The sequence below is a fragment of the Mesoplodon bidens genome (genome assembly GCF_964165515.1).
Source record: "Mesoplodon bidens genome assembly, chromosome: X".
NCBI classification, from domain to species: Eukaryota; Metazoa; Chordata; class Mammalia; order Artiodactyla; family Ziphiidae; genus Mesoplodon; species Mesoplodon bidens.
The window spans coordinates 59,967,473-60,111,651 of NC_138163.1; positions in this window are offsets into that span (position 1 = coordinate 59,967,473).

Genomic DNA, 144,179 nt, shown 5'->3' on the forward strand with positions numbered 1-144,179 from the left:
TTTGCAGGTTGAATGACTTGTAGGGACATCTGAACATCAATGATTCATGAGCAACACTATACATATCAAGGGATTAGAGGATTGGGCTAAATTTGTACTGACCCTGGATCTCCAGAGCTTTGACCAAATTGTGTATATTTTATTTGACATGCAATAAAAGAGGACTCTGTGTGTGTGTATGTGTGTGTGTTTGAGAGAGAGAGAAAGAGACAAAGACAGATTGAGCTCTAAACATTCTTCTTTTCTTATCTGTGCATATTTTAAGGAAAATATATCCAAAACTAAGTATTTTGTGAAAAATTATAGCCAAATATGCTAGAATAATAAAGGTCATTTATCTCTTTTGGGGGATCTAAAGGTTAACTTTTAAAAAATGCAATAACCAAGAAAATAATCTTGCTTAAAACCTCATCAAAAAGAATAAAATACCAGAAGCAAATGTAACCAAAGAGGTGAAAGACCTATACTCTGAAAACTCTAAAACATTGATGAAGGAAGTTGAAGAAGATTCAAAGAAATGGAAAGATGTCCCGTGTTCATGGATTGGGAGAATTAATATTGCTAAAATGTCCATATTACCCAAGTAATCTACAGATTTAATGCAATTCCTATCAAAATACTTATGACATTTTTCACAAAACTAGAACAAATAATCCTAAAATTTATATGGGACCACAAAAGACTCCAAATAGTCAAAGCAATCACAAGCAAAAAGAACAAAGCTGGAGGTATGCTCCCTGACTTCAGACTATACTATAAAGCTACAGTAATCAAAACAGTATTGTCTTGGCCCAAAAACAGACCCATAGGTCAATGGAACAGAATAGAGAGCCTAGAAATAAATCAATGCACTTATGGTCCATTAATCTACAACTAAAGAGGCAAGAGTATACAATGGGGAAAAGACAGCCTCTTCAATAAATGGTGTTGGGAAAACAGGACAGCTACATTTAAAACAATGAGATTAGAACATTCCCAAACACCATATACAGAAATAAAATAAAATGGATAAAAGACCTAAATGTAAGACCAGAAACCATAAAACTCCTAGAGGAAAACATAGGCAGAAACCTCTTGGACATAAATTGTAGCCTTATTTTTTTGGATCTGTTTCCTAAGGTAAAGGGAACAAAAACAAAAATAAACAAATGGGACCTAATTAAACTTTTAAAAGGTTTTTCACAGCAAAGGAAACCATCGAGAAAATGAAAATGCAACCTACTGAATGGGAGAAAATATTTGCTAATGATCTGACTGATAAGGGGTTAATATCCAAAATATATAAACAACTCATACAAGTCAATATAAAAAAAACTAATTAAAAAATGGGCAGGAGATCTGAATAAACATTTTTCCAAGGAAGTCATACAGATGGCCAAGGGGCACATGAAAAATGTTCAACATTGGTAATCATCAGAGAAATGCAAATCAAAACCTTAGTGAGATATTTCCTCACACCTGTCAGAATTGCTATCATAGAAAGGCCACAAATAACAAATGTTTGAAAGGATGTGGAGAAAAGTGGACCCTAGTACAATGTTAGCAAGAAAGTAAATTGGTATAGCCACTATGAAAAACAGTATGGAGGTTCCTCAAAAAACTAAAAATAGAAATACCATATGATCCAGCAATTCCACTCCTGTATATATATATATATATATATATATATATATATATATATATCAGAAGAAAATGAAAACACTAATTTGAAAAGATACATGCATCCCAATGTGCATAGCAGCATTATTTACAATAGCCAAGATATGGGCACAACCTAAATGTCCATCAATAAACGAATGGGTAAAGAAGATGTACACACACACACATGCACATACACACTCTCACTCATAATGGAATACTACACAGCCATAAAAAAGAATGAAATTTTGCCATTTGCAACAACATGGATAGACCTGTAGGGTATTATGCTTATGAAATACATCATACCGAGGAAGACACATACTGTATGGTATCACTTATATGTGGAATCTAAAGAATAAAACAAACTAGTGAATATAGCAAAATAGAAGAAGACTCACAGACATAGAGAACAAGATAGTGGTTACCAGTGGGGAGAGGGAAGAGAGGAAGGTCAAGACAGGAGTAGGGGATTAAGAGGTACAAACTACGATGTATAAAATAAGCTACAAGGATATACTGTACAGCACAGGGGATGTGGCCAATATTTTATACCTTTAAATGGAGTAAAATCTATAAAAATATTGAATCACTACGTTGTACACCTGAAACTAATATAATGTTGTAGATCAACTATACTTCAATTTAAAAAAAAATGGAAGAACCAGTGTTGAATTCTAGTCCTCAAGTATCAGTCCATAAAAAATTTTACCAAAGCTAGATGATGATAAAAGCAGCACTTCTTGCTATGAGGTACACATTTTAAGTTTTCTTTTCATATATATTTTCATTTTACTGTTAAAATTTTACATTTAAAAAGGCATTTTTTTCTTTATGACCATATAAGTAGACTAAATCTGCCCATTATTATCTGTGTATATGACTATTCAGTTTTATGCTCTAATATCCTTATGGATTGAATATTGTTAGCAATAACTTGCCCAAATTCATAACCATTCCAATATTTTAAAATTATACTCTTTTTATTGTTTTTGGATTTCTCCATTTGCGGTTGGTCTAGTCATATTTTGGTTTCATTGCTTTCTTAAAATTATTTGCTTCTTTTCATTTAAGTTCATTAGGTAAACTTCTTTCTTCCCCCTGACTGTTTTTTTTTGGGGGGGGGGAAAGATGTTTTAGGTTATTTTATATTCAAGAATTTTCAGCATATACATAATGTCTGTATCTGAATATGGTAAAAGCTGTATTATATCATAATGTTGGTGCTTAATATTTAAGAACACCAATCTATAGTTTGATATAGGCAATTTATGAAAGGGAGATTAGTCAGTTTAGTTTTTTTTTTTTTCCTATTTAAATATTCATTGGCCTGCTTTTTCTTTAGAATTTCTGGTGTATTTGCAAAAATCCCTTTTTTATTTCCTTTATAGGCCTCTTGACTTGAATGAACTCCTTTTTCTTTTTTTCCACCTTTATCTCTTTCTAAGCAGGCCTTGATTAACTGGATATTTATGTTCTGGTTTCTCCTCACATCTCTGTTTTCAATAAGGATCCTCTTTACATTGCTACAATGTGGCTAAGCTCAATCTCCTTGTTTGTTTTCTTATTCCATTCCATTCACAAAACTAGTGGCAATGTCTCATGAAACCAGAATGACTCTTATTTTCTTTTATTTTTTAAGTTGGTGACTAATTACCACATTTTATATGATTCTTTATTTTTAGCTAGTTCAATTACTCCCAACTCTTTTAGGTTTCCTCTTTTCTCAACATACTTTTGTTTCATATGTCCTTGTTTTTCTGTGCTTTACAAACTAGCTGTAGTTATAAACCCTGTAGTCACGGTTCACTGAGTCTGAGCTTCCTTCTCTATACAGTCTCAATTGCTTTTCTTTTAAAATGAAGAAATAAATCCAAGTTTTACATCCTTTGATCATTAATACTCCATTTATCTGTGATTGCTACCTTAGCATTTCCTCATAAATTCTGCATCCAGTCAGTCATTTTAGGCACCTTAGGACTTTATCCAGACAGTATTTTCTACTCCCACCACCAGATTTTCAATGACACGGAGAATTCCCAAACTTTATATCAGCCATATAAAGGCTATCATAATAATTTTGAACCTAAATACATAATATTTATGAGGTAAAGTAGCCTACAGTGTCAACCACATCATTGTGTGGTTCAGGTAAGTATGTCAGTGGTTAAATTATGTCAGTATCCATTTCAAACCACTATTGGAATCATGCTTTTTAAAATATTATAATTTAGTAGGCAGATGTGATCTGTGCAAGGGCAAATTGAAAGTTAGTGATATATGGGAAAAAAAAACCCCACTGGATTCCTGATTCTCCATCTAGGTGACTATTCTCATCAATAGAGAATAGACAATAAATTAGAAAGTGCCCTAAACTGAGACCCCAGATGCCTCGGCTCTATAGTCCTAACTTGATTACTTAATTGCTGTGTTTCAAGTAAGCCACATTCCCCTTTTGTACTTCAGTTGGTATTAGGTAATTGAAATAAGCAATTCTGCAAGTGTATTCTAGCTCTAAATTTTTGTTTTTCTATAAGAGGTGGGGACTGGATGGGGCTTGGGATCAACCTTGGTTTCTGATTGAATAAATGGCTCATAAATGTCAATTTCATAAAGAACTACTGGATTGAGGGTTGGATGGAGGGTTCTGGGAGAGGTGTAGGGATGAGTCATCCTCTTCAGATATGTACTTTGGATTCAAATATTAGGTGAGTCAAGAACTATACACTCTTACCAGATAAATGTTTGCCTTCTGGAAAATTAGCCTTTTAAGTTAACTGGGCATCTACTCTACACTGCTCTGGAATTTGCCTCTCATGGTTTATCACTTTCTTAAAAGTCAGCTTATCCTACTACTGCTTGTGAGCCATTAGATGTCATTGGTTCCTTAAAGATTCAGGCTTAACAGCCGTAATTCCTTCTAGTGTCTCAATTAGATATTCTTAACTTCATAATGTTGCTGGGTGCTGCTTCACAGATGTTATTATTCAGCCTGAGAATAGATACGTTTTAGTATTAAATGATCTGATCCTTTTAAATGATGACATTTGGGGCATTCATGGGTCTATTAGACCTGTTACTGTGATTGTGATTTATTAGCCAAATTTATTTTCTATGTCTCTCTGGCTCATTACATTTGAAAAATAATATGGTTACTAATTATTAAAATTTTGTTCAACTTTACTGCCATATTTAGTATAACCCAAGGAAGAAAGTATCAGAAATGAAATGTGCATCGATGTGCTTGCTGATCCATTCAAAAAGGGCATTTGTCTTGCAGTGCACCAACCAGCTCATCAATGTAGAAACTTTAATGGTAGTATCAGTTGCATCAATAAACATTCTCGGAGTCCACTTAGAATTATTCCCACAATCTTGCTAGTTTTTGACAGTACTGTTGGAGCAAATTGCCAAATTGAAAACTACTACCTATTATGACATGAAGTCATCTAATAGGTCATTGGAGCATTGAGTACATTAATAGAAATTTCAAAAGCATATTATGATTCTCACTAATTGAGTACCAAAAAGTTGACCTTACATGGTGGCTCTTTACCTAGAAAAATAAACTTCTTATAAAACAGGATTGGCTCTATTGTATTTAGCATGCCCTAGATTACTGAAATGTTTGGCAGTGTCTCTAAGACTATCAATAGTAATAACAATAAGGAAATCTGGAAATGTATCTGACTGTTTAAAAAATACACCCACAGGAAATGATAGCATTCCCTTTCTGTATTTATAGGGAAGAAATGTTAAATCGCCCAGTAACCACAGATCTGATATTAGTTAGAAGGGATTTTGAATAAAGAAATGAGTAAGCATTAGGCAAATACAATTTTCAGTAAAACTAGTTAGGAGAAAGATCACATTTTGTAAAGCAAGATGTGGCAATTAAGAAATGGGAGCTAGTTTTAGAGAAAACTAATTTTGGTTACAGATTTTGATTTATATATTTGTATTTTGAATGTTTGATTACTGTGAAATGTTAGACAACTGGAAGTTATAACTGAAGTATTAGAATATCTGTGGGGAAATTTTTTGTATTGCCTGGCCATGCTTAACATAAAAAGATGGTAGAATCTGGTGAGACAGTATGTTGATAATTAAATTTACATCTACATTGTATTTGCATGACTAATGGCTAATATTTTTGCATGGTATCTAAGTTTAGATGCTTATTTGAATTTAATGGTCAAACTCAAGCCTTCAGAAACATCAAATTTTAAGTCATGACACAAGCAGGTAATCTTTGTTTCTAATTCCTACAAACCCAATTGTATAAATCTTGTACTTTTATTTTCTCTCTTTTTTTTAAAGACCTTAAATTTTAGAGCACCTTAAGGTTTAAAACAAAACTGAGATGAAGGTACAGAGATTTCCTGTGTACCCTCTACCTCTACACATACATAGCCTTCCTCATTACTAACATTACTCACCAGAATGGCATATTTTTTTATCAAAGATGAACCTACATTGACACATCATAATCACCTAAAGTCCATAGTTTACCTTAGAGTTTACTCTTGGTGGTGTACTTTCTATGGTTTTAGACAGATGTATAATGGCATATAAACATGATTATAATATCATACAGAATATTTTCACTGCCCTAAAAATCCTCTGTGCTCCGACTATTCATTTCTCTGTGCTGTCAACACCTGGCAACCACTGATCTTTTTATTGTCCCCATAGTTTTGCTTTTTCCAGAAGGTCATATACTTGGAATTGTATATTATGTAGTCTTTCCAGATTGGCTTCTTTCACTGGGTAATACGCATTTGTTTCCTCTATGTCTTTTCATGGATTAGTAGCTCATTTCTTTTAAGTGCTGAATAATATTCCAATGTCTAGATGTACCACTGTTCATTTATCACTTTGCCTCTTGAAGGGCATTTTGGTTGTTTTCCAGTTTGGGCAGTTATCAATAAAGCTGCTCGAAACATCTATGTACCGGTGTTTGTGTGGATATAAGTTTTCAACTCCTTTGGGTAAAATACCAAGGAGCACGACTGATAGATATTATGGTAAGAGTATGTTTCACTTTGTAAGAAATCGCCAAACTGTGTTTTAGAAAGCAGCTGTACCATATTGCAGTCTCACCAGCAGTGAATGAGAGTTCCAGTTGCTCCACAACCTCACCTGCATTTAGTGGTGTCAGTGTTCTGGATTTTGGCCATTCTAATAGATGTGTATTTGTATCTCGTTGTTTTAATCTGTATTTCCCTGAAGACGTATGATGTGGTATCTTTTCATATGCTTATTTGCCATCTGTATATCTTCTCTGACGAGGTGTCTGTTAAGGTCTTTGCCCCATCTTTTAACTTGTGTGGCTTGTTTTCTTATTGTTGTGTTTTAAGGGTTCTTTGTGTATTTTATTTTATTTATTTTTAACATCTTTATTGGAGTACAATTGCTTTACAATGATGTGTTAGTTTCTGCTTTATAACAAAGTGAATCAGTTATACATATATGTTCCCATATCTCTTCACTCTTGTGTCTCCCTCCCTCCCACCCTCTCAATCCCACCACTCTGGGTGGTCACAAAACACAGAGATGATCACCCTGTGCTATGCAGCTGCTTCCCACTAGCTATCTATTTTACATTTGGTAGTGTATATATGTCCATGCCACTCTCTCATTTTGTCACAGCTTACTCTTTCCCCTCCCCATATCCTCAAGTCCATTCTCTAGTAGGTCTGTGTATTTATTCCCGTCTTACCACTAGGTTCTTCATGACATTTTTTTTTTCTTAGATACCAAAAATATGTGTTAGCATACAGTTTTTGTTTTTGTCTTTCTGACTTACTTCACTCAGTATGACAGACTCTAGGTCCATCCACCTCACTACAAATAACTCAATTTTGTTTCTTTTAATGGCTAGTATTTCACTGTATATATGTGCCACATCTTCTTTATCCATTCATCTGATGATGGACACTTAGGTTGCTTCCATCTCCTATCTATTGCAAATAGAACTTCAGTGAACATTTTGGCACATGCCTCTTTATGAATTATGGCTTTATCAGGGTATATTCCCAGTAGTGGGATTGCTGGGTCGTATGGTAGTTCTATTTGTAGTTTTTTAAGGAACCTCCATACTGTTCTCCATAGTGGCTGTATCAATTTACATTCCCACCAGCAGTGCAAAAGTGTTCCATTTTCTCCAGACCCTCTCCAGCATTTATTGTTTCTAGATTGTTTGATGATGGCAATTCTGACTGGTGTGAGATGATATCTCATTGTAGTATTGATGTGCATTTTTCTAATGATTAATTATGTTGAACATTCTTTCATGTGTTTGTTGGCAATCTGTATATCTTCTTTGGAGAAATGTCTATTTAGGTCTTCTGCCAAATTTGGATTGGGTTTTTTTGTTATTCCGCTGCATGAGCTGCTTGTAAATTTTGGAGATTAATCCTTTGTCAGTTGCTTCACTTGCAGATAATTTCTCCCATTCTGAGGGTTGTCTTTTGATCTTGTTTATGGTTTCCTTTGCTGTGCAAAAGCTTTTAATTTTCATTAGGTCCCATTTGTTTATCTTTGCTTTTATTTCCATTTCTCTAGGAGGTGGGTCAAAAAGGATCCTGTTGTGAGTTATGTCATAGAGTGTCCTGCCTATGTTTTCCTCTAAGAGTTTGATAGTTTCTGGCCTTACATTTAGGTCTTTAATCCATTTTGAGCTTATTTTTATGTTTGGTGTTAGGGAGTGTTCTAGTCTCATACTTTTACATGTACCTGCCCAGTTTTCCCAGCACCACTTATTGAAGAGGCTGTCTTTTCTCCACTGTATATTCTTGCCTCATTTATCAAAGATAAGGTGACCATATGTGTGTGGGTTTATCTCTGGGCTTTCTATCCTGTTCCATTGATCTATCTTTCTGTTTTTGGCCACTACCATACTGTCTTGATTACTGTAGCTTGTAGTATAGTCCGAAGTCAGGGAGCCTGATACCTCCAGCTCCATTTTTCGTTCTCAAGATTGCTTTGGCTATTCGGGGTCTTTTGTGTTTCTATACAAATTGTGAAATTTTTTGTTCTAGTTCTGTGAAAAAATGCCAGTGGTAGTTTGATAGGGATTGCATTGAATCTGTAGATTGCTTTGGGTAGTAGAGTCATTTTCACAAGGTTGATCCTTCCAATCAAGTACATGGTATATCTCTCCATCTATTTGTATCATCTTTAATTTCTTTCATCAGTGTCTTATAATTTTTTGCTTACAGGTCTTTTGTCTCCTTAGGTAGGTTTACTCCTAGATATTTTATTCTTTTATGTTGCAATGGTAAATGGGAATGTTTTCTTCATTTCACTTTCAGATTTTTCATCATTAGTGTACAGGTATGCCAGAGATTTCTGTGGAATAATTTTGTATCCTGCTACTTTACCAAATTCATTAATTAGCTCTAGTAGTTTTCTTGTAGCAACTTTAGGATTCTCTATGTACAGTATCATGTCATCTGCAAACAGTGACAGCTTTACTTCTTGTTTACCAATTTGGATTCCCTTTATTTCCTTTTCTTCTCTGATTGTTGTGGCTAAAACTTCCAAAACTATGTTGAATAAGAGTGGTGAGAATGGGCAACCTTGTCTTGTTCCTGATCTTAGTGGAAATGGTTCAGTTTTTCACCATTGAGAATGATGTTGTCTGTGGGTTTGTCATATATGGCCTTTATTATGTGGAGGAAAGTTCCTTCTATGCCTACTTTCTGCAAGGTTTTTATCATAAATGGGTGTTGAATTTTGTTGAAAGCTTCCTCTGCATCTATTGAGATGATCATATAGTTTTTCTCCTTCAATTTGTTAATATGGTGTATCACGTTGATTGACTTGTGTACATTGAAGAATCCTTGCATTCCTGGAATAAACCCCACTTGATCATGGTGTATGATCCTTTTAATGTGCTGTTGGATTCTATTTGCTAGTATTTTATTGAGGATTTTTGCATCTATGTTCATCAGTGATATTGGCCTGTAGTTTTCTTTCTTTGTGACATCTTTGTCTGGTTTTGGTATCAGGGTGATGGTGGCCTCGTAGAATGAGTTTGGGAGTGTTCCTCCCTCTGCTATATTTTGGAAGGCTTTGAGAATGAAAGGTGTTAGCTCTTCTCTAAATGTTTGATAGAATTCACCTGTGAAGCCATCTGGCCCTGGGCTTTTGTTTGTTGGAAGATTTTTAATCACAGTCTCAATTTCAGTGCTTGTGATAAATCTGTTCTTATTTTCTATTTCTTCCTGGTTCAGTCTTAGCAGGTTGTGCATTTCTAAAAATTTGTCCATTTCTTCCAGGTTGTCCATTTTATTGGCATAGAGTTGCTTGTAGTAATCTCTCATGATCTTTTGTATTTCTGCAGTGTCAGTTGTTACTTCTCCTTTTTCATTTCTAATTCTATTGATTTGAGTCTTCTCCCTTTTTTTCTTGATGAGTCTGGCTAATGGTTTATCAATTTTGTTCATCTTCTCAAAGAACCAGCTTTTAGTTTTATTGATCTTTGCTATCGTTTCCTTCATTTCTTTTTCATTTATTTGTGATCTGGTCTTTATGATTTCTTTCCTTCTGCTAACTTTGGGTTCTTTTTTTTTGTTGTTGTTGTTGTTGCTGTTGTTCTTCTTTCTCTAATTGCTTTAGGTGCAAGGTTAGGATGTTTATTCAAGATGTTTCTTGTTTCTTAAGGTAGGAATTTATGGCTATATACTTCCCTCTTAGAACTGCTTTTGCTGCTTCCCATAGGTTTTGTGTCGTCGTGTCTCCATTGTCATTTGTTTCTAGGTATTTTTTGATATTCTCTTTGATTTCTTCAGTGATCACTTCGTTATTAGTTAGTATATTGCTTAGCCTCCATGTGTTTGTATTTTTTACAGATCTTTTCCTCTAATTGATATCTACTCTCATAGCTTTGTGGTCGGAAAAGATACTTGATATGATTTCAATTTTCTTAAATTTACCAAGGCTTGATTTGTGACCCAAGATATGATCTATCCTGGAGAATGTTCCATGAGCACTTGAGAAAAATGTGTATTCTGTTGTTTTTGGATGGAATGTCCTATAAATATCAACTAAGTCCATCTTGTTTAATGTATCATTTAAAGCTTGTGTTTCCTTATTTATTTTTATTTTGGATGATCTGTCCATTGATGAATGTGGGGTTTTAAAGTCCCCTACTATGAAAGTGTTACTGTCGATTTCCCCTTTTACTGCTGTTAGTATTTTCCTTCTGTCTTGAGGTGTTCCTATGTTGGGTGCATAAATATTTACAATTGATATATCTTCTTTTTGGATCGATCCCTTGATCAATATTTAGTGTACTTCTTTGCCTCTTATAATAGTCTTTTTTGAAAGTCTATTTTGTCTGATATGAGAATTGCTACTCCAGCTTCCTTTTCATTTCCAATTGCATGGAATATCTTTTTCCATCCCCCGTCTTTCAGTTGGTATGTGTCCCTTGGTGTGAACTGGGTCTCTTGCAGACAACATATATATGGGTCTTATTTTTGTATACATTCAGCCAGTATGTGTCTTTTGTTGGGAGCATTTAATCCATTTACATTTTTTTTGTGTGTGTGTGTTACGCGGGCCTCTCACACTTGTGGCCTCTCCCGTTGCGGAGCACAGGTTCTTGATGTGCAGGCTCAGCGGCCGTTGCTCACAGGTCTGCCGCTCTGCAGCATGTGGGATCTTCCTGGACCAGGGCACGAACCTGTGTCCCCTGCTTTGGCAGGTCGACTCCCAACCACTGCGCCACCAGGGAAGCCCTCATCCATTTACATTTAAAGTAGTTATCGATATGTATGTTCCTATCCCCATTTTCTTAATTGTTTTGGGTTTTTTATTTTAGGTCTTTTCCTTCTCTTGTGTTTCTTGCCTAGAGAAGTTCCTTTAGCATTTTTTGTAAAGCTGGTTTGGTGGTGCTGAACTCTCTCAGCTTTTGCTTGTCTGTAAAGTTTTTAATTTCTTCACCAAATCTGAATGAGGTCCTTGCTGGGTAGACTAATCTTGTTTGTAGTTTTTTTCTCCTTCATCACTTTAAATATGTCCTGCCACCCCCTTCTGGCTTGCAGTTTCTGCTGAAAGATCATCTTTTAACTTTTTGGGAATTCCCTTGTGTGCTATTTGTTGTTTTTCCCTTGCTGCTTTTAATATGTTTTCTTTGTATTTAATATATATATATATTTTTTTGGTGGTATGCGGGCCTCTCACTGTTGTGGCCTCTCCCGTTGTGGTGCACAGGCTCCGGAAACGCAGGCTCAGCAGCCATGGCTCACAGGCTCAGCCACTACACAGCATGTGGTATCTTCTCAGACCGAGGCACGAACCCATGTCCCCTGCATTGGCAGGTGGACTCTCAACCACTGTGCCACCAGGGAAGCCCTTTATTTAATTTTTGATAGTTTGATTAATATGTGTCTTGGCGTGTTTATCCTTGGATTTATCCTGTATGGGACTCTCTGTGCTTCCTGGACTTGATTAACTATTTCCTTTCCCATATTAGGGAAGTTTTCAACTCTAATCTCTTCAAATATTTTCTCAGTCCGTTTCTTTTTCTCTTCTTCTTCTGGGACCCCTAAAATTCGACCGTTGTTACATTTAATGTTGTCCCAGAAGTCTCTGAGACTGTTCTCAGTTCTTTTCATTCTTTTTTCTTTAATCTACTCTGCAGTAGTTATTTCCACTATTTTATCTTCCAGGTCACTTATCCATTCTTCTGTCTCAGTTATTCTGCTATTGATTCCTTCTAGAGAATTTTTAATTTTATTTATTGTGTTGTTCATCATTGCTTGTTTCATCTTTAGATCTTCTAGGTCCTTGTTAAATGTTTCTTGCATTTTCTCTATTCTATTTCCAAGATTTTGGATCATCTTTACTATCATTATTCTGAATTATTTTTCAGGTAAACTGCCTATTTCCTCTTCATTTGTTAGGTCTGGTGGGTTTTTATCTTGCTCCTTTGTCTGCTGTGTGTTTTTTTGTCTTCTCATTTTGCTTATCTTACTGTGTTTAGGGTCTCCTTTTTGCAGCCTGCATGTTCATAGTTCCCGTTGTTTTTGGTGTCTCTTCCCAGTGGCTAAGGTTGGTTCAGTGGGTTGTGTATGCTTCCTGGTGGAGGGGACTAGTGCCTGTGTTCTGGTGGATGAGGCTGTATCTTGTCTTTCTTGTGGGCATGTCCACATCTGTGGTGAATTTTGGGGTGTCTGTGGCCTTATTATGATTTTAGGCAGCCTCTCTGCTAATGGATGGGGCTGTGTTCCTGTCTTGCTAGTTGTTTGGCATAGGATATCCAGCACTGTAGCTTGCTGTTCGTTGAGTGAAGCTGGGTCTTGGTATTGAGATGGAGATCACTGGGAGATTTTCACCATTTGATAGTACGTGGAGCTGGGAGGTCTCTTGTGGACCAGTGTCCTGAAGTTGGCTCTCCCACCTCAGAGGCACAGCACTGACTCCTGGCTGCAGCTCCAAGTGCCTTTCATCCACGCTGCTCAGAATAAAAGGGAGAAAAAGTAGAAAGAAAAAAAGAACGAAAGAAAGAGGAGAATGTAAAATAACAGTAAGATAAAAAAATAAAGTTATTAAAGTAAAAAATATTTATTAAGAAAAAAAACATTTAAGTAAAAAAACCCCAAAAAACAAACAAGCAAACAAAAAACGGATGGAGAGAACCCTAGGACAAATTGTGAAAGCAAAGCTATACAGACAAAATCTCACACAGAAGCATAACCATACACACTCACAAAATGTGGAAAAGGGAAAAAAATAATATATCTTGTTCTCAAAGTCCACCTCGTCAATTTGGGATGATTCGTTGTCTATTCAGGTATTCTACAGATGCAGGGTACATCAAGTTGATTGTGGAGACTTGCTGCTCCTGAGGCTGCTGGGAGAAATTTTCCTTTCTCTTCTTTGTTCACACAGCTCCCAGGGTTCATCTTTGGATTTGACCCCGCCTCTGCGTTTAGGTCACCTGAGGGCATCTGTTCTTTGCTCAGACAGGACGGGGTTAAAGGAGCCACTGATTCGGGGGTCTGGTTCACTCAGGGCGGTGCGAGGGAGGGGTACAGATGCTGGGTGAGCCTGTGGTGGCAGAGGCCAGCGGGAAGTTGCACCAGCCTGAGGGGCATCGTGTGTTCTCCCGGGGAATTTGTCCCTGGATCACGGGAACTTGGAAATGGCGGGCTGCACAGGCTCCCAGGAGGGGAGGTGTGGACAGTGACCTGTGCTCGCACACAGGCTTCTTGGTGGCTGCAGCAGCAGCCTTAGCATCTCATGCCGGTCCCTGGGGTCTGCGCTGTTAGCCGCGGCTTGCACCCGTCTCTGGATCTCCTTTAAGCAGCACTCTTAATCCCCTATCCTTGCGCACCAGGAAACAAAGAGGGAAGAAGAAGTCTCTTGCCCATTCGACAGGTCCAGAGTTTTTCCCAGATTCCCTCCCGGCTAGTCGTGGTGTACTAACGACTTCAGGCTGTGTTCATGAAGCCAGTCCTCTCCCTGGGATCTGACCTAAGCCGAAGCCTCAGCTCCCAGCTCCACCTGCCCCAGCGGGTGAGCAGACAAGCCTCTCGGGCTGGCGAGTGCTGGTCGGCACTGATCCTCTGTGCGGGAATCTCTCCACTTTGCCCTCCACACCTCTGTGGCTGTGCTCTCCTCCACAGCTCCCAACCTTCCCCCCTCTGCCACCCGCAGTCTCCCGCCCGTGAATGGGCTTCCTAGTGTGTGGAAACCTTTCCTCCTTCATTGCTCCCTCCCACTCGTGCAGGTCCCTTCCCTATTCTTTTGTATCTGTTTTTTCTTTTTTCTTTTGCCCTACCCGTGTATGTGGGGAGTTTCTTGCCTTTTGGGAGGTCTGAGGTCTTCTGCCAGCGTTCAGTGGGTGTTCTATAGGAGTAGTTGCACATGTAGATGTATTTCTGATATATCTGTGGGGGGGAAAGTGATCTCCGTGTCTTACTCTTCTGCCATCTTCCTCCTCCCCCCATGTGTATTTTAAATAACAGTACTTTACCTTATGTGTTTTTTGCAAATATTTTCTCCTAGTCTATGGCTTGTCTTCTAATTCTCTTGCTATTATCTTCCACAGAGCAGAAGTTTTTAATTTTAATGAAGTCCAGCTTATCCATTATTTCTGAGAACCAGGAGTGCCAAGGGCAGGAGAGAGAAGATTGATGTCTCAGCTCAAGAAATAAGGCAGGAATGGCTGAGGCTGACTTCTTCCTTCCTTTGCCTTTTTGAAATATTTAGGCCCTCAACAGATTGGATGATGCCTACCCACACTGAGGAGAGCACACTGCTTAACTGAGTTCCCCATTTCACACACCAGCTTCATCTGGAAATTCTCTTACAGACACACTGAGAAGTAATGTTTAGCCAAATACTTGGGTACTCTGTGATCCAATCAAGTTGACACACAAAATTAACACTATCAGGGTAAATTGGTTTTTATAACTAGTAATATTAACATTTGTTTTGAATTAAAACTTAGTTTTGATTTTGAAATAAAAATCCATGGACTAGTGAAATTCTTAGTGTTTAATAGTCATGAAAGTTATACTTGTATCTGACAGTATACATGCCATCATTAGATGTGAAAAGGAAACTATAGGATGTCAGGGGATGTAGATGGGGTATTGTAGTTATAGACAAAATATTAATATTATGTATGCGTTTATTTGTTACATACTTTGAACACTTTTCAGCATAAATGCACATGTTTCAGATTACTTTTACATATATTTTCTTCTTATGGGATAGTGTGTTATTTCTTATGACTGCTATAACAAACTACTACAGACTTAGTGGCTTAAAACAACATTATTAATTATCTTACAGTTCTGGAAGTCAAATGGGTTACACTGAGCTTAAAGCAAAATGTTGGCAGGGCTGCATTCATTTCTGGAGATTTTAGGAGTGAACCCATTTTCTTGACTTTTGCAGCTTCTAGAGGCCACCTGCATCCCTCGGCTCAGGATCCCTTCCTCCATCTTGAAAGCCTCCAATGGCTGGTTAGGTCTTTCTTTTGATACAATTTATCTGGTTTTGATTATTCTGCCTCTTTTTTTTCCATTTAAGGACCCTTATGATTACATTGGGCTCATTTGGACAATCAAGGATAATCTCTTTATCTTAAGGTCAGCTGATTAGGAACGTCAATTCCATCTGCAACCTTAGTTCCCCTTTGCTATGTAACATAACATATTCATGTGTTCTGGGAAGAAGGATGCAGACATCTTTAGTGGCAGGGGGTGGAAGGGGCATCAGTCTGCTTTAATAAATTACCACAAATTTAGTGACTTTTAAGAATAGAAATTTATTCTCTCACTGTTCTGGAGGCCAGAAATCTGAAATCAATATCACTAGGTTGAAATCAAGGTGTCAGCAGGTCTGCACTCCCTCCAGAGGCTCTAAGGAGAAAAACTGTTTCCTTGCCTCTTCCAGCTTCTGGTAGCTGTTGGGATTCCTTGCCTTTTTTGCCTTGTGGCTGTATCACTCCAGTCTCTGCCTCCGTGATTATATCACCTTGTCCTCTTCTATGTGTGTCAAATCCCCCTCTGCCTCTCTCACTTGTGATTTGATATAGGGTCCACCTGGATAGTCCAAAATAAATCTCTCCCCTTCAAGATCCTTAATTTAATTCCACCTGCAAAGATTCCTTTTTCTTATAAGGTAACATTTATAGGTTGTAGGGATGAGGACCTGATATCTTTGGGTGGCCATTATTCAGCCTACTATACAGTCTTTGAATTTAAGTTTGTAGAATCCTGTAGAGAAATGATAAAATCTTCTTTAGAATACTCTGCTTCCTACAGCTTCAGGATCTGTGGGAAGCTTTTGACATGTAAAGATAATGAATATAAAATAACAAGATAAATTATTGACATGGAATTCTAACATCAGTTACTTCTAAACATCAAAAATACAGGTTAATTCAAGGCAGTTGCTGACTTTTACAATGTTCCTATTGAAATTTTCCAAATATTATGAACTCCACCCTACCCTGAATGTCATGAAAAAGGAGAAGTTAGGATCATATTCTCACACTGCCATTATTCTTCCTGGCCTCACTTAATGGTTGGATCAATGCTTTCATCTTTCTCTGACCCATTCCAGCTCAGGACAAGTGAGGATATGTCCATAATATGTAGGAATTTTGTCTATCTACAACTCCCCCATCAGCCTGAAAGAAAATTGGATTCTCAAAACATTCTATAGTTTTGTGAGGCATAGTTTTTCTTGAGGTCCTACAAAAATTATAAACAATGTTCTCAACCTCTAGGAATGTTACATGTTGGCAAGGTGGTGGTATCCTATTGTCATTACTTCTCAATTGCAGTCAAAGATTAACAGAGTCCCCTATACTTTAGTCATGACCACTGTTCAGTTCCTAATATGAACATAACTAAGATCATGTCCCCACTAATCTATCAATATATGTTAAATCCTTTTTTGAACATGGAAAAACAAAGGAGAAAGTCTCAGATTCTAGCTATGTTTATATTTTCTACCTCGTTTGGTTCTTGCTTTGCCTCAGTATCTCAGCTTAACTTTAGTCACTTCAGTTATTCCCCTTGAAAGGAACAAAGTCTGTACTGTCTCCTACAATGTGATTAACATCAGGAAGAGTTATGTTTACCTGTCAGAAAACAAACAAAAAAGGAATGGAATCGTAGCAGAATAATAGGAACCATGCTACATAGAATAAGCATACATCTGAAGTAAATGGTAACCTCTGGATATTTTTTTTTTTCTTTTTTTTTTGCTGTACGTGGGCCTCTCACTGCTGTGGCCTCTCCCGTTGCGGAGCACAGGCTCCGGACACACAGGCTCCACGGCCATGGCTCGCGGGCCCAGCCGCTGCACGGCATGTGGATCTTCCGGGATAGGGGCACGAACCCGTGTCCCCTGCATCGGCAGGCGGACTCTCAACCACTGCGCCACCAGGGAAGCCCAACCTCTGGATATTTATGTGAACCAAATTACAGATAAAAACTTGTACACCAGTAATAACACAGATTGAATAAACCACAAATGGAAACTTGGTGAGAATTAATGTAAACCTGATCTAAAGTTTTATCAGGAAATCTCAAATGTAATAAAACTTATTTGCATTGGATCCTATAATTTCAAATTTTATAGAAGAGGTTGTAATACAAAAAACAAATTAAGATATCCTACAGATATTTAAAAACGTGCTAGAAATATGTCTAGCAGTTCTTCTAAACACTGAGATCACTTATTTTATTTTTATATTCAATTAACATTTTTCTTCTTTTAACTTCTTGAAAAGTCTTACCTTTTTGTCACTGATGCAGTACATTTAAATGCCCCTCTCCTATTTTATGATACTCTCTTGATTAATTGCATTGATTTTAGTTTTAATATATTTTTATCATTATCCATTTGAAAAATCCAAGAGTGAGTAAATTTATTTTTTATCGTTACAGATTTTATACAAAGGACAGCTTATAGTAAACGTTGTTAGAACATTTCTACCTTGCATTTCAATGAGAAAAATAGGGCTGCTCAAGTTTACTCTGTTAGTCTCAGTATGGACTTTAATTAAAAAAGTAAGCACTAATAATAATTTAAGTAAATTCAAGAAAAAAAGAGCATGATAGTAAAATCCTATGCTCAAAATTGCTCCTAAATAAATGGGCTTATTAATCAATTAAAGTTCTATTCTGTTAGGAACTGTACGAGCTAAGAGACATGAGAAAGTAGTCTTGAAGCAAATGGCTTCATTGAAAAAATTTTTATCTTCTGCATGATAACAAGATATGTGAAATATAAAACAAAGATGATGATACTAGGAGTCTGCATTTTAGAAAACACAGCCATCCTAAAGTTGGGGATTCACTGTCCTAAGTTCTCTAAGCTTTACATATTTTTTCTTATGTTGGAGTATAGTTGATTTACAATGTTGCATTAGCTACTGCTGTACAACAAAGTGATTCATTTATACATACACATATATCCATTCTTTTTCAGATTCATTTCCCATATAGATTATTACAGAATATTGAGTAGTACTACTGCTCTACAGTAGGTCCCTGTTGATTATCTATCTGTTGATTATCTTATCTAGTGTGTATATGTAAATCCCAAACTCCCAATCCATCCTTTCCCTCCACCTTACCCCCTTCATAACCATAAGTTCATTTTTGAAGTCTGTGAGTTAGTTTCTGTTTTGTAAATAAGTTAACTTGTATCATTTTCTCAAATTCCACATATAAATGATATCATATGATATTCGTCTTTCTCTGTCTGACTTACTTCATTCAGTATGATAAACTCTTTGTCCAGCCATGTTGCTGCAAATGACATTATTTCATTCTTTTCTATGAATGAGTAATATTCCATTGTATATATGTACCATATCTTCTTTATCTATTCCTCTGTTGATGGACATTTAGGTTGCTTCCATGTCTGGCTGTTGTAAATAGTGCTGCAATGAACATTGGTGTGCATGTATCTTTTTGACTTATGGTTTCTCCCAGGAGTGGGATTGCTAAATCATATGGTACCTCTATTCTTAGCTTTTAAGGAACCTCCCTACTGTTCTCCATAGTGGCTGCACCAATTTACAATCCCACCAACAGTGTGGGATGGTCCCCTTTTCTTCACACCCTCTCCAGCATTTATTGTTTGTAGACTTTTTGGTGATGGCCATTCTGACTGGTGTGAGGTAATACCTCGTTGTAGTTTTGATTTGCATTCCTCTAATAATTAGGAATGTTGAGCATCTTTTCATGTGCTTTTTGGACATCTGTATGTCTTCTTTGGAGAAATGTCTATTTAGATTTTCTGCACATATTTTGATTGGGTTGTTTGGTTTTTTGATGTTGAGCTACATGAGCTGTTTTTATATTTTGGAGATTAATCCCTTGTCAGTAGCTTCACTTGCAAATATTTTCTCCCATTCTGTGGGTTGTCTTTTTGTTTTGTTTATGATTTCCTTTGCTGTGCAAAAGCTTATACGTTTAATTAGGTTCCATTTGTTCATTTTTGTGTTTATTTTCATTGCTCTAGGAGGTGGATCCAAAAGTTATTGCTGTGGTTTTTGTCAAAGAGTGTTCTTCCTATGTTTTACCCTAAGTGTTTTATAGTATCTGGTCTAACATTTCGGTCTTTAATCTATTTTGAGTTTATTTTTGTATATGGTGTTTGGGAATGTTCTAATTTCATTCTTTTACATGTAGCTGTCCAGTTTTCCCAGCACCACTTATGGAAGAGACTGTCTTTTCTCCATTGTATATTCTTGCCTCCTTTGTTATAGATTAATTGACCATAGGTTCAAGGGTTTATTTATGGGCTGTCCATTCTGTTCCATTGATCTATATTTGTTTTTGTGCCAGTACCATACTATTTTGATAACTGTAGCTTTGTAGTATAGTCTGAAGACAGGGTGCCTGGTTCCTGGCTCCATTTTTATTTCTCAAGATTGCTTTGGCTATTTGGGGTCTTCTGTGTCTCCATACAAATTTAAAAATTTTTTGTTCTAGTTCTGTGAAAAATGACACTGGTAATTTGTTAGGGATTGCATTGAATCTGTAGATTGCCTTGGGTAGTATAGTCTTTTTGACAATATTCATTATTCCAATCGAAGAACATTGTATATCTTTCCATCTGTTTGTGTCATCTTTGATTTCTTTCATCAGTGTCTTATAGTTTTCTGAGTACAGGTCTTTTGCCTCCCTAGGTAGGTTTATTCCTAGGTATTTTATTCTTTTTGATGAAATGGTAAATGTGGTTGTTTCCTTGGTTTCTCTTTCTGATCTTTCATTGTTAGTGTATAGAAATGCAAGATATTTCTGTGTATTACTTTTGTATCCTGCAACTTTACCAAATTCCTTGATGATCTCTAGTAGTTTTCTGGTAGCATCTTTAGGATTTTCTATGTATAGTATCATGTCATCTGCAATCTGTGACAGTTTTACTTCTTCCTTTCAAACTTGGATTCCTTTTATTTCTTTTTCATCTCTGATTGCCATGGCTAAGACTTCCAAAATGATGTTGAATAAGAGTGACAAGAGTGGACATCCTTGTCTTATTCCTGATCTTAGAGGAAATGCTTCCATCTTTTCACTGTTGAGTATGATGTTAGCTGTTGGTTTGTCATATATGGCCTTTATCATGTTGAGATAGGTTCTCTCTATGCCCAGTTTCTGGAGAGCTTTTATCATAAATGGATGTTTAGCCATTCTACAGCTGGGGATTCACTGACCTAGGTTCTCTAAGCTTTATATATATATATTTTTCAAGTTAGAATCCAGAAAGCAGCACTGGAGTACCTTTGTATAACCTTCACTGTTGTGCATCTTTTCTGAAGTATGGATGCCTTCGTACTCCCCGAGACATTTTGATTGAATACATCTGCATTGAGGTCCTAGAAGCTGTAATTTTTCAGGTGCTTCAAGGATTCTGATGCACTCCTAGTTTTGGGACCCAGTGTCTTTGGGTAATACCAAATCCACAGAAAATGAGAGTTGCAAAGGACTCTTATGGTATTTGAGTCCAATCTTCTTATTTTATAGATGAGGAAACTTAGGTTCAGAGAAGTAAAATGCCTTGTTCAAAATCATACTTCTTCAAATCGATCACCATTGTTATAGCTGAGCCCAGACTAGAGCACAGATGACCTCATGTACAAAGTATTTGTTTCATTAAGGGAAAGAAACTGCAATAGGAAAATTCAGTCAAAGGGACTGGAATGGGACCTACAATTCTGGTGTTCCTAACAGCTCTCTCTAAAGTCAGTAACTTTATAACAGGGACTTGGTCCTTTGGGTATAACACTGTATTCTCCTAGAGAGAAGAAATTTAATAATGCTGCCCTCGACTCTCTATTTACCTATGTGTCTGCCATCCTCCAGGGCCCAGTTCAAAATGTCACCACCTCCAAATGGACTCCTCCCACCTCTTCTCCAAATCCCGTTGTTCACCCCTCCTCTGATTTTTCGTTTGACCTGTGGTCTCTACCTCTTGTTCCTTTGCAGTATTTCTTTTGTATATATTTTGTCTCTTTTCCCCATATAGACTGTGTAACTCCTGAAGGTTGTGGGTTTATTTTTGTCTCCTTATACCTGGTTCTATGCTTTGCTTGCATGAAGCCTCAGTAATATCATTGACTGAATTTGATGTTTCCATTAAGTACCCCACCAACATATTGATATGACAGTAAAGGACCAAAAACACAAGCAAACAAGACAATGATTTTATCGGAGTTTGTGATTCTTATGTTGACTTTGGGGAAAATGTGAAACCAAGTTTAAAGAAAAAAAATGAACTATCTGATAAAATTTCCTGACAAATCAGTCAAAAGGTGGTGCATATCTTATACAATCAGGTAGATGTGAAATTTTCATACATGCTAAACGGAATACTTTCTGACCCATGTATACTTTAGCCATCAATTAAAGGTAAGATGGGTTCCTAGACTGTACTACTTTTTACATTTTTTCCTTCCTCTTTACTATCATCACTAGTTGTTTCTTTTTTCCTATTATTTTTGGAAAAAATATTTTAATTATTTGCTACATCAGTGATTGAAAGCCACCTATCCAGCCCAGATACTAAGTGGAGCATTTAGTTGAATGCCACAAATGCCAAAAGTAATAGTAGCAAATGGAGTCATCTGAGAGAAAAGAGAAGAGAGGGGGAGACTTTTGGGGGGATCAAATTAAAAAAATATGTATTTGGAAGTAGGCATCAGGTATTTTGTGGGTCTTTTAATTTTTACATGAAAAATGCAAAATAATTTAAGACCTAAATGCTATTATTATTAAGAAATATCCATTTTACATTTAGAAGAAAGATCATGTAAAGAAAGGAATATAGGCTCTGAAATTTAAAAGAAGGCTTCTATTTGTTGCTTAAGTATTTTGAAATTTAAAAATGATAGGTTTCAGCAAAGTAAAGCAGATGATGCTCTGTGTTTTTGCTTTACAAAAATGTAAATGTGTGTAATGAGTTTAATAGAATGGTGAAACTAGATATGAAGTGTTCACTACTTTCACTGATGTGGGGGATTATAAAGATTATATTACAGAGTTCTTAAAAAGATAGGTTAATCTTTTCTTCACAAGTAGATGTTCCTTCTGTAGGGCATTTGTTTAGTTGAACGAAGCAAGAAAGAAATGAGATAATAGGACAATTTGTCATTCAAAGCTTAAACAGAATTGGAATTGTGAATTTTATGCTACTGTAGATGAAATTTGATAATAAAATGTAAGCTTGCAGAGAATTTCCAAGAAGAGGAAGAGCTATGACTTTTGTAAATGCCAAGTATATTTGACTTTTAAATGAATCTACATGGAAGAAAAAATAGCAAATTACCAGATTTTAAATGGTTGAAAGAAGTTATACAAGAGCTAAGCAGACTAACTGTATCTGTGTGGCACCAAAATAAGATTATAGTAAAGGAAAATGTGTGATATTAAGTAGCATAGAACTTTTCTATGGAAGTAATTATTACATGTATAGAAACTGAATTTTTTTCCTGATTTTTTTATTAGGTTGGTCCTATTCCCAAGCCTTAGACATTGCTTTAGAAAAAAAAAACTTTAAAGAATGTACTTTTCTTAAGTCCTCTGATTAATTACAATCATTTAACACATGAAGCATTAAGATTCTAGAATGATATTGAATAAGGCTTAAGAACTTTCAAATATACAGCATGAGGGTATCTACTATATAAATTATCCCATTAGTAAAGAAATTTGGGGGGAGAACATTTTCTTAAATGAAGACAATAATTTTTTTAGTGTAATGTGAAAGCCATTTTCTAGTTGGGGGAGACATACACACACACACATACACAAACACAATCTTTTACTGTCATTAGAAGCCTAGTGTCTTGAGCATATTAAGACTTGAGGGGAGAAAAACACAAACCCTAGCAAATGCCAAACATGAAAGAATGCCACTCAGTCCAACCTGACATAAATTATCAATTATATCAGTCTAAGACATAGGCGTTTGATTTAGCTATGGTTGGTCATGTAAAAACTACAAATTTAGCTTGTTCTAGCAAATACTGGTGGAGAAGCATGCTGTTAATTCAAAATTGAGCATTTATGCTCACTAGGTATGACTCACTGAACTGTAAGAATGACCTAAAATAGTCAATATTCTACTGGTAAACCTTAACTTGTTACTAGTAAATAACCAAATGCTGATGACCAATAATCTAGTGTCAGACAAGTATGGGAAATAGCTATGTCAATGAATAACTTTACTGATGATTTTAAATATGATTTTTTTCCAAAATAATATTGAAAATAATTTAAGGCTATGTTGTTCAACACAGAAATAATGACCAATTTAAGCTTGCTTCTTAAGGAAGTGTTCGTTCCTGCTAGGCACAGATCATGTATCTTGGTCATCCATGAAGCAAGTGCTGGTATCTGTTAGGGTAGCTGAGAAACAGCTGTTAGATCATCCTAAAGTACAGTCAACTGAGAGCTTCAGAATATTTGGAAGATGAGTCCATCATGGAAACACACCAGAGGCAAGCCCAGTCATGCATTTTCTTCTAAGATTAAACAAAAATATAAATAAAATCAATATTACTTATTACTTAATATTGGTTTCAAGTTACTATGAATATATATTTCATTCATTTATTCAAAAGGTATTTTTGAATATATGTTTGGCGCCAAACACTCTATGATCTGAGTGTGCACCAGTGAATATGATAGACAAGGTCCCTACCCTCACAAAACCTACAGTTTAGTGGGAAAGACTGATGTTAGACAAGTAAACAAATAAAACATTTAATTACAGTTTGTAATGAGCTATTAGTACTAGAAAGGAGTTAAGTAGAGAAATTATTACAGAATAATGTGGTCATGGGAGAAGGCAGCAGGAAAATATTTAGATAGGATAGAAAGGGACGTCCCTCTAAGGAAGTGACATCTTAGCTGAAAGCTTTAGGGTAAAGTCAAAACTGGCTATTGAGATTTAATGCTTCGAGGTCTCTAGGAAGAGAAAAACAGGCTATGTAAAGATTATGAGATGATAGAGAACTTGGACATGTTACAGAAGCTGAAATGAGGCCAGTAGACTTGTGGCAGAGTCAACCAGGTAGAGAATGACAGGGGATGCATTTAATCAGGTAGATGGGTCTCCGATGCAGCTAAGCATTATAGAACATGCATTTGTTTGGGACATTAGTGATTTGGGGGCTTGTCAGAGCAGTACGTTTGAAAAATAAACTTTTTTTTTTTCTTGCTGTTTAAAAATTTTTCCTGTCAATTTGTTAAGGCAAACTAAGACTTACCTACTGTTATTTCACCAATCTACCAGTCAGAGAAGTGAAAGGTTTATTTTTTCTCCATGGCTACTCTCTGCAGCCCCTATGACTTCTTCTTCTCTCATAGGCAAATTCTTGAGATTCAAAGTAGACTACTACATGGCTATAGGCATCTTTAAATTATTTTCCCCATGAACACCACATGATGGTCTTTTTTTCCTTATGGGAGAAAAGCTTTCTTCATAACCAGCATGCAAACTTTTAAGGAAATCCATTTGCCAGGTGAAAAAGAACATTACCTTACCATCTTTCTAATGCTGGAACTCTGAAGATTTTAGATTCTATCAATCTGAACTATCAGTAGACAATATATTTCTTTCTTACTGACATGTAAATTCCTTAAGAGGAGATATCAGGGCCTTATTTTATTTTACCACTGTGCCCAGTCCAATACCTTACATAGAATAAGCTCTCACATATTAGGAAATTTACATAGGTGAGCTAGAGAGTCCAGCTGTGTTTTTAGGTCACATGTACTGTGACCACTCATCCTTTACAGACGTCTTTTTTTGGTAAGAAATGGGAAGAAAAGTGATGGCAAAGAGGTCCTCTTAGTATTGGGATTACTTTGTTCTATTCCATTTAAATGTTAGATGTCTTCCTCTCTAAATTATAAGCTCTAGTGAGGGCAGACACCATGGTTGTCCTGTTCACCACTGTGGCTTCCAACCCAGCTTGCACCCCACCTCCCATGGAATCATTTGACTAATTATCTGGGATGGTGTTTCATTTCAAAGGGGATGGGCTTAGCTTGGGCACCACTTTTCTACTAACTGAAGCTTTGAATAATACCAGGAGATGAAGGGGTTTTGTTGTTTGAGAAACAACAAAACTAAGTACACAGGATCCAAAGATGAAGATTTACTTCAGGATCAAAAAGCTTAGAGTTAAAACCAAATGGAAATGGGATTAGGGTACAGGCAGGTTAGGAATAAGCAAAGAAGGTGGAAGAGAATTCTGGGGTGAATATTTCAAATATTACTTGCCAAAAAAGGGTAGGGCTGACTAAAAGAGCTAGAATAAACAGTCATTACCTTTCTGAGCAGCATTGAAATTCAGTTTATAAGTACAGGCTTTGAATCTTGTAGTATTGGGAAACACTTATTTTTTCATATAACACTTCCATCTATGCAATGTTTGTGAATTCCCCAAGGTAATTAGTTTTTTGTGGAACATTTCCAGGTGGTATAGTTCTTTTTGCTATGGGTCCTGGAAATATATAAAATAGAGGACAAACACTTTTTTTTTTTTTTTCGGTATGCAGGCCTCTCACTGTTGTGGCCTCTTCCATTGCGGAGCACAGGCTCCAGACGCACAGGCTCAGCAGCCGTGGCTCACGGGCCCAGCCGCTCCGTGGCATGTGGGATCTTCCCAGACCGGGGCACGAACCCGCATCCCCTGCATCGGCAGGCGGACTCTCAACCACTGCGCCACCAGGGAAGCCCAGAAGACAAACACTTTTGCCACAAATTTATATTAGGAAATTTGCAGCAACTGATAGTATAACACATATATAGTTCACCCCTGAACACACTTGCTTTACAAATAAAACGAGGAGGATTGGGCCTCCCTGGTGGCGCAGTGGTTGAGAGTCCGCCTGCCGATGCAGGGGATACGGGTTCGTGCCCCGGTCTGGGAGGATCCCATATGCCGCGGAGCGGCTGGGCCCGTGAGCCGTGGCCGCTGGGCCTGCGCGTCCGGAGCCTGTGCTCCGCAACGGGAGAGGCCACAACAGTGAGAGGCCCGCATACCACAAAAAGAAAAAAAAAAAAAGAAAAAAAAAAAAAGAAAAAAAAAAAAAAAACGAGGAGGATGAATGGACAGGAGGTGAGTAGGATCTATACTAATATAAGGGTTAGAACTCCTTTCACTCTACTTTCTTTAAGGCCTTTGACTTTATTTTTTTAACTTACTGTGCTCATGTCTCTCTGTATCCAGGCTTTTTGGTGGTGTCTTTCCAGACTGACTCTGATCTTGCCCATGTGACTTGCTTTGGCCAATGTGACGTTAGCAAAATTAATGCAAGTGGAGACTTTCAAAGTTCAAATGCAGTTTTGTTTCCTCTCTTTGACCTCTGCCAACATCACTACAAGATGCCTGGGCAGGCTTGCTGGAAAGATGTGAGAAACACATGGAGGAGAGCTGAGTTATCTAAGAAGATTCCATGCTGCACAAGCTAGCTCCTAGTTGACCCATCAGCTGACCACACAGACATGAACGATCCCAGTGGCAATTGGCCAAGCTTGGCCTAGATCAGCAGAACCACCCAGTGACCCATAGACTGATAAAGAGTTGTTCTTTCTTTATTTTAGGGGATGGTCAGCAATATCTAACTGATATTCCTACTATATTTAAAGCCTTTTCCTATCTTTATCTTTGAGAACTTCCATCCCTTCAGACCCTGCATAGTTCCTTAGAATTGAAAAGTTGCTCTCACCCGTAAAAACTTCAGATGTCCCAGTTGTCTGGGCTCCTAATCTGTCCCCTGCCTACCTGTTACCTATAGCTATGTTTGAGGTCTCAGATTCTCTCTCTTAACCCTGCCTTAAAAGTCAGCTGTCTTTTTTTCAGGTTTCCAGTTTGGCTGTTTATCTGTGGTGACAGAATGGAGTACCTTCAAAAGTAGAGGAAGACTTTGTATTTGATATGTTAAGCAATAGGTTCTTAGGTAGAGGAGTGTTCTTAGGTAGAGGAGTGACATGACAAAAGGTTATTTAAGTAAAATCTGTCTGGAAGCTATAAGCCTGATGAATTTAAGTGGTAAGAGACTAGAGATAATAACTCTAGTTGATAGTTGAGTTCAGGTAGAAGAGGGAATGATTGTACATCTGTGTCCTGGAGAGGAGGCTGGGAAAGTGAGACTGAACATGTGGATCTTTGCTGGGGAAGCAGATGAGTATGCTCTCTTTTTAATATTCTAATATGAGGAGTTGTTTAATAATTTTTGCTGAATTTTTTCCTGAACTCTCCAACACGATATCTGTTGTTTGTAGTTTTCTAACTAGACCCTAGCCCTGGGGTTTCCACTATAAACTTTAAAGTAGACTAGGCTGATATCACATAAGATCAAAACAGCAACATTCATATGTGTAATGAATACCAAGAAAAAGCCTTCAAACTAGAATTATTGTGATAATTAAAACCAGTCCAACCAGCATCCTGAGATATAATATCGAGCCCATCCAATACAGGAATTTGCTCAACATTTGGTATCAAAGAGTTTCACATTTTTCTGAAATAGATGCAGAAAATACTTAACCTGAAAGTATTAAGGTTTTGACAGTGTAGCTTCAAAATTAACTAAACATGATAATGATGACAACTTCTAAACATCATCTACTGTGACTAGCAGCCTCTCTCAGAAATAGCAAATAATAAAAGGAAATGATGGAGCAAGATAGCTGGTCTGTCATTCACTAACTTGTACAGATTGAGAAATAACTGGTTTATTTCCATAGTGATGTTCCCTCCCCTTTTCTATAAATAGACTCCCCCCACTAATTCTGCCAAGCGAATAAATTACTTCTAGAGATACAGTTCAATATGCATCCCCAGGGTTCTACCTTGCACCTGGTATTTTATTTATTTATTTATTTTTTATTTTTTTATTTTTTTTTGGTACATGGGCCTCTCACTGTTGTGGCCTCTCCCGTTGCGGAGCACAGGCTCTGGAGGCGCAGGCCCAGTGGCCATGGCTCATGGGCCCAGCTGCTCCACGGCATGTGGGATCCTCTGGAACCGGGGCACAAACCCGTGTCCCCTGCATCGGCAGGCGGACTCTCAACCACTGCGCCACCAGGGAAGCCCGCACCTGGTATTTTATAGGCAAGTCATACCCATTAATTGTTTTTGTAGTTTGTTTGTTTTGGTGGAAAGAAGGTTGAATTCAAGACTTCTCTCTAGGAAGTAGGAGACTAGTATCAAAGTTTTACAAGTATATATGTAAGCATGGTTGAAGGCTTCCTAAACAAAAATAAAATCCAGAAGGTAATCAAGCATGAGATGCCCAAATAGGTCATCTCTGCTATTAAAACTTCTTTGAACAAGATGCCATACTTTAAAAAAAATTATCTTATTGATGTATAGTTGTGTTAGTTTCAGGTATACAGCAAGGTGATTCAGTTATACCTATATATACATTATTTCTTTCATATTCTTTTCCATTATGATGTATCACAAGATACTGAATATAGTTCCCTGTGCTATACAGTAAGACCTTGTTGTTTATCCATCCTACATATGATAATTTGCATCTGCTAATCCCAAACTCCCAATTCACCCCTCCCCCACACCCTCTCCCCCTTGGCAACCACAAGTCTGTTCTCTGTCTGTGAGTCTGTTGAATAAGATACTATACTTTTGTCACCCTTTCTAAATATCCATGGTCTATTTGACAGGTAGTAAAAATAATAGTAGAATTTAGATATGAATTTTTCTAGTCTAATATACTAGAGTGAGATATTTATTATTCAGTAGGTATATTGAATATTGTGAGTATAAAAGTTACCAGAAAATGGAAAAGTCAGTGTAGTCTAATATTAGCAAAATAAGCATAGGCTTATTGATGTGATTCCCAAATCCTCCAAGATTGATTTGGTCAAGTTGGCTGGATGTCCTTAAGGGACTAGTTAAGAACTGAGAAGGTATTTTATTGTAGCTTGAGTCCCAGAGATAAGGAAAGAGCAGATGAAGGACATTTTAATGTAATTATATTAATCTGCCTTATTTTTTGAATACATAATCACTTCTCATCTGATTTGTTCTATTTGGCTAGAAATGGAATGCTGTGAAAATTTGCAATTCAATATAAAGTTTAGAAACATAATATGACAAAGATTCAAGGGAATGGGGAAAGAAATTGGGCATATGGAGAAATATGCTATCTAAGGGTGACCATATAAGAATTATATTTTTATATATCTTAATAAAAATCTTTGCAAACCAACTATTTATTGGGGACATATTCAGTCTTACAAAGTAACTCACAAATAATCTGCATGCATTTTGAGGGAGCTTCAAAGTTACCCAAATCATTTTTATAATGTTTTTCTAATATTGATAAGTGATATTTATTTATTTTAAAATTCTAATTAAATATCTACTGTCAACAAAATTGTTTATTTTATTTTGCATCTTGAAAGTTTATATAATAATTTAAAAAACAAGAAAGGCAACTCGTTACCCATATGTAAATGGTGTTTTCTCACTGCTGGTGTCAAATACTTCATGATATTGAAGATCTAATTCAATTTAATTATTTATTGAGTGCCAGTAACTGTGTGAGGAAGCTGGAGTATGACATTGAAAAGGACAGTATCCCGACCCCTCAAGATGTTATAATTCAGTTGGGGATGCAGACAACCAAAGGAGCAATTTTAGTAAAATTCTATTTTGGCCATTTATGATAAATATTTAAAATTCTGTTGAATATCTCTTCTTAATTTCCTTAATTGGCCAAGTACACCAAAATTTACAGTTCCCCAGACTTAAGCTAAACTATCTCAAAAGCTTATTATTAACTGGGATGTAGGAGTTATAGGGAGTATTTATAATGAATTTCTTTAAACTGATCATTTATTCGATCCAAAGGCTGCTTCAGTTTCTAAGATCATTGTAACTCTCAGCTTGACTAAAACAAATGAATGAAAGATAAATCACCTGCCTGGTTATTGTTGTATAATTGATCCTAGAGATATAGCAGAATATGAAAGGTATAACTTAGGCACAATAATACAGATAGGCTGTGTTACCTGTTTTTGCTGCCTAATTGTCCACTCTGTGTTTCTTTCATTTTGAAAAGAAATAATACCTAACCCCTAAATAGTGTTTAGGAATTTTCATTAATGTTGAGACAGAGTGAGCTACCTGATGAATCTGTTGTGATCACCTGGATTAGAAAGCAACAGTAAAGGTTGGAATGTGAAAAACATAGGTAGCAGTTCTATTTCAAGGATGAGTAAAAATGCCAGCATACCTAGGGTTATCTATCATTACTGTTAGAAAATCTATAAGATAGGTACTTCAACGGTGCTTTGATATCTGGATTCACCTCAATCCCTGCCCAGTCACTTACCACTCCTAAACAAGGGACCATTTAACCAGCTTTGCATTTGACTGGACTGAGATTGCATAGCTTGGATGTAATTTTCAGTTTGGCTGAACACCAGTAGAGATTCATTCATTCTAGAGCATATAGTGTGCCATGCATTCAACTTCTTTACCATTAAGTCAAAGAAAAGAAAGGAAGAAGGCAAATATCCATCTCTCAGAAGGTTTCGTGGTGGTGGTAGGTGGTGGTGGTGGTGGTGGTGGTTACTGCTGTTATTTTACCTTAAGTGGCAGCTGTGTTCTCATTTAATGGAAATACTGATAACATGATTTTGTGAGGTATAATGGGCCTTTGTGAACTATGACAGGAGTTTCTTGCGATTGTTTCTGTTCCTTTAAGAAGATACACATTCTAGTCTATTTGCAAAAACCCATTAAGTCCTGGCCATTTTCTATAGATATGTATGTGTACAGCAAAGATGAACCTGAAATCCTTGAAGGCCATTACAAGAAAGCCAGATAAGTGAACAGTTTTGCTTTTAATCTAAACTGCAGATTTGTTTAGGAATTGTAGCATTTTCCCCTGGGCTCTCTGGTACCAGCTTTCAAAATTGTGAGGGATGGGCTTCCCTGGTTGCACAGTGGTTGACAGTCCACCTGCCAATGCAGGGGACAGGGATTCTTGCCCCGGTCTGGGAAGATCCCACATGCCGTGGAGCAGCTGGGCCCATGAGCCATGGCTGCTGAGCCTGTGCTTCTGGAGCCTGTGCTCCACAATGGGAGAGGCCACAACAATGAGAGGCCCGCATACCACACACACACACACAAAAGTTGTGAGGGATTTATCCCACTCTAAAAAAAAATAATTCAAGCCATGTTTCCTTCATATTTCCATGTTAAAATAATACACACATAGGTACATACACATAATACACATATATGTACATTTATTTGTTCACCAAAATAGCTCAAATAGCATTTAAAAAACAAAGAAGGAAAATTAAAATATAAATGATGAATGTCACTTGACTTTCAGATAACTCTAGATAGAGTTTATGAAGCGTTCCTGGCAGAGTACAGAACTTGGCAATGTTTGGAGGCAGTAGCAATAAGTGTAGCCTAAGGGTCTCTGAAAATTGCTTCCTGAGCAGCTTCCTGGGAATCCAGCAGTGGGCTGGGCACTAAGGAGAACAGGTAAAAGAACACAATATAGTGATAAGAACAGGAATTGGAAGTCAAAAGATCTGGATTCTAGTCGTGTTACAGTCTTCCCTGGATCTCAATTGTCTTAACGTGTATACAATGAGGAAAGGTCACAGGATGAATGACCTTTGGATTTTTATAGACCTAAGGTTATATGATTCTGACTCAAGAGAAATAGAAGACATTGATTCCTAACCCAGGCACATAGAGCTACTTTAGAGATTTTAGACTGACAAACATGAAGCTATTAGTGAAGTGTTTAAAAGTTAACATGAACAAGTGCTTAAAAGATAACAAGAACAATATAGAAAATGGTGTAGGATGTCAAGTAAGATTGATATCAGTGCTGTGGAAGGAGGCTTTTTGGAGGATGCAGTCTATACTTTGGATCTTGCAGGTTGAGTAGAGAAGAGCAGAAAACATTATTGGCTAAAAAAGCCATGGAACAACATAGTTGTACTTACACCTTCATATTTAAACTATAATTAGGGTGACCTAGTCACTTAAATTGATCTACAAGAAACGAAGACAATGTTCAGTATTTTAAAACTAAACTAAAATGTTTTCAGAGCTTTGGATTTGTGTAACATCCCTTGCTATTACCTTGGTGTTTCTCTCTCTCTCTCTTTTTTTAAATTTTATTGAAGTACAGTTGATTTACAATGTGGTAATTTCTGCTGTACAGCAAAGTTATTCAGTTATACACATATATACATATATATATCTTTAATATTCTTTTCCATTATGCTTTATTCCAGGAGATTGGATATATTTCTCTGTGCTATACAGTAGGATCTTGTTGTTTATCCATTCTCTATATAATAGTTTGCATCTGCTAGTCCAAAACTCCCTATCCTTCCCTCCCCCACCCCCCCTCTCCCTTGAATGCTGCTCTCCCTTGGCAACCACAAGTATGTTCTCTATGTCTGTGATTTTAGATTCTATGTCTCATATGAACATATGTCTATGTTCTCTATGTCTATTTTAGATTCCACATATAAATGATATCATATGGTATTTGTCTTTCTCTTTCTGACTTACTTCACTTAGTATGATCATCTCTAAGTCCATCCATGTCACTGCAAATTACATTATTTCCTTCTTTTTTATGGCTAAGTTATATTCCATTGTGTGTATGTGTGTGTGTGTGTGTGTATATATATATATATATATATATATATATATATATATATATATATATATATATATATATATACATACCACATCTTCTTTATCCTTTCATCTGTCAATGGACATTTAGGTTGTTTCCATGTCTTAGCCATTGTGAATAGTGCTGCTAAGAATATAGGGGTGCATATATCTTTTCAAATTATAGTTTTGTCTGGATATATGCCTAGAAGTGGGATTGCTGGATCATATGGCAACTAAATTTTTAGTTTTTTGAGGAATCTCCATACTGTTTTCCATAGTGGTTGTACCAATTTACACCCCCACCTTGGTGTTTCTCTTTAATACAAATAACAATTATGTTTGGAATTCCAGAACACATTCTCTAGTAATTCTCGAAGTTAAAAATAATTATTCCTCTTGGCGAAAATAGAACACAAAAAGTACTTACTAGGTTATTGATACAAAGTGATGATACTAAATGTTAAGGGAAAGACAAATTATAACTTCAATACATATAATGTGATTCTTAGGTGTAGGTGTGCATGATACTGTCTGCATGAATGATTTAATTTTATAAAGTTGTTTAATACAGTTGCTAGAGACCAGTAAAAGCGTGACAAATAGCTGGAGTGAAACTTTCTGTGTTAGGTGTAATTTAAGAGTATATTTGACATCCATTTGATCATCGTTATAAAATGTTCAGTTGTTATTTCCAGCCAGAAAGACATCCATTGCCCTTTTATTGGTGCTTCATGATTAGGGTACTTATTTGTACTTTCTTCTGGATTTTTTTTTAACTTTTTCAATAGAAAATTGTCTTTTATTTTTGATGAAATACATTCCCTAGGATGCCAAGGAGTTAAAATATGAATATGAGGACTTCCCTGGTGGTGCAGTGGTTAAGAATCCACCTGCTAATGCAGGGGACACGGGTTCGAGCCCTGGTCCGGGAGGATCCCACATGCTGCGGAGCAGCTAAGCCCATGCACCACAACTACTGAGCCTGCACTCTAGAGCCTCTGAGCCACAACTACTGAGCCTGCATGCCACAACTACTGAAGCCTGCGTGCCTAGAGCCCGTGCTCCATAGCAAGAGAAACCACCGCAATGAGAAACCCATGTACTGCAACAGAGAGTAGCCCCAACTCGCTGCAATGAGAGAAAGCCCATGTGCAGCAACTAAGACCCAATGCAGCCAAAAGTAAATAAATAAATTTATTAAAAAGAATATGACTATGGTGACTTCCTTTTGTAATTAAAATCATGACAGAGATGACTGGTTTCATGATGTATAGTCATGTGATACTTTACAATTAACCTTTACTGACTCAACATAATTTTGTGTATAGTGATACCCATTGATTCAGCTATTAAGGAAGGAAAAGGAAACTAAGAGACTATTTTCAAATTTTTGAGGAACCTCCATATTGTTTTCCATAAGGGTTGGACAAATTTACATTCCCACCAATAATGTATAAGGGTTGCCTTTTCATCACATCCTCACCAGCACCTTTTGACTCTTTTCTTCTTGTTAACAGACATTCTAACAGGTGTGAGGTGATATCTCATTGTGGTTTTGATTTGCATTTCCTCAATGATTAGTGATCTTGAGCATCTTTTCATGTGCCTTTTGGCCATTTTGATGTCTTCTTTGGAAAAATGACTATATAGTTCTTCTACCCATTTTTAAAAAATGTTTATCTATCTATCTATCTATCTATCTATCTATCTATTTATTTATTTTGGCTGCATGGGGTCTTAGTTACTGCACTCGGGATCTTTGTTGTGGCATTCAGACTTCTTAGTTGTGGCATGTGAACTCTTTAGTTGCAGCATGCATGTGGGATCTTGTTCCCCGACCAGGGATCGAACCCAGGCCCCTGCATTGGGAGCACAGAGTCTTACCCACTGGACCACCAGGGAAGTCCCTCTTCTGCCCATTTTAATTGGTTTGTTTGTGTTTTTATTAAGTTGTTTGAGTTCTTTATATATTTTAAAATATTTATTTATTTATTTATTTATTTATTTGGCTGCCCCGGGTCTTCATTGCGACACGTGGCATCTTCATTGTGGCATGTGGGATCTTTAGTTGCAGCATATGAGATCTTTTAGTTGTGACATGCTGGCTCTTAGTTCTTTATATATTTTTGGATATTAATTCCTTATCTGAAATATGGTAAAACTTTTTTTTCCATTCTGTAAGTTGTCTTTTCATTTTGTTGTTTCTTTTGCTGTGCAGAAGCTTTTGAGTTTGACATAGTCCCACTTGTTGATTTTGCCATTTCTTGATATGAAAGAATTAAGGTAATACTTATGTGATTTTCACTTAAGGCTTTGTTTACCAAGAATAAACAAACAAACAAATAATTTTCAAAAATCTACATAAGTTGAGATATGTAGAATTTGACTAGCATGGATTTGGAGCAATGGTCAATGGTTTAATGTGTGAATGTATCACCAATTTCAAATTTTTAATAAAAAAATGCTTCTTATGCTAGAAGAAGTCGATTAGAAATCCTCTGTATATTAGCTATGTTAAGCCTGTTTAGTTTCAGAAATTAACCAAAAGTTTTTGTTTGTTTTAAGGAAGGTGTTACCTTAGGTTCTAAGCAGGAATTATGGAACATTGTGACATACTTGAAAACAAGAAAACCAGAAAGTAAAATTTTGAATATGGCATCAGTCTCAAATGAGAACTTTTGTTTTTCCTAATACATTTCCTTAGACAAAAGGAATTGGACTTAGGAGTGGATAGGATAGCAATGGGCTTTAAGGGAGCACTGTCTCAGATAATGCACCCTTAAAATACCCCTAGAGTCTACCACATTGAAGCCTTTAGCTATTTAAAAGCAAATATTCCATCAGAGGGATCATGCCTTAATTTGCTACCAATAACTTTTTAGCTATAAATTGATAGCAATAAATCAATAGAAACATCATCTAGCATAGGAACTTGGAATGGGAAAAAGGAGAGAGGGAGCAATGAATACTGGTAACGGGGAAGTGAGAGGGCACCAGGCTGACCCCTTCAGACTTTCCTAGAGTTAATTACACATGTGCATCAATTACTCGTTGTATCTGGGATGGAGCGCTTTGTGGTCTCCTTAGGTATGGAAATCCTTTCGAGGATCTAAGGTGTCACCTCCATGTCACCCCCAACTTGCCATATTGGGGTTAAAAAAGAAAATATCCTTCTGCCAAAACTTTTATTTAACTAGCTTCGATTCATAATAGTGTTAAGTTTAGCAGATCCTTGTGACACCTGCTCTGCCTTCGCCAAATTTTAATTACACGCAGCTCTGCTCAGGAAAAGATGAGCATTTTTCTGCATTTGGTGGTGGGAGAGAGGCTGACTGCCTGGGGACTAGAGTGAGCTCAGCAAACACAAATCTTTGCTCCTTAAAAAATGCTAGCAGAAAGTCACCAATAAAAAGCAGCATACAAAAGAGAAACAAAACAAAACAAAACAAAAACAATCCCTTAAAGGAGCGTGGCATGAATGTTTCTTGCTGGAATTCCAGTAACTCTCTTCTTAATCTGTACTAGGTTAAACTCCTTTGAGCAGAAAAGGATGCTACTCTGTTAGTGAAATTTATTTAATGTGACAGACTACATCCTTTTAGGGGATGTCAGAGAAGGGAATGAAAGCATTCTTAGATCATTGCCACTAGCTGTGTAATCCTGAAACCCTGGCAGAATGGGAGAGTGAGTCTCAAAAAGAAAATATAAATAAATCATTGTGGGTCAAAGTTTTAATGGAACAAATCCTGAATCTGAGTAGTCAAAAACTGAGTGACATGCTGTAGTTTCTTTTGTTTAGTTTTAGTTCAAAAGGAAACAAAATTTTTATAGTCATTTTAGCAGTTACCTTTATTATGTAGTTTTCTTGTTTGTGTATAAGGATAATAAACTAGAAGATGGTAGGTTATCTCTCTAATAAAAAATGCCATTTAAAATAAATCGTGTATCAGAAGTAGGCAAGGTTAAACAGCACTTCTCCTCTCCCCAGGAAGGCAATAACTAATAGAACTTCAGGAGATTTGAGAGGAAGATGTGGTTTGGAGGAGGAAGTGGTTAATCTTTATGTGCCCTAATTTGTTACCTACTATCTGTTCTCCTATTATAAACAGTAGTAAAATCATTTAAATAGGGGTTTCTGAACATGCATTTATAATTATAGAAACTGCATTCTACTCCACAATCAGACTTGGGGGTAGAAGATCCAAGAAATACTGTGGCTGGTGGCAGCCTTAAAAAAATAAAATAAAGTAAAATGGGCTGAGGAATACTTTTAGAGTATGTATGTGTGAAGCATAGTACAAGATGATTGTTGAGTGATAGGGCCTGTGGCAAACTGGAGAATGAAATGTGTGCCTGAAGACTGTAAAATTCAGATTCTTAAGAAAACAATGTACTGGCCAAACAAGTAAATCTGTGGGCTAGTGCCCGCCAACAGTTGTTAGTTCATCAGTAGTTACTAGTTCACCTCTGCCCTAGGTCCTGGCAAATAAATAAATGAATAAACACGTCTCACTTATAAAAGGGACTCTGAAAATCCTTCATGAGGCTGGAAAGTGATCCTAAACTTTAACTTTGTAAAGCTCCTGTGTGGTTCTCTATTATGAGTTGGCAAAGGTTTCATAAAGGAGTTGATATTTGACCTAGAAATTGAGGGATGTGTAAAGTTTTACAGATAATGAATTGGGTTTTGGATAAGGGCATGAGTAAAGGCAAAGAGGCAAGGAATATGTTTAGGAAACAGAAAATAATCTGATGTAATAATGGTGATAAATGAGGCCGGGGCATTGTGGACAATTGAATGCCGTGTTAAGAAATTGGCCATGTCAAAGTCAATACTTGGCCAGCTGGGAAGATTTCTCAGATGCATTTCTACCGCCCTTTGAAAATGAGTATCTGTGAGGGAAAAAAGTTTCTGGCACATTTGATGTGCAGTGGATTCTAAGGTCCACTGTCCTTCCACAGGGACATGAAATAAAAGAGTATCAGACTGAAGAGAACTCTTTTATCTATTTCAAACTTCTCATTTCACTGATGGGTAAACTGGGATCTAGGGAAGTGATGTAGCTTGATTAAGGTTACACAGATACAAGAACTAGAATATTCTTTCTACTACCTCAAACAATCTATCTCATCAAGTTTCAGTCCAATTTCTCTTTGCATGGCTGTTACATTTTGCTTTCATTTTTACTGATTTGGAAATACTTGGAGTTAGGCAAAGCTGCATATCACCTGTAAAGAGCTATGAAAATTTCTGCCAATGAAATCAATAGTACTTGGTACTCTGCAGTCTCCAGGTGTGAAGAAAGATTCTTTCATGGGATTCTGGTTAGCCTCTGCTATTTTAGGTGAGCTGTGCAAATGATTTGAAATGCATTGTAAATTAAAGATGGCATGTCTGTTACCACAATCTTGGGCTGGTTGATTTACAGGCAGTCATATTCATTTTCTAATCATGAGCTGTCTCCCCCATTTTGCATCTAGGCAAGGCTGACCTTATTCAAAGGTAGAAGAGATAGATGCCTATGTGGTGTGATTTGAAGTCCAATCCGCATCTAAAGTTTTTAATTCATATGCTTAGGCTCATTCTTTAGGGATCTGCTATATATTTTAATAATGTCATATCTTCATTATTGATTGGAGCTCATATCACTAGAAAATGACCCTCCTTGTTTCCTTTAATACATTTTGCTCTAAATTTTCCTTTTATTATATTCATAATGCCATTTCTGACACTTTGCTTTTGAGTTTGATTAATATATCTTTGCAATGTATGAATTTTAAGTGTATTTATACATTCTGTTTCTGAGAAGAGAACACACATTAACCAGGTAGCATATTAGTGAGGATGAGTTTATCTTATTCAATCATTATGTTAGTTTTGTAGTGCTATACATAAAAGTATCACAAATATTTTAGCTTAAAGCAGCACAAATTTATTAGTTCCCAGTTCTGTATGTCAGAAGTCCAGCAAAGCTCAACTGATTCTCTGTTGAGGGTCTCACAAGACTGAAATCCAAGTGTCTGCTGGGTTGAGTTCTTATCTGGAAGTTCTGGGGTAAAGTCTACTTTCAGGCTTTTTCAGGTTGTTGGTCACATTCATTTCCTTGCAGTTGTAGGACTGAGGTCCCCATTCTCTTTCCAGTTGTCAGTTGGGATCCTCTCTTAGTTCCTGAAGTCTTCTTCATTCCTTCCCCATAACCCCCTCCATCTTGAAACCAATAATGGCCAAGTCCTTCTCCTGGTTCAAATTCCACTTGCTTTTCTCTTGCTCTGCTGCTATCAGCTGGAGAATTTTCTCAGCTTTTAAGAGTGCCTGTGATTAGGATAGGCCCACTTAAATAACCTCAACTTTTTAAGAAGCAAGGCCCCTACTAAGAGAATGTGGAGCTCTCTATGTTTTGAGGGGAATAGGAATTATGAAAATTCCTGGGATGAGTTGGTTCTCAGTTTTTGTTACAGCACAACATGTAGGGATGTTGGTGAGGGATAGAGATCAATAAAAGGATGCAGTGTGGTTGTCCAGCAGAGGGAATGAAGGGTGGGGGGGGAAGCATGTCTGAAAGCGTGTAGGGGAAAACCACATAAAAAACCCCTACCTTCCACTCCTTTTTCTGCCTTGGTCCAGAGGACAATGTAAACTTGCCTCAAAACCACAGAGCATCTGGTATGGGTGATCCCTTCTTTTTCTTTCTTTCTTTCTTTCTTTTTTTAAAATTTTTTCATTTTATTTTATTTATTTTTTTATACAGCAGGTTCTTTTTATTCATCAATTTTATACACATCTGTGTATACATGTCAATCCCAGTCGCCCAATTCATCACACCACCATCCCCACCCACCCCCGTGGCTTTCCCCCCTTGGTGTCCATACGTTTGTTCTCTACATCTGTGCCTCAATTTCTGCCCTGCAAACCAGTTCATCTGTACCATTTTTCTAGGTTCCACATATATGCGTTAATATACGATATTTGTTTTTCTCTTTTTGACTTACTTCACTCTGTATGACAGTCTCTAGATGGGTGATCCCTTCTTGAGACATGTGTTTCAGTTGCTATGGAAAGAGTGGTACTAATTTTTCCTATAGAATCTTACAGTGCCTATTAACAATTGATAGGAAGAGGTGGAAGCTCATTCTTCCAGCCCTGTATAACAACAGAGGTATGTCTACAATCTACAAAGTAATAATAGCATCATTTGTTTATCATGACACAGTTCCATTAGGCAAAATATATTGCAGGAAAGATCCCAAAGCAACTTTGGTACTGTGAGTTTAAGTAGGGCAATTGCAAAAAGAGTACCCTCAAACTTCTTGACTATAATTTCGAACTATTCGGGCTATTTCTAGACATCAAGGAAGCAACAGCAGACTGACTGGCTTAGTGTCCAGCAATCATGGATGCAGCAGCTATCTTTAAAACAGAACCAGGATCCCCCAAACAGAGACTTCAACTAGAAATCAAATGGCAAATTTATATGCATCTTCCAAAATTGACTGGTCATACTGCACTAGTCTCCTCAGCTCTGTAATTTAACAAGCAGTAATGACATCATCTCTGAAATATAAGAACTAACAGAAAAAAACGGTGAAGGAAAAAGGAGGATTTATCTTTGTTTTTTTTTTTTTTTTTTTAGTGGAAATGGGTTATATAATCCAAGATAAATTGGACTATGTCCTATGACTCTGGTATCTTCAACCCTCTCATTTACTAAGTTCCTTCAGAATCGATAGAATCAGTTGATGTACCTTCATTTGTTAAGGACATTGAAAAGTCCAATCCAGTACGTCATGAATAAAGTTATTTAGTCATATCCCATAGGTATGGTTCAGATTTCTGACTTCTCTTTCTGATTTTGGTTTTTACTTGCCTCCAAATAACACCATTACAGTAAATGTTGAGCTGTTTGTTTTTATCAGCATTTTATTTTCTGTGGAGTTTCATTGCCTATGGATATGAAAAATTAGAGTGTACAATAACTATAAAGAAGAAAATGTCTTTCTGTGAATAAAGACAGCAATATAAATTTGAACTCTGACCTTCAGATTTTTATACTTTTCTCTGATGCCTTGCTAAATTATTTTTTGTTCTTAAAATGAGAAAAAGGGGTTTAAATTATTATAAAATGCTTACTATTTAGACCATATTGAAATGGCACTTTATGACTTTCACGAGTGACAGTAAACCACATTTCACTGATCTTGTTTTGTAATTCACAATGCATTTTTAAAGATGAGATACCAATTCACTCTGCCAAATGTAGTTGGTTCTGTAGATGATAAACATCACATGGGAGAGAGCAGGTTCTTTAACTATTCTCACCTTGTTTCAGGAGAATGAGAGAATAAATAACTCATGAAAAAGTAAAATCAGAGGTGTGTATGTTTGTATTCTATGTGTGAGATTAAAAGCACCCAGCATCAACTATAATATTGTAGTAGCAAGCAATCTATTTATTACCTATTTTTCCATGGAATCAAAATAAATGCTCCAAAATATATTTCCATTTCTATATGCTTCATTTCCTCTTGCTTCCTCTTTGACTAGGACTTATTTGCTATAAGTGCACAGTGGTTAGTGGTATATGGACTTCTTTTATGGATGAGGAATGTGCTATATATGCTCCCTAAAGGAGGTTCAAATATCATTTAATCACTGTCAAGAAAAGCCTCAAAATATTATCTAGGCAATCATCCTGTTGTCAGGGTAATCGTCTATACTTTCTCAGATACATGATTGTCACCTTGATTTTAGAATTACCCCCAATAAATCCTAGTGTTCTAAATCCCACACGCAAAATTTCATTAGTGACAAAATGAAACACAGGATCATTTGCCCATTTTACATACACTGGGCTTGATCCTTTATTGTGCCTGAATTAAGGAGAAGGTGCCTTAAACACTCATGATAACCCAAACCCAGGCAGCACAACTTTCAGGACAGACAAGCACAGGTCACTAAGAATACCATTTTTTTCCCCTGACTAGGAATAGGATGTATCATTTCTTTTTGTAGTTAATTCCATTAAACCCCTGGTGATACTGTTCAGGCCTGGCACATGTAGGTCAGGTGTGTATAATTGTGCTTATTGGGGTTATAGACCCTTGTTCATCCATTCCCCTAGTCATACAGTGGCACCAAGCTACCCGAACGCACTTATATAACAATTTGTATCCCTGTTATTGGGGATAGGACAGAGATTTATCCCTTTAAGGGGATATTTCAAATGAAGATGCCCTTTTTGATATAATAGATATATGGCTCACTCATGTTATAATTTGTATTCGTTTGGAACTGAGATGCAGGTTCTACCTCCATCAGAGTATGGGAGGGCCCTCTAATCTATTTCACAAGATGCAAGAAAGGTAAATATGAACTAACATCAAAAGATTTGCCTCTTCAGGACACTAATTCCGATGTGCAAGAAACCCTGAAAAAAAATGACATTAAATCACCTAATGGAATGTAGCTGAAGTAAGGTATAGAGTTTTTGTTTCACCACCATCGTATCAAGTTTTCATGGATGGTTTTCAGCAAAAGAGTGAAAATGAAGCATGCACATTTTAAGGCTTATACATAAAAGACATCAAAGCATTACATACAGACAAACTAGGGTTACAAATTAAGTTTTGGGGAAAAGAAACAGAATAGTTCTGCATGAACTGATGTTAATTTTCACCCAATATAAACTGATACGGTATTGTAAATAAGAAGCAGTGATAAGTGGAACTATGGCAAGACATAAACATAAGAAAAAAGGTAGAGTATGTATTTCTCATGGGCTAGTCCATGTTTATCCATGGAGAATTTGAGTGATTGATACTTATAATTCACAAATCTTAGACCTTGGTTAAATTATAATTCCCCCCCCAATAGTAATGGCCATGAATTCATTTCCAGGAAGATGCAAAGAAAGTTGGATCCAGACCAGGTCAGGGATGGTGTCTGACCTCCAGCAAGTAGTCATGTCAATTGTGGAATTAGAACATTGCTAAGAAGCAAACACATTAGTCCAAGTACAGGAGACTAGACTAGAATAAAAAGCTAAAGAAAATTTCCTATCTTACAAAGCCATGTCTCCACCAGAGTAAGGAGTTTGCTTAGGTGAATTGCCTTTAAGCAAATATTAGGATCAAATTATTAGAAAAGAGTGGCAGGCATGACTGAGACTTTAGCAACAGCAAGGTTGAATAAAATGATTGGGAAGTTGAAGAAAATCCATGCAGATGTGTAGAGTACATACTGAACCACTTAGCTGAATCCCGTTTTCTTCTTGGTCTAATTCAATGAACTGTTGCAGATTGAGGAAAAAAGTCAAAAAAGAAAAAAAAAAGAAAAAAATGAATCCTATTGTTTACAAGTAAAACCTTTAGGAAAAAGAAAGATAAGATAAATCAGGTAGAGTTTGATTTAAAAGAAAATCATCATCGAAAAACATGTAAAAGTCTACATTCACATGGACCTTATTGAAGACTTAGGATCTCATCCAAGATTTGGGAGCCTGATCTCAAGCAGCTACAAGGATAAGAAGGCAACATCAAAGGCATACTAGCAAATGAACATAAATTGCATATACATGGATGTTTAAGTTTTTGACTTCCCATAGTTAAAGTACATCTTCTTTTTCACTCTTATATCACTCTATAGCTCATTCCTCACAGATTACCTTGGTTAGATCACCCAGGTTGCCCGCTACCAATATGACTACCCCCCCCAAAAAAAAGCACCTTGGACAAACAGTGCATGAAGTAAAACCTTTAATAAATTAGATGCCCTTGTAACAGGAAATGGACAACAATAACATGAACAACTTAAGAGGAAGAACTATTGTATATAAAGAGAATAAAAGTTAGTATTGTGTATAAATGGGGTATAGAAGGGAGACTTGAGAAGACAGAAAAGATGTCTGGAAGAGGAGCAATAAGTTTAGAGTCAAAGGAATCTAACAGTAATTCTAGCTTGTCTTCTTTGTTCTATTTTCCCGCGGTTACTTCCTCTACATCAGTTTATGTCTTGAAGTTTTAGTCTTCCTTTTTCTCTTTAGCACACACTCTTAGGTGAAAGAGAGTTCAACCTACCTGATATTTATGTAACCATTGCCTAGCTTCATCATGATCAACAGGCTCCAATACTCCTGTTGAAGCAGTGATTCTCAACTATGGCTCCTCAAAGAAGCACATAGGAGATTTTACATTTGTCTATGTCTGCTCCCAATACAAGAGAATCTCCATTAACTGAGAGGGCCTTAGGGACTGGTATTTTTTAAAAGCTCTCTAGTTATATCTAATGGACATCCAGGGTTGTAAACCAGTGCAAACTCGTTTGTTCTAAAATTTTTATGAAGAAATAATTCTCTGGGGAACTTGTTAAAAATGTAGATGTCTGAGCCCCAGAATTTCACATCCAGTAGGTCTGACAAAGAGCCTGGGACTTCACATTTTTAAAAAACACCCAAGTGACATCGATGCAGATAGTCCAGGAGCCCATTTTGGTAAATCCTGCATTAACCATCTTCTCTGTTTCACATGCTCCCGAAGCTCTAGTTTTCACTACATGATATATGAAATGTGACTATAAAATAAAGGTAATCCATAAGCCCCACTAAAAAATCCTGCCTCATTGCTATGTCTGAGTAAATTGATTTGGGAATTGTCATAGGTGTTGACCATTTAGAATCTTAGGGAATTTTCTACCCATCTTCCTGTTATTTAAGAAGAGGTTCTTAGAAGTGAGACTTCATTGATTGGAAGAATGAAAATTTCTTACAACTGAGAATTCAATGACTGTGTTAGTTTTCTATTACTTGTTGACCTGAAACAAATAGACTGCCAGTTATTTCTCTGGCAAAGATGGGTTTATTCCAGATCAGCAGAGAACTGCAGTTGAGAGTCTGCAACCATGTTGAGCCACGTGCAAGTTCTGGCACGGCAAGGGAAGGAGACTGCTTTTATAGAGAAGAAAAGGAAGCTGGAAGAGCTACCGGAAACAAAGAGTCTGTGGCTTTTCATGGTCTGAGTCCTTGCCAGAAAAGAAGAGTCTTTCCTCTTCCTGTTGGGCTCTGCTATCATCACAAGGTATGAGAGTTTCCCCTTCTGGTCTCCCAGGTCTATTTAATTGAGGTTTCTGTTTATTAATTTTATATACTGCTTAACAAATTACCACAAATTCAGTGCCTTAAAATAACATATATTTATTATCTCACAGTTTTCATGATTCAGGAATCTTGATATGGCCCTAACTGAATCAGAAGATCTCTGATCTTAGTCAAAGGATCAGAGATCTCAGGATCTTACGAGGCTGAGCTCTAGGTCTTGACCAGATTGTGTTCATTTCTGGAGGCAATAAGCTATGATATTGTGAGTTATAATTAAAAAAATATATGTGTTTGGTCTCCACTCACTGTTCCTAGCACAGAGATCCTAAAACGCTTGGAACTTTCTAAATGATGGGAGCAAAAAAGTGTCTTTTGTTATGTTGGTGACTTTTGAAAAGCAGTTAAGAATGGGAACTGGTTGCCAGGAGAACCAACCCTGTTATTAGAGGGTTCAAACATTCAGTCCCCGCCACTGACCTCCCGGAAGGAGAGAGGGCCTGGAGATTGAGTTCAATCACAGTGGCCAATGGCTTACTCAGTCATGCCTATGTAATGAAGCCTCCATAAAAACCCAACGGGACTGGGTTCAGAGAGCTTCTGGATTGGTAAACACATGAATATTTGGAGAGAGTGAGTGGTGCTCTCAGGGAAGGCATGGAGTTCCGTGCCCTTTCCCCGCACCTTGCCCTATTCATCTCTTCTATCTGGCTGTTTCTAAGTTATATTATTTTATAATAAAGTGGTAATCTAGTAAGTAAATGTTTCTCTGAACCACTCTAGCAAATTAATCGAACCTAAGGAGAAGGTTATGGGACCCTCTGATTTATAGCCAGTGAGTCAGAAGCACAGGTGACAACCTGGGCTTGCAGTTAGCATCGGAAGTGGGGGCAGTCTTGTGGGACTGAGCCCTAAACCTGTGGAGTCTGATGTTATCTCCAGATAAATAATGTCACAGTTGAGTTGAAGTGTAGGACACCCAGCTGGTGTCAGAGAATTGCTTGGTGTTGTGGGAAATCCCCACCACACATTGGAAATGGTACTAGAATCATTTTACGAACTCATGTGGTTATAGGAAGAAATCTGTTGCTTGCAATTATAGGACTGTGGTTCCCCACTTTCCTGCTCACCATCTGCTGGAGGCCACATTCACCTCCTAGAGGACCATGCAGTTCCTTGTTACCTTGCTTACAGGCCCCATCACAACATGGTAGTTTATTTCTCAAAGCCAGCAGGAAAATACCTCATTCCCGTCAGCCAGAACAGTCTTATATAAAGTAGCATAACACCTTTGCCATATAGCATAACCTAACGAAGGGAGTCCTTTGCCATACTCTGTTGACTAGAAGAAAGTCATAGGTTCTGCCAGCTTTCAAGGGGAGGAGATTATACAAAGGCTCGACTCATTGGGGGACATTCTAGAATTCTGCATATGACAATGACTAAATAAAGAAGCATCTTAAGCATCAACTATGCCTTAGAAGGAAACATGGTAAATGGAAAACAAAATCAAGAATTTGAATAATTTTATCACTATGAAAAAATTCAGGAAGAGGAGGGAAAAAGCTCCTCAAAATGAATTTCAGAAAGTGTTATTCAAAAGGCCAGCTGAGTCATAGCTTGATGAAAATATTAAAAATGTATACAGTTTTCTGATGCGGCAGATATTATCTTTGGGGATTTTTTGACTATACGTAACATCTGTTAATATACTCTATTTAAATTTTATAATGTTGGACGATGACCAGTTGAGTGAGAACTGAGAAGGTTGCCCTTGATGATTCGTATTAGCAATGCTTTTGATTTTGTAAGAAATGATTAGATCACCATCTGCTAGCATTCACAAGTTAAAGCAGTAGGAGTTAAAAATTGCACTTGATTTCTGAGGAAGGTTTTTCTGCTTCACTTACTATCAAGAGAATGGATCACTAATAATAACTATTGGTCATAGGACAGACCCAGCCTTGAGTCATTTCCCATTCAGCAACACCAATGCATTTCATATATGATCTCCAGATTTTATGGAATGAGATGATTGAACAAGTGACCCTCTCTACTATTGTCTAGACACTGCACTTACTGGAAAGGCAATATTAAGCTTGAAAGTAAGTTATCTAAAAATTGAATCCCCATGTTCTTATGTGAAAGGCAGAATGTGAATCACCCATGTTGTAATGGTGGGGTGATTGACACATTAGCAATTGATTAGGCTCTGGTTAATCCTAGATAACCTAAAGTTAGTCATATAATCATATAATTAAGGTTTCTAATATTTTCAACTTGCATCCCTTAGGCTCTCTGTTATATGGTTTGTCTAGCCTCTTAACTTGAAGCATCTTCTATAAAGAAGTAACTATCAGAGAAAGAAGTAAACTTTTTGCATATATATGACATGTGATATATATTACAATCAATTTAAGCAGGTAGTCTGTTAGCTGCCAGGCCTTTTATAACTGTAAATGTCTCACAGATGTCTTACAAGGTTATGGACATTCAAGGATTCCTAAGCATTAGACTTATTGTGATTTTAATGGGATGCTGTTAGAGAATTTATATTCCATATCACACGATTAAAAGTTCCTTCCTTTGTTTGGCCTTAGGGAAGGTAAAATCAAAGTTACATTCTTTTTGATGGCTCTTGTATTGAATATATTGAAACAAACTGTCAGACGATGTTCTTTGCAATATGACCCTGAATGTGCAGCCACTAGTTTCTTCTTGTACAATCTGGTTTGAATTCAGAACAGAGTCCTGTGCCTAAACACATGGAAAGAGTTGGCTACTGTCTCATTCTGGCACAATTACAAATTCAGTAACTTTAACAAAATGAATGTTTTGTTTTTGTTTGATTTTTTACACTTAATTAATTTAATTCTGTGAAAGGATTCACATGGCTTAAAAATGAACAACCGTAAACAGAGTGAAAATTCTCCCTTCCACTCCTGTACCTAGTTCCTACCTCACATTTCACATTTAACCATTGCTAATTTTTTTATTATATATTTTTCCATGCCACTATGCATTGGCTCAATTTCTGCATTTCTATCCTGTTGCATTGGTCTGTCTGTAAGTTCATGTAACAACACGACTGTGTTTAATTTTAGGGCTTTATATTAAATTTTAATACCTAGTAGGGCTGGTTTCTCCTGCTTGCTCTTCTTTTTCAATATTTTATGATTATTATTTGCTTATTTTTCCACATGAACTCTAGAATCAGCATGTCTAGTTAAAATCCTGTTGGTATTTTAAATGGATTACATATTTATGAGTTGACTTAGGGAACACTGATATTTTGATGATATTGTCATTGTCTACAGAAGCATGCTAAAGTCGCGAATGATAGATTTGCTGATAGTGCTAAAGGACAAGGGAAATAAAATTTCCAAGTATCCGGTTTAGGTTTCTGGGCAGATGTGGACTTGCAACCAAACAAGTTATAGAGTATAAAAAATAATCAACACTTTGTATGTATGTATGTGTGTGTGTTGGGGAGGGGAAAAAGCAGGTTACTAAATTCACTCAGTTTTTACTTTTATTTGGAAATAATTTCAAACATTGAGACAGGTTACAAGAATAGTATAAGGAATACCTGCATCCCCTTCCCCCTACTCTCTCTCTCTCTGTTCTCTGTCACACACACACACACACACACACACTTTTTCTGAACCACTGGAAAGTAAATATTTGTCTGTAGTTGCTAAGAATGAGATGTCCAACTGTGTTCTGACTTTTTCAGTTTATCCAATCATGTAGTTTTAGTTGGGAACAGTTCCTCAGCCTTTCTTTGTCTTTTAAGACGTTTACAGCTTTGAAGAAGGCAGGGCTTTAAAAATAATAATCTTCTTCATTTTGAGTTTGCCTCTTGTTTCCTGATGATTAGATTCAGGTTATGCAACCTGGGGTGGACTACTGTATAAATGATATGTCCTTCCTAGAGTGTCACATCCCTAGACACACAATGTACATCTGCATCTTAGCGGTGTTGCTACTTTTATCATTTAGATGAAATGTTACTAATTTCTCAATGGTACAGTTATTATTTTTTTCTTGCAAATAATAGGTAATCTGTGGGAAGACATTTTAAGACCATGAAAATATCCTATTCCTGCCTGATCAAGCTGGCCCTTCCAGATTTAGTACCCATTGATAATTTTTGCCTGTATCAATCTTTACTATGATGACTGCAAATGATGATTTTTCTAACTGTAGCAATCCCTGTAACTTTATCAGGGATTATCTCAGTCTTCATCTGTTTATTTATTTATTATTATGATAATGGCTACTTATTTCTTTAGTGGTTTGTAATCCAGTGATGAATTCATTTTAGTCATAATGTTGGGGTGCCTCTGTTGGAACTGTGCTTCTGTTTCCTTCCTATTAACTTTCTTTCTTTCTACACACACATCCTCTCTCACACACACACAGACTCCTAGTCCAGAACTCTGTTTACAGAAGTCACTTACTAAAGACTGAATAAATGCCCAAATGGCTTGAGGATGCTGGCAATGACATTTGTAGCTTCAAGCCATAGACATGGTGAAGTTACCCTCTATGGATAACTAGCCACCACCAAAATAAAACATTGGAAGTTTAATATGGATCCTTGTGATAATTGTTTAGAACAGTGTTTATGGAGAAGCAACATTTTTATTTTAAGTATACTTCAAAGGCTATCTTTATGAAAGACCCAAATTGTAGCATGTAATTAATTGTGCATTTACCTTAAACCTCAAAATTGAATCTTTGCTCATACTGTGTATGAAATGTCACATAGCTAAGTTTGGTTTCAGTTTCTTTTACTACTCTGTAGTGTCTAATGCTCCTTCTATTGCAATATTGTTTTTTAATGTAAAACTTACTCTGATTCTCATTTCCCACCTGAATCTCCCTGGTTTGTTTCTCCCATGGTACTCTCTAAAGCAATAGGAACAGATAATACTTTTCCTGATAACCTCAAAGTCAATATAGGACCTTGGCTTTGAAGACAGCACATTGTTGGTGGATAAAAAGCAAGTCTCTCTTTTCAGTTCATTTTCAAGAATATGAGTTTTTCCTAGATCATAGACATTACTTGCACAGGCTCTTGAGAGTTCAGAAGTCCTCTAGGAAACTCTGTGTTTATGAATATGTATATACAAACACACATCTCTCTATGCCTTGCTATATATCTGTTCACATAGGATACACACAGATATGTTTTTTTTCCCTCCATCTACTTCATTTGTTATTTCCAAGGTGACTCAGTGGCAGAAGGAGTATTTCAGCTTCAATTAAGTCCCCCCCTTTTATTTTTGGTTATAGCATTTCCCCTCTTCTATCCTAGCACAGTTTGTGGGGGAAGGTGTTCTCTAAAGACATTAGCTGTTGGTAATTGTTGTCTTAAGAGATTTCTGAGTCCCTGTTCAGGGATTTTAATTCACTCTGTCTCTAGCTTCTAAAACTAGCCCCTCCTGACATTTTTTGTGTTCTGTATTTCACTGAGGAAACATCATCTAATCCAATATCTGCTGCAAACCTCAGGTTTGGAATAAAGCTTTTTATACACACATACATGCACATGCGCACACATAGGTGGAGGTAGTTTTAGAGGAAATCACTGGCAAAAAAAAAATTCTTAGCTTTGGGTCCAGCTTGATGTAAACACAGATTAATGTGGTTTAAGAGTCACCTCTTTATAAATAGGTGGGGATACCAGTTAGGAATAACATATAAGCTGGTATAGTTGGCGATGACATTATTCTAGACAGTTTTTACCATCATTATTTTAAGATATAGTGAAAAGGTAAAGATACTCAATAAAGAGGTTAACATATCAGAATTAGGAATGTTTCCTAAATGCAACATCAAGAAAAAAAGGAGTTCAATTTGCTCTCTCTCCCTCCAACTTTTCACAACTTTGCTCTCCATTTTCCATTTATATTTTGGGTATATTTGAAAATAATATTTGATAAAGCTTAAAGATGAAGTTTCCTAATACCAGACAAAAGGATTAGTCTCTTTAAACCTAATTTTGGTGCTGTGTCCCCCCTCTCTTTTTTTCTTTATACCAACACAACACGTTTTTCTATAGTATATTTTTGGTCAGTTGAGCATTCAGGACCAAACATCAAGTGTACTGTATCATCTTTTTTTCTCAGAACTTAATTCTTTTTCATAGAAAAGCTGAGTGTCATGGCAGTTTCACCATTTGAAAATGTATCCTTTACTTACATTTCAAAGTAGTCTCTTGTTCTCCAATTTATTTTTACTCTTGTTACCACTTCCATCTCACCTTCTGTCCTAACCACTTTATGTTTAATCTATATGTTTCTGGACTTTATTATCTTTGCTTGAATATGTTTTCTTAGAAGACCTTGAAAGTGTTAATCTGACTTAGTTTGCACGTGATGTTATGCTGAGAGAGGCAGTGTCATCCAGGATAAAGCATACAGGCTCTGGAGAATTAGAAAGAGCTGCATTCAGAGCCTGAGCCTGCCACTAACTAGCTGTGTTTTTATATACAAATAACTATGGCTTCATTGTTTACATAGTATAAACAATTATATTTTTTTCAAATAGTCATTGTGTAGGTTAAACTAAATAAGATAACACATGTAAACATCCAGTGCAGGTCTGGCAAATAAGCAGTACTTGGAATATGGTAGTTACTATTATTTTTATTATTACTGTTGTTTTTTTTTTTTGTTTGGGAGGGGTTCTTTTTGTTTGTTTGTTTTTTAGATTGTGAGACTAGGGAGAACGAATCAATCAGCCTACTCTACTGCTTGATATAAGGCGTGGCAAACAGATTTCAATTTTGTCCCTGATTGCCTCCAAGGGCTAGGAAAATTTACAAATCTTTCTTTCTCTCTGTATGGAAGAAAAACTCATCTACGTAGGGAGTAGGGATGGCTATTAGCTGATTAGTTTTCTCCAAAGATGTTGACCTTACAGTAATCTGTAAATACTAGGTGGTAGTGGTTATTTATTTTTTTCAAATGAAATTTTAGGATTTTAATGAATCAGTTACAAGTCCTATGTGTTCACGTGACTGTATAAATGTAATTACAAAAGTGAATTTCAGCCGAAAAATTTTGGAGACAGCTACCATGTGTCTTTTCCCTGTAAGCAATATATGCTTATTGTTTTATTTTTTTAGGTGCCTTTTTAGCACTTCTGTGACAACCCTTCCCCCAAGCAAATCAGGGAGTATCAAAGAACAGTGGGGGCTATTAAAAATGGTATTCTGGAACATCATTCAGATTTCCCTTAGGGAACCATTTTGACATTTTATCGGACTGTGCCTAGTAGTCTACAGAGCTTTTACTTATATTTAAGACTCAAAATCCATAAACATCAATTGTATTTTTTGTTGTATTTGCATTTATATAGATCCTTTAATATATTTTATATCATAGTTATTTTACAGACGAATGAATTATATAGTTTTATAGCAAGGACTATAGCTAGCAAAATTGACAGCTGTTATTTATGAAAGCCCCCGTTTTACACACTTCTGCATGTAAGGAAGAATGTTGCAGATTATAGAAAAGTGTAAATGGAGAGGAATTAATTAACACCTATCAGTTACTGTCTTTCAATGTCAACAGTGATTGTAAAACATATTATACTGAATAAATGGATATTAAGGGCTTTTTATCAGCTCAGGAAACCAACTACCTTTATCTCAAGTATCATCACATCAGAGCTCCCTTCCATAGTATGAGGATAGGCTTTTGGCTACGATATATTTCTAGAAGTGGCAAACATTTATTCACAACTTGGACCCTTGGTTATATAAGGGATTCTTGAAAGCTATGTATCACTAAAAAGGATTCTAAGCAACCATTAACATAAAATATAGAATCTTGTCTGCACTTCAGGGCTAGTTTCACAGCAGACCTTTGGGAAGATTTACCATGTATTTGTAAGAATACAGATTGTAGAATTAGCAAGTGAGAAATCTAATGATTGGGGGAAAGGAAAAAAAAAGAGACAATTTATAGAAAATGTAATTTATTCCATAAATTAGAAGTTTTACTATTTTCTAAGCTCAATTCCATCTCCAAGGTCCATCTTTTTAAAAAATATTGTATGCCTTAAAATAGTACTGCATCATAGTGTGTTAACTAGCAGAGGGGTCTCCTCTACTTCTCTGAAAAGAGATGTTTGATCTTTCATATAACTTAAATTCAATGGAAATATGCTTCAAGGGCTACTATAAAATTTTTTAACTGATGCTGTCTTATACAGTTGAAGATCTTTGGGGTATATATGAAGTAAAAACTGACTGGTTCGGGGCTTCCCTGGTGGCGCAGTGGTTGGGAGTCCGCCTGCCGATGCAGGGGACATGGGTTCGTGCCCCGGTCTGGGAAGATCCCACATGCCACGGAGCGGCTGGGCCCATGGGCCATGGCCACTGAGCCTGCACGTCCGGAGCCTGTGCTCTGCAACAGGAGAGGCCACAACAGTGAGAGGCCCATGTACCACACACACAAAAAAAAAGCAAAAAAAAAAAAAAGCAAAAAACAAAAAACAAAAAACCTGACTGGTTCATGTGAATATTAACCCTATAGTCATAAAGACCTAGAGTTGAATGAGGTCTTCATATGACACTTATCACAGAATTAAGAATCTGAAGGTTAAAAGGTTTCTGCCATAAACTGAATGTGTTTCCCCTCAAATTCATTTGTTGAGACCTAATCCCCAGTGTTGATGGAATTTGAAGGTGGGGTCTTTGGAGGGTGATTAGATCATGAGGGCAGGAGTGGGATTAGTACCTTTATAAAAGAGACCTTAGAAAGATCCCTTAACCCTTCTGCCATGTGAGGACAGTGACAAGATAGCCAGGTTTGAACCAGGAAGCCAGTGCTGGACACCAAATCTGCCAGCATCTTGATCTTGGACTTCTATTTAGTTATATCCATGGGATTCATCATTAGAATCCAAGAGAGGAGCTTTACAGAATAGATTCCTGGCTCCAAACCAGACCTACTGAATAAAGTTTTCCAGGAATTATAGAGTACAGGAATTTTTTTCCAGTGCCTTCTAAGGAATTCTTATGACAAGCCAGATTTGAGAACCATGGATTTAGACCAAAGACAATAGAGTTTTATCTCTAAGTATATTCAGAAATGGGGATTCCACTATGTCCATAGATAATATGTATTTGGAATTAGTTACACTGTCATGACATAATTTTAAATGTCTTTTTCTTGAAAAACAAAACTATAGACTCCAGTTTGACTCACCTCAGAAACTGCATCTAGCTTTGCTCGCTTTTCTTTAGGAGCTACTCAAAATGTTAAAGTGTTGTGTTTAATTATCCCTCAGGCAGATTTTCTCTATAATAACCCAGTCCCCTTAAAAATTTTTCTTATAAGTCCTATTTTCTCACTCTTTAACAGCTTTTGCTCTTCTCAAAAATCTAGTTTCCTCAAATATGGAGATGTAAACACCAGTAGCATACAAACTCTGAGAAGAATAAAGTTGACTAATAACTAGCCTTACTAGAATATCCATTTCTAATGTCAGGAATTTAAACTTGGCTGTTTCAATTTGGGTCAGCCATTAGGGCTTATAATTATTGTTACATAAGCATTTCTACAGTCAATCCAGACCTAATGAAAATATGACTTAGCCATTATCCTAAGAACCATAGCAAACTCTTGAACTGGGACTTTCACATCTTATTTTTTTTAAGATAGCATCTAAATACATACATATATATAAACACATGCATAGCCATCTGAGGGTTAATAGGACCACTGTGATCAGAAATAGTTGATTTGACATAGCTCTGACAACATTGCATAACTTAGTTTCTAACAACTAAATTAACATCCTTGAACTAAGCATAAGACCCCCACATGAAAAATAATGAATTTAAGCTAATTTGCTGAACTTATATGCTGAAATCTGAACCAATCCCTACTTGTTTTCTACTGAAGTTTTTAACCTTAATCAACAAATGAACCAGCTGGAACTGGAAAAAATAAATTTATATAATTTCTAAAACTGAAATATCAAAACATCTGCTACACTGATTCTGAATTGGCTGAAACTTTATTTAGTTTAATTCCTTAGATCAAAAAGCCAAATGTGGATATAGCTATATTTTGTCTGGCTCAATAGACAAGTTAATTCTCAGTGGGACCAGGAACAAAATCTCTTAATCAAAATCACCTAGCTTCATCAAGTTAACTCTGGTAAATTAAAGACGATTCCTCCTAAATAATTTCTGTTGGAGGAATCTGTACGTTTGCTCTTGGTCTTGGATACATAGAGACAGACAGATTCATGATTTCAACTATTGCATAATATCATTTAGTTTTGTGAATTTTCTTATTAGCCTACCTGGGGATTCTCTTTTACTTTATGGCAACACAGCACACCTATTTTTATAGAGTTTTCTAAAAAGAAAACATTATTTGGAACAATATTTAAGTTAACTCAGTTGATTGATCTCCTGGTATTTTCAAACTGCAGTTTGATATAATATACTGTAGTACCAAAGGTCAATTAGCATCAAAATCTCCATTGCAAGCCTATTCTGGAGTGTGTGTGTGTGTGTGTGTGTGTGTGTGTGTGTGTGTTTGTATGTATAACACCTGATTTCTGTACAGTTATTTCAACTTTTCAAAACAGTTTCACATCTATTATTCCATTTAATCTCCATATTTTTAACAGTGTATTTACATATTATATATTTAAAATTCCTCCACCATCAAAGGAATACAACTTGCTCAGATATTTAAATAATAAACATTTCCTACTAAAAATGAAAATAATTACCTCATGTTTTCTTTTTTTTCTTTTGCGGTTCACAGGCCTCTCACTGTTGTGGCCTCTTCCGTTGCGGAGCACAGGCTCCGGACGCGCAGGCTCAGCAGCCATGGCTCACGGGCCCAGCTGCTCCGCGGCATGTGGGATCTTCCCGGACCAGGGCACGAACCCGTGTCCCCTGCATCGGCAGGCGGACTCTCAACCACTGCGCCACCAGGGAAGCCCCTTACCTCATGTTTTCTTTATGTTGCCTCCTCCTGTTTCTTTCTCTTATTCATAATACTGTATCTGCTTCTCAAGTTCCTACTCTGTGCAAGAGCTATAGTTTGCTATCAAGCTATCTAGCTTGATAGATGCTAAGGAGAATACAGAAAATAATGTAATATATTTGGCATCAGGATATTTGTATTCTAGTAGGGAGAGTAAATACATATGATTCTTTCTAAGTAAAATTGACTTCCTCCTCACATTTTTTTTTTTGCCATACGCGGGCCTCTCACTGTTGTGTCCTCTTCCGTTGCAGAGCACAGGCTCTGGACACACAGGCTCAGCGGCCATGGCTCATGGGCCCAGCCACTCCGTGGCATGTGGGATCTTCCCGGACTGGGGCATGAACCCGTGTCCCCTGCTTCAGCAGGTAGACTCTCAACCACTGTGCCACCAGGGAAGACCCTTCCTCACATTTTAAATTTAGTTCCACCAGAATCTTGGTTTCATGTCTGTCTTTCCTTCTCGACAATGAGTTATCTGAAGGCAGAGATCGAGTCTCATTGATTTTCGAATCCTAGCATGGAGCTCAGTGTTAGGCATGTATATTTGCTGTTTCATGTAACTCCCTGTTTTAAATCCTTTAATTTCTCCTTATTGACTTAAAGATAGAATTCAACCTCTTAGCATGTAATGTAGGCCCTTTGTAATTTAGGTCTGCACTATCCTATATGATAGCCACTAGCCACATGTATTGAGCACTTGAAATGTAGCTAGTCTGAACTGAGATGTGCTGTAAAAGTAAAATACACACTAGATTTCAATGTCTTAGTACCAAAGCAATGATGTGAAAGGTCTCATGAATAGTTATCTTGATTATATCTTGAAATGAAATTTTGTTTATATTAGTTTATTATTAAAATGAATTTAATCTTTTTTTGCTTTTAAAAAACATGATTAGAAAATTTTAAATTACATATGTGGCTTGCATGAGATTCTGGCAGACATGCTCAAGCTCCCTGCCCACCTCCTTTTCCTTATTTTCCACATGCACTTTGTTTCTGCCCTTAAAAACTTTCTTTGCTCTCTTCCAAAAGTGTGTGCTCAATTCCTGCTTCGATTCTTTTGCATGTCTGCTGGTATTCTCTCTCTTAGCACAGTCCATTGGCAAAGGCCTATCTACTGCACTCCACCTTGGACCACTCCCTCTCAAGGCCTGTTTTAGATGACCTGTTTTAGATGCCCTGTAATACCACATCATCCTTCACAAAGCCTTATTTAGGACTTATACACTATATTGTGTTTCCTGGTTTACTTCTGCCTCTTTTAACACTGGGGCTAATTCTCTCTGAATCTCCTGCTTTGAATATACTTTCTGGCTTAGAATAACTCTTAATGTTTGTTGAATGAAAGAAGGACCTGGTTGAATAGCAAATCTAAAGGGAAGCTTTAAGGTCTGAATGTGGATGATAGTTCTAACCTAAAACCACCACCCTAGACCAAAAAAACAAACAAAAAAAAGGACCCCCAATTCCCCCACTCCTCTCACCGAAAAAAAACAAAACAAACAAAATACCAACATGGAACAGAAGCCACTATAGAGCTGCATATAAAACTAGTAAACATTTATTTTTTGAGAAAACATTAACTTTCATAAAATAAAAGTCTCAAATCCTTGTGTTATCTTCTTGTTGCTCCAATGTCAAAAGGTTATGGAAAATAAAAACTGGTTCTTATAAACAGCTGGAAACAGTTTCAAAAGTGAGTGACAACGTCATACTAAACAGTCATTCAGTCATTTCTTATTTCAGTAACGTAACTTTTTCATTCGAGGATAGAGTGGCTCTGCGGTGGCTTCATTCTTAGCCTTCAGAAAAGCTGGTAAATCCTTGGTAAGCAGTACCAAAGGGAGCCGCTTCGTTTACTTGCACATTTTAATTAGTAAATGCAGTTCCACACCCATGGATCCCATAGTTACGGCCAAGAAAATAATCTCCACCATAGGTATTAAAAATTGGCTGATTATTGTAGGCATTAGGGAAATTGCCATACATTTGATCAGAAAAAAATAAACCCTTCATTACAGGTTGAGAAGGGAGCAGGCATAAAAACAGTAGAAAGGCTTCTGCCACCGCCGCCTCCAACTGCCCTGCAAACATTTGGGTCTGTGCCAAAAGCATTTGGGTTTGCTCCGGAAGGATATGTGTTTGCCTGGGAGCTTATTCCTCCCCAGTAGTTGCCTAGCCTGGCAAATGGAACATCTCTTCCTCTTCTGCGTTGTGATTTCAAATATTCTTTCGGGAGTGCAATTTTTATTTCACTCCACCGAGAGTCAATCAGATGGTACCTGGCATCTAACACCTTTCTCACTGGTTTTTCATCAGTATATGTGATAAAACAGAAAGCTCGTCTTTTGTTTGTTCCTGTATACACTGGAAGCACAATATTCTCAATCACACCAAATGACCCAAAATACTTTCTGATGTTTTCTTCAGACATACGAGGATTCAACCCCCCGACAAAAACTTTTCTTGGCAGAGATTTCGATTCTATGGCTTTAGCCCTTTTAAGATTGATTGTTTTGCCATCCAGTTTGTGCTCTTTGACTTGGAGCACCTTTTCAACGGTGGCACTATCTTTAAAAATCACAAATCCAAACCCCCTGGCAACACCATCTGGATGGGTTTTAATAGTAAAGTCTATTATCTCGCCAAATTGGGTCAAGTATTCAAGAAGAGCTTGCCTACTGGTATCGCGGGATATTCCCCCGACGAACATTTTTCTGGCGTCATTGTGATTCTTGGTGACTTCGATTAGGAGTCCCTCAGGGAGCCCTGGTCTGTTGTCCATTTTGCTTCTCTCAAAGCTGTTGGCGTCCACCGAAGAGAGGCTGGCGGCGGGGTCAGTGTAGTCGGCGGGGCGGTGTAGTCAGCGGTAAGATAGCTGGCTCAGGCTCAACTTACAGAGAGGGGAATATGGGAATTGGCCGGCGAGGTGACGCGAGAAGTACGTGGTGACGTAGGACCACGAGAGCGAGCGGTTTGAATTTTGAATGGGCCGTAAAGACAGTGCCTGGCGGAAAATGAGCCGTGTTTGCCCCGCAGAAGTTGGCTTACTTCTGGGGTCTGATGTTTCTGCCCTTAAGACAAAAATAATACCCCAACAAAATGAAAGTTCGTCACAAACCGCAGCCACTCCTCATCTTGTTCACTTCAGATCGCGTCTCCTTTAAGTTTTGTTACAACTCGTTAGTTCTTTCAAGATGGAGCCTTTTGTTCATTGCTGTCCTTTTCTGTCCTTTTCATTTCCGTGTCAGTATTTGGGGGCAGGGATGAGAAAGGAGTTGAGGCGGGTAGACTGGAAAGCAGACTATAGGGAAAGCACAATGCCTGTTGGTTATGCTGAAGGGACCTAAAAATCACATTAAAAAAGAAGTCACGTGCTTCCCTGGTGGCGCAGTGGTTGAGAGTCCACGTGCCGATGCAGGGGACACGGGTTCGTGCCCTGGTCCGGGAAGATCCCACATGCCACGGAGCGGCTGGGCCCGTGAGCCATGGCTGCTGAGCCTGAACGTCCGGAGCCTGTGTTCCGCAACGGGAGAGGCCACAACAGTGAGAGGCCTGTGTAACACACACACACACACACACACACACACACACACACACAAAAGTCACAGCTTCGTTGAGATGTAATTTACATACCATCCAGTTTGCCCTTCTGACGTTTTTAGTATATTTACGGAGTTGTGCGATCATTACCACTATCTAATTTTAGAAACTATTTATACCCTGTAAAGACACTCTGTACCCCATTAATTAGTCACTCCTCATTTTCCCCTCAACCCTCCCAAATCGTACAATCTGTGGCCCTTTAGGTCTGGTTTCTTTCACTTAGCCCAGTGTTTTCAAGGGTCATCCATCTTTTGGCATGTTTCAGTACTTCATTATTTTTTTAAGGCTGAATAATATTCCATTGTATGGATATACATTTTGTTTATGTGTTTCTCTAGAATAATATTTGAAAGCATTGATATTGTTATATTGTTCCATATCTGCATCATAGTTAAAATAAGTATAAGGGTTTTTTCTGTCAGTCATTTGCATTTCTGATTTCTGGCATGGTCAGTCAGTATAGATAGGATTTGTCACAACTATCTAGATTATTGAGGTGGTATTTAATATTAGCTTAACCCTTCCTTCCATTTGAAGACAAAAACTCAAGTTTTTGAACGCCTTAGTTTGGCTACTTTCTTCCTTGGTCATTGCCTTATCCAACATAATCCAGTAATTTGTGTTTGTGTTCTTCCTTCAAATATTAGGTTTTTTGAGGGGAGGGTTTTTTAATTCTTCCACAGCACCACCCCACAGATTCTGTCTCTACATAATTGTACTCAGTGAATTTCTGCAATTACTCATTTAAAAAAATATCCTATTGTTAATAATAATACCTGCTTATTTCTCTCTGCAAATATGTGTACTTGCTATCATTTGGAGATAATAGAAAGGGAACTGCATTTTAAAAACTCCCTCTATGAAATTAAACCATAGGGAAGATGAATTTCACAGAAAAGGTAAAGTTAAAAACTCTAGGGAAAAAAATCCCTGGCTCACATTTTAATTATAAACTATTTGAGGCCCCATCTGCTCCTACATCTCTGATGTTATTCCACATACCTGTGCCTTTGTTCATTCTGAACATTCTTCCTCAAATACCTTTGTTTTCTCCTCTGCCAACCACCCCATCCTCATTCTGTCTGCCTAACCTTTATAGCTTCCTCTAGGAGCCTCCTCTCTGTGAACCTATTATACCCTTTTTATACATTTTTATCAAGATGTATATATATGTGTCTGTCAGTTAGCTTCTCATGGACAGACACGGTGCCATACTTAACCTAAAGGTTTCAACACAAAGCATAATACATATAATACCTGGCACATTTTTTTTAAAGGAACTCACTAAATGCTTGTTGAAATAAACTAAGCATTGGAGTTCTGTGGGACACATTTTTGAAAATCCTTGGTCTAACTGGCCTCTGAGAGGATGAACCTGTTGCAGATAACTTCCTGAATGCTGATCTGCCACAGTTTTGGAGATCTGACCTATCTTCTTATGGAAGAGGATGCAATATTGAAATTTTCTTATTTTGGGATCATTTGTAAACCAACTGAGAAAACCACAAAGAAGCCAGATCTCCCTTTAGCTCCTGCTTTCCCTAGAATGAGACTTTTAGGGGCATTATACCCTCTGTATTTCTAAACTAATGAGGCACCTTGATTGCTAGTTATTTACCTGTGGCTCTTTTTCTAATTAAGCCATGGCTGATGTCATAGTTTTGACCCCTGTGTGGGCTGGTTAGCTTTATTCAATTACATGGCTACAGGCTGCACTCATGGCCCTAGTCCTTGCACTTGCAAACGCATGTTCCAAGGGGCTGCTGGGTCAGAGCACATCAATGAATCGGTGAAAAGACAGTCCTCACATCTGGATACATAATTCAAAGCCTTTAACCTACTGATCTTGGGTCAGTTGTGTCATACTGGTACATGAAAGACAACACATGATTACTGTAATTACTTCTGAAGCAGTAAAATGGAACATGTTAAAAAAGATTGTGTCTACTCCTTGTCCCCTAATGAAAATAATTATGCTCACTGAGGTACTGTCCTCTCACACACATGCTCCATGATCTTTAGCTGTCTAAAATGTTTTGAAATGACTCCTTTCCACTGTAATGTCTAAAGAAATTAAAATCTGTACTGTTTAGCTTTAGTTTTTCATGGCGACGGTGCCACACAACACAATATATTTTAGGTATTGAAATATTGTCATCAGATTCCTAATGTTAACTCTCCTTATGAGCAGTACAGTAACAATAATTCTGACTAGCAATTTATTCTTATTCCTCATTAAATCAAAATACACATATATTGGAGAATTGAAGGAACTGGAGATTTCTTTAAGAAATGAATAAATGAATGAATGAATGTTAGGCACCCAGACAATTATCAAAGGTATTTTACAAAAGTGGACTGCTTGTAAAAACAAACCCCATAACTCAAAGAACAAGTGGCACAGAAGCTAGGGATATAAAGTCAGGAATTGCTGCTTTGGGGGGTAGGGGGACCAAGAGCTATAATACATGCAGGCTGTCATATTTTTTGTATTTTAGGGAACATGGGATGCCTGACCTGGGTTTGTTTTACTGTGATCTAGACCATGCCTGCTGTATTTATAGCTCTTAATTTGATTGTCCCTTGGACGTTAGTATCTTATTTATAATTGTTGGAGAATGGGGGAGAAGATGAAGGATGACATATGTCTTTAGAATTAATCTGCCTCTCTTATCATGGGACTCAACGTTGGCAGAAGGACGCTGTGGGACCCATAAATCAGGAAGGTAACCTGGATGTATCCTGATTTGATATGCTGGCATAGACCTGTCTCTGTGATAATATATTCTTTAATGCTCTGTTGAACCTGTTCTCTTTAGTGAAATGAAAATGCATGTGTTTGACATACTTGGTCTAGTTAGTTGTTTGATAAAGTGAGATTTCCCTTACTCTTTTTCCTCTTCATTTTCCACAGAAACTGCCAGTGCCCATTACTTAAATTAAGAGTGCTAGCAGATAGTTTGAAAAATGATCATTTAGGAAATACTGTTCTCTGCTAACTTTGAGTGTATCCAAATAGTGATCTAGCTGAATGTAGTCCACTGGACATAGACTAAAAATTAATTTGACATCAAAAGTATTTAACAGGGCTTCCCTGGTGGCACAGTGGTTGAGAGTCCACCTTCCGATGCAGGGGACATGGGTTCGTGCCTCAGTCTGGGAAGAACCCACATGCGGCGGAGCGGCTAGGCCCATGAGCCATGGCCACTGAGCCCGCGCGTCCGGAGCCTGTGTTCCACAATGGGAGAGGCCACAACAGTGAGAGGCCCGCGTCCCGCAAAAAAAAAAAAAAAAAAAAAAAAAAAAAAAAAAAAAAAAGGTTTTAACAGCTGAATCCAGCTGCCGGACTTTTGCCTAGATGACAGTCATTTAAAAAGTACTTTTTGCCATCTGCAAAGGAGGCAAATGTACCGGGTTGTAGGAAGACCACATAAATGTGTCAGTTTCAAGAACTGCTTGACAAGACACGTGTAGGTATTAAAACATCCATTTCTCTTGAGAATACCACTTAACATAGGCAGTTCAACTATACTAATCTCAGACTAAATATTTACAGGTTTTTTAAAAAGAAGGAGGATTGGTAGAGAGGAAAACTCATTCTCCATCACTATGCAGTGTATTGTAAAGGGAAGTCTACTGAGATGCACTCTGTGTCTCCCAGTCTTCCTTAGAAGAATTATGAAAGCCTCAAAGACTTCCTAGTTGTGGGTTTGGGTAGGATCTACCACGGAAGGAATGGGAGTCCTTTCCCCAAGCACCTATGCATAACCTGGAGAACATTGGAATAAAAGTATGTGACCTTGTAATTCTCTTTTTTCCTCTTCACATTCTAATTAGCCAGTGTCATCTCAAAGAATGGGGGTGCCCTATGGATGTACAGGTAAAAAGACAGATTCCAAAACTGGCTTTTTTTTTTTGATGTAGGTCAGAGTTGCCCACAACTGTTGAGTTCAATTAAAATCCATAAAGATTGTAGCCTGTTTCGATATTTTGCCTCATCTAATTATTTATTTTTGTGACTTTAACTTTTTGGTAGAGGGAAAAAGCTCTACCTGCCAACTCACTTTTTTTCTTTATAAAAGTCATTGGTGGAGGGGCTTTGCTTGGATTTTTTAATTAATGGAATCTGTATTGCTTATACGTGAATTTGTAAAAGTCATAAAGGTAACCATACTTGCATATGAGTCATGGAAATGTAGAGTTTAGATATTCTTGTTGTGCAAACGTAGATATAAATAAATATATGAAATCAACATACACTATAAGAAGTATGTGCACATAATGCTCTTTGAAGACTTATAAAGAACGTCTGATAACTTGATTCATATACAGTCGTCCCTGAGTATCCTTGGGAGATTAATTCCAGGACCCCCTTCTGATACCAAAATCCATGGATGCTCAAGTCCCTTATCCACCTGTACACTTTAAATCATTTTTAGATTACTTATAATACCTAATACAGTGTAAATGCTATGCAAATAGTTGCTAGCACACAGCAAATTAAATTTTTGCTTTTCGGAGCTTTCTGGAATTTTTCTTACAAATATTTTCAATCTGAGTTTGGTTGAATCCACAGATACAGAGAACCAGCTATACTATTTAATATGAATTTCCTCCTAGTTATTTTTGTTGGGTCAAATAATCATCTATATTTAAATATTCATGGACTCTGGTCTTTAGTCTAAGAAATGAAAGTACTGAGAAGAGGTTTTATTTCTGTTGTGCCTTTTTTTTTTTTGGCTCATAAATGATTTTTTCACATATCTCCTCTGGGGAAAAATACACTGACCAATAATTTCCAGTCGTGATTATTTTATAATTCCTGATTTTGTAAAGAAGAACATGCTTAAAAATCAAAATATACAGTCCTTGTATTTCATATCTCATGTCTAACCCCTTACCAGTTACAACCCACATAATCTAAGCTGATCACAGAAAGAACAGTTGTGGAGTCAGAATCACAGAGGTCTGTGCCAAGTGCATAGGACACACAGAAAGGGTTCAAGAATACAATCAATACCAACTGAAGTGGTATTGAGAATAGTCTGACAGAGATGGGTAAAGGAAGGCTAATGCCGCTCCAGCGAAAGCTTTGAGTCAGGTCCTAAGACAAGAGAGGTTTTAGGTACATCTAGAACTAGAGGAATCAGAGATAAGAAAACAAATACAAACTTACAAGGATATTTTCTGGACTAAAACAAAAAGATGAAGATGAACACCGTGTTAGAAAGAAATGGAATATGGTGAATCAGTAGTCAGTTATAAACTAATTTTAGGTTTTTCACTGTTTCCTTTGGGAGTGTTTTGCTTCTGTATGGAAGTATTATCTGCATTAAGAGACAGTGGCTGTAGAATCCAAATACCAAGTATTTATGCCCATCCAATTGCTTTTTGCTTTTTCTTTGTTCATGCAAATGGCAGGCTTTAGAATTCTGAACTGTATAGTTCTCGGTACTTTTGTGTATGTGGGGAGCAATAATCCTTACCTGGCAGTTCTTTTTTTTTCTATCTGCCAATATCCAGTTTAGTCTTTCGCCAATGCAGACTCTCTGCCTGCAAACAACTACACAGGTTTGTCTTATCTTGTTTTTTCAATCTCTGGTAATCAGGGCTTCATTTTTTCCCCTGACAATTTAATATCCAAATTACCTGTGCCTTCTCTCTGTAGATATTGTTTCCTAATTGTCTATTTCAGCCTTAATAACCATACCTAGGCTTGTCAGAGACCGAGCTTAAGGAAGAGTGTAGCACTTGTATAAATTCAACGTTTTCAAGCATTCAGCCAACATGTAATGAGCATCAGACAGAGAAGGGGGAATAACAGTATCTCAGGCAGAGAAAACACTATGCGCAACAACTTAGATTTGTTCTTAGAGCAGTAATGGGATAGCTGGGGTGCCGTTCATATGAAGATATATGATAGGAGATGAGGTTGGAAATATGGGCCTTTTTTGAGTATGCAATAAACATTTTTGAACCTTCATGTATCAGGCACTGTACTAGGATTTGTGGATACAAGGATGAATAGAGAATTTTATGAACTAACAGTAGGATGGTGACAGACTTATAAACTCAAGCTTCATTATAATGTAAGTACAGTCATAGAGGCAAACACAGGTTGTTCAGGGAGTGGAGGAGGGGAGTACCAATCATAGCCTGGATGCAGGAAGGGGTAAGATGTCATGAAGAAAAAGAACAGAATGAGAAGCCAAGGGAGGCCAGCACTAAATCCAGAGATGCTCCAGCATTTAAGGGACCAGGGAGATTTTCACAGTGTATGGAGTTTATGGCAATTTAAAGTTGAAACCTATTTGGTCTTTAGAATGCTTTAGAAAAGTGCTTCCTCTTGAAGATTCAGAAAATGATTAAACTACAGTCACCATATTTAGTTGATTTCCCCTATAGAGAGTGATATATTTACATAATAACCTTTGTGTATCTTTGTGACCACACATGAATGAGCCAAAAATATATGTTTTTTGGCTTGAATTAACAGTCATTTATTTAAATATAGGACAACAAAAGCAGGAGTAATAAAAGAAAAAATTTGTTTTATCAGACTTCATCAAAATTAAAACTTTTGTATTTCAAAAGACACCATTGACATAATGAAGAGGAAGGCCACAAACTGAGAGAAAATGTTTTCAAATCATATAACATCTAATAGTGAACTTGTATTCAGAATATATGAGGAGTATTTACAGTTCAGTTATAAGAAAACAAATAATGCAATTAAAAAATGAGCAAAGGATATGAATAGAAATTTCACCAAAAAAGATATTGAAATGGTCAATAAGCACATGAAAAGATGCATGACATAATTAATCATGAGGACAATGCAAATTAAAGCCACAATAAGATACTACTTCAAACCCACTTGAGTAACTATAATAAACATACATAAATCATCATAAGTGTTGGTGAGGATGTGGAGAAATGAGAATTTTCATATATTAATAGTGGGAATGTAAAATGGCAAGCTACTTTAGAAAGCAGTTTGCTGTTTCTTAAAAAGATAAACATATTTAGAATATGCCCTAGCAAATCAACCCCTAGGATCTACCCAAGACCTATGTCTTGTGCACAGATGTTTATATCTGTATTATTCATAATAACTCAAAAGTGGAAAAAAATGTCTATCAACTTGTGAATATATAAACAAGTGTGGCATATCCATATAATGAAATATAAAGAAATATAAAATATAAAATAACTGGGTACATGGATGAATCTCAAAAACATTAAGTGCAAGAAGTCAGATGTAAAAGATCACATGTTGTATGATTCCATTCACATGAAATGTCTAGAAAAAGGAAATCTAAAGAGAGAGAAAAAGAGTAGTGTTTGCTTGGGACTGGGGGTGCGAACAGGGAGCAACTGCAAATGGGTATGAAAAATTTGGAAGGATGATTGCAATGTTCTAAAATCAGATTATGTGATATCTGCATATCTCTAAACTTACTAAAATCATTAAATTATACACACAAAATGGCTTTATGGTATGTAAATTACACATTAATAAGCCTATTAAAAAACAAACAAAAAGTCAGTTATAAAACATGCCAGGGCTCCTCAAGTGAAAATATCATAAATGAGAATTAAGTAGTTGATTATATTGAAATGGTTATAAAAATAGATATTTTGTATGGTTTAATCATAGAAAAATTAACTGAACATTGGAGAGTCTAAACTTAAAAATGAAATTAATTCCTGAAGTTCTGGAATTACCTATCCTTTATTTTAGCATGCTGAATTGTATGTTCATTTCTTTGTATACATATATTGTTCCAGTTTCCTTCAGATTTTTCTTCATGTTTTTGTTTTTAACCCTAGAAATATTAAAGGAAGATTTTAATATCAATAAAATGTTAAAAAATAATGAAGCAAGCATTTGCTTCTTGCATAAGATAATTTTGTTTACATTTTCATAACCTATTTGAAAGATTTTATGTATAAATACACACACACAATTTGGTTTCAGATGTATGGAATTCCTGAAAATTCTCTAGGCTAAGTTAGAAAACATCTCAATATATCTCAAGTTTGATCTATGTTGTAGTAGCAAATATATGTTGTTTATAGTGATTTAACATCTATATTCTAGAATGTTTCCTAGAGCAACTAGAAAAGTGCAATGGAATTTTGTGAGGAAATGCAAGGATCATGAAGCTTTAAAGTACTTATTTCTATGTATGCTATGAGTAGATTAGTTGACTTTTTTTAATAACAACTTTTGAAGTGTATACAGAAAAGTATACAGTACCCATAATATAAGTGTATAGGCTCCATTTTGACAAACTGAACAATTGATTTTTAATTACAATTCTCAGGTGAAAGATGAATTTGGAAATATTCAGTAAGCACTGAAAAAACTTAATATAAATGTTGCAAAATAATTATGACATTTTGTTACTCTGAGGATTATTAATACTCTTTAACCACCTTAATGTCAGTCACATTCAGTGTTCTGAAGTGGAGGTTCTGAGTCAGCCCATTGTGGAGGTGTATTTTTCCTTACCTTATTGTATCATTTTTTAGTTGTCTTATTGGATTTTGAGCACAAGAGTGCACCCGGCATCAGTAAAATCCTCTTAAGAGGATTTTGTGAAGGCTTAAAGATTTTCTCCAAGAATATATATAGAAAACTATTTTCTTCAAACAGTTATAAGTTCAGAAGTCATCACCTATGGCAATATAAAACAAGAAACAAACCCTTTAATTTAGTTTTCTATTAACAGAGCAATATGTGTAAAATAATACCTAACATGGCTGCCAAACAGTTTATTGAATTACCTGCTACTTCTCATTTTGTTTTCTGAGGTTCCACAGTAAACCTTCTGAAGCCTCACAAAAGAGAAACATTTCAGCTTCCCAATATCTAAGAAGGTGAGTAGGAAACCGAAAGGGGGCTGATTTTTCTACACGTAAGGGAGAAGGGAGAATTTTCCTGGATCAGGTTTCTATCCTGGTCTGTTTGAATTAGATATCGGCTAGGTACATTCATGTATATTCCAAGAGAATCTCTGAAAAAAATATTTATACCTATAGTGGACAGCTTGGAAAGAAAGGAAGGAAGAAAAGTTTTATAGTTATATGGTTATAATATTTTATATATGTAGTTATATATGTGTGTGTGTATATTTTATATATATATATATATATATATATATATATATATATATAGTTATTTGGGTGTAAAATATGTTTGAGAGATTCAGATAGTTTTCTTGTTTTTTTTAATAAAGTAAGCCTATGTTTATAATTATGTTCAAACAATTGAGCCACAAAATAGCTAAACTATGGATTTAATATCTTGTCACAATCTGGATTCTAGAAGGTGAAAGTTAACTGGTAATTGTAAAGGTCCTACTTCAAAAATATTTTGATTCAGAAAAGGTAGTATGGATGGTAAAAAGATTTCATAGTTTTATTTTTTTCAGACAGATTTAGGTGGTTTTTATTTTTTCAATAAATATATATTTTTTAAATTGTAGAATAGTAGATTTATAGAAAAGATGCAAAGATAGTAGGGAGTTCCCAAATACCCAACACTCAGTTCCCCTTATAGGACTGTGGTACATTTGTCACATGTAAGGAACCAACATCTGTACATCACTATTAACTAAAATCCACAGTTTATTCAGGTTTCACTAGTTTTTCCTTAATATGTTTTCTCTGTTACATTTGTCATGTCTTCTAGTCTCTTCTGGGCTGTGATAATTTCTCAGACTTTCCTTGTTTTTGATAACCTTGACAGTTTTGAGGAGTACTGGTCAGGTATTCTGTGAAACATCCCTCAGTTGGGGTGTCTCTGATTTTTTTCTCTTGGTTAGAATGGTGTTATGGGCTCTTGGGAGGAAAACAACAGATGTAAGTGCCCTTTTCATCAGACATCAGGTCATGGGTACATGCAAAGAGCATGACTTGTCACTGATGATCACCTTCATTGTCTTGGTGAGGCGGTGGTTGCCAGGTTACTCCAGTGTAAAGCTACATTTTCTCCCGCACCATACTCTACTCTTTCATGGTTTAGTCATTTAAAAGTATGTTCTTTATGAAGTGGTTTTAGAATGACATTTTATTTCATTTTGCTTTTTGTCTAAGAGTAACATCTTTTTCTGATCTAGTCAGAAATATCTAACCATTTACATAATATGTTCCATGTGTGAGGCTCAATATTGCTTGTCCCTTAAAAAACAAAAGTCAAGGGCTTCCTTGGTGGCACAGTGATTGAGAGTCCGCCTGCCAATGCAGGGGACAGGGGTTTGTGCCCCGGTCCAGGAGGATCCTGCATGCCACGGAGTGGCTGGGCCTGTGAGCCATGGCCACTGAGCCTGCTCGTCCGGAGCCTGTGCTCCGCAATGGGAGAGGCCACAACAGTGAGAGGCCCACGTACCGCAAAAAAACAAAAAACAAAAAAACAAAAAAAAACAAAAGTCAAGATACAATTATGACTTTATTGATTCTCAACATGCATATTTTGATGTCATTTGATTATTTCTCTTCATGATATAGCAATATATGGTTATAAACTTACTCATTCTTTAAAGATACTATGCTTGGACTTTATATTTTGGCTATTGATCCAGGTTTGTGGTAGAGTATTTTGGCCTAAAGAAGGCACTGAACGGCAATGCTATTGCTGCTCCTGCCACATGACATAGAACTGGAAGGTGATCCCTGGTAGAATATCAGGTCTTGTGTCCGTGTAGCACCTCCTCCCACGTGGCTGACTAGGAATATTCAATTGAATCCATCTTTCTGTAATCTCTTCAATGGCCCAAGTACCTAGATATGCTTCCCTGTGTTAAGGTTAGGGCAGTGATTTGACTAATTAATATAAATAGTAATAATCCTTTTACAGCTGGTGGGTGCAGCCTTTGGAGTGGGTGCACTCCAAGATACATATGTAGAGAATTTGTAATGCATTACCATCAAAAATACAGGCCCACCAGGATAGCTAAACTCATCCTTAACCTACCAAATAAATCTTTCAAGTGACTGACTATAGTGTGCAGGCTTTCAGTGTTTTCTCTGCTTCTCTGGGGCTTTATGCTAATGCAGGAATCCCTCAAGATTTTTTTTTTTTTTTTTTTTTTTTTTTTTTTTTTTATCCATTTTTTTTTTAAGTTTATTTATTTATTTTTTTAATTAGTTTCTGCTTTATAACAAAGTGAATCAGTCATACATATACATCTGTTCCCACATCCCTTCCCTCATGCATCTCCCTCCCTCCCACCCTCCCCATCCCACCCCTCCAGGCGGTCACAAAGCACCGAGCTGATCTCCCTGTGCTCTGCGGCTGCTTCCCACTATCTATCTACCTGACGTTTGGTAGTGTATACACGTCCATGCCTCTCTTTCGCCTTGTCACAGCCCACCCTTCCCCCTCCCCATATCCTCAAGTCCATTCTCAAGTAGGTCTGCGTCTTCATTCCCGTTTTGCCCCTAGGTTCTTCATGACATTTTTTTTTTAAATTCCGTATATATGTGTTAGCATACGGTATTTGTCTTTCTCTTTCTGACTAACTTCACTCTGTATGACAGACTCTAGGTCTATCCACCTCATTACAAATAGCTCAGTTTCGTTTCTTTTTATGGCTGAGTAATATTCCATTGTATATATGTGCCACATCTTCTTTATCCATTCATCCGATGATGGACACTTAGGTTGTTTCCAGCTCCGGGCTATTGTGAATAGAGCTGCAATGAACATTTTGGTACATGTCTCTTTTGGAATTATGGTTTTCTCAGGGTATATGCCCAGTAGTGGGATTGCTGGGTCATATGGTAGTTCTATTTGTAGTTTTTTAAGGAACCTCCATACCGTTCTCCATAGTGGCTGTACCAATTCACATTCCCACCAGCAGTGCAAGAGTGTTCCCTTTTCTCCACACCCTCTCCAGCATTTATTGTTTCTAGATTTCTCTTTTTTTTTTTTTTTAATTAGTTTCTGCTTTATAACAAAGTGAATCAGTCATACATATACATCTGTTCCCACATCCCTTCCCTCATGCATCTCCCTCCCTCCCACCCTTCCCATCCCACCCCTCCAGGCGGTCACAAAGCACCGAGCTGATCTCCCTGTGCATACACTACCAAACGTAAGGTAGATAGATAGTGGGAAGCAGCCCCTCAAGATTTTGAAACTGCAAGACTTCACTCAGTTTGACAGGTTATCTTTCCTGATCCTGGAGTTGGCTGGCGAGGCCTTTATTTTAACCATTAACTACCTTTGTAATTTTGTTGTTCTTGCCTTTGTTTTGCAAGGCTAGAGCTCAATTACTACAGTTTAGCCTGTTAAAGTGAGGGGTAGGTAGCATGAGTCTGCAAGATTAACAATATATGTCAGAAGACAGATAGGGAATGAAGCAAAGAACCACTAGTGATTGCTCCTGGAATCAATTTTATTCTTTTTTTAATGGGGGTCGATGTGCAACTCTGGTATTTTTAGGGGCATCAGCAATAGCTTTGACTTGAATGCATTTCTCCTTTTTTAAACTCTGCTCTGATGCAAGTAATCAATATTGTAGTTTTGGTGAAAAAATCCTTTTTGACAAAAGCTCCAAGATTGATTACCTAGATCAATACCATTTTTAAGAACAATTCATCAAGATTGTATTTAACAGAGACCATGATGCATTTAAACCGTTAATAATACAAATATTTCCCCCTTCTCTCCTCTTTGTGGATTATCTCTTTTCACCCTGCAGTAGACTTCACAGTAGAGTATAATGTCACACAGTTTTCCAGGCTTTAAAATAAGATGACAGTTCTTCCAAATTGTTGTTACTCTCCTCTCCCCTGTTCTTCTCACAGCTTTGTTGTTCCTAATTTGCAAATAAATCCTCATTGTTCTCACAATACTGAGGTTCTGGAATCTCCTGTTTTCTTGGTCTTATAAAAATTGAGAAAACACATCGTGGAAGAAAATGAAGACAAAGAAATGTAGAGCGTTGCTGCAGTCAACCTCTTCCACTTTTCAATCAGCAGCCACTCTAGGGGTAGGTGTAATTGTCTTGATAATTCAGGCAAATGCACATTTTTGGCCTGAATGACTATAGTAATTTTGGCTGTGTAGATCCAGTGTAATGGAGGTTAAAAACTGTCCTTGTGAGCTTCCCTGGTGGTGCAGTGGTTGACAGTCCGCCTGCTGATGCAGGGGACACGGGTTCATGCCCCAGCCCGGGAAGATCCTACATGCCATGGAGCAGCTAGGCCAGTGAGCGATGGACGCTGGCCCTGTGCGTCCAGAGCCTGTGCTCCACAACGGGAGAGGCCACAACAGTGAGAGGCCTGTGTATCGCAGAAAAACAAACAAACAAACAAAAAACCTGTTCTTGTATGTTCTAAAAACCATAACAATGAGAAGCAGCAACTAGCCATTACTGAAGCTCAGAATGGTTTACTGAAGTCAATTTCCTCCAACATCTTTAAAAATTAAATAATTATCCAGCTGTTCAGAATGCAAAACTAACCTGGAAGCACCGGGGTGAGAGTGGTCCTCCAAACCACTTTTTCTACATTCTTGCTGAAAATATGAGGAAAATGAAAGGTGGAAAATGGGGGAACTGGGCTAGATATAAGTTCTGTAACAACTATCAACTGGTAACTTTAAAATGACTTCTAACTTTCACACTGATGGGGGACATTTGAGACTCTGCTAAAGGCTGGAAGAGGATCCACAGTAATCCCATGGAGGGTGCCTTGGAATTCAGGTGTCATTTTCAAAGCTCTTTCTATATATCCTTTATCAACTTGTCTTTAGATTGTGTTATGTGCAGTGCCGAGGGGGCCAAGAAGTGCTGTATGAAAACTAAGGACATATAACTCAGGACAAGAAAAGGTAAATTGCATGGTGACCTAGTATGGTAAAAGACCCAAAATATAATTGATGCATGAGTTTTTCTTGGCAACAGATTCACTACAAAATAGTTTCTAAATTCCAGGTAAAATTATTTATCATGAAAGTTCATTTTTAAAGGCATCAGTGAAATTGAGGTTGAGGCGAATTTAGAAAGCATTCTAAGTTGGTGTACTACACAGTTTCAAAAGTAATACTCAGTTCATTTGGAGTGTTCTACATGTCCTCTCTGTGGAATTTATTTAGAAGTGAGCTGTACCTGGAAGAAATGGACAAATTCTTAGAAAAGCACAACCTTCCAAGACTGAACCAGGAAGAAATAGAAAATATGAGCAGACTAATCACAAGTAATGAAATTGAAACTGAGATTAAAAATTTTCCAACAAATAAAAGTCCAAGACCAGATGGCTTCACAGGTGAATTCTACCAAAAATTTAGAGAAGAGCTAACTCCCATCCTTCTCAAACCCTTCCAAAAAATTGCAGAGGAAGTAATACTACCAAACTCATTCTGAGGCCACCATCACCCTGATACCAAAACCAGAAAAAGATGTCACAAAAAAAGAAAATTACAGACCAATATCACTGATGAATATAGATACAAAATCCTCAACAAAATACTAGCAAACAGAATCCAACAACACATTAAAAGGATCATACACCATAATCAAGTGGGATTTATCCCAGGGATGCAAGAATTCTTCAGTATACACAAATCAATCAATATGATACACCATATTAACAAACTGAAGGATAAAAACCATATGATAACCTCAATAGATGCAGAAAAAAGCTTTTCACAAATTCAACACCGATTCATGATAAAAAGTCTCCAAAAAGTGGTCATAGAGGGAAACTACCTCAACATAATAAAGGCTATGTATGACAAACCCACAGCAAACATCATTCGCAATGGTGCAAAACTGAAAGCATTTCCCTAAGATCAGGAAAAAGACAAGGATGTCCACTCTCACCACTATTATTCAACATAGTTTTGAAAGTCCTAGCCATGGCAGTCAGAGAAGAAAAAGAAACAAAAGCAATATGAATTGGAAAAGCAGAACTAAAACTGTCACTGTTTGCAGATGACATGATACTATACATAGATAATCCTAAAGATGTCACCAGAAAACTACTAGAGCTAATCAATGAACTTGGTAAAGTTGCAGGAGACAAAATTAATACACAGAATTATCTTGCATTCCTATACACTAACAATGAAAGATCAGAAAGAGAAATTAAGGAAACAATCCCATTCACCATTGCAACAGAAAGAATAAAATACCTAGGAATAAACCTACCTAAGGAGGTAAAAGACCTGTACTCAGAAAACTATAAGACACTGATGAAAGAAATCAAAGATGAGACAAAAAGATGGAGAGATATACCATCTGTTCTTGGATTAGAAACATCAATATTGTGAAAATAACTATACTACCCAAAGCAATCTACATATTCAATGTAATTGCTATCAAATTATCAGTGTCATTTTTCACAGAACTAGAACAAAAAATCTTAAAATTTGTATGGAGACACAAAAGACCCTGAAGAGCCAAAGCAATATTGAGAAAGAAAAAAACAGAGCCAGAGGAATCAGGCTTCCTGACTTCAGACTATTCCATAAAGCTACAGTAATCAAGACAGTATGGTACTGGCACAAAAACGGAAATATAGATCAGTGGAACAGGATAGAAAGCCCAGAGATAAACCCTTGCACCTATGGTCAACTAATCTATGACAAAGGAGCAAGAATATACAATGGAGAAAAGACAGTCTCTTCAATAAGTGGTGCTGTGAATACTGGACACCTACATGTAAGAGAATGAAATTAGAACACTCCCTAACACCATACACAAAAATAAACTCAAAATGGATTAGAGACCTAAATGTAAGACCAGATACTATAAACTCTTAGAGGAAAACATAAGAAGAACACTCTTTGACATAAATCACAGTAAGATCATTTTTGACCCACCTCCTAGAGAAATGGAAATGAAAACAAAAATAAACAAATGGGACCTAATGAAACTTAAAAGCTTTTGCACAACAAAGGAAACTATAAACAAGATGAAAAGACAATCCTCAGAATGGGAAAAAATATCTAGAAACGAATCAATGGACAAAGGATTAATCTCCAAAATACATAAACAGCTCATGGAACTCAATATTAAAAAAACAAACAACCCAATCAAAAAATGGGTAGAAGACCTAAATAGACATTTCTCCAAAGAAGACATACAGATGGCCCAGAGGTTCATGAAGAGTTGCTCAACAGCACTAATTTTTGGAGATATGCAAATCAAAACTACAATGAGGTATCACCTCACACCGATCATAAGGGCCATCATCAGAAAATCTGCAAACAACAAATGCTGGAGAGGGTGTGGAGAAAAGTGAACCTTCTTGCATTGTTGGTGGGAATGTAAATTGATACAACCATTATGGAGAATCGTATGGAGGTTCCTTAAAATACTAAAGATAGACTTACCATATGACCCAGCAATACCACTACCTGGCATATAACCAGAGAAAACCGTAATTCAAAAAGACACATGCACCCCAACGTTCATTGCAGCACTATTTACAATAGCCAGGTCATGGAAGCAGCCTAAATGCCCATCGACAGATGGATAAAGAAGATGTGGTACATATGTGCAATGGAATATTTATGTACAATGGAATACATATATACATATATACAATGGAATATTTCTCAGCCATAAAAAGGAACGAAATTGCATCATTTGTAGAGATGTGGATGGACGTAGAGACTGTCATACAGAATGAAGTAAGTCAGAAAGAGAAAAGCAAATATCATATATTAACGCATATATATGGAATCTAGAAAAATGGTACAGATGAACCAGTTTGCAAGGCAGAAATAGAAGCACAGACGTAGAGAACAAACGTATGGACACCATGGGGGGAAAGCGGGGGTGGGGGTGGTGGTGGTGGGATGAATTGGGAGATTGCAGTTGACATATATACACTAATATGTATAAAATGGGTAACTAATAAGAACCTGCTGTATTAAAAAAATAATAAAATTCAAAAAAAAAGGAAGTGAGTTGTAGAAGGTTTTCTTGAATGCATGGTGGGTTTACTAATGGCAATTCTGTTTTCCATGGAGGCAAAAGACACTCTGCTTTGCTTTTGCTTTATCCATCTTCAGTGAAAAACTGTAAGTGAAGTGTCCAGTGCATTAATAATGTTTTCTAGGGCTTTCTGCCATTTATAGATGAGAGTGAAAGTGGCTCTCCTATGTCCTATACCTGGATTTGATGTCTGTCAGCACAGGGGAAGGTGGATCAAAGGAGGCCTTTGGAATTTCAGTAAGTTTCCTGCAGTACCTCCATCGTCACTTTACAGTCTATCTTCTCTACCCTAATACATTAGCAGTGTTCAAGAAGAAAATTAAACCCAGTAAATTTGAAGATCTAACTGACTTTGTTCAATGATTCATGTATTGGGCAGCATCCCATCTAGTAAATAGAAGAGCACTCTGAGGAAGTGTACAAAATGGAAGGATTTTATAGAAACGGGGTGGGACAAAGAGGTTATTAGGGAAATAAAAGATTGTTTTAGGCAAGGTTACCTCCCTAGTGCCGACCTGGAAATTCCAGATACTTCTTTCCTTGGGAGAGGTTGAAACTGCAATTAGTTCTTGGTTTGATATCCTGGAGGCATGTGGCTCCACCTTGGGCCTGTTTCTTTATTCTTCTCTCTCTCTCTCTCTCTCTCTCTCTCTCTCTCTCTCTCCTTTTTTTTTTTGCTTAGACAGTGGCTAACTCAGGAAAGGAAAGTTTGTCTTTTGAGAGTTCAGTGTTCCTCTTAAGAGTGTTTTTTTTTCTTAAAAAAAAATTATAATTTTTTCCCAGAAGCATTTAAAAAAGTGGAAAATGCCACAAGCAAGTACACTTATGTTTCTTTACCTGTAACATTTTATATTTGAGGTTCAAATTGTTTTGATATATATATGGTTTTCGAGTCTTAATGGAACAAAGGAAAGCTAGTCTTCTAGAATCTAGGACACGGTTTCTCAAAACTTTACTTCTGAAATGTGTAAATTTCTCCCCCTCATTCTCATAGAAAGGACCCATTCCATCCTCCCCAATTATTTTTTCATATCTAAGAAACATGTATTTTGCTTATTTTAGAAATATATAATGACTAATATATTTTATATATTAATTATAAATATAATTATATATAATATAATAATTACATTCTTACCCAAGTTAGATATCACTCACGATCAGCAATTATCTGAAGATATACTTAAGTGGATGCATATCATACATAGGATGAATTGCTTAACAAAGCTTGCAACTTTTCTTGATGTGGCCCTGTAAGCAGCCCTTTTGCCTCTTTTCTGTTTGACTATCTGTGTTTTCCTCAGACCTTAATTATAAAACTGAGAACACTAGGTAACATTTAACCTAACTCCTGACTTCTGCTCTACTGAATATATACAATGCCTTGCTTAACCTGTTGATTCCTTTCCTGAATTAAAAGGAGTAAGAATGAAGAATTAAGTAGTTAAAGAATGACTGACTCTCTATTCGCAGCTTCCCCCTTAGAAAATTTTCAGGCATGATAGCACCCAGTTGCAAGTAGACCACATAGGCAAGATAACATCTGAAGAAAGATCAGGAGAAATCAGCAGGATTGCACGTAGTGGAAAAGTGATGAAGAATCTGATCTCCTACCTTATTGATTAACTGAGATTGTTTCCCCCTTTTCCCTTTAAAAACTTTCATGACCAAGCAAAATCTTCAGAGCTGGTTTTGGGACATGGGTTTGCCTTCTCCCCACTTAGCCAGCTCCCTGCTTAAAGCAACCCCTCCTTTTCCAACCAACACTCGTCTTCCGAGTATTGACTTTTTGAGTGGCAAGCAGCCGAACCTGAGTTGGGTAACAGCCCTTGTTTGCTTTTTCAGGTTGGCATTTTGAAACTCCCTTCCCCCACTCCCCACTATTATACTGTTCAGCAGACTGACAGATTCAGCCAGTAAGAAACAATGAGCTCAGATATATTTAAATCATTTTTATTACTTACATAGAGAGCAAAAGCAAAATCATGTCCTTTGTCCCACAGTATGACACCAAAACAAGCATTTTGCTTCACCCTTCCCCACTTTAGATAGCTTCAGGCTATAAAAGCACTTAGTTCCCCTACACACTCAACCACCTATACTGAATTACCTCACAGGTCTATAAATTTTCCCTTCTCACTCTTGCTTCAGGGTCTTTGTGCATGTCTGTGCCCACAGCTTTACTTTCCTTCACCTCTCTTGGTGGTTTCTGGGATTGACCCTGAGACCTAAATCTCAGATCCTGAAAATAGTTCTAGGTCAAAATCAACTAGTAAATTCATAACAAGTGTTGAAATAAATTTCTAGGCCCAAGATGGAGCTGTCCCTGCCTGGGGTGTCACATCAGCAAACCAAACCTGAGATAACTTTGGCATCCTTATAAATACTCTGCTTGACCAGAAATGCAGTATATTCAGTCAGCCCATCCACAAATGCCAAGTTAACTTTGGTCTTTCTCACCCAAACAAGGTTGACTATGTGGCCCCAGCTAGTCAGATATTCTCTATTTGTTTCTTCCTTGTTCTTTATCATTTATCATATAAAAACTTACTGCCTTTTGTTCCATTTTGCAGTTCTTTAAAAGGAGATTTTCCACTTCATGAGTACTAAATAAAGTTTGTCCTCTTTGATAATATTTAAGTTTTTGGTGATGAGGAATGGGATCTGAAGCTGACTGTTAATGGCCTACAGAACAATGAGATGCACAGGGGAGGTGCCCTTAGAACCCTTTGAGTTCACCATTTCTCCCATTGTAACCAAGGGCCATGGGTAAGTCATTCTTGGATTTGAGCTTTGCTGCCTTTTGTGTAGCCCTCTGAGCCAAACAAATCTTATTTTAAAAATACTGTTCCCAGAAAGATACTCAGTCCCTGGAAAGGTTCTGGGATACTTATATTGAGAGTCCATGATGGGTGACAACAACTAGGGTACTCACAAAGCCTTGAGGTAAGTCCACGGCCTAAACTACTGAGGGACTTGGGAAAATAAATGAAGAGAAAAAATTCAGAATGTTTTGACCTCAAAATCAAAATCTAAGGTAGAACAAGTCACACTATTAAAAGCCATCAGGGTGTCTCCACTAAAATCATCCCTTAGTAACTGTGGGGGATTGGTTCTAGGATCCCTTGCAGATAGTAAAATCAGTGGATGTTCAAGTCCCTTCTATAAAATAGCATCGTACAGTTGGCCCTCCATATCTGTGGGTTCCACATCCACAGATACGGAGGGCCAACTATACAAAGAAATCTTCTAGTGAAGGGAGTAATAGCTCTATTGCTAATGGAAATCTTGGAAGCCAAAGCTGTGAAACTGGTGGGTATGGGTCAAGCACTTAAAAGCTGTTACAGTGCTCATCACCTGACTCTAAGACTCCCATGTTAGGATAAGTTAGTCATGGAACAGGTTAGATTGACACTAGGTCACCCACCAACCTCAATAAAATTTCTGTGCAATAAGGTATGCTGTAAAACATTACAGAATCCTCAACCCAGCAGCACACCCCTTTTAGGTATTAATTTGGCTTCAAGAGACCCAAGGCTTAGCTAAAGAAATGGGATCCTCAAGTTTCAAAGAATTAAGTGCATCCCCTTATGGCACACTGCTTATTTTATACCTAAGAACTGTGGTCCTGGAAGCTATAGGTACCTATAAAAACAGCAAAATCTTACAAACACACCCTAGAATTACAATGGCCCTTATGGGGGACATTCCAATTAAATAAGATTGTTCATTTTAGAAGTGTACTTGAAAGCAAGGTTTCCCAAATCAACAAATATGATAGGATACCTATTTTAATTGGTAGACAGAAGACTCCAAAATGCTTCAAAAATCCATGATAGTCCACTGCAAAAGACTAATGAAAAATTAAAGATACAAGGAGTACCTTAAACAAAAGACCATAAGACTGACATAATTCCTATTACTCCCCTCTATTCTCCTTTACTGAGTACTCATTCTACTAATCCTCTATCAAATTGTCTTTTCACTGTAAAGAGACCACAAGACTAGAAACAAAAGTCCACCAAGTTAGTGGCCTTACAACTCTAACAGCTCCAAGATCAGAAACCTAAAATACCTGGTCCTCCCCTGTTGGACCCTTCTAGGGGTCTATCATCCAAACACTGGCTCAGAAATTGGTGTCTCATTTGTAATCAACTGGGATACTAGAAAAAGATTGTCCTTGAAGGTTTTTGTCAAATCCTTCCACACCAACTTGAATGCCCCCATATCTACTCCCCATATAGCCCCTCCCCATACAGAACTCAGAGGGATTCTTCAGTAAACTGCTACCCATCATTCCCTTAAACAGCCAAGGGGAAACTAAAATTAAAATTAATGGAAAATCTTGACAAATTCTGGTAGGTACCAGGGCTACACTCTCTACTTTAGCCTCCACTGGATCAGGAGCCTTCAGAGGGGATCCTGGGAAAACTGGCAGAAGCCAGTAAAGGGTGAGAATTCTTACCAGAGTCAGTTCTTCTGAATCTGTCTGTGTCTGGTCAAGAAAGGAAGGTAATATTTTATGTCGTCTCTTCCTTTCCAAATCCAAAATCTTGTGAATTTGATTTTGGTGTTCCCATTGGTTATCAACCCTTTCTCTACCAGGGACAGCTATTGCCTTCTTTTTTGTCTCATTTTGTGTCCTTATAATTTGGCTTGACTTTCTGCCTGACAGGTTGGTGGCCCCCAAATATAGCCAGACAGAACTGTGGTTGCACTCCATTTACAGCTAGGGCCCTACCAACTGTTGTCAGCTCTCAAGGATATTCTTTAAGTGTTTTTCTTTTTCTTTCTTTCTTTCTTTCTTTCTTTCTTTCTCTTTCTTTCTTTCTTTCTTTCTTTCTTTCTTTCTTTCTTTCTTTCTTTCTTTCTTTCTTTCTTTCTTTTTCTTTTTTACTTTCTTTCTTTCTCTTTCTTTCTCTCTCTCTTTCTTTCTCTCTTTCTCTCTTTCTTTCTCTGTCTTTCTTTCTCTCTCTCCCCCTCCCTCCATCCTTCCCTCCCTCTCTCCATTTCTTTCTCTCTCTCTCTCTCTCTTTCTTTCCCTTTCTTTCTTTCTTTCGCTCTTTCTTCTTTCTTTTGGCTATCTTTGGGAGTGCCTCTGAATCTTGGGAGGACTGTACCTTTTGCACCTTCTTTGGGGATGCCACTTTCATACATGGGGTAATTCAATACTGCCAGGAATATTTCCTGCTTGTATCAACTGAAGCCTGACAAGAAATCTGAAAGGATTTTTTTAAAGTATCTCTATGTTCAGAAGTTGGCCAAATTGTAAGCTGATATTCAGAGCTTGATAGGAACATTCTTTAGGCCTTCTCCCTTAATCTAAATGAAGCTATGTACCCAGACGGAAAGAAAAACATTCCGAAGATGAACAGCGCAAAATCTAGAACATAGGAATCTATTGATTTCTATCATAGTTCAAGGTTTCTCTGATATAAAGAAGCAAATTAAAGATAATGTAGTTGGATGGTTGGGTCAGGGCCTTAATATCATTCAGGTTACAACCCAATTCTTTGAGGAATTAAAAACAACTGTCCTACAAACTGAGGGCAACTTGTTTTAAAAACTCAGTCTTTACAAAAACAGAAAAAGTCCACCTATCAGGGAACATGATACCCCCAGATTTGTTCATTTTCTCAAGATTGCTTTGGCAATTCAGGGTCTTATGTGGTTCCATGTAAATTGTAGTTATTCTAGTTCTGTGAAAATTTGCATGGGTATTTTGATTGGGATTGCATTAAATATATATTTGCTTTGGGTAATATGGACTTTTAAACAATATTTATTCTTCCACTCTGAAAACATGGGATGTCTTTCCATTTCTTTGTGTCACCTTCAGTTTCCTTCACAAATATTTTATAGTTTTCAAAGTATAGGTCTTTCACTTCTTTGGTTAAGTTTATTCCTAGGTTTTATATATATATATATTTTTTTTTTTGATGTGATTTTAAACAGGATCATGTTTTTGCTTTCTCTTACTAATAGTTAATTATTACTGTATAGAAAAGCAACAAATTTCTTTATATCAATCTTATATTCTGCAACTTTACTGAATTCATTTATTAGTTCTAATAGTCTTTTGGTGGAGAATTTAGGGCACTCTATAGAGAGTATCCTGGCAGATGCAAATAGTGAGTTTTACCTCTTCCCTTCCACTTTGGATACCTTTTATTTATTTTTCTTCTCTGATTGTGGTGGCTAGGACTTTCAATATTATGCTAAATAGAAGTGACAAGAGTGGGCAACCTTGTCTTGTTCCTGAATTTCAGATTTTCACCACTAAGTATGATGTTGACTGTGGGTTTGTTGTAAACAGCCTTTATTATGTAGATATGCTCCCTCTATACCCACTTTGATGAGAGTTTTTATCATGAATAGATTCTGAATTTTGTCAGATGCTTTTTCTGCACTTAATAGGATGATCATGTGATTTTTATCCTTCTTTTTTTTAATGTGGTACATCCCATTGATTTGCAGATATTGAACTATTCTACCATCCCTGGAATAAATCTCACTTGATCATGGTATATGAAACTTTTAATGTACTGTTGGCCTTGATTTCCTAATATTTTGTTCAGTATTTTTGCATATACGTTCATCAGTGATATTGGCCTGTAATTTTTTTGTGAGTGTGTCTTTGGTCTTGTTTTGATATCAGGGTGATACAGTTTTTGTAAAATGAGTTCAGAAGAATCCCTTCCTTTGCAGTTTTTCGGAATAGTTTGAGAAGGATAGGTGATACCTTTTCTCTAAATATTTGGTAGAATTCACCTGTGAAGTTATCTGGTCTTGTACTTTTGTTTCTTGGGATCTTTTAAAATGACTGATTCAATTTCATTACTGGTAATTAGTCTGTTCATATTTTCTATATCTCCCTGTTTCAGTCTTGGGAGATTGTACATTTCAAGGAATTTTTCCATTTCTTCTAGATTGTACATTTTATTGGCATATAATTGTTCCTAATAATCTCTTATGGTCATATGAATTTCTGTGGTGTTGGTTGTAACTTCTTTTTCATTTCTGATTTTATTGATTTGGGCTCTCTCTTTTCTTGAGTCTGACTGAAGGTTTATCAATTTTGTTTATCTTTTTGTTTATCTTTTCAAACAAACAGTTCTTAGTTTCACGGATCTTCCTGTTGTTTTTTTAAGCCTCTAATTCATTTATTTCTGCTCTAATCTTTGTGATTTCTTTCCTTCTACTAACTTTGGGTTTTGTTTGTTCTCTTTTATCTGGTTCCTTTCGGTGTAGGGTTAAATTGTTTATCTGAGATTTTTTTCTTTCCTGAGGTATGCTTGTATTGCTATAAACTTTCCTCTTACAACTATTTTTACTGTGTCCCATACATTTTGGACTATTGTGTTTCATTTTCATTTGTCTCCAGATTTTTAAAATTTCTTTTTTCATTTCTTCAGTGATCCATTGGTTACAGTTTTTTCTTTTAGTTGATTTTTATTCTTATAATGTTGTGGTTGGAAAAGATGATTGATATGACTTTAGCTTTCTTAAACTTACTGAGACATTTTTTGTGACCTAGCATGTGATCTATTTTGAAGAATGTTCCAAGTGCACTTGAAAAGAATATGCATTCTGCTGCTTTGGGATGGAATGTTCTATATACATCTTTTAAGCTCATCAGATCTAATGTGTCATTTAAGGCATATATTTCCTTATTGATTTTCTGGCTGCATGATCTGTCCATTGATGTAACTGGTGTGTTAAAGTCCTCTACTATTTTTGTATGACTACTGTTTTCTCTACTGTTTGATATTTGCTTATGTATTTAGGTGCTCCTATGTTGGGTTCATATATATTTACAATTGTTATATCTTCTTCTTTGGATTGATCCCTTGATCATTATATAATGTCCTTCTTTGTCTCTTATTACTGTCTTTGTTTTAAAGTCTATTTGGTTTAATTTAAGTATTGCTATCCTGCATTTCTTTTAATTTCCATTTGCATGGAATACCTTTTTCTATCCCCTCACTTTCAGTCTATTTGTGTCTGTAGATCAGAAATTAGTCTTGTGTATGCAGCATATATACAGGTCTGGTTTTTGTATACATTCATCCACCCTATGTTTTTGGTTTGGAGCATTTAGTCCAGTTATATTTAAAGGAATTGTTGATTCCTAACTATTTATTGCCATTTTGTTAATAGTTTTGGGGTTCTTTTTATAGTTTTAAAATTTCTTCTTATGCTCTTTCCCTTGTGATTTGATGACTTTTAGTGTTATATTTGGATTCGTTTCTCTTCTCTCCATTTATATGTATTATAGATTTTGGTATGTGGTTACTATGAGGTTGTATATAACTCTATATATACATGAAGATTTTCAGTTTCTGATCTCCTAAATTCAAATGCATTATAATAACCCTGCATTTTTTAGTCCCCCTTCAACTTTTACTGTTTTTGACATCATATTTTACAACTTTTGTCTCATGTATCCACTATCTTCTTATTATGGATATAGATGATCTTACTACTTTTGTCTTTTAACATTTTTACTAGCTTTATACATGGTTGATTTACTAACTTTACTGTATATTTGCCTTTAGCGGAGAGATTTTTCTCTTTGTAATTTTCATACATGTAGTGGTGACATTTTTTTTCCTCTTAGAGATGTCCTCTTTACATTTCTTGTAACGCTGGTTTCATGGTGCTGAACTTTTTCAGCTTTTGCTTTTCTATAAAACATTTTATTGTTGTTGTTTGTTTTTCTTTTTTAAAATTTATTTATTTATTTTCTTATTAGTCATCCATTTTATACACATCAGTGTATACATGTCAATACCAGTCTCCCAATTCATCACACCACAACCCACACCCCCAGTCACTTTCCCCCTTGGTGTCCATACATTTGTTCTCTACTTCTGTGTCTCAATTTCTGCTGTACAAACCAGTTCATCTGTACCATTTTCTAGGTTCCACATATATGCGTTAATATACAATATTTGTTTTTCTCTTTCTGACTTACTGCACTCTGTCTGAGAATCTCTAGATGCATCCACGTCTCTAGAAATGACCCAGTTTCATTCTTTTTTATGGCTGAGTAATATTCCATTGTATATATGTACCACATCTTCTTTATCCATTCATCTGTCGATGGGCACTTAGGTTGCTTCCATGACCTGGCTATTGTAAATAGTGCTGCAATGAACATTGGGGTGCATGTGTCTTTTTGAATTATGGTTTTCTGTGTGTATATGCCAAGAAGTGGGATTGCTGGGTCATATGATAATTCTATTTTTAGTCCTTTAAGGAACCTCCATAGTTCTCCATAGTGTCTGTATCAATTTACATTCCCACCAACAGTGCAAAAGGGTTCCCTTTTCTCCACAACCTCTCCAGCATTTGTTGTTTGTAGATTTTCTGATGATGCCCATTCTAACTGGTGTGAAGTGATACCTCATGGTAGTTTTGATTTCCATTTCTCTAATAATTAGTGATGTTGAGCAGCTTTTCATGTGCTTCTTGGCCATCTGTATGTCTTCTACTGAGAAATGTCTATTTAGGTCTTCTGCCCATTTTTTGATTGGGTTGCTTGTTTTTTTTTTAATATTGAGCTGCATAAGCTGTTTATATATTTGGGGGATTAACCTTGTGTCTGATGATTCATTTGCAAATATTTTCTCCCATTCTGAGGGTTCTCTTTTTGTCTTGTTTATGGTTTCCTTTACTGTGCAAAAGCTTTTAAGTTTTGTTAGGTCCCATTTGATTGTTTTTGTTTTTATTTCCATTACTCTAAGAGGTAGATCAAAAATATCTTGCTGTGATTTATGTCAAATCATGTTCGTCCTATGATTTCCTCTAAGAGTTTTATAGTGCCTGGTCTTACATTTAGGTCTCTAATCCATTTTGAGATTATTTTTGTGTATGGTATTAGGGAGTGTTCTAATTTCATTCTTTTACATGTAGCTGTCCAGTTTTCCCAGCACCACTTATTGAAGAGACTGTCTTTTCCCCATTGTATATCTTTGCCTCCTTTGTCATAGATTAGTTGACCATAGGTGTGTGGCTTTATCTCTGGGCTTTCTATCCTGTTCCATTGATCTGTATTTCCGTGTTTGGGCCAGTACCATATTGTCTAGATTACTGTAGCTTTGTAGTATAGTCTGAAGTCAGGGAGTCTGATTCCTCCAGCTCTCTTTTTTCCCCTCAAGACCGCTTTGGCTATTTGGGATCTTTTGTGGCTCCATACAAATTTTAAGATTTTTTGTTCTAGTTCTGTAAAACTGCCATTGGTAATTTGATAGGGATTGAATTGAATCTGTAGATTGCTTTGGGTAGTATAGTCATTTTCACAATATTGATTCCTCCAATCAAAGAACATGGTATATCTCTCAATCTGTTGGTATCATCTTTAATTTCTTTCATCAGTGTCTTATAGTTTTCTATATACAGGTTTTTGTCTCCCCAGGTAGGTTTATTCCTAGGTATTTTATTCTTTTTCTTGCAATGGAAAATCGAGTGTTTCCTTAATTTCTCTTTCAGATTTTTCATCTTTAGTGAATAGGAATGCAAGAGATTTCTGTGCATTAATTTTGTGTCCTGCAACATTATGAAACTCATTGATTAGCTCTAGTCATTTTCTTTTGGCATCTTTAGGATTCTCTATATATTTTATCATGTCATCTGCAAACAGTGACCATTTTACTTCTTCTTTTCCAGTTTGTATTCCTTTTATTTCTTTCTCTTCTCTGATTGCCATGGCTAGGACTTCCAAAACTATGTTGAATAGCAGTGGTGAGAGTGGACATCCCTGTCTTGTTCCTGATCTTAGGGGAAATGCTTTCAGTTTTTCACCATTGAGAATGATGTTTGCTGTGGGTTTGTCATATATGGCCTTTATTATGTTGAGGTAGGTTCCCTCTATGCCCACTTTCTGGAGAATTTTTATCATGAATGAGTGTTGAATTTTGTCTAAAGCTTTTTCTGCATCTATTGAGATAAGCATGTATTTTTTATCCTTCAGTTTGTTAATATGGTGTATCACATTGATTGATTTGCATATATTGTAGAATCCTTGCATTTCTGGGATAAATCCCTCTTGATCATGGTGTATGATCATTTAAATGTGTTGGGTTCTGTTTGCTAATATTTTGTTGAGGATTTTTGCATCTATATTCATTAGTGTTATTGGTTTGTAATTTTTCTTTTTTTGTAGTGTCTTTGTCTGGTTTGGTATCAGGATAATGGTGGCCTCATAGAATGAGTTTCAGAGTTTTCCTTCCTCTGCAATGTTTTGAAAGAGTTTGAGAAGGATTGGTGTTAGCTCTTCTCTAAATATTTGATAAAATTTACCTTTGAAGCCATCTGGTCCTGGACTTTTGTTTGTTGGAATATTTTTAATCACAGTTTCAATTTCCTTACTTGTGATTGGTCTGTTCATATTTTCTATTTCTTCCTGGTTCAGTCTTGGAAGGTTATACCTTTTTAAGAATTTGTCCCTTTCTTCCAGGTTGTCCATTTTATTGGCATAGAGTTGCTTGTAGTAGTCTCTTAGTATGCTTTGTATTTCTGTGGTGTCTGTTGTAACTTCTCGTTTTTCATTTCTAGTTTTGTTGATTTGAGTCCTCTCCCTCTTTTTCTTGGTGAGTCAGGCTACTGGTTTATCAATTTTGTTTATCTTCTCAAAGAACCAGCTGTTAATTTTATTGATCTTTGTTATTGTTTTCTTTGTTTCTATTTCATTTATTTCTGCTCTGATCTTTATGATTTCTTTCCTTCTACTAACTTTGGGTTTTGTTTGTTCTTCTTTCTCTAGTTCCTTTAGGTGTAAAGTTAGTTTGTTTATTTGAGATTTTTCTTGTTTCTTGAGGTAGGCTTGTATAGCTATAAACTTCCCTCTTACAACTGCTTTTGCTGCATCCCATAGGTTTTGGATCGTCGTGTTTTCATTGTCATTTTTCTCTAGGTATTTTTTGAGTTCCTCTTTGATTTCTTTAGTGATCTCTTCGTTATTTAGTAACGTATTGTTTAGCTTCCATGTGTTTGTGTCTTTTACATTTTTTTCCCTGTAATTGATTTCTAATCTCATAGGGTTTTGTTCAGAAAAGATGCTTGGTATGATTTCAATTTTCTTAAATTTACTGAGGCTTGATTTGTGACCCGAGATATGATCTATCCTGGAGAATGTTCCATAAGCTCTTGAGAAGAAAGTGTAATCTGCTGTTTTAGGATGGAATGTCCTATAAATATCAATTAAATCTCTCTGGTGTATTGTGTCATTTATAGCTTGTGTTTCCTTATTAATTTTCATTTTGGTTGATCTGTCCATTGGTGTAAGTGAGGTGTTAAAGTCCACCACTATTATTGTGTTACTGTCAATTTCCTCTTTTATAGCTGTTAGCAGTTGCCTTATGTATTGAGGTGCTCCTATGTTGGGAGCTTATATATTCATAATTGTAATATCTTCTTCTTAGATTGCTCCCCTGATCATTATGTAGTGTCCTTCCTTGTCTCTTGTAACGTTCTTTATTTTAAAGTCTATTTTATCTGATATGAGTATTGCTACTCCAGCTTTCTTTTGATTTCCTTTTGCACAGAAGATCTTTTTCCATCCCCTCACTTTCAGTCTGTATGTGTCCCTAGGCCTGGAGTGGGTCTCTTGTAGACAGCATACATATGGGTCTTGTTTTTGTATCCCTCCAGCAAGGCTGTGTCTTTTGGTTGGAGCATTTAATCCATTCACATTTAAGGTTATTATCGATATGTATGTTCCTATGCCCATTTTCTTAATTTTGAGGGGTTTGTTTTTATAAGCCTTTTTCTTCTCTTGTGTTTCCCACTTAGAGAAGTTCCTTTAGCATTTGTTGTAGAGCTGGTTTGGTGGTGCTGAATTCTCTTAGCTTTTGCTTGTCTGTAAAGCTTTTGATTTCTCCATCGAATCTGCATGAGATCCTTGCCAGGTAGAGTTATCTTGGGTGTAGGTTATTCCCTTTCATCACTTTAAGTAGGTCATGCCTTTCCCTTCTGCCTTGTAGAGTTTCTGCTGAGAAATCAGTTATTAACCTTATGGGAGTTTCCTTGTATGTTATTTGTCATTTTTCCCTTGCTGCTTTCAAAAATTTTTCTTTGTCTTTAATTTTTGCCAATTTGAGTAGTATGTGTCTCAGAGTTTTTCTCCTTGTGTTTATCCTGTATGGGACTCTTCACTTCCTGGAGTTGAGTGGCTATTTCCTTTCCCATGTTAGGGAACTTTTCAACTATAATCTCTTCAAATATTTTCTTGGGTTCTTTCTCTCTCTCTTCTCTTTCTGGGATCCCTATAATGTGAATGTTGTTGCGTTTAATGTTGACTCAGAGGTCTCTTAGGATGTCTTCATTTCTTTTCATTCCTTTTTCTTTATTCTCTCCCACAGCAGTGAATTCCACCATTCTGTGTTACAGGTCACTTATCTGTTCTTCTGCCTCAGTTATTCTGCTATTGATTCCTTCTAGTGTATTTTTCATTTCAGTTATTGTATTGTTCATCTCTGTTTGTTCTTTAATTCTTCTAGATCTTTGTTAAACATTTCTTGCATCTTGTCGATCTTTGCCTCCATTCTTTTTCTGAGGTCCTGGATCATCTTCACTATCAGTATTCTGAATTCTTTTTCTGGAAGATTGTATATCTCCATTTCATTTAGTTGTTTTTCTGGGGTTTTATTTTTTTCCTTCATCTGGTACATAGCCCTCTGACATTTCATCTTGTCTCTCTGTGAATGTGGTTTTTGTTCCAAAGTTCTTCAGGATTGTAGTTCTTACTTCTGCTGTCTGCCCTCTGGTGGATGAGGCTACCTAAGTGGCTTGTGGAAGTTTCCTGATGTGAGGGACTGGTGGATGGTAGAGCTGGCTGTTGCTCTGGTGGGCAGAGTTCAGTCTCTGTAAAATTTTGCTCTCCATCAAATCTGAATGAAAGCCTTGCCAGGTAAGGTATTCTTGGTTGTAGGTTTTTCACATTCATTGCTTTAAACATGTCATGCCACTCCCTTCTGGGCTGTAGAATTTTCATTGAAAATTCAAGTAATCATTTTATCGGAGTTCACTTGTATATAACTTGTTGTTTTTCCCTTTCTTCTTTTAATATTATCTCTTTATCTTTAATTTTTGCCATTTTATTTAAGTGTGTATTGGTGTGATCCTCTTTGTGTTGATCCTGTTTGGGACTCTCTCTGCTTCTTAGCCCTGGATATCTGTTTCCTTTTTCAGTTTAGGGATGTTTTAAGCTATTATGTCTTCAAATATGTTCTGTTTCTTTCTCTCTTCTCCTTCTGGGACCCTATAATGTGAATGTTAGTATGCTTGTTGTTGTCCTAGAGGTCTCTTGCCCTGTTCTGATTTTTTTTTTCTGTTAAGCTTCAGTGATTTCCACTACTCTATCTTCCAGCTCACTGACCTATTCCTGTGTATTATCTTATCTACTGTTGATTCTTTCTAGTGTATTTTTATTTCAGATATTGTATTCCTTATATCTGTTGATTTTTCTTTATATTTTCTAACTCTTTGTTAAAAACTTCCAAATCCTCACTCTGTTCATCAAATCTTCACACAAGTTCGTTGAATATCTTTACAATCATTACCTTGAATACTTTATTGGGTAGATTGCTTCTCTCCATTTGATTTAGTTCGTCGTTGGGGTTTTATCTTGTTCCTTCATTTGGAATATATTCATCTGTCACCTCATTTTGTCTAATTTGCTGCATTTATTTCTATGTATGTGGTAGGTTGTTTACATTTCCCAACCTTGGCCTTTTGTAGGAGACTTCCTAGGAGGCCCAGCAGTGAACCCTCCTCTGGTCACCAGGGCTGTATGCTCTAGGGGTGACACCTTTGTGAGCTTTGTGGGTCCTTGTGTTGTTGTAGGGTGACTACTGTAGGCAATTTTATAGTTGTTTCTGGCCCCTAGTCTAATTGGTTGTCAAGCTTTGCCTTGCATGGAGGCTGTTGTTCTCTCATAGGTGGGACCTGGTCACAAGGTGTCTGGCCCATGGAACCTCAGGGGGTCCTGGGCCTAGCACTGGTCTACTAGTGGGTGGATTTTTGTTCCAGGGTGGATGGTTGTGGGGATGGGGGTCCTGTATCTAGTATTGGTCTGCTGGTGGGTAAGGCCAGTTCCTGACATTGCTGGCTACAGGGTCCGGTGTGTCTCAGGGATGGTCCCAGCCTTCTGGTGGACAGTTCCTTGCCCCTGGGGGTCCTGGGGCTAGTACCCACCTGTAGGTGGGTTAAGCTAAGTCCCTGCATGAAGGGCCCTTGATGAAGGGCCCTGTGGGTCCCAGAGCTTGTATTGGTCCACTGGTAGATGGGGTTGGTTCCTGACACTGCTGGCTGCAGGGCACGTGGTGTTCCAGAACTGATGTTCACATGCTGATTTACATGGCCTGTGCACAGGATGTCCAGGGGCTGATGCTGGCCTGCTCTTGGGTGGGCTGGGTCCCACCATGGAACACTGTAGGACTGTGGTAGTCCTGGGGCTGGTGTCTCCCTGCTGGTGTGCAGAGTCATGTCCTAGGCCCTCTGGTGGATGGGGCTGGGTCCAAAGGTGGCTATGGGTTCAGGAAGTCTTAAGGCAGCTGGCTTGCTCCTTGGTGGGGCTGTGTCCTTGCCTGGCTAGTTGCTTTGCCTGAGACTTCCTAGTACTGGTGCCCACAGGCTGGTGGACATGGCCAGGTCCCAGAGCTAATAAGCTAGATGGAGGATTCCAAAATATTACTTGCTAACACTAGTGTCCTCTTGGTAGTATGAGCTCCCCAAAATGGTTGATGCCAGTGTCTGTGTCCCTAGTGTGAGCTCCAGTCTCTGGGAAGCTCTCCAAGATCAGCAGGTAGGTCTGACCAGGCTCTTTTCAAATGATTGCTTCTGCCCTCGGTCCTGGAACTTGTGAGATTTTGTGTGCTCCCTTTAAGAGTGGAGTCTCTATTTCCTACAGTCCCCTGGTCTCCCAAATATAAGTCCCACTGGCCTTCAAAACCAAATGTCCTGGAGTCTTGTCTCCTTTGTGCAGGACCTCCCCATGCTCAGGAGCCCAATATGGGGCTCGGACCCCTTACTCCTTAGGGAGAAGCTCTGCAATTGTAATTATCCTCCCGTTTGTGTGTCACCCATCCCAGGGTATGTATGTGTCTTAACTATACTTTTTCTCCACCATTCCTACCAGTCTCATTGTGGTTCCTTATTCATGTCTTTATTTGTAGAAGATCTTTTCTGCTCATCTTCTGGTCTTTCTCATCAATAGTTGCTCTGTCAATTGTTGTAATTTTGGTGCCCATGGGAGGAGGTGAACCCTTCCTATTCCACTATCTTGGCCACTACTCTTAAACTGATAATTTTTTATTAAAGCTTTTGAGTGGTCAAGAGGATGATCAAAAGGAGGAAAGGAGGACTGTTGAAATAAATGTCTAGTCCCAGAATGGGACCACTCCTGCCTGGGGTGCCACATCATCGAAATGAAAGTTTGATAACTTAAAGAGGTAAATGCTTTTGTTGCCCAGACATGCAGTGTATGCAGTCAACTAATCCCCAAATGCCAAGTCAGCTCTGGGGCTTCTCACTGCAAATAAGGTTGACTATGTGGCCCCAGCCAATCAGATATTTTCCACTTGTCTCTTCCTTGTTCTTTATTCTTTATTCTATAAAATTTTACAACAATATTGTGTTTGTTTTGTTTGTCTATATTCAAATTTTCAACTAGTCTTGTATAATGTAAATGTACCTATTCAGAAATAATTACATAGCTTTTTATTTCCTTTACCCATAGTCACAAAGTTCAAATGACTTAATATTAAGATGACAGACCCATATAAGCAATTTAACCTTCTTTTCTCCTAATTTGACCCTGAATATTTTTAATAAAAGGTGGTAAGAAATCAATAAAGGCATCAAAACATAGATTTTTTGCCCTATTCAAACAGAGAAAAATGAGAAAATAAACTATGTATGGACACTATTTTAATAAAGGCATTTAGTAAAAGCCTATCTTTAGATAGATATATAGGTAGGTAGTAGGGAGATGGAGATGTAAATATGTAGTATCTATCTATCTATCTATCTATCTATCTATCTATTTATCTATGTATCAGTCACCTATCCTAAAATATAATGGGGTAGCTTGATTATTTTTCTTGAAGATAATTTTAATACCTTGTCCTGAGATAAACCTTATGAAGAATGAAAAACACTTTTATAATTATATTCCCTAGAAGACTAGGTAGACACTCTTGCCCTTTCAGTTCAGTTTCTCATATCCTTATTTCCAAGACTAGAACAGGAAAAAAGTATATCATCTAGGAGTAGTTCAGCCCACATACATATAAATATGCATAATGCACACATATACTTATATGTGCTACCTTACCCCAGCCTAACTCTTCTGAGGAAAAAGAAAAGGTCTCTAGAAAACAATGCTGTTCCTTTTAAAGTTCACAGATTCATTTACTTGATTTAAATGGATTATCTTATTTCTTTTTTTACAGAAGAAAACTGAGTGACCTGTTTTCACAATTTGTAAGATGGGTTTGTAGATGTAGTCTTTCTTCTCCACTGCTATGTTACTTAGTGTCTAGAAGAGTACCTGGAATGTAGGAGACATTCAGTAAACAATTGTTCAGTGAATAGATAAATTCTGCACTTACATAAAAGATAGCAAATGCTGGCATAAGTTTGTTGTTTGGGCATCCATTTATTGACAGAACCAATTTACCATCCTAGAACTTAGAATGTTTCATTTAAGATCTCTTTTCAGAGAAAAAAAAGGATAAATATTCTTATTACAATTGCCTTACCACCCAAATTGTGATAGTTGAATGTAATTTAAACACATTCTCTTTTTCAAATCCATCTCTCAAAATTAGCTATGTGCATATAATTATCCTAAATTTTTTCTGTAGTGTCAGAAAAATTGGCTCTCCAGAAAGAAAGTCCCTTTAAAATATTTTTTAATGATTGTGGGTGAATAAAATATAGTCGCTATGAACTATAAGTTACATCTCTTATTTTGGGCCATTTAAATAAGTAGTAGTCTTTATTTTCTCTGTGATTCCTCCAGTTAAACCCTATGGAGGTAAAACAAAGTGAAAAGTAGATTTATGTAATTTGACCTTCTTTTTTTTTTATTAGTTTCTTCTTTATAACAAAGTGAATCAGTCATACATATACATCTGTTCCCACATCCCTTCCCTCTTGCGTCTCCCTCCCTCCCACCCTCCCTATCCCACCCCTCCAGGCAGTCACAAAGCACCGAGCTGATCTCCCTGTGCTCTGTGGCTGCTTCCCACTATCTATCTACCTTAGGTTTGGTAGTGTATATATGTCCATGCCTCTCTTTCGCTTTGTCACAGCTTACCCTTCCCCCTCCCCATATCCTCAAGTCCATTCTCAGTAGGTCTGTGTCTTTATTCCTGTTTTACCCCTAGGTTCTTCATGACATTTTTTTTTCTTAAATTCCATATATATGTGTTAGCATACGGTATTTGTCTTTCTCTTTCTGACTGCAGATGAAGAATCACATAATAGTTCTGTTTGTTTTGTTTTTCAAGGTTTTTTAAGGCTTGCAATAAGATCTGTTCTCAAAGCCAGCTACACATCTTGTATCCTATATTGGGTCTCTAGGGAACTACAGTTTAAAATCAGAGTACACTCATAGAATTAAGGCATGTTAAGCTCTCATCCTTTAAGAATGAAACTTGAAAAGTTTATCAGACATGTTCTTCTATATGTCAGCCTTAAACCAGTGAGACAGGCCAGGGAAGTTTTGATGAAAAGTTTGTAAAAGTTTTAGAATAGAAAATGCTTCTAGAAAGGTCCTGGGAAGTCTGGAGCGGCATTAACAGAGTGTGCATGTGGCCTGGGCAGCAGCAACCAGGAAAAGGGGAAGGTCTGTGTGTAACAAAGTATGAGGCTTAGAAAGACCAGCTTGTTCACCTTTTACAATTTTATCTGGCATTTATCCCTGGTTTGTCTTCAAATATTAATTGGTAGCTCTGTGATTGAAAGTTAGAATGATATTAAGGAAAAAAGGGGAAATTTTCTAAAGAAAATATTTGCTTTTCAAAATTAAAGATATTTCCCTGTGGCTTAAACATGCTTCACTTCCTCACATTCAAATAGTTGTCAGAGATTTTATGGCAAACTTTAAGGGAAAACAAAAATCACTCAAACTCTAGAGTTTTCACAGATTAGAAATAAAGGTAGCCATAACTAGATTGTCTAACTTACTTGGTGTTTATCATTCTATTACTTTATGGGAAAAAAAGCAATCACTTCTTTTTGTCATCTTCTGTAACACAGAATCTATGGAAGCTTTCATCAAGGAACCATTAATTCTGCTTTGTGTTTGTATCTGATCACGGAACTTACGGCATAACAATGTTTCCATCACTGTCCTGGTTAAAAAATGTCATTGCTTCCTCTTCAACAAGTAATAGTTATCTTTATTATGCAAACACATATCTTAAATTTCTAAAGAGTAATTCATTCAACTCTTCCTTAGGAAATAATACTTATGTGTAGTTGTTGTTGTTGTTTTAACCAGCACTTTCTAAACAGGGCAATGATTATTTCCAAATTTGGTGTTCAGTGGTTGTTTTTCTTTTTTTAAACATCTTTATTGGAGTATAATTGCTTTACAATGTTGTGTTAGTTTCTGCTGTATAACAACGTGAATCAGTTATATGTATACATATATCCCCATATCTTCTCCCTCTTGTGTCTCCCTCCCACCTTCCCTATCCCACCCCTCTGGGTTGGTCACAAAGCACCAAGCTGATCTCCCTGTGCTATGTGGCTGCTTCCCACTAGCTATCTCTTTTACATTTGGTAGTTTATATATGTCAATGCTACTTTCTCACTTAGACCCAGCTTACCCTTTCCCCTCCACATATCCTAAAGCCCATTTTCTACCTCTGTGCCTTTATTCCTGTCCTGTCCCTAACTTCATCAGAACCATTTGTTGGTTTATTTTTTAGATTCCATATATATGTGTTAGCATATGGTATTTGTTTTTCTTTCTGATTTACTTCACGCTGTATGACAGACTCTAGGTCCATCCACCTCAATACAAATAACTCAATTTCATTTCTTTTTATGCCCGAGTAATATTCAATTGTATATGTGTGTCACATCTTCTTTATCCATTCACCTGTCAATGGACACTTAGGTTGATTCCATATCCTGGCTATTGTAAATAGTGCTGCAGTGAACATTGTGGTACATGTCTTTTTTGAATTATGGTTTTTCTCACGGAATATGCCCAGTAGTGGGGTTGCTGGGTCATATGATAGTTCTATTCTTAGTTTTTTAAGGAACCTCCATACTGTTCTCCATAGTGGCTGTATCATTTACATTCCCACCAACAGTGCAAGAGGGTTCCCTTTTCTCCACACCTTCTCCAGCATTTATTCTTTGTAGAAATTTTGATGATGGCTATTCTGACTGGTGTGAGGTGATACCTTATTGAAGTTTTGATTTGCATTTCTATAATGATTAGTGATGTTCAGCATGTTTTCCTGTGTTTGTTGGCAATCTGTATATCTTCTTTGGAGAATTGTCTATTTAGTCGTATGCCCATTTTGGATTGGGTTGTTTGTTTTCTTGATATTGAGCTGCATTAGCTGCTTGCATATTTTGGAGATTAATCCTTTGTCAGGTGCTTCATTTGCAAGTATTTTCTCCCATTCTGAGGGTGGTCTTTTTGTCTTGTTTATGGTTTCCTTTGCTGTGCAAGAGCTTTAAGGGTTCATTAGGTCCCGTTTGTTTACTTTTGTTTTTATTTCCATTTCTCTAGGAGGTAGATTTATGTAGAGTGTTCTGCCTATGTTTTCCTCTAAGAGTTTTTAGTGTGTGGTCTTCCATTTAGGTCTTTTATCCATTTTGAGTTTATTTTTGTGTATGGTGTTAGGGAGTGTTCTAATTTCATTCTTTTACATGTAGCTGTCCAGTTTTCACTGCACCACTTACTGAAGAAGCTGTCTTTTCTCCATTGTATATTCTTGCCTCCTTTATGAAAGGTAAAGTGACCATATGTGTGTGGGTTTATTTCTGGGCTTTGTATCCTGTTCCATTGATCTGTATTTCTGTTTTTGTGCCAGTACCATACTGTCTTGATTACTGTAGCTTTGAAGTGTAGTCTGAAGACAGGGAGCCTGATTCCTTCAGCTCCGTTTTTCTTTCTCAAGAATGCTTTGACTATTTGGGGTCTTCTGGGATTTCATACAAATTGTAAAATTTTGGTTCTAATTCAGTGAAAAATGCCATTGGTAGCTTGATAGGGATTTCATTGAATCTGTAGATTGCTTTGGGTAGTATAGCCATTTTCACAATGTTGATTCTTCCACTCCAAGAACATGGTATATGTCTCCATCTGTTTGTCTTGTCTTTAATTTCTTTCATCGGTCTCTTATAGTTTTCTTCATAGAGGTCTGTTTCTCTTTAGGAAGGTTTATTCCTAGCTATTTTATTCTTTTTGTTTCAGTGGTAAATGGGATTGTTTCCTTAATTTCTCTTTCAGATTTTTTGTCATTAGTGTATGGGAAAGCAAGAGGTTTTTTTTTTTTTTTTTTTTTTTTTTTGTGGTACGCGGGCCTCTCACTGTTGTGGCCTCTCCCGTTGCGAAGCACAGGCTCCGGATGCGCAGGCTCAGCGGCCATGGCTCACGGGCCCAGCCGCTCCGCGGCATGTGGGATCTTCCCGGACCAGGGCATGAACCCGTGTCCCCTGCATCAGCAGGCGGACTCTCAACCACTGCGCCACCAGAGAAGCCCCAAGCAAGAGGTTTTTGTGCATTAATTTTGTATCCTGCTACTGTACTTAATTCATTGATTAGCTCTAGTAGATTTCTGGTAGCATCTTTAGGCTTCTCTTTGTGTAGTATCATGTCATCTGCCAACAGTGACAGTTTTACTTCTTCGTTTCTGATTTGGATTCCTTTTATTTCTTTGTCATCTCTGATTGCTGTGGCTAAAACTTCTGAAACTATGTTGAATAATAGTGGTGAAAGTGGGCAACATTTTCTTGATCCTGATCTTAGTGGAAATGGTTTCAGTTTTTCAACATTGAGAATGATGTTGGCTGTGGATTTGTCATATATGGACTTTATTATATTGAGGTAAGTTCCCTCTGTGCCCACTATTTGGAGAGATTTTCTCATAAATCGGTGTTGAATTTTGTCTAAAGCTTGTTCTGCATCTATTGAGATTATCATATGGCTTTCATCCTTCAGTTTGTTAATATGGGGTATCACATTGATTGATTTGCATATATTGAAGAATCCTTGCATTCCTTGGATGAACCCCAGTTGATCATCTTGTATGATCGTTTTAATGTGCTGTTGGATTCTGTTCACTAGTGGTTTATTGAGGATTTTTGCATCTATGTTCATCAGTGGTATTGGTCTGTAGTTTTCTTTTTTTGTGACATCTTTGTCTGGTTTTGGTATCAGGGTGATGGTGGCCTCGTAGAATGAGTTTAAGAGTGTTCCTCCCTCTGCCATATTTTGGAAGAGTTTGAGAAGGATAAGTGTTAGCTCTTCTCTAAATGTTTTATAGAATTCACCTGTGAAGCCATCTGGTCCTTGGCTTTTGTTTGCTGGAAGATTTTTAATCACAGTTTCAATTTCAGTGCTTGTGATTGGTCTACTCATATTTTCTATTTCTTCCTAGTTCAGTATTGGAAGGTTGTACTTTTCTAAGAATTTGTCCATTTCTTCCAGGTTGTCCACTTTATTGGCATGTAGCTACTTGTAGTAGTCTTTCATGATCTTTTGTATTTCTGCAGTGTCAGTTGTTACTATTCCTTTTTCATTTATAATTCTGTTGATTTGAGTCTTCCTTTTTTCCTTGATGAGTCTGGCTAATGGTTTTTCACTTTTGTTTATATTCCCAAAGAACCAGCTTTTAGTTTTTTTTGGTCTTTGTTATTGTTTCCTTCATTTCTTTTTCATTTATTTCTGATCTGATCTTTATGCTTTCTTTCCTTCTTCTAACTTGAGTTTTTTTTTTTTTTTTGGTTGTTCTTTCTCTAATTGCTTTAGGTGTAAGGTTAGGTTGTTTATTTGAGATTTATCTTGTTTCTTGAGGTAGGATTGTATTGCTATACACTTCCCTCTTAGAACTGCTTTTGATGCATCTCTAGGTTTTGGGTCATCTTGTTTTCATTGTCATTTGTTTCTAGGTATTTTTTGAATTCCTCTTTCCTTTCTTCAGTGATTTCTTGCTTATTTAGTAGCTTATTGTTTAGCCTCCATGTGTTTGTATTTTTTACAGCTTTTTTCTTGTAATTGATATAAGTCTCATAGCATTGTTGTCAAAAAATGTACTTGATATGATTTCAATTTTCTTAAATTTACTGAGGCTTGATTTTTTTTTTTTTTTTTTTTTTTGCGGTACGCGGGCCTCTCACTGTTGTGGCCTCTCCCATTGCAGAGCACAGGCTTGGACGTGCAGGCTCAGCAGCCATGGCTCATGGGCCTAGCTGCTCCACGGCATGTGGGATCATCCCAGACCACAGCACGAACCCATATCCCCTGCATTGGCAGGTGGCTTCTCAACCACTGTGCCACCAGAGAAGCCCCCAAGGCTTGATTTTTGACTCAAGATGTGATCTATCCTGGAGAATGTTCCAAGAGCACTTGAGAAGAAAGTGTATTCTGTTGTTTTTGGATGGAATGTCCTATAAATATCAATTAAGTCCATCTTTTTTAATGTATCATTTAAAGCTTGTGCTTCCTTATTTATTTTCATTTTGGATGATCTGTCTATTGGTGAATGTGGGGTGTTAAAGCCTCCTATTATTTTTGTTTTACTGTCGATTTCCCCTTTTATGGTTGTTAGCATTTGCCTTATGTATTGAGGTGCTCCTATTTTGGGTGCATAAATATTTACAATTGTTAAATCTTCCTGTTGGATTGATCCCTTGATCATTATGTAGTGTCCTTCTTTGTCTCTTGTTCTAGTCTTTATTTTAAAGTCTATTTTGTCTGATATTAGAATTGTTACTCCAGCTTTCTTTTGATTTCTATTTTCCTGGAATTTCTTTTTCCTTTTCCTCACTTTCAGTCTGTATGTGTCCCTAGGTCTGAAGTGGGTCTCTTGTAGACAGCATATATATGGGTCTTGTTTTTGTATCCATTGACTGAGGCTGTGTCTTTTGGTTGGAGCATTTTATCCATTTACATTTAAAGTAATTATCAATATGTATATTCCTATTATAATTTTCTTAATTGTTTTGGGTTTGTTTTTGTTGGTCTTTCCCTTCTCTTGTGTTTCCTGCCTAGAGAAGTTCCTTTAGCATTTGTTCTAAAGCTGGTTTTGTGCTGCTTAATTCTCTTAGCTTTTGCTTGTCTGTAAAGGTTTTAATTTCTCTATCATATCTGAATGAGATCCTTGCTGGGTAGAGTAATCTTGGTTGTAGGTTTTCCACTTTCATCACTTTAAATATGTCCTGTCATACCCTTCTGGCTTGCAGAGTTTCTGCTGAAAGTTCAGCTGTTAACCTTATTGGGATTCCCTTGTATGTTATTTGTTGATTTCCCCTTTCTGCTTTTAATATTTTTTTCTTTGTATTTAATTTTGATAGTTTGACTAATATGTGTCTTGGTGTGTTTCTCCTTGGATTTATCCTCTACGGGACTCTCTGCGCTTCCTGGACTTGATTGACTATTTCCCTTCCCATATTAAAGAAGTTTTCAACTATAATGTCTTCAAATATTTTCTCAGTCCCTTTCTTTTTCTCTTCTTCTTCTGCGACCCCTATAATTCGAATGTTGGTGCATTTAATGTTGTCCCAGAAATCTCTGAGCCTGTCCTCAATTCTTTTCATTCTTTTTCTTTATTCTGCTCTGCAGTAGTTAATTTCACTGTTTTATCATCCAGGTCACTTATCTGTTCTTCTGCCTCAGGTATTCTGCTATTGATTACTTCTAGAAAAATTTTAATTTCATTTATTGTGTTGTTCATTATTGTTTGTTTGCTCTTTAGTTCTTCTTATTCCTTGTTAAATGTTTCTTGTATTTTCTCCCTTCTATTTCCAAGTTTTTGGATCATCTTTACTATCATAATTCTGAATTATTTTTCAGGTAGACTACCTATTTCCTCTTCATTTGTTAGGTCTGGTGGGTTTTTATCTTGCTCCTTTGTCTGCTGTGTGTTTTTCTGTCTTCTCATTTTGCTTATCTTACTGTGTTTGGGGTCTCCTTTTTGCAGGCTGCAGGTTTATATTTCCCTTTGTTTTTGCTGTCTGTCCCCAGTGGCCAAAGATGGATCAGTGGGTTGTGTAGGCTTCCTGGTGAAGGGGACCCGTGCCGGTGTTCTGGTGGATGGGGCTGGATATTGTCTTTCTGGTGTGCAGGTCCATGTCCGGTGGTGTTTTCTAGGGTGTCTGTGGCCTTATTATGATTTTAGGCAGCCTCTCTGCTATGGGTGGGTTTGTGTTCCTGTCTTGCTAGTTGTTTGGCATAAGGTGTCCAGCACTCTAACTTGCTGGTCATTGAGTGGAGCTGGATCCTAGCATTGAGATAGAGATCTCGGGGAGAGCTTTTGCCATTTGATATTACATGGAGCCAGGAGGTCTCTGGTGGACCAATGTCCTGAACTCGGCTCTCCCTCCTCAGTGGCACATACCTGACACCCGGCCAGCACACCAAGATCCTGTCAGCCACACGTTTAACAGTTGGCAATAGAGGGCCTGTAAACCTCTCTTCATCGTATCATGTTGTCCTGCTTGTCCTCCAGTTTATTCATGATTCTGTCCTGGAGTACAGCCTGTGAGTTAAGTCTTAAATGTCAATTCACTGCCTCCTCCATCTTTATAACAGAAGTTGGCTTATATACTACTCTACTAACATAAACTTTGCTTACAGACTGATTACCAGTGTGGAATGCTAACTCCTGTATCACAACAATTAATGGTCTTGTGATCTATCATAATTATGCAGAGTTAGACATCCCTCTTCAGCAGCACTAAAATGCAGACTATCTAAGATAAGGAATTTTCTAGTCATAACTCTGACAACTCAACTGACTTTAGTCAGGTCATCTGACAGATGGCCACACCATCTTTATTTAATATTTAAGCCTAATATAGCTCTCACTATGTGCTAGGAATGGCTACATGTACTTTATAAACATTAGTCCATTTAAAGTTCACAACAGTGTGACGATTTAGATATGCTTATTTTCATAACTTAACATATAAGGGAACTGAGGTGCAGAGAATCCAAGTTACCCAGTGATGAATTGGGTAACTTGTAATCATAACCTGGCAGTCCAACTCCAACTCCTCACCACTACACTCTATCACCTTTCAGTACAGATTGTTTTAAGGCAGCAATTATCTGAATGTTGGTTTTCTGTCTTTTCTATGAATTCAGTTAAATAGCACTAAATGGTTTTCAGGGCACCAGGGATGACACTTGGTTAGACCCTGGGTAGCAACAGGTCTTCAGATAATGCCAAAGGCTTTACCTTCAGTCAGTGGCCCCAGGAAGATCTCAAGGTGATATGAGTGACAACAGATAGATTCAAGAATCGGGGTGCTGTTCTATTGGAAGTGATCTTAGTCAAGTCCCAGATGGTGTCAGTATCATCTTAAGGTTACCAGATCACTTACAAGTACCAAAAGGAAAAATAATTATCAATCATCAGGGAGTCTCCTATGGAAGGCCAATTAAGAGATAATAAACCATGGAAGAAATTAATGAGTCTCGTTTCTAAAAAAATATCAGGCTCATGGATATTCATTATTAAAAGAAAATTTCCTATATTTTAAAAATAGGTGAAATCCCTTCACTTGTGATGATCATGAATAACAGAGGAACACTTTCATTTGGAGTTTCTTATTTACTTATCCAGATACTTGTGTTCTTAATTAGCCATGAAACTAAAATCGCTGACCATCTTCTTCAATTAGTATTCAGTACTATTTACAGAAACTAGTTTAGAAAACTCAGAGAAAAAAGTCTTAACAATCATGCAGTTTCAGTTTTATATCATACATTCATGACTATTAGTAGTCCTAAGTTCTTAAGTAGGAACTCACAATTCAGAAAGCTGTTCCAATCCAAGATAAACTCTTCTAGATCTGGCTCTACATTACACTAACCCAACAGATTTAATTATTTTCCAAATTAGTATAACCAAATGTGATTCTACAGAACTGATATTCATTAAATTCCTAGGAAATTACTTGTATTTTTAACAAATTCTGAAGCTGAAACAGTAGCTTTTTTTCTTCCTAAAATCTTATAAATTTTAATAACTTACAAGGTTCTCAGTGTCAGATCTTACAAGCTTAACATTCTAGCAGATGAGGTCATACAAATTAATGTTGAACAAAAAGGAAAGACCAGATGAATGTTGCACTTCAGTTATCTGTGACCTAATCGTCTTGTGACGTACAGGATGACCCAGGAAAAGGGAGAAATGATGGCATCAGCAATTAAATCTAATTAAATTATTAGTAAAATTTGGGTAATAGATCTGATTAATCAAAAAAATGCAAGATAAAAAGATTCAGTATAATAGTCAACAATGTCAGGGTCTGTTTGGACAATATTTAGCAATTGATATCTTACAAATAATTCTGATGAAGCTTAAGGCTATTACTTCTTGCACCCTATCTGCCAAACTCAAGCCTCTCTTTGGCCCCTTGAGTCTTCTATTTAATTCTAATTAACTTTCTCAGAGTAAATTTAGTATAAATATATTCTAATAATTGTGTAATTCTAAATAAATGAATGCACATTCATATGAAAGAGATTAATTCCAAAAAGTCTCTGATCTCTTTTAGAAACAGTGTCCAGCACTAGACCATGCTTTTTCTTTGACCAAGTGAGTTTTTATTGGAAAAGTTTACAATCAGTCCATGATTTACATTGAACAAGTATATCTATTACTATAACATGTTAAGTATCAACTATAAAAATCAAAATACATATTTATCACTTATCTATTAATCTCTCTCTCTATCTTTACTTTTGTCTGTGGTCTGTCTACCTTCTGACAATGAAAACAAATATGTTCAAGTCCTTCTCCATAAAGTATGGCCACAGAAACCACACCAAAAGATTTGCCTTGTCATTGTAGTTACATTACATTAAAATTAAAAAAAAACAAATAATATTTGAAAATCCGTAATTGGGAGAGACTTCAAACATAAAGTGTTTATGCATCTTAAATAGTTGCTTTATAAGTTTGTCCAATTCTCCTCTCTTTAGTATATCCTTATTTAGTATCTGTTCTTGTTTTCTACAGCAGCTTAGCTTAGAACATGCAGATAACTCACCAACTGAAAGGTAAATTAATAATAAAAAATCACACCTAAATCAAAGTGATTTTAGCTTTCACATTAAGACAGATCCATCATTAAAATCAATATCCTTCATTGAATTAAAAACCTGTCAGATAACTGGCAGGCTCAGTCCTTCATTCTTTTGGATCCAATGTATTTTTTAAAAGTCTTTTTGCAAAACGCTACTGTACTTTGCTTTAATGTTAATATTAAAACTGTAATTTAAATGTACTCTGTGTTAAAAAGGCACAATAAAAATAAATTATTACAAATAACTCCACATCAGAAATTTCATTTGTCGGCTACTAAAATGAAGAAGTTAGTGCTTCCCTGGTGGCACAGTGGTTGAGAGTCCACCTGCCGATGCAGGGGACACGGGTTCATGCCCCGGTCTGGGAAGATCCCACATGCCATGGAGTGGCTTGGCCCGTGAGCCATGGCTGCTGACCCTGTGCGTCCAGAGCCTGCGCGTCCGGAGCCTGTGCTCCGCAATGGGAGAGGTCATGACAGTGAGAGGCCCGCGTACCACAAAAAAAAAAAAAAAAAAGAAGAAGAAATTAGTATTCAGAGATAAACCTCCTAAAATGACCAAAATATTAAATTGCTATTTTATTTCCTAATTTTATTATTTTATATTAAGTATAATATAGTTACTGTGTATTAATTAAAATTAACAAGTTTATAAGTTTTTTCTTAAGTTTCAAGAAATGCAATCGTGTGACATACGGTTACACAAGCTTATTCAACATTCACATTAATTAACCTGTGCTAATTTAAAAATCAGATAAAAGTACAACTAGGAAAAACAAATCAGATTTACAGAGGCCATTAACCCATAATACTCAGTAAAATTTTTAATTTCACTATATAAATTACCAAAGTTTTCATAGGATTTGTAAAATTTTCTTTACAGATACCCCGAGTGTAATCAGATTCCTTTCATCAGCTTCTTCTAAGAGATTGGGTCAAGATCTAGGAGCACAAAGGAAGAACTTTACCAGAGATACTCTGAGAAGGAGGCTGACAAGATTTTTCTACTAATCCACACAATATTACAGGAAATTACAGGACAAGGCTTATACACCTCACTGGTGTAAATCACCTATACCAGACAACAGCTCAACAGATCGGTCAACTACTGAAAATCAAGTGGACATAATAATGCCACCAGCTGAGATGATTGTGCAGATCCTTCTGTAAGATTTCTTTAGCATCTGAATTTATATAAAGCTGTCCTGGTCAGACAGAACCCACCTCATCTTGGAGGACTATTATTCCAATCCTGTGAACTGTGTCACTGGGAAGTGACAAATTCCATGTTGTACCGAACTGGCTCTTAAGAACTAATGCTGTTCTTAGAAGTGAGAGAAAAAGAGACACTGGTTCTCAACAAATTCCACTGAGGTGTAGACACATCTTTCCAGTGTGCAATAGACTTCCAGACTGTTGCTAAAGTTAATCCTAATGTTAATAATATCCTATTAAATACTTCTCTCTAGTATTCCTATTTAATGTCAGTAGGTTTATTTATCATTTAATGTACTGAGAATTTACAAAGTTAAAATTGTTAACTAGATCATTATTATTATGTGTATAAGATGTTCTTCCATTGTTGTTACTATATTTTCCTGGATATAGAGGCTGAAAACTAAGGGATAAATAAGCACAAAGTGCATTTTCTCAGACTTAAATCTTAAGTTTAAAGTTACTTTTGTAATAATGAATTAATACCCCTGTAATATTTAATGTTGTTGTTTTTTGTTAACTAATTCTACTATCTTGCAACAAAGATGCCTTTAGACAAATGGTGTTCCCCTGATTGTAAAGAACCATGTCTCCCTACTCTGGCTCTAGGTCATTGGTTACTACAGACTAGACTTGTTCAAAATGATTATTCAGAAGCTGACCTAGATCGAATGTTTAGAGCTAGTTTTTGCCCTCAGTGTCACCACTCAATTACAGGCCTTACACAGCCTCCTTTTCCCATTGAGTGGGTTCCCTCAAATTTTACCAGGTGGACACATGAGAAGGCCTTTCATCCCATTCACCAAGGCCCTCCACTGGTTAGGAAAAATATATATCAGTCCAAACTGGTTACATTTAATGCTGCATTGCATTTTATTTTGTCCAGGGCCAATAAAGTCTTAGACCACAGGCTTGGCGGTTATATTGAAATGGCATCTGAAAGAGAAATAACATTAACTACATCTTCAGTTCCTTTATTGGATTACTCTGTTCCTGAGGGTTCTGCCATGGAGTAACAGACTTAACGCCATCGAATGATGGTTTTATTTCTGAGGAGATTTTCATGGAGAAACCAGACTACTTTTAAATAGCTCTCTTATTTTGCTATCCAGTTAGTTCTAGATAAGATCATTGCCTCTTTCTATAGTCATAAGTCTAATGTTATGTTTCTAATTACTGAGGTTAAAGATGTAATCCAAGTATAGTACCTAGAACTCTATTTAAAAGGTACTATCACAGTGCTGTCTTAAATAATTATAACTTAACATGATATAAAGTGAAAAGGACAATATGCTTTTGTTAACTGCTGTAAATTTGTTCTTAGAGCTTTCCAAACTATTTTAAATATAGTTTTCTCTGAGTTATTTTAGGGCTTAATATGTGGCTTGTGTACATCACCATCACATATATAAACTTTTGTAAAAAGCTTTATCACTTGGACATGATTTAACATAATTCTGATTTGCTTCTTATATTCCTGAGGCTTATTCTCTTAATGCTAAGCATAACACTTTGGGACTAGGTAATTTACATCTATTAAAAACCTCACTCAAATACAATGGTTTACAATGAAGATAGTACATACCTTATAGTTGCCTACTTGTATAAGATTTTTCCTCAACAGTTCCAATGTTCAAACCAAGGAAGATGACCAAACATATCACAAGTGTAATAACTGTGGTAAAATTTATGGGAAGCAAAGGGAAAGGATTTGGACATATGAGTGAATTCCCAAACAAAAAGAATCATAATGTTTCTGATTCTTACAAGTATGCAGAGGTTTGTCTGGTTTTCTTTGTTTTCTCCAGACTACTTTTTGGAGAAAGAAATACTTCCCCATTTCTGTCGCAGTGTATTTACCCTCAATAATTCAACTGTTTACGTACAAATTTCCAGAAAGTTTTTTAGAATTTTATTTTAGCCGCATGGGTGAAGTTTCTTATAATGATCTAAAACATCAAAATGTTCTGTAAAAAAGAGCCCAATGAGATGTACTAATAATACCTGTGTCTCGTCACATTGTTTCAAAGCTTTCTTCATCTTTGTTGTCAAAGTTATTCTTGCCTATAAAATAAATGTTAGCTTACAGATGAATTACCAGTGGAGAGTGATTAATAATTTCCTTTTTCATGAAAAGTATTTACGGCCATCAAAATCTTTAGATTCATTCCTTTGCCTCCTATTTATTGTAAATGAAGATGTGCCACAATGCATAATATTCCTTTTTTCCCATTTACTCATTCATTCAATAAATACATGAGTTCCTACTCTTTATCAAGCACATTGTAAGCACTGGAGGTATAGTGTCAAGCAAAAACATGCACAGTCCCTGCCCTCATAGTATTTAAAGATATAGTGGTGGAGACAAAACTTAATCAACTAATGATACAAATTAAAGCAATGTTACAACTCTGATAAAGCCTAGAAAGAGTTTCACAGAGCTCTGAGAGCAGTTAGTGGTGGATTTGGCCCAGGCAATGCCACTGAGATGACATCTGAAGTATACACAGGAGTCAGGTGAACAAGTGAGTGAAGAACATTCTACGCAGAGGACAAGTGCATAGCTTTATAAGATAAAATAGGAAAAAGATTATGAGAGGGTGAGACAGGGTCCTTGTGGTTTGAGCATTGTATAACATGAGGCTGGACAGTAGGTAGGAACCAAACCATTTGGGGACTTTACACCTCATGCAGCAGTTCTGTCTTGATCCTAAGAGCAAAGGGAAGCCAAAAACCATCTACAGACTATTCTTCTGAGTTTCATGACTGACATACTTTCACATTAAAATGGCAATGCTCTTCTGAAACTTATCAGGGAAACCTGTGGGAAACTAAGTTTATCACTTTGAAAAATGACAATGGCAAATAATGCATAGCACTTTCTATTCAGGTACTGTTCTAAGTGTTTCACATACATTAACTTATTTAATCTTCCCAATAATGCCCTGACATAGATCCTATAATCATCACCAGTTTACAGATGAGGAGACGGAAGCACAGAGACCTTCAGTAACTTGTCCCAGTTCACACTGCTATTAAATTTCATTTGAACCCGAGTGGTCTGTCTCCTGAAATTCTGTTTTTAAGAATTATGCTTTTTATACCCCTCATACCAATAAGCATATTTTGGCACTAGTATTCAGCAACACTAAAATAGTTGTAAGTTTATTACTGTTTTCATACAAAAAGTTAGTGTGATTCTGCATGAAGAATTGGAGAAGGTTGTTTATGTTTGGTCGGTTTTGTTTTGTTGATTTTTTCTGCATGTGGTTGGAAAAGGGGATATCAGGGATTTTGATGTAGTTCTGGCAGTCAGTAAAATCACAGAAGAATCTTTTGAACCTGAATTTCTTATGTTCAGCTGCTTAGCTTCCAAATTTTGAAGTGGATTTACATCCATCATTTAGAGAAATGCCTGTGATTAGTTGAAACAGAGACCACATGAAAAATGATATTTCGTGGGCACATTTAAAAAGAAGTTAAAAGCCAGAGTAACAAACAAATGAAACAAATACATTTCAACCTTTAGAAAATTAATAGCTTGGGATAAGATTAAGTCGTACTGTGAATTTAATTATGTTATGAAAATGTATTAATATGTAATATTATCATCAAATCTCTAATATAGTGAATGTGTGCAGAAAGTTGTGTGATAATGCATTGCTATGTTAAGTGCAGTTTCAGTTTTGTGCTGATACTTGAAAAACAGTTATATAGGTTATTGTAACTGTCTTTTCATTCTCAAGTTATCTGTATATTGTAATTAAATGAATTCATATTTTCAGAACACCACAATGATTGGAAAGTAGAACCTAGAAATCTATTTATCACAATTATGACAACATAATTGCAATTGGGCTTTTACCTGTAAGATCGGTTTACATGCTCACTTTTAAAGATAGAAGATATTTTTTTTAACTTAGACATTTAAAACTATAAATTATAAATTATGCTTTTTAGATAACATTTTATGGCAATATAAAAAAGAGATCTAGATAATATATTAATTAGTTTTATGGGACTGATATATATCAACAAAAATAGATACTGACAGCCAATTATATGGGACTATACAGTGAGAGACTTCCTGACTGTATACTATTATTCTTTCTTTCACCAACAAAAGGTCTCATTTGGAAATAAATTTCATGCCAACTACTGATAATCAACTACCTTAGTGAAAATGGAAAAAGAGATGACCTGCTTTCACCTGGTAAACTTTTAAATGCCATATCAACATTTGGGGTGGGATTTCTTTTTTAAGCATGAAATTTGTTATATTTTTATTGGTTTGTTCTGTCTCTTCCACTGTCTCCCTATCTCTGCAGTTGTTACTATACTAAACAGTGGTAAATTATGTGTAGCTATATATTTTAATGCTGCAACACATTGGATCAATGATTGAACAGACATTATGAACCAATACCTGGTATGTTATGTTTAAATATATCAATCCTTAGAGGTCTACACTCTGCTGCAAAATCTGTTTGGATAACTTACTAGTGAGTATTCATGAAAATGTTTTCACAGTAAGATGTATAGGTTACATTGCTAGATAATGATCTGTACCTGTGGGTTATCCAAGAGTGTTTGGAAATGGAGAGCCAACATAAGGATGCTGTGCATCTAGTAAGATGCTGAATGCCAGCTATGCTTTCTCCACTACATCATGATGAAGACAGTGCTACTCACCCAATAACAGCCATCAGACTTTCTCTCTAAATTATCTTCCTCCAGTCCCTCTCCCTATATTCTAGGACATTAAAGAAATCCAAGAAATCCATGAATATTGGAAAAAAGAGATTGAACTAGAATCTTTTATAAATGTAATGTAACATAGGGGGAAAATGGCATTAGGCCATATGGACTTAATAAAACTTTGAAATATGTTGGTTACATAATACTCTCCAAAGGGAGATTTTAGGTAAGGACCATAGACACTCCTTTTTATATTTCCCTTTGTTGTTTCTCCTGCTTTATTTCCTATAAAATGGTATTCATCATTTACATAAACACAACGTGCTGTTCATTGACCAACAACCCATCAGAAGAACATCCATAAGGATGAAATTAGGACATTTGCATTGGTTAAAGAAATAAAACAATTTGGAATATAACCTGGAATTAAAATCAGTTAAGGGACCTAAAATACACTTCATAGTACCAGCTTCTTTTATATATTTTTATTTTTTATAGAAAACTGGGATTGTAGAAAAATTCTGAATATAAGGATCAAAGACAAATTGTTTACATTCTCTTTCTCTAGTAATGTGGTGTGATGAGCACTTGACAGTACACATATAGTAATGAACAAATAAATATTAACTGATCAACTACTATGTGCCCAGCACTCTTGGTGCATTTATGAAGCTTATGCTTTGAAAAATGAGATAACACATACAAATATGTAGTAAAGTTCATTTTGAGATACTATACTCAGAAATTCCTAATTATCAAGTGATCCTTTTAGGAAGTTTGAGTAAACCTGCAGGAGATTATTGTCTAGAGTTTCAGGGTAGAGTTAGGTCAATGGACATGGCTGCTCAGGACGCTATGAAATGTGTACTATCTCCAGAACAACTTTTTATATGTGAAGAGAAGTCCAGCCCTTGGAAGATCTCAAGGTCAACTCTCTTTGTAGTTGGTGGGCAGTCATAAAAGCAAAGTAGTATAGTGAAAATAGCACTGGACCTAGAACTTGAAATTTGGGTTCTAGTGTTTTTTCTTGTACTAAATAATGTGGGACCCTGTACACATTACTTAATTTTTCTGTGATTTTTGTTCCTCATTTGTAAAGAGGTGCTTGGGAAGAGAGAGGTATGTTAAGAGAAAGATATGTTGAAAATAGGTGACCTCTTTCCAGAAATAAACATATGTTATTCAAAAACACAAATGATGATATTTCTGTTATTGCAAATAGATGGAACTATCTAGGGACCCTGTGTTCAGCAGCACTGACTATACACTGAATAATAAAGGAAATCATTGACATTGACTATGACTGATGTTGTGGCCATTCCATAGAAGCAGGGTGGATTTCCCCATATTCAAAATGTAGTTCAGATGTCAAATGATGAAAACACATACACACACCAAGAAGGTATTTTAAAAGTTTCTTGCTTACATAATGAAGCTTTCTAGAGAGAACAAGGCGATTCCCAAGCTGGCCTGAAAATGGCTTGAGAGGTCAGGGAAAGGAGATTGGCTTGGGGTGTTTTTATGTGATTAGCGATTGAGGTCAGGGTTAGGGTTCTTAGAAGCAGTTCAGGGTTTGTGTGGTTTTAACTTCCTGCTGGTACCAAAAAGGAGAGAACACTGCAGCTTTCTTGTCAGCTTGCTCAGATGTGGGATAGAAGGGGAAAGGAAGAGTGGTAGGACTTGAAACCTGTCAGCAGTGAAACATCAAAAATGATGGCAACCTTTTTTATTACACACAGGAATGGTGCCTCCTAATGTCATGCAACTTGGAAGTCCTGAATTTATTTAAAAAAATGTTTTGACTTATATTTGTATAACATTTTGTCTACATGTGGCCTTCTTAGTTTCATCTCCTGATTTTATAGATGAAGACACTGAGTCTTTGAGAGGTAAGTTTCTCGTCTATAATCATAGCTAGTAATATAAAGGTATCAAGCATATTATTACAAATGCTCCACAATTATGGAATTACTATGTTTGAGTATGCAATTATTATATTGGCTAGCAAACAAACAAACATATAATTCCTCATTCAAATGTTTGTGCTATAGAGCTAGTCAACATGTTTATCTACTTCTGCAGTTTATTCCATAGACCCTTACTAAGATGCTATTGTATTCAAAGCATTTTTCTAGGTGCTGAGGGAATACAGAGATTAATGAAAAGAAACTTCTAGGAGCTTATTGTTTAACACATTGTTTGAATAATCATTTGGTGATGAATTTGCTTAGTATAGGATGCAAATATAGATAATCCAAGCCCACAGAAAAGACTCTATAATGTTAATTTATCATAAATTTAGTTGTAATCTTTTCTTATTTTGCTTTCATAGATTCTACATTAATTGCTCAGAATATATTGATTACAAGACCTATGCCCACAGTAAATCAGCAGCCCAAATGTTCTGAAGTTTGAGTGAAGCCACAGTTAATTATTAGAAACTGTGTTTCGTATTACAAATTATAATATGGTACTAAGTATAATACATTCTCAATTTGTATGTTTCAAGAGATAGATATTAACTGATAAATCATTTAAATTATTGTCTGAATTTTTATGGTAAATATTAATCTATATTTCCAAATGGCATTTTGATGCCAACAGAAGTACACTAAAATCCTTTTTTTTTTATTGGAGTACAATTGCTTTACAATATTGTATTAGTTTATATTGTACATATACATATATCTCCTCTTTTTTTGATTTCCTTCTCATTTAGTTCACCTCAGAGCATTGAGTAGAGTTCCCTGTGCCATACAGTAGGTTCTCATTAGTTATCTGTTTTATACATAGTATCAATAGTGTATATATTTCAATCCCAATCTCCCTAAAACTCTTATTTTTATCATTGTCATTTTATGGCATATATAAATATATTTATTTTTATTTATTAATTTATTTATCTCTGCCAAAATAAAATTTAGGGCCAAAGTTAAAATGTTCTTAGTAACCTAATTTGGATTTGTTTGACATTGGAAAATTAAAATACTAATATTAGTGTGATACTAAAGAAGTTTTCTATAATAAACAATAGAGGAGTTACTTATTTTACTAAAAAAATTGAAACAAATATCACAATTGATGCCTCCGTCAATCTAGTCTAGTCAATAAATATCTCAGAGTGTGGATATGGTATGCCAATCCTTACGGTATTTTAGTTTATGTGAAAAAGAATTACAGCTAAGTAGCATTAAATTAAATTATGACTATTCACAACGAAAGATATTAAAATAACATTGTGATTTCAGGATTCAGGAAGTTATTATGGCAGAAACTTACCATTCTTGGAAGCTTGAATAATTAAAAGTAGAAAATAAAGTGTATATGAATATGGTAACAATAGCAAGGAAATACCATATTTTATCAAATCTAGAATGTCATCAATTATAAGATGCATTATATTTTTATGCCAAGAAATAAAAATATTTTACTTGCTAAACTCTGACATACCATTAATTTTAAGGGGCATCTTGATTTTGGGGATGCTAAAATGTGAAAAAAATCAATGAAATATGGTTTATCTTGAAATCTTCGAACATTTTTAAATTTAGCAATATTCATTTAATGGAGCTTTGTTCTTGATCCTCTATAAGATTTGATGATTAAGATACATTATGGATCTTACTAAAGTCAATATTTCTTGTAAGTCTGTACATTTACAACAATGTTTCAAATGAAATTTTTAGCATGAACAAAAATGAGATTCATAATATGGCTTCATTGTGTATGTTGAAAATCTTGCTCCCTCCCATTTCCTTCAGTAGTTGTGTTTCATATCATGACTTCGAATAAGTTGCTTGAATTTGCTTTAGCTACCTGATTTAGAATTTATCTTTTCTGTATTTTTGGTATGAAATCACAGCACTACTTATTATGTCCCTAGGCTTTAGAAATACAGGGAGAAGCAAGAGGCACATAGATTATGGTGAAAGTTCACTCATTATGAAGTGATCATTATACAGGTTAAGTTCGGGATCTAAAGGGAAGAAAATATGATAGAAAGTGATGAAAAAAGTTAAATCTTCTTTCCTCTCAAGAATTCTCACACTGAATCTCAAAGCTATGATACTAATTGAAGTACTCTGGAATGATCACTAAGGAGTATGGTTCCAGAAATACCATATGCTTTCTATGAAACAATTAGGGTAGAAATTACCTGTTTCCTGGTTCCAGGGCTATTAGGTTACAATCTATAATTAAATGATCAGGTTTTTAAAAGAAAATTAATTTGAGAACTAATTGGTTTTTAGATACTGATGTTCACAGTACAATTCATATTTTTTCTAGAGGTAAATATTGAATCCCCTTGGCCCTAGAGAAGACCTAACTCAAAAAGAAGACGTTTTCAGAAATAATTGCCTCAAAAAGAAGCAGGAGGAAAATAGGACAGTGTCCACTTTATTCTTTGGTATAGGAGACATATCATTTTTTAAAATAAATTTATTTATTTATTTACTTACTTTTGGCTACATTGGGTCTTCATTGCTGCGTGCAGCCTTTCTCTAGTTGTGGCGAGCAGGGGCTACTATTTGTGCGGTGCATGGGCTTCTCATTGTGGTGGCTTCTGTTGTTGCAGAGCACAGGCTCTAGGTGCACAGGCTTCAGTAGTTGTGGCACATGGGCTCAGTAGTTGTGGCTCACGGGCTCTAGAGCACAGGCTCAGTAGTTGTGGTGCCCGGGCTTAGTTGCTCCGCGGCATGTGGGATCTTCCTGTACCAGGGCTCAAACATGTGTTCCCTGCATTGGCAAGTGTATTCTTAACAACTGCGCCACCAGGGAAGCCCAACATATCATTTTTTATAGCTTGTCTTTCTTTCCCTTTCACAAAAAAATGTATTCTCATGTGAATTTTAGAAAGACAAAAAAATTATAAGATTAACCCATTTGAATATTAGTGCCATTGTCTATTACATATGCTATCTCTCTTCTCTTTGCCATGGTGGTCCATATCTATACTATCAGTGCCATTTTTATGTCTTACTTTTCAACTGAGTCTACTATTGAGTTGAAGAGATGTTAAGCAAAATGAACTGTGAGAGGACTAGATCTAGATCTAGCAGTTGGAGCAGGAAGTAAGTTGAAATTAAAACCACTAGGGACTAGTAGACATTGAGAAATAACTAAGAGAAGAAGTGAAAGAATATGAAAGCAAGGAAATTAAGTTTCTCTTTGCAACAATATAAGAATGCTTCTCTACGGTTCATTTACTTATGTTCCATGCATAGAAATGCCTCTTTTTGAGGAGGTGAATCATGAAATTGCAAGCATGAAATAATTGTCCCTTAATGAATCTTATTCCTTTAGAGTTTTACTGAAATACAACTTCTATTTCTGCTGTCCCTAAAGCAACACAAAATCTCTTGTTTTGTTAAAGACAGCTAAGTTGAGGGTGTTTTGTTTTCTGGAGTTCAATTGTTGCTGTATTCTTTTTTTAAAAAAATAAAACATGCCAAAGTTAAAAACAACATGGCTCCAGGAGAAGCATTAGAGAAAGCTGCATAGCTGAAAGTAAATTTAAAAAAATTATGAGCACAACATGATGCTAACACCCAGTAACTGTTTCTGTACTCTGTGCCATGCCTGCAGGTCAAGACCAATCTCTTTTTCAGCCTGGTATTTCCCCCTATTCAAATTGGGAAATGAGTCTCCTGTGATGTTACCTAGAAGCACTATCACCCTTAACTCACTTTTTTTTAAAATAAATCATCTTTTCCCTCCTGAAATGCCATGTTTGCTGTGTCTTTTATTACCAATGGGCCATTGAATGGCATGTTAGTCTATTATTTGCCTGATCAAAGAGGAAAATATGCGTGTGTGGGGTTTATGAGAAAAAACAAACAGTTTTTTATATAAAGTCAGACTCATATCTAGATGCAGTAGACAGGAACCTTCTTACAATTTGAGTTGCACAAGGAAAGTGCAACTTAAGTGTCCATCAACAGATGAATGGATAAAGAAGTTGTGGTACATATATACAATGGAATATTACTCAATCATATAAAGGAATGAAATTGAGTCATTTGTTGAGACGTGTATGGATCTAGAGACTTTCATACAGAGTGAAGTAAGTCAGAAAGAGAAAAACAAATATTGTCTATTAATGCATATATGTGGAACCTAGAAAAATGGTACAGATGAACTGGTTTGCAGGACAGAAATTGAGACATAGATGTAGAGAACAAATGTATGGACACGAAGGGGGGAAAGCAGTGGGGGTGGTGTGGTGGTGCTGTGATGAATTGGGAGATTGGGATTGACATATATACACTAATATGTATAAAATGGATAACTAATAAGAACTGCTGTATAAAACATATAATAATAAAATTTAAAAAAACCTGTTCATCACTGCTAGTCATTAAGGAAATGCAAATTAAAGCCACAATGAAACACCATTACGCACCTATGAGAATGGCTAAAATTAAAAATAGCACTGACACTTGGTAAAGTGTTGATGGGGTTGGAGAACAAATATACATTGCTGCTGGGAGTGTGAAATGGTGCAGCCACTCTGGAGAACAGTTTGGCAGTTTCTTACCAAGTAAATATACACTCACCATATGAATCATCAGTCCCTCTCTTGGGTATTTGCACTAGAAAAGTGAAATTTTCAGTTCACACAGAAATGTCACACACTGGAGACAATCCAGATGCCCTCCAGCGGTGAATGAGTAAATAAAGTGTGGTATATCCATACCATGGAATAAGTCAGTGATAAAAATGAAAGAACTGCTATTGATACACCAATAACTTGGATGGATCTCAAAGGCATTATGCTGAGAGAAAGAAGCCAGTCTCAAAAGGTCCGTTTATGTGACGTTCTCACAAAGAAAAATCTCAGGGATAGTGCACAGATCAGGAGTTTTCAGAAGTTAAGGGTGGGAAGAGATTGTGACAACAAAGAGAGCGCGGAGGGAGGTTTCTGGACTGGTAGAATTGTTTTGTGTTCTGATTGTAGTAGTGGCTGCGTGAATCTAGACCTGTGTTAAAATGCATTGCATTGTACACCAAAAAGTCAATTTTACTGTATGATAATGTTTTTAAAGTAAAAGAAAACCAATTTTAATGAGTTAGAATTTAGTTGAATATGAAGCCTCATAGAATTTGCCATCTGTATTTCTGTTGAATATAAAAAAATTTGAGCTGCTGCATATAAAAAAATTTTGAATAAAAATATTTTTGGTGTATTTAAAAAAGAAAACAGAAATAGAGTCACAGATGTAGGAAACAATCTAATGGTTACCTGGGGGGAAAGGGGGGAGGGATAAATTGGGAGATTGAGATTGACATACACACACTACTATATATAAAACAGATAACTCATAAGGACCTACTGTAGAGCACAGGAAATTCTACTCATTACCCTGCAATGACCTATATGGGAAAAGAATCTAAAAAAGAGTGGATATATGTACATGTATTACTGATTCACTTTGCTGTACAGCAGAAAGTAACACAACATTGTAAATAAACTCTACTCCAATAAGAAAAAATTCCAGTGACCTGACTTTTAATCACTATACAACACTGTCTCCAACAATGAAATATAAAAATGAATAACATTTTCTGTCAATTGTCTATTGATAAATTATTTTATGGTCCTACCTTGAATGATGCCAGGCATGGTGATTTGTTAAATCAGAAAACATTTATGTTTTCTATGGATATGTAAGTGATTGGTAAAAGAATTAAAATTCTTAACAGTGTTCTTCTGGTGGTACAATGAAAGCCAAAAGTATAAATTTCCAATGACAGAATGTCAGACATTATCACAGGATAGTCTATCAGACAGAGTGCAGGTAGAAAATAGCTGATAATCCCCAATTTAAAAATTTCAGGGATTAATAATAAAGGGCCTATTTACAAAGCTGTAAGCCTACCATAAAAAAACCATAAGGGATGGTGCAGGGTTCTGGGATTAGTAACACGGGGTTAGGGGTGAACGTGTCAGTTACCTTCCTAGGTCTGAAAGGTCAAAGGAGAAGGAACAGAGAGAAAAGGAACTGTGTAGGGAGAGCTTCCTGATATGAGCTGTGACCTTTAGTCAAGGGTACAGACAGCCCATGGAGTCTATAGGGAGAAAGACAAGAGAGTAAATTTGCCACCTTCATTCTCCTCACACCTGCTAGTCTCCTACCAGGGCTCCCCATTAATCAAACCCAATCCAAAGCTAGAGGACAAGGGGGCTATGTTCATATGATTCTTGCAGGTAAGTCTCCTGGAACACAGGGTAGGTTATAGCATGGATGTATAGGATGAATGAAAGATATCCAGAGCAGATGGTAGTGTAAAAATTTTTTTTTTAAATTTCTATAACAACTGTTAAATCACATCACTCTTTTTCCCATATAAGGCCAGCTCTGCTTCTCAATAGTGCCAATAAGAGCAAGAAAATATAAAAGAGGGTCATGGTTTGGGATTTATCTTATTTGTTTAAATAAATGACCCACTAAAATTCCAAACTTTCAAGTCTGTTAAGATCCACACCGTGCCACACTTATTTGAATTCTTGGAAGATGAGTGAAGACTCAAGTTTCTCACCAGACAGGTGCTATTAAAATTCAAGACATTGGACTAGCATCATTGAAATGATGCCTCTGGCCTCCACTCTGATTTCTGACCCAAGGTGCATTGAATATAGATAAGTAAAACTAGTGCTGTGCCTGATTCCCATTATATTTGTATGTTGTGGAGTAGCTCTGATAATACATAATATTCTTATGCAGAGTTAGAACACAAATGAAGTTTCAACCTCCAACTGTTTGTCACACAGAAAAAAAACCTGCTTCATTATTTGCTGAACATAGTAAAACTGGTTTGGCATAAGTTAAAGTGGCTGATGCTTTCTTAAACTTAATTTAATTAATTAATTAATTTATTTTTGGCTACGTTGGGTCTTCATTGCTGTACGCAGGCTTTTCTCTATTTGTAGCGAGTGAGGGCTACTGTTCATTGTGGTGCACGGACTTCTCATTGCAGTGGCTTATTCTGTTGCGGGCTCTAGGCACGTGGGCTTCAGTAGTTGTGGCTTGCGGGCTCTAGAGTGCAGGCTCAGTAGTTGTGGTGCATGGGCTTCGTTGCACAGCGGCATGTGGGATCTTCCCGGACCACGGCTTGAACCCGTGTCACCTGCATTGGCAGGTGGATTCTTAAGCACTGAGCCACCAGGGAAGCCCTGGTTGATGCTTTGTGATGATTTGTTAGATCACTCTATGTTATAGGTGCCAATTTCAACACCTGGAAAATGGGAAAAGATATTATAAAATATTAATGAAAGTTGCACACCTTAAATCCCCAATATCCAAATGAATATTTACTCCAGGTTTTCACATGCTGAGATCTGAACCTTCCATCTTGATTAGTTCTCAATTTCTTCTGCTGAGTTTTATATTGCTGAAATTAATAATGCCAATAATTATATAATCAAGCAGGGATACTAATAATGGCTGTCAGGCATAATGTTTTGAGAAGGTTGGCTGGGAAAAGATGAGGATATAAGACAAAGGATATAAAGCTATTATAATAGAGGCTCAAAGAAAATTGAACATGGCTTTAGAAATTATTTCAAATGAGGGAGTTTTGGGGAAAAGAATCTCAAAACCCAAACCTCTTCAATCAATCTTATTAGTGATAGTTTAATTACATTTAATTTTACTTTGATGAGCACTGGACATTTTATTTACATTTAAAACTAATTCTTGGACTTCCTTGTGTGGCTCAAGTAAGAAAAAAGTTGTATTACTCACATTATTCCATTTACAGACTTGCTATAAAGCTACAGTAATCAAGACAGTGTGGTAGTGGTGAAAGGATACATGCAGACAAATTGAATAAAATAAAGATTCCAGAAATAGACTCACACAAATAAGCTGATTTTTGAAATAGATGCAAAGAAATTCAATGGGAAATGGATAGTCTTGTTAACAAGTGGTGCTGAAAAATTTTGAAGACCATATGAAAAAAAAATCCTATACTTATACCTCACATCTTTTGCAAAAATTAACTCAAAGTTGATCATAGACCTAATTATAAAAATAAAAGAATATAAAACTTCTAGGAGAAAATCTGCATAACCTGTGTTTGGCAACGAGCTTTTAGACACAGCAAAATCATGAGTCATGAAGGGAAAACCCCAACATATTGGACTTTATCAAATCTAAATGCTTTGCTTTGCAAAAATATGTTGTTAAGAGAATGACAAGACCAGGAGTGAAAGACTAGGAGAAAATATTTTCAAATAATATACCTGATGAATACAGTCAAATTTGTATCTAGAATATACAAGGAACACTTTAAACTAAATAATAAGGGGAATAAATGAAAAAAATGAATAAAAGACCTAAACAGAAAAATATATACTAGTGGCAAATAAATATATGAAAACATACACAACATCATATGTCATTAGACAAAAGCAAATTAAAAAAAACATAATTGACAACACCAAATGTTCACAAAGTTGTGGAGTAGCAGAAACTCTCATTGTGGGTGGGAATGCAAAATGGGACAGCCACATTGAAGACAGTTTAATAGTTACTCATGAAGTAAAATACAGAATTACCACAATACCATCAATCATACACTGAAGTATTTACCCCAGTGAACTGAAAATTTATATTCACACAAAAATCTGTACATGAATGTTTATAGCAGTTTTACTCATGATCACCAAAAACTGAAGCAACCAAAATGTCTGTTTTTTTATTTCAATAGGTGAATACCAAAACAAATTGTGGATATAATTATAAAGAGCATATTATTCAGTAAAAAAAAATAATTAAGTGTTAATTCATGCAACAACATGAATGAAACTTAAATGCATTTTGTTAAGTGAAAAAAGATCAAAAAGGCTACATATTAAATGATTCCATTCATATGATATTCTGGAAAAGGCAAAAATATAGAGAAACAATATAAACATGTGGTTTCAGCAGTTTGGAGGGGGAGTGGTTGGTTACAAGAGTATGCACTGGCGATTCTTTAGGGTGATGGAATTTTTCTATGTGGACCAATGTGATAGATACATAACACTGTATTTGTCAAGCCACATAGTACTGAACATCACAAAGACTGAACTTCAGTGAATGCAAATTAAAAAAAATAAAATAAAAATCAACCAGTAGGTCAGGGATCCAAGGATGAAATGCAGAATCCAACTGAATTAAAATAGCATGGGGCCCCGGAGGAAGATGGCGGAAGAGTAAGACGCGGAGATCACCTTCCTCCCCACAGATACATCAGAAATTCATCTACACGTGGAACAACTCCTACAGAACACCTACTGAACGCTGACAGAAGACCTCAGACCCCCCAAAAGGCAAGAAACTCCCCACATACCTGGGTAGGGCAAAAGAAAAAAAGAATAAAGGGAGACAATAGGATAGGGACGGGACCTGCACCAGTGGGAGGGAGCCATGAAGGAGGGAAGGTTTCTACACACTACAAGCCCCTTCGCAGGGCGGAGACTGCAGGTGGCAGAGGGGGAAAGCTTCGGAGTAGCGGAGGAGAGCACAGCAACAGGGGTGTGGAGGGCAAAGCGGAGAGATTCCGGCACAGAGGATCGGTGCCCTCAGGCACACACCAGCCCGAGAGGCTTGTCTGCTCGGCCGCCGTGGCGGGCGGGGCTGGGAGCTGAGGCTCGGGTATCGGCTTTCAGTCGGAGCGCAGGGAGAGGACTGGGGCTGGCGGCAAGAAGAGAGCCTGAAGGGGTTAGGGCACCACGGCTAGCCCGGAGGGAGTCCGGGGAAAGGGTCTGGAGCTGCCGAAGAGGCAAGAGAATTTTTTCCCTTTTGTTTCCTGGTGCGCGAGGAGAGGGCATTAAGAGGGCTGCTTGGGGAAGCGCCGGAGACAGGCGCGAGCTGCCGGTAAGGCGCGGACCTTGGAGACGGGCGTGGGATGCTGGAGCTGCTGCTGCCACCGCCGCCGCCGCCGTCGCCGCCACGGGGCCTGTGTGCGAGCGCAGGTTACTGTCCGCCCCGCCTTCTGGGGGGGCCTGTGCACCCCGCCACTGCCGGGGTCCCGGGACCCGGGGACGGCTTTCCCGGGAAAGCGCACGGAGCGCCACGGGCTGCTGCAACGTCACGCCGGCCTCTGCCGTCGCAGGCCCGCCCCACACTGCGCACCCCTCCCTCACCTCTGCCTGAGTGAGCCAGAGCCCCCGAATCAGCGGCTCCTTTAAACCCGTCCTGTCTGAGCGAAGAACGGACGCCCTCCGGCGACCTATGCTCAGAGGCGGGGCCAGGTCCAAGGCTGAGACCCAGGAGCTGTGAGAGCAGAGACAGGGAAATCCCTCTGTGCAGCCTTGGAGGCAGCGGATTAAAGCTCCACGGTCCATTTGATGTGCCCTGCGTCTGTGGAGTGCATGAATGGACAGCGAATCATCCCAAATTGAGGAAGTGGACTTTGAGGACAAGATTTAAGACTTTCCCCCCTATTCCTCTTTTTACAACGAATTATCCCAAATTGAGGAGGTGGACTTGGAGAGCAAGATTTTCGATTTTTCCCCCTGCTCTCTTTTTGTGAATGTGTATGTGTAATCTTCTGTGTAAGATTCTCTCTGTATAGCTTTGCTTCCACCATATGTCCCAGGGTTCTATCAGTCTGCTTTTTTATTCAATAATTACTTTTTAATTTTAATAACGCTACTATATTTCATACTTTATTCTATTTTACTTTACCTGCTCTTTCTTTTTTTCCTACTCTCCCTTCCTCCCTCCCTCCCTCCGCTCCTCCTTTCCTTCTTTCTTTTTCTTTCCTCTCTCCCTCCCTCCCACCCTTCTTCTTTCCACTTTCTTTTCCTTTCCTTCCTCCCTCCCTCCCTCCTGTCTTTCTTTCTTTCTTTCCTTCCTCCCTCCCTCCCTCCTTTCTTCCATTCACTCTTCCTTTTGCTTTCATTCCTCCCTCCCTCCCTCCCTCCTTTCTTTCCTTCTTTCTTTCCATCCTTCCTCCCTCCCTCATTTCTTTCTTTCTTCTGTCCTTCCTTCCTTTCTTCCCTTCTTCCTTTCTTTCCCTCTCTCTTTCTTTCTTCTACTAATTCTTTCTTTCTACTTTTTCTCCCTGTTATTCTGAGCCGGGTGGATGAAAGGCTCTTGGTGCTGCAGCCAGGAGTCAGTGCTGTGCCTCTGAAGAGGGAGAGCCAACTTCAGGACACAGGTCCACAAGAGACCTCCCAGCTCCACATAATATCAAGCAGAGAAAATCTCCCAGAGATCCCCATCTCAACACCAGCACCCAGCTTCAGTCAACGACCAACAAGCTACAGTGCTGGTCACCCTATGCCAAGCAACTAGCAGGGCAGGAACACAACCCCACCCATTAGCAGAGAGGCTACCTAAAAACATAATAAGGCCATAGGCACCCCAAAACACACCACCAGACGTGGACCTGTCCACCAGAAAGACAAGATCAAGCCTCAACCACCAGAACACAGGCATTAGTCCCCCCAACCAGCAAGCCTACACAACCTACTGAAACAACCTTAGCCACTGGGGTCAGACACCAAAAACAACGGGAACTACGAATCTGCAGCCTGCAAAAAGGAGACCCCAAACACAGTAACATAAGCAAAATGAGAAGACAGAAAAACACACAGCAGGTGAAGGAGCAAGAAAAAAACCTACCAGACCTAACAAATGAAGAGGTAATAGGCAGTCTACCTGAAAAAGAATTCAGAATAATGATAGTAAAGCTGATCCAAGATTCTATTTCCAAGATCCATAATCTTGGAAATAGAATAGACAAAATGCAAGAAACAGTTAACAAGGACCTAGAAGAACTAAAGATGAATCAAGCATCGATTAAAAACACAATAAATAAAATGAAAAATACTCTAGATGGGATCAATAGCAGAATAACTGAGGCAGAAGAACGGATAAGTGAGGTGGAAGATAAAATAGTGGAAATAACTGATGCAGAGCAAAATAAAGAAAAAAGAATGAAAAGAACAGAGGACAGTCTCAGAGACCTCTGGGACAACATTAAACGCACCAACATACGAATTATAGGAGTTCCAGAAGAAGAAGAGAAAAAGAAAGGGACTGAGAAAATATTTGAAGAGTTTATAGTTGAAAACTTCCCTAATATGGGAAAGGAAATAGTTAATCAAGTCCAGGAGGCACAGAGAGTACCATACAGAATAAATCCAAGGAGAAATATGCGAAGATACATATTAATCAAACGGTCAAAAATTAAACACAAAGAAATCCTATTAAAAGCAGCAAGGGAAAAACAACAAATAACACACAAGGGAATCCCCATCAGGTTACAGCTGATCTCTCAGCAGAAACTCTACAAGCCAGAAGGGAGTGGCAGGACATAATTAAAGTGATGAAGGAGAGAAACCTGCAAACAAGATTACTCTACCAGCAAGGATCTCATTCAGATTTGATGGAGAAATTAAAACCTTTACAGACAATCAAAAGCTGAGAGAGTTCAGCACCACCAAACCAGCTTTACAACAAATGCTAAAGGAACTTCTCTAGGCAAGAAACACAACAGAAGGAATATACCTACAATAACGAACCCAAAGCAATTAAGGAAATAGGAATAGGAACATACATATCAATAATTACCTTAAATGTAAATGGGCTAAATGCTCCCACCAAAAGACACAGAGTGGCTTAATGGATACAAAAACAAGACCCATATATACGCTGTCCACATGAGACCCACTTCAGACCTAGAGACACATACAGATTGAAAGTAAGGGGATGGAAAAAGATATTCCATGCAAATGGAAATCAAAAGAAAGCTGGAGTAGCAATTCTTATATCAGACAAAATAGACTTTAAAATAAAGACTATTAGAAGAGACAACGAAGGAAACTATATAACGATAAAGGGATCAGTCCAAGAAGAAGATATAACAATTGTAAATATTTATGCACCCAGCATAGGAGCACCTCAATACATAAGGCAAATACTAACAGCCATAAAAGGGGAAATCGACAGTAACACACTCATAGTAGGGGAATTTAACACCCCACTTTCACCAATGGACAGATCATCCAAAATGAAAATAAATAAGGAAACACAAGCTTTAAATGATACATTAAACAAGATGGACTTAGTTGATATTTATAGGACATTCCATCCAAAAAAAGCAGAATACACATTTTTCTCAAGTGCTCATGGAACATTCTCCAGGATAGATCATATCTTGGGTCACAAATCAAGCCTTGGTAAATTTAAGAAAATTGAAATTGTATCAAGTATCTTTTCCGACCACAATGCTATGGGACTAGACATCAGTTACAGGAAAAGATCTGTAAAAAATACAAACACATGGAGGCTAAACAATACACTACTAAATAACGAAGGGATCACTGAAGAAATCCAAGAGGAAATTAAAAAATACCTAGAAACAAATGACAATGGAGACACGACGAACAAATCCTATGGGATGCAGCAAAAGCAGTCCTAAGGGGGAAGTTTATAGCAATACAATTCCACCTTAAGAAACAGGAAACATTTCGAGTAGACAACCTGACCCTGCACCTAAAGCAATTAGAGAAAGAAGAACAAAAAAACCCCAAAGTTAGCAGAAGGAAAGAAATCATAAATATCAGAACAGAAATAAATGCAAAAGAAATGAAGGAAACGATAGCAAAGATCAACCAAACTAAAAGCTGGTTCTTTGAGAAGATAAACAAAATTGACAAAGCATTAGCCAGACTCATCAAGAAAAGAAGGGAGAAAACTCAAATCAATAGAATTAGAAATGAAAAAGAAGTAACAACTGACACTGCAGAAATACAAAAGATCATGAGAGATTACTATAAGCAACCCTATGCCAATAAAATGGACAACCTGGAAGAAATGGACAAATTCTTAGAAATGCAAACCTGCCAAGACTGACTTAGGAAGAAATAGAAAATATGAATAGAACAATCACATTTACTGAAAATGAAACTGTGATTAAAAATCTTCCATGAAACAAAAGCCCAGGACCAGATGGCTTCACAGGCGAATTCTATCTAACATTTAGAGAAGAGCTAACACCCATCCTTCTCAAATTCTTCCAAACAATATCAGAGGAAGGAACACTCCCAAATTCATTCTATGAGGCCACCATCACCTTGCTACCAAAACCAGGCAAGGATGTCACAAAGAAAGAAAACTACAGGCCAATATCACTGATGAACATAGATGCAAAAATCCTCAACAAAATACTAGCAAACAGAATCCAACAGCACATTAAAAGGATCATACACCATGATCAAGTGGGGTTTATTCCAGGAATGCAAGGATTCTTCAATATGCGCAAATCAATCAATGTGATACACCATATTAACAAGTTGAAGGAGAAAAACCATATGATCATCTCAATAGATGCAGAGAAAGCTTTCGACAAAATTCAACACCCATTTATGAGAAAAACCCTGCAGAAAGTAGGCATAGAGGGAACGTTCCTCAACATCATAAAGGCCATATATGACAAACCCACAGCCAACATTGTCCTCAATGGTGAAAAACTGAAACCATTTCCACTAAGATCAGGAACAAGACAAGGCTGCCCACTCTCACCACTCTTATTCAACATAGTTTTGGAAGTTTTAGCCACAGCAACCAGAGAAGAAAAGGCAATAAAAGGAATCCAAATAGGAAAAGAAGAAGTAAAGCTGTCACTGTTTGCAGATGACATGATACTCTACATAGAGAATCCTAAAGATGCTACCGAAAAACTACTAGAGCTAATCAATGAATTTGGTAAAGTAGCAGGATACAAAATTAATGTGCAGAAATCTCTGGCATTCCTGTACACTAATGATGAAAAATCTGAAAATGAAATCAAGAAAACACTCCCATTTACCATTGCAACAAAAAGAATAAAATATCTAGGAATAAACCTACCTAAGGAGACAAAAGACCTGTATGCAGAAAATTATAAGACACTGATGAAAGAAATTAAAGATGATACAAATAGATGGAGAGATGTACCATGTTCTTGGATTGGAAGAATCAATATTGTGAAAATGACTCTACTACCCAAAGCAATCTACAGATTCAATGCAATCCCTATCAAATTACCACTGGCATTTTTCACAGAACTAGGACAAAAAATTTCAAAATTTGTTTGGAAATCCAAAAGACCCCGAATATCCAAAGCAATCTTGAGAATGAAAAACGGAGCTGGAGGAATCAGGCTCCCTGACTTCAGACTATACTACAAAGCTACAGTAATTAAGACAGTGTGGTACAGGCATAAAAACAGAAAGATAGATCAGTGGATCAGGATAGAAAGCCCAGAGATAAGCCCACGCACATATGGTCACGTTATCTTTGATAAAGGAGGCAGGAATGTACAGTGGAGAAAGGACAGCCTCTTCAATAAGTGGTGCTGGGAAAACTGGACAGGGACATGTAAAAGTATGAGATTAGATCATTCCCTAACACCATACACAAAAATAAGCTCAAAATGGATTAAAGACTTAAATGTAAGGCCAGAAACTATCAAACTCTTAGAGGAAAACATAGGTAGAACACTCTATGACATAAATCACAGCAAGATCCTTTTGGACCCACCTCCTAGAGAAATGGAAATAAAAACAAAGATAAACAAATGGGACCTAATGAAACTTCAAAGCTTTTGCACAGCAAAGGAAACCATAAACAAGACCAAAAGACAACCCTCAGAATGGGAGAAAATATTTGCAAATGAAGCAACTGACAAAGGATTAATCTCCAAAATTTATAAACAGCTCATGCAGCTCAATAGCAAAAAAACAAACAACCCAATCCAAAACTGGGCAGAAGACTTAAATAGGCATTTCTCCACAGAAGATATACAGACTGCCAACAAACACATGAAAGGATGCTCAACATCATTAATCATTAGAGAAATGCAAATCAAAACTACAATGAGATATCATCTCACACCAGTCAGAATGGCCATCATCAAGAAATCTAGAAACAATAAATGCTGGAGAGGGTGTGGAGAAAAGGGAACACTCTTGCACTGCTGGTGGGAATGTGAATTGGTACAGCCACTATGGAGAACAGTATGGAGGTTCCTTAAGAAACTAAAAATAGAACTACCATATGACCCAGCAATCCCACTACTAGGCATATACCCTGAGAAAACCATAATTCAAAAATAGACATGTACCAAAATGTTCATTGCAGCTCTATTCACAATAGCCCGGAGCTGGAAACAACCTAAGTGTCCATCATCGGATGAATGGATAAAGAAGATGTGGCACATATATACAATGGAATATTACTCAGCCATAAAAAGAAACGAAACTGAGCTATTTGTAATGAGGTGGATAGACCTAGAGTCTGTCATACAGAGTGAAATAAGTCAGAAAGAGAAAGACAAATACCGTATGCTAACACATATATATGGAATTTAAAAATAATGTCATGAAGAACCTAGGGGTAAAATGGGAATAAAGACACAGACCTACTTGAGAATGGACTTGAGGATATGGGGAGGGGGAAGGGTAAGCTGTGACAAAGCGAAAGAGAGGCATGGACATATATACACTACCAAACGTAAGGTAGATAGATAGTGGGAAGCAGCCGCAGAGCACAGGGAGATCAGCGTGGTGCTTTGTGACCGCCTGGAAGGGTGGGATGGGGAGGGTGGGAGGGAGGGAGATGCATGAGGGAAGGGATGTGGGAACAGATGTATATGTATGACTGATTCACTTTGTTATAAAGCAGAAATTAATAATAATAAAAAATAGCATGACTTCACTGAAAAGAATGGGGGAAAAAAAGGTGACCTAAGTAAGTTTTGAAAATGGTGATTTGACTAGGAACTTTAAGGCTAAATATAGAAAGAGCTATACATAAACATTGTTCTCTAGTTGGTAAAGTTGTTTCTCACAGAGGTACAGGTTACTACTGTACTACTATAATAGTAGTAACTAGTTTACATATATACTGGGGTTGAACTAAGTGGAAAGTGCTTTGGAACTACTATGGTAGGAACTACATTTTTTATATTTGGAGAAGGAAGTTCCAGATAAGAAAGCGGAGAAAGGCTGGTATGAACCATATGATATTGCATTGTGATTGAAGACATCAGTATGATGGAGATACAGATGGAGAAATAAATAAATAATTATAGATAGGTGTGTATACATGGGTTAGTATACATATATGTATTTCCCAAATCCATCAATTGAGAGAACTGGGAAACAATGACCCCAGTAATATTGAGCACAGCAGGGCCATATCTAGGTTTCTAGGTACCATCCCTCCAATAAGAGAAAATCAAGGCTCATAGGAAAAATGATTAGGGCTGGAGTAGGGAATATACAAATGAGCCTGGAACATCTTGTAGGGTCAGAAAGTAAAGTAGTGCTCAGAAAGTAGAGTAGTGCTCAGAAAATAAAAGGATGAGGGAATAACAAAGGGACACAGGAGCCAACCTAAAATATCTCCTAATAAGCAAACCTGGAACAATTTGTGCAACATAATAAACGATATAGTATTTGATTATAATGCAAAGAGTAAAACAAATCTCCACAAGTTCATACTGATATAGATAAATGATTGAATAAATATTAAATAAATAAATATGGGAGAAGTGGGAACAGTTCCTTACAGAAAAATTCCAAATAATTTTTGTAGACACTCCTCTTTCCAAGAAGTACAGCTTAATCCTTCTCCTCCCATTGCATGTGCACTTTGTTTGGTGACTTGCTTGCAAAGAATAGAGTATAAATAATGGGGAAAAAAATAAATGTTTTTGAGAAACCTGGAGAACACTACCGGTGGCAGGATATTATGTTTAACATCATCAGTGATAAGTCATGTTGATACTATGTGATGGTTGATACCATGTTGATACCTGATGTGATGTGATGAAAATAGCACTTTACCCCTGTGGTATTATTCCCCCCTGAGAAAATTTACTCCAGTCTAACACTGAGAAAAATAACAGACAAACCAAAATTGAGGTATTTTCTACAAAATACTTGATGAATACTCTCTAAAACTGTCAAGGTCATCGAAAACAAAGAAAGTCTGAGAAACTCTCACAGCCAAAGAGCTTAAAGAGACATAATGACTAAATGTGATGTAGTTTCCTGGGTGGGAGTTTCTGGAATAGAAAAAGGACATTAGATAGATCTAAGGGCATCCATACAAAGTATAGATTTTATAGAATCATTGTTTATCAACAATGGTTTATTAGTTGTGACAAATGTACCATACCAGTGTAAGAGGCTAACAATAGGAGAAATTAGGCCTGAGGTTTATATGAACTCTCTGCACTATCTTTGCAACTTTTCTGTTTATCTAAAACTATCCTAAAAAATTAATTTTATCCTATTTTTAAAAATTTATTTTAAAAAGTAGAGACTCCCTGTTTCTGGTCCAGCATGAAAGAAGCTTAGAAGTCACCACTCCAACGTAGAAACAAGTTAAAAGCTGAACAAACTGAAAAAAAAAAAACACTCTTCTTTGATTCATCAAAGAAGTGAGGTCACAGGGCAAACTGATGCACCCAAATTGGAGAGAGAGAAAGGCAGATACAGAGAATCAAAATTTACAGAGCAGAAATCCATGAGCAAAAACTTCTGTGGGGACCAATGTCAGGGTAGGAAAACCTGAAGTGTAATTGACAAATAGCTAGAGGCTCAGTGTGGACAACTCTGAGAGTTAAAATTCTAGGAGGACCCAGTCACAGAAGGGCCTATACACTTTTGTTAGATTTACCTAGAGGAGTTCTACCAGATCCTCACAGTGAATATTGGAGAAAAATCCCCTCATGTTTCTGGCTGCAAGAAGGGAAAATGAACCATTTTGAAATATGGCAGAGCATTCTTTTCTTCTTAACGAGGCATGCCCCAAGTAGAAGCTATTTTACCAGAGCATAATTTGCAGGGCTTCTATCAGAGCCTAAGGGGAAAACTTAACTCCAGGTAACTCTAAACTTTTACATGGGAGAAGGAAAACACCCAACTCCAGCCCCCTGTAACTTTCCTATGTGGGGAAAGGGAAATACATAATTATGGCCACCTACAACCATCCTTTCCCACCTGAAGTTGGGAGGGAAGGACTGAGAACAGTGGTGATGTCCACAGTTCAGGTTCTCAGGCTCACCATTAGACTGAGACCTAATCACCTTACAACTACCTTATTAAAGGCCTATATACTGCAGTTCCTTTCACACAGGATATTATGTCCAACTTTGAAAAAAAAAAACTACAAAGCATACCAAAAATTTGAAAAAAGATAAAGGTAGGGAATTAAGAGGTACAAACTACAATGTAAAAAATAAATAACCTACAAGGATATATTGTACAGCACAGAGAATATAGACAATATTTTATAATAACGTTAAATGGAGTATAATCTATAAAAATTTGGAATCACTCTGTTGTACACCTGAAACTAATATAATGTTGTTAGTCAGCTATACCTTGATAAAAAAAGAAAAGGAAAAAAATACTATGATTAATATGTTAAGGGCTATAATGGATAAAAGTACACAACATGAAGGAACAGTTGGGAAATGTAAACAAGGAAGTGGAATTCTAAGAAGCAAAACAAATATTAGATGTTGAAAACACTGTAACAGAAATGAAGAATGTCTTTGTTGGGCACATTAGTAGGCTGAGCACAGCTGAGGAAAAATCTGAGCTTGAGAATATCTTAATAAAAACCTCCAAAACTGAAAAGCAAAGAGAACAAAGACTGAAATAAACCACAATAGAATGTCCAAAGACTGTGGGATAACTACTAAAAGTGTAACATATGCATAATGGAAATACCAGAAGAAGAAGAAAGAGAGAAAGGAACAAAAGAAATATTTGAAAAAATAATGACTGAGAATTTTCCCCAAATTAATGTCAGACACCAAACCACAGGTACAGGAATCTCAGAGAATGTCCCATAGGATAAATTACAAAAATTCTGTACCTAGGCATATCATATACAAACTTCAAAAAAAACTAAAGACAAAGAGAAAATATTGAAATAATCCAGAGGGAAAAAACACAGTCTTTATACAGGAGAAAAGATAAGAATTTTAATTAACTTTTTAGAAACCATGGAAGCAAAAAGAGAGTGGAATGAAATATTTAAAGCATTGAGAGAAAATTTTACCAACTTAGGAATCTATACTCAGTGAAAGAATTTCTCCGATAAACAAAAACTATCTTAGAGAAACAAAATTGAGGGAATTTACTGACAAAAGACCTGCTTTGCAAGAAATATTAAAAGAAGTTCCTCAGAAAGAAGGAAAATAACATAGGTACAAAACTTGGATCTACATAAAGAAAGGAAGACCCACAAAGAAGGAATAAGTAAAGATAAAATAAGAATATTTATTTTTCTTATTCTTTATTGATCTAGCAGACAATGATTTGCTTGAAATAATAATAACAACAATGTATTCGATTTTATATACACACATATATTTGATTAAGTATGCTTATGTATGAGTGAAATGAATGACAGCAATGATACAAGGGACAGGATGGAGGAATTAGTAATATTTTGTTATTATAAGGTATTTTCATTACCTTTGAAGTGTTATAGTGTAATTTGAAAGCAAACTTATATTATTTGCAAATGGATATTGCAAACTGAAGGGCAACCACTAAAAATAGGTTTTTAAAAAGTATAATTGATATGCTTAGAAAGGAGAGAAAATGCAAGCATAAAGAATACTTCATTACTACCACAGAAGGTACAAAAGTGTGGAAGACAAAAATAGGAATAAAGAACAAAGGCAATAAATATAAAATAACAACAAATCTGGTATTAATCCAAGTATATCAATAATTACTTTAAACATCAATGTTCTAAATATATCAATTAAAATACACAGATTGCCAGAGTAAATAAAAAAATAAGATCCAACTTTAAGTTGTCTACAAGAAAGTCACTTTAAATATAAAAACACTTTTAGATTAAAGTAAAGAGATGGAGAAAAGTATACCATCTAATACTAATCAAAAGAAAGCACTAATCCAAAGAAAGCAGAAGTATCTATATTAATTTCAGACAGAGGAGACTTCAGAGCCAGAAAATTTTCAGGGATAAACAGGAGCATTATATAATGATAAAATGGTAAATATTCCAAGAGGACATAACAGTCCTTAATGGGTATGTGCCTAACGACAGAGCATCAAATTAAGTGAGGCAAAAACTGATAGAAAAACAAGGAGAAATAGTTGGAGACTTCAATATCTCTCTATCATAAATAGATCCATAAGGTAGATAATCAGTAAAATGATCCCAGGAGCACCATTAATCAACTGGATATAATTGACATGTACAGTTAGCCTTTGGCATCCAAGAGTTCTGCATCTGATTCAAACAACCAAGAATTGAAAATATTTTTTGAAAATTCCAGAAAGTTCCAAAAAGTAACATTTGAATTTTCTGTGTACCAGCAACTATCTACATAGCATTACATTGTATTTATAACTATTTACATAGCATTTGCATTGTATTAGGTATTATAAGTAATCTAGAGATTATTTAAAGTATATTGGAGGATGTACATAGGTTAAATGCAAATAATACACCATTTTATATAAGGAACTTGAGCATCCATGGCTCTTGTATTGACTGGGGGTCCTGGAACTAATTCCATGTGGATACTGAAGGATGCCTGTATAGACTACTTCATCCAACAACAGCAGTTCTCAAGCTCACATGGAACATTCACCAAGATACACCACATTCTGGGCCAAAAAAGACACCTCAAAATTTAAAAACAAATTTTTTTTTTAGAAATCATACAATGTCTGCTCTCAGAACACAGTGAAATTAAACCAGTAATCAATAAAAGAAGTATAACTGGAAAATCCCCAGATATTTGGAGATTAAGCAACACATATCTAAGTAACACATGGGTCAGAAAAATCTCAAGAAAAATTAAAAATATTTTGAACTAAATTAAAATGAAAGCACAACTTAAAATTTATGGGATACGGTGAAGCAGTGTTTTAAGGGAAGTTTATTGCATTGAATTCATATATGAGAATAAAAAGATCTAAAATCAATCATCTAAACGTCTAACTTAGGAAACTAGAAAAAAGAAAAAACAAATTAAATCCATAGTCAGCAGATGAAATAATAAAAATTAGAGCAGATGTCAATGAAATTGAAAACAGAAAATCAATAGAGAAAATTAGCAAAATCTAAAACTGGCTCTTTGAAAAGAACAATAAATCAATAAGCTTCTAGCCAGGCTAAGAAAAAAGAGACAAGACACAAATTACCAATATCAGAAATGAAAGAGAGAATATCAGTATAGATCCCATGGGCATCAAAAGGACTATAAAATAACACTTTGAACTCTATGCCTATAAATTTGATCACCTAAATCGAATTTAGCACTCCCTGAAAGATACAATCTTTCAGAAAGAAGATATAGATAATCAGAATAGGCCTGTATCTACTAAAGAAATTGAATCAATAATTAATTACCTTCTAAAACAGAAAGCACCAGGCTCAGATGTGTTCCCTGGTGAAGTTTACCAAACATTTAAGGAGGAAATTATACCATTTCTCAACAATCTCTTTCAGAAGATAGAATCAGAAAGAATACTTTCTAACTCAATCTATGAGGCCAGCATTATCTTAATGCCTAAACCAGACAAAGATACAAGAAAAGAAAGCTACAGAACAATATCTCTCATTAGCATAGATGCAAAAATCCACAATAAAATAAAATATTAGCAAATTAAATCCAAAAATTATAAAAATAATTATATACCATGACCAAGCAGGATTTATCCCAGGTATGTAAGTCTGGTTCAATATTCAAAAATCAATTTATGTAATCCATCACATCAACAGGCTAAAGAAGAAAATCATATGATCATCTCAATAGGTGCAGAAAAAGCATTTCACAATATCCAATACTGATTCTTGATTTAAATAAATCATAGTAAGCTAGGAACAGAGAAGAACTTCCTCAACTTGATAAGGAACATCTATATAAATCTTACAAGCTAACATCATACTTAGTGGTAAGAAACTCGAAGCTTTCCTGTTATGGGTCAGAAACAAGTCAAGGATGCCCCCTCTCACTACTGCTGTTGTGCATCACACTGGAAGTCCTAGTTAATGCAATAAAGGAATAAGACAATAAAAGGAAATAAAAGGCATACATATAGGGAAGGAAGAAGTACAACTATCTTTCTTCAAAAATGACATAATTATTTATGTAGAAAATCCAAAAGAATTGACAAAAAAACTCTTGGAACTAATAAGTGATTACAGTAAGATTTCAGGATACAGGTTAATATACAAAAGTACATCAATTTCCTATATACTGGCAATGAACAAGTAGAATTTGAAAATAAGATGATATTACCATTTACATGATCACTTTCCAAAAATGAAATACTTAGGTATAAATCTAACAAAATATGTACAAGATCTATATGAGAAAAACTACAAAACTATGATAAAAGAGATCAAAGAAGAACTAAATAAATGAAATGATATTCCACATTCATTGATAGGGATTTTCCTCTCCCCTAAGGGTTCACTTTGCTGCCTTTTTTACTAACCACTACACATAGCTTCTGATAGACCTCTGCTATATGGTTCTTCCCCCACATACAATCAGATCAAATATCACCCAATGAAGCTTGCATGTGCAACTGCAATCTCATGGTCATATTTTTGACTTGATCAGTCCCAAAGTCCCATGACTCTCCTACAATTATTTAAAACATTCATAGTTAATGATACTATTGATATAGTGGGATTCATGTCTATCATTTTTATCTGTATATCATATCTTTTTTCCTTGTTATTGCCTTGTTTGATATTAAGTATATATATTTTTGTATGGCACTTTAATACCTTTAAGAGTTTTAATGATGTATTTTAAATTATTTACTAGTGATTCTCTAGAATTTACAATATGCACATTAACTTATCAAAATATACTTCAAATTTATACTAACTTAATTCCAGTAAAATAGTGAAACTTTCATAGTATACAGCCCTCTTCACTGCCATTTTCTTCTTCCAATACAATTTTGCACTGCCCTGCTTCCTTTGTGATTTTATTGTCAAATATATTATATTTCTATATGTTTTTGATTCTTTAATCCAATTTTATACATATTGTTTTGTGTAATTTTTAAATCAGAAGACAGGGGGATTAATATGCAATTACACCATCCTGTATAATTACCTACATAATTACCTTTACTGTTGTTTTTTGTATATTTGTGCAGATTTGAATAAATGACTGGTGTCACTTGTATTAAGCCTAAATATCTCCCCTTAGTATGTCTTTTAAACTAGGTCTGCTGGCAACAAATTCTCTCAGTTTTTGTTTATCTAGGATGTATTTATTTGCCTTTATTTTGGAAATATAATTTTGCTTGATATAATATTCTTAGTTGACAGGTTTTTTTTCCCACTACTTTAAATATGTCATCCCAGTGCATTTGGTCTCTATTGTTTCTGATGAGAGGCCAGCTGTTAAAACTTAGTTTCCCTGAACATGACAAGTCATTTTTATATTGCTACTTTTATTGTTCTCTCTTTACCTTCGGTTTTCAAAAGTTTGACAGTGGTGTCTTTTCATTTTTCTTCATTCTTATTTTTTTTCCTGTATTTGAAACTTTATTGATCTACCAAGCTCACTGATACTTCTGTCGGCCTATATCTGCTGTTGAGAACCTCAAGTGAAATTTTCCTTTCAGTGTTTCAACTGAAGAGTTTCTGTGTGCTTCCTTAGTATCTTTTCTGAGTACTTATATTCTCTATTGAGACCATGTTCTCATAATTTAGTTCTTTAGGTATGGTTTCCTGTAATTTTTGGAACATATTTATGACAGTTGATATTTATTTTTGTCTACTAAGTGTGATATCTAGGCGTCATCAGGGGCAATTTCTTTTTCTTTTCTTTTTAAACATCTTTATTGGAGTATAATTGCTTTACAATGGTGTGTTACTTTCTGCTTTATAAAAAGGGAATCAGCTATACATATACAAATATCCCCATATCTCTTCCCTCTTTTGTCTCCCTCCCTCCCACACACCCTATCCCACCCCCCTAGGTGGTCACAAACCACCGAACTGATCTCCCTGTGCTATGCGGCAGCTTCCCACTAGCTATTTGTTTTACATTTGGTAGTGTATATATGTACATGCCACTCCCTCACTTTGTCCCAGCTTACCTTTCCTACTCCCGTGTCCTCAAATCCATTCTCTAGTAGGTCTGCGTCTTTATTCCTGTCCTGCCCCAAGGTTCTTCATGACCATTTTTTTTTTTTAGTTCCGTATATATGTGTTAGCATATGGTATTTGTTTTTCTCTTTCTGACTTACTTCACTCTGTATGACAGATTCTATGTCCACCCACCTCACTACAAATAACTCAATTTTGTTTCCTTATATGGCTGAGTAATATTCCATTAAATATACATGCCACATTTTCTTTATCCTTTCGATGAGCACTTAGGCTGCTTCCATATCCTGGGTATTATAAATAGAGCTGCAATGAACATTGTGGTACATGACCCTTTTTGAATTATGGTTTCCCCAGGATATATGCCCAGTAGTGGGTTTGCTGGGTCGTATGGTAATTCTATTTTTACTTTTTAAAGGAACCTCCATACTGTCCTCCATAGTGGGTGTATCAATTTAAATTCCCATAAACAGTGTAAGAGGGCTCCTATTCTCCACACCCTCTCCAGTATTTATTGTTTGTAGATTTTTCGGTGATGGCCATTCTGACTGCTGTGAGGTGATATCTCATTGTAGTTTTGATTTGCATTTCTCTAATGATTAATGAAGTTGAGCATTCTTTCATGTGTTTGTTGACAATCTGTATATCTTATTGGGAGAAATGTCTGTTTAGGTCTTCTGCCCATTTTTGTATTGGGTTGTTTCTTTTTTTTGATATTGAGCTGCATGAGTTGCTTGTATACTTTGGAGATTAATCCTTTGTCAGTTGCTTCATTTGCAAATATTTTCTCCCATTCTGAGGGCTGTCTTTTGGTCTTGTTTATGGTTTTCTTTGCTGTGCAAAAGCTTTTAAGTTTCATTAGGTCCCATTTATTTATTTTTCTTTTTATTTCCATTTCTCTAAGAGGTGGGTCAAAAAGGATCTTGCTGAGATTTATGTCATAGAGTGTTTTGCCTATGTTTTCCTCTAAGAGTTTTATAAGGTCTGGCCTTATATTTAGGTCTTTAATCCATTTTGAGTTTATTTTTGTGCATGGTGTTATGGAGTGTTCTACATTCTTTTACATGTAGCTGTCCAGTTTTCTCACGACCACTTATTGAAGAGGGTGTCTTTGCTCCATTGTATATTCTTGCCTCCTTTATCAAAGATAAGGTGACCATATGTGCGTAGGTTTATCTCTGGGCTTTCTGTCCTGTTCCATTGACCTATATTTCTGTTTTTGTGCCAGTAACATACTGTCTTCATTACAGTAGCTTTGTAGTATAGTCTGAGGTCTGGGAGCTTGATTCCTCCAGCTCCGTTTTTTGTTCTCAAGATTGCTTTGGCTATTCAGGGTCTTTTGTGTTTCCATACAAATTGTGAAATTTTTTGTCCTAGTTCTCTGAAAAATGCCAGTGATAGTTTGATAGGGATTGCATTGAATGTGTAGATTGCTTTGGGTACTATAGTCATTTTCACTATGTTAATTCTTCCAATCCAAGAATATAGTATATCTCTCCCTCTGTTTATATCATCTTTAATTTCTTTCATCAGTGTCTTATAGTTTTCTGCATACAGGTCTTTTGTCTCCTTAGGTAGGTTTATTCCTACGTATTTTATTCTTTTTGTTGCAGTGATAAATGAGAGTGTTTCCTTATTTTAAATTTCAGTTTTTCATCATTAGTGTATAGGAATGCAAGAGATGTCTGTGCATTAATTTTGTATTCTGCTACTTTACCAAATTCATTGATTAACTCTAGTAGTTTTCTGGTAGCATCTTTAGGCTTTTCTCTGTATAGTATCATGTCATCTGCAAGCAGTGACAGTTTTACATCTTCTTTTCCAATTTGGATTACTATTATTTCTTTTTCTTCTTTGAATACTGTGGCTAACACTTCCAAAACAATGTTGAATAAGAGTGGTGAGAGTGGGCAACCTTGTCTTGTTCCTGATCTTAGTGGAAACGGTTTCGGTTTTTCACCATTAAGGAAGATGTTGGCTGTGGGTTTGTCATATACGGCCTTTAATATGTTGATGTATGTTCCCTCTAGGCCTACTTTCTGGAGGTTTTTTATCCTAAATTGGTGTTGAACTATGTAAAATTATTTTTTCTACATCTATTGAGATGATCATATCGTTTTGACTCTTCCGTTTGTTAATATGGTTATCACATTAATTGACTTGCATATATTGAAGAATCCTTGCATTCCTGGGATAAACCCCACTTGATCGTGGTGTATGATCCTTTTACTGTGCTTTTAGATTCTGTTTGCTAGTATTCAGTTGAGGATTTTTGCATCTATGTTCATCAGTGATATTGGACTGTAGTTTCTTTCTTTGTGACATCGTTTTCTGATTTTTTTATCAGGATGATGGTGGTCTCATAGAATGATTTTGGGAGTGTTCCTTCCTCTTATATATTTTGGAAGAGTCTGAGACGGACATGTATTAGCTCTTCTCTAAATGTTTGATAGAATTCTCCTGTGAAGCCATCTTGTCCTGGGTTTTTATTTTTTGAACGCTTTTTAATCACAATTTCAATTTCAGTGCTTGTGATTGGTCTGTTTATATTTTCTATTTCTTCCTGGTTCAGTCTTGGAAAGTTGTGCTTTTCTAAGAAGTTGTCCATTTCTTCCAGGTTGTCCATTTTATTGGCAGAGTTGCTTTTATAATTTCTCATGATCCTTTGTATTTCTGCAGTGTCAGTTGTTACTTCTCCTTTTTCATTTCTAATTCTATTGATTTGAGTCTTCTCCCTTTTTTTCTTGATAAGTCTGGCTAATGATTTATTAATTTTGTTTATCCTCTCAAAGAAGCAGCTTTTAGTTTTATTGATCTTTGCTATTGTTTCCTTCATTTCTTTTACATTTATTTCTGATCTGATATTAATGATTTCTTTCCTTCTGCTAACTTTGGGGTTTTCTTGTTCTTCTTTCTCTAATTGCTTTAGGTGTGAGGTTAGGTTGTTTATTTGACATGTTTCTTGTTTCTAAAGGTAGGATTGTATTGCTATAAACTTCCCTCTTAGAACTGCTTTTGCTGTATCCCATAGGTTTTGGGTCGTCATGTTTTCATTGTCATTTGTTTCTAGGTATCTTTTGATTTCCTCTTTGATTTCTTTAGTGATCTGTTGGTTATTAAGTAGTGTATTGTTTAGCCTCCATGTGTTTGTATTTTTTACAAATGTTTTCCTGTAATTTATATCTAGTCTCATAGCATTGCGGTCAGAAAAGATACTTGATATGATTTCAATTTTCTTAAGTTTACCAAGGCTTGATTTGTGACCTATGTTATGATCAATCCTGGAGAATGTTCCATAAGCACTAAAGAAGAAAGAGTATTCTGTTCTTTTTGGATAGAATGTCCTATAAATATCAATTAAATCCATCTTGTTTAATGTATCATTTAAAGCTTGTGTTTCCTTATTTATTTTCATTTTGGATGATCTGTCCATTTGTGATAGTGGTTTGCTGAAGTCCCCTGCTATGATTGTGTTACTGTCGATTTCCCCTTTTATGGCTGTTAGCATTTGCCTTATGTATTGAGGTGTTCCTATGAGGGGTGCATAAATATTTTTCAGTGTTATGTCTTCTTCTTTGGTTGATCCCTTAATCATTATGTAGTATCCTTCTTTGTCTCTTGTAATAGTCTTTGCTTTAAACTCTATTTTGTCTTATATGAGAATTACTACTCCAGCTTTCGTTTGATTTCCATTTACATGGAATATCTTTTTCCATCCCCTCAGTTTCAGTCTGTGTGTGTCCCTATGTCTGAAATTGGTCTCTTGTAGACAGCATATATATGGATCTTGTTTTTGTGTCCATCCAGACAGTCTATGTCTTTTGGTTGGAGCATTTAATATGCTTACATTTAAGGTAATTTTTGGTATATATGTGCCTATTACCATTGTCTTAATTGTTTTGGGTTTTTTATTGTAGGTCTTTTCCTTCTCTTGTGTGTCCTGCCTATGGAAGTTCCTTTATCATTTGTTGTAAAGCTGGTTTGGTAGTGCTGAATTCTCATAGCTTTTCCTTGTCTGTGAAAGTTTTGATTTCTCTGTCAAATCTAAATGAAATCCTTGCTGGGTAGAGTAATCTTGGTTGTAGGTTTTTCCCTTTCTTCACCTTAAATATGTCCTGCCACTCCCTTCTGGCTTGCAGAGTTTCTGCTGATAGATCAGCTATTCACCTTATGGAGATTCCCTTGTATGTTATTTCTTGTTTCTCCCTTGCTGCTTTTAATATTTTTTATTTGTATTATTTTTTGATAGTTTGGTTAATATGTGTCTTGGTGTCTTTCTCCTTGGATTTATCCTGTATGGGACTCTCTGTGCTTCCTGGACTTGATTAACTATATCCTTTCCCATATTAGGGAAGTGTTCAACTATAATCTCTTCAAATATTTTCTCAGTCCCTTTCTTTTTCTTTTCTTCTTCTGGGACCCCTGTAATTCGAATGTTGGTGTGTTTAATGTTGTCCCAGAGGTCTCTGAAACTGCCCCCAGTTCTTTTCATTCTTTTTTCTTTTTTCTGCTCTGCAGTAGTTATTTCCACTATTTTATCTTCCAGGTCACTTGTCCATTCTTCTGCCTCTGTTATTCTGCTTTTGATTTCTTCTAGAGAATTTTTAATTTCATTTACTGTGTTGTTCAGGATTTTTTGTTTGTTCTTTATTTCTTCTAGGTCCTTGTTAAATGTTTCTTTTATTTTATTCATTCTATTTCCAACATTTTGGATCATCTCACTCTCATTATTCTGAATTCTTTTTCAGGTAGACTGCCTATTTCCTCTTCATTTCTTTGGTCTGTTGGGTTTTTTACTTTGCTCCTTTGCTGTGTGTTTCTCTATTTTCTCATTTTACTTAACTTACTGTGTTTGGGGTCTCCATTTCACAGGCTGCATGTTCATAGTTCCCGTTGTTTCACTGTCTGCCCCCAGTTGCTAAGGTTGGTTCATTGGGTTGTGTAGGCTTCCTGGTGGAGTGGACTCATGCCTGTGTTCTGGTGGATGAGACTGGGTCTTTTCTTTATGGTGGACTGGTCCACCTCCAGTGGTGTGTTTTAGGGTGTCTGTGACGTTTTTATGATTTTAGGCAGCCTCTCTTAATGGGTGTGGCTGTGTTCCTGTCTTGCTAGTCGTTTGGCATTGGGTGTCCAGCACTGTAGTTTGCTGGTCATTGAGTGGTGTTGGGTCTTGGTGTTGAGATATCGATCTCTGGGAGATTTTTGCCATTCGATATTACATGGAGCTGGGAGGTCCCTGGCAGTCCAATGTCCTGAACTCAGCTCTCCCACCTCAGAGGCACAGGCCTGATGACTTGCCGGAGCACCAAGACCCTGTCATCCACACAGCTCAGAATAAAAGGGAGAAAGAAAGAAAGAAAGAAAGACAAAAAATAAAATAAAGTTTTTCAAATAAAAAATAAAAATTAAAAGGAAATGTATAAAGTAATAAAATAAAGAAAGAATGAAAGAAGGAAGAGAGTAACCAAACCGAAAAACAAATCCACGTATGTTAACACGTGCTAAAATCTATACTAAAAAAAAAAAGTTCACACACAGAACCCTCGGACAAATGGTAAAAGCAAAGCTATACAGACAAAATCACACACAGAAGCATATACATACACACTCACAAAAAGAGAAATAGGAAAAAAAAATATATGTATATATATATCGTTGTTCTCACGTCCACCTCCTCAATTTGGGATGATTTGTTGTCTATTTAGGTATTCCACGGATGAAGGGTACATCAAGTTGATTGTGGAGATTTAATCTGATGCTTCTGAGGCTGCTAGGAGTGATTTCCCTTTCTCTTCTTTTTTTTGCACAGTTCCTGGGGTTCA